This window comes from Gigantopelta aegis, chromosome 14, assembly GCF_016097555.1.
Source record: "Gigantopelta aegis isolate Gae_Host chromosome 14, Gae_host_genome, whole genome shotgun sequence".
In the NCBI taxonomy this organism is placed as follows: Eukaryota; Metazoa; Mollusca; class Gastropoda; order Neomphalida; family Peltospiridae; genus Gigantopelta; species Gigantopelta aegis.
Window position 1 is genome coordinate 53232750 of NC_054712.1, and position 124263 is coordinate 53357012.

Sequence of the window (124263 nt, forward strand, 5' to 3'; positions counted from 1 at the left end):
CAAATTAAATTTGAAATAATTCAGCCAATAGTTATTCCAAATGTGTAACTTTATTCACATAATGCTTATATTTAGAACATATTAAGATAAGATAGTATATAAGACAGGAAAAAGCAGGATCTGTGTTGGGTTTTTTTTGGGGGGGGGGGACAAACTGATGTCTTGCTTGGGCTGAAAAATCAAGTTAGTCCCTCTTATGTAATTATAAAAATAAATGCAATTATAGATTATATTTCAAACCAAATTCATACCTAACTTTTATAAAAAGAGGGCATAATTTGGACTGAAACATCTGGCCCCACGCCTATAAAACTTTTAAATTTACATTCAAGGCGTCAAAACATTAAAGACTCAGACCCTAGTTTTAGCCGATGAACATGGACACCAAGTTTAGTTAATCTACACACCTGCAACACACATTTGGATAAGGTCATAACAGAGAGAAGCTAAAGTTTATGATGTTTAAGCGGGGAAATAGCATCTATAAAAAATAACAAGAGCTCGTCTTGATAACCATTAGTACTCAGACGAACGTGTATTTTTAGAATTATGAAAAATGCATTTTGGGGTTTTACAAAAACCTGGATGACCAGGTGTATGAAAATGAATATTCTAAATAAAATGTAAATACTTCTAATTTAAATTATAAAAAATCCAGCTTTACGAGCAAAAAATACTAGGGTACGTCACTTTAATGTTAACTGGACAATGGCTTAACAGCACCAGTAAAACACATGATTAATTAATCATCAGCTATTGGATGTCAAACATTTGGTAATTCTGTGTAATCTTCAGAGAAAACTTGCAACCTTTTTCCATCAACAGCAATGGATCTTATATAATACTCTTTCCTAAAGACAGACCATGGCCTTTAGTATACCAATTATTACGCACGGGCTGGAATGGGGGAAAACCCATTTGATCCTATGACCAAAAACACCTCTGATGAGTGCCATACCAAAAGAGCTAAATCCTGATCTCATATGGTTTTAATAAAGTCTTGCCCATAACAAGTAGCATATTATTTACAGCCACCTGTTATTATGTACATGGTTCAATATAACAGAGTATATTAGTTACAGTGTGAAGACGCTACTGGTCTTGCAGTTTTGAAAGTATGGATCCTATCTATCAAAGAGGTTTCATCCTACGACCCAAACACCTCTGGCCTGGTGCTCATAAAACTTTTAGAGTCTTAAGACTCGAGACTCTAATAGAGTCTGAGACACTAATGTCATGACAACGCCATACGAATTGTATGCATGTGACGTCATTAGAGATTGAGTCTGGACTCCCAAACATTTGATAAGCATGGGCCCAGGTAAGCGCTCTACCGACAGAGCTAAATGCCACCCCTCGTGGTTTTATAAAGTCCTGTCCATAACAAACGTAATAGTAGTAGCTATGATTTGAAGACCGTCTTGAAGTTTTCAAAGCACGGGGCCCATGCTTATAAAGTGTTTAGAGTCCAGACTCAATCTCTAATGACGTCGCACACATACAATTTGCATCGCATTGCCAGGACGTTCATGTCTCAGACTCTTATTAACAGTCCCGAGTCCAGACTCAATCTCTAATGACGTCGCACACATACAATTTGCATCGCATTGCCAGGACGTTCACGTCTCAGACTCTTATTAAGAGTCCCGAGTCCAGACTCAATCTCTAATGACGTCGCACACATACAATTTGCATCGCATTGCCAGGACGTTCACGTCTCAGACTCTTATTAAGAGTCCTGAGTCCAGACTCAATCTCTAATGACGTCGCACACATACAATTTGCATCGCATTGCCAGGACGTTCACGTCTCAGACTCTTATTAAGAGTCCCGAGTCCAGACTCAATCTCTAATGACGTCGCACACATACAATTTGCATCGCATTGCCAGGACGTTCACGTCTCAGACTCTTATTAAGAGTCCCGAGTCCAGACTCAATCTCTAATGACGTCACACACATACAATTTGCATCGCATTGCCAGTACGTTCACGTCTCAGACTCTTATTAAGAGTCCCGAGTCCAGACTCAATCTCTAATGACGTCGCACACATACAATTTGCATCGCATTGCCAGGACGTTCACGTCTCAGACTCTTATTAAGAGTCCCGAGTCCAGACTCAATCTCTAATGACGTCGCACACATACAATTTGCATCGCATTGCCAGGACGTTCACGTCTCAGACTCTTATTAACAGTCCCGAGTCCAGACTCAATCTCTAATGACGTCGCACACATACAATTTGCATCGCATTGCCAGGACGTTCACGTCTCAGACTCTTATTAAGAGTCCCGAGTCCAGACTCAATCTCTAATGACGTCACACACATACAATTTGCATCGCATTGCCAGTACATTCACGTCTCAGACTCTTATTAAGAGTCCCGAGTCCAGACTCAATCTCCAATGACGTCGCACACATACAATTTGCATCGCATTGCCAGGACGTTCACGTCTCAGACTCTTATTAAGAGTCCCGAGTCCAGACTCAATCTCTAATGACGTCGCACACATACAATTTGCATCGCATTGCCAGGACGTTCACGTCTCAGACTCTTATTAAGAGTCCCGAGTCCAGACTCAATCTCTAATGACGTCGCACACATACAATTTGCATCGCATTGCCAGGACGTTCACGTCTCAGACTCTTATTAAGAGTCCCGAGTCCAGACTCAATCTCTAATGACGTCACACACATACAATTTGCATCGCATTGCCAGTACATTCACGTCTCAGACTCTTATTAAGAGTCCCGAGTCCAGACTCAATCTCTAATGACGTCGCACACATACAATTTGCATCGCATTGCCAGGACGTTCACGTCTCAGACTCTTATTAAGAGTCCCGAGTCCAGACTCAATCTCTAATGACGTCGCACACATACAATTTGCATCGCATTGCCAGGACGTTCACGTCTCAGAAGAGTCCCGAGTCTAGACTCAATGTCTAATGACGTCACACACATACAATTTGCATTGCATTGCCAGGACGTTCACATCTCAGACTCTTATTAAGAGTCCTGAGTCCAGACTCAATCTATAATGACGTCACACACATACAATTTGCATTGCATTGCCAGGACGTTCACGTCTCAGACTCTTATTAAGAGTCCCAAGTCCAGACTCAATCTCTAATGACGTCACACACATACAATTTGCATTGCATTGCCAGGACGTTAAGTCTCAGACTCTTATTAAGAGTCCCGAGTCCAGACTCAATCTCTAATGACGTCGCACACATACAATTTTCATCGCATTGCCAGGACGTTCACATCTCAGACTCTTATTAAGAGTCCCGAGTCCAGACTCAATCTCTAATGACGTCGCACACATACAATTTGCATCGCATTGCCAGGACGTTCACGTCTCAGACTCTTATTAAGAGTCCCGAGTCCAGACTCAATCTCTAATGACGTCGCACACATACAATTTGCATCGCATTGCCAGGACGTTCACGTCTCAGACTCTTATTAAGAGTCCCGAGTCCAGACTCAATCTCTAATGACGTCACACACATACAATTTGCATTGCATTGCCAGGACGTTCACGTCTCAGAAGAGTCCCGAGTCCAGACTCAATCTCTAATGACGTCGCACACATACAATTTGCATTGCATTGCCAGGACGTTCACGTCTCAGACTCTTATTAAGAGTCCCGAGTCCAGACTCAATCTCTAATGACGTCGCACACATACAATTTGCATCGCATTGCCAGGACGTTCACGTCTCAGACTCTTATTAAGAGTCCCGAGTCCAGACTCAATCTCTAATGACGTCGCACACATACAATTTGCATCGCATTGCCAGGACGTTCACGTCTCAGACTCTTATTAAGAGTCCCGAGTCCAGACTCAATCTCTAATGACGTCGCACACATACAATTTGCATCGCATTGCCAGGACGTTCACGTCTCAGACTCTTATTAAGAGTCCCGAGTCCAGACTCAATCTCTAATGACGTCGCACACATACAATTTGCATCACATTGCCAGGACGTTCACGTCTCAGACTCTTATTAAGAGTCCCGAGTCCAGACTCAATCTCTAATGACGTCGCACACATACAATTTGCATCGCATTGCCAGGACGTTCACGTCTCAGACTCTTATTAAGAGTCCCGAGTCCAGACTCAATCTCTAATGACGTCGCACACATACAATTTGCATCGCATTGCCAGGACATTCACGTCTCAGACTCTTATTAAGAGTCCCGAGTCCAGACTCAATCTCTAATGACGTCGCACACATACAATTTGCATGGCATTGCCAGGACATTCACGTCTCAGACTCTTATTAAGAGTCCCGAGTCCAGACTCAATCTCTAATGACGTCGCACACATACAATTTGCATCGCATTGCCAGGACGTTCACGTCTCAGACTCTTATTAAGAGTCCCGAGTCCAGACTCAATCTCTAATGACGTCGCACACATACAATTTGCATCGCATTGCCAGTACGTTCACGTCTCAGACTCTTATTAAGAGTCCCGAGTCCAGACTCAATCTCTAATGACGTCCCACACATACAATTTGCATCGCATTGCCAGGACGTTCACGTCTCAGACTCTTATTAAGAGTCCCGAGTCCTGACTCAATCTCTAATGACGTCGCACACATACAATTTGCATTGCATTGCCAGGACGTTCACTTCTCAGACTCTTATTAAGAGTCCCGAGTCTAGACTCTAAAAGTTTTACAAGCACCAGACTAGATCCTCACGTTGAATGGTCCCAGTAATAAGCACAGTCCACTTCCTTGTTCATACATGTAGGTGTATGAAATGGGAGTTCCGAGGGAGCTACTGCCTCCCCCCATTCCCCCCTCCCAGTAATAAGCACAGTCCACTGGCTTGTTAAGTTGTATTTGGTGTGGTCATCTGAGGAGCGGTCTGGTTTGGTGCCGGGGGTTGCTGACCAGCGGCAGGGGGAGGGGGCCGAGAAGGCACCTGGGGAGGTTTATTTGGTGGAATGCCTCTCATCTTGTAGTAGTCCGTGACTTGTTTAGGAACTTCAGCCAGCACGTGTCTCGCTAATTCAGCTGCTGTACTCTGAAAAGTAGAAGAAAAAAAGAGAAAAAAAGCATTTCAGTTGAATTTGGCAAAAACATTTCATTATTAATTCACCAAAAATCCCCAAGTGGTCAGACTCAGCCTACAACTAAAGTTGATGAGAAATGTCAGGTGTGTGGCAAGCACCTGTCGTGGTTGGAGAGACAAGGACTGGGATGTGGAGGTGGACAGCGAAGAAGTTAAAAGCTAGAAAGGAGCTGTCAGATGGAAGTGAGATGGAAGTCAAAGAAGAAAAAGGAAAAGGGACAATGGGATTAAAAAACAACAACCCCCCCCCCCCCAAAAAAAAACATACCAAGAAACTAATTCAAGCAATAATCCTCCAGAATTAAATGTCTCCCCTACCGTAAACTTTTCTGGTGCACTGTGATGAACATCCATAGGTGTAACTACAAACCAAGTTTCACTGATTTTGGCCTTATAGTTTGTGAGAAATTGATGTAAACATGAAACTTTAACGTTAAACTTTGTAAAGGTGGGACAAAAATCACCTCGTTTATGTAGATTTGATGTTGTTGCCATATCTATCTGTAGATATTCATCTTAATTAATGCGTATTTGATTTTTTAATTGAATTATTTTTTATAACCTTTTCCACCTACATTGTGATAAACATCCATTGATTTAGAACTAAACACAAAACTTTAATGTTTAGCCAAATGTTGAGCTTAACCTTCTGAATACTACAGGCGAGATATGTCACCCGATATCACGCAAGTCAACACACTGTACACAGTGCATTCCCCCAATTCATATTTCCCGCCGTTTTGCACACCGTACTCACCGGAAATAATAATAGACCAACAGGAAATACATTACTTGACAATATGGCCACTTTAGTTTTTCATTTTTCAATGCAAAGTAGCTGGGAATTTTGAGTTGACAAAGTGGTTTTCGGTGAGCATTTTCGCTTGACAACTGCAATACGTCGCAGCATTTTACAGAATCGATAACTGATTATAACAGCTACTTTGATAATAAATTGGACCATTTTACCAACAAAGAAAATCATGAAATTTTGGGATATGAATCGTAGTTCGTTTCCCCAAAACATTCTGGTCAGAAAAACAGTTATAGGGAATAATGCCACAAAATCGATTTTTTGCCTAATTTTAATCAATAATAACTGATTTAAAATAACATAAAAATTTGAAAAACCCATGAAGATTATACTTACCGATAACAATATAAACTTTATTTTATGTATTTATAAAAGAATTAAGAGAATATATGTGAGGATAAGTTATAACTTAGTACCCCTTCAACTTGTTTTTTTGTCAAAAATTAATCCAGTAGTCTGAAGGTTAAGTTGACGACATGACCACCTTAAAAAACATAATACATGTACCTATATCTCGCTATTTTACTTCATAAAAGTGAGACAAAACTGATACAAATTCAGGCTGATACTTGCCTCACCCACCTGCTTGAACTCCCGAAACGGCACAAACTGAACAATGTCACGCTTCACCGCTTCTCCACTCGGAGCACGAAGGACCCCATCGTCTCCGTCCAGCTCCTGCATCATGCTGAAGTCTGCATTGCCGACCCCGATGATGATGAGAGACATCGGCAGCTTGGAGCTCTCGACGATCGCTTGCTTGGTGTTGGCCATGTCACTGAGGACTCCATCAGTCAGAAGTAGCAACACAAAGTAGGCCTGAAGAAAATGGTGAACATTGACGTAATTTAAAAGTTTTCAACAAGAAACAACAAATACTTAAAGAAATTCCACAAGAAACAATAAATGTTTAAAGAAATTCCACAAGAAACAACAAATGCTTAAAGAAATTCCACAAGAAACAACAAATGCTTAAAGAAATTCCACAAGAAACAACAAATGCTTAAGAAATTAAACAAGAAACAATAAATGCTTAAGAAACTTTCCAGTCTAAGTTCCAAAATCATGACTCACACTGAAAAAAATTTGGTTTAGCCAGTTTTCAGTTATGTAGAGTATTTTCTTGGAAATTATTAAAATGCGATTAATTTCCTAAAAAAAAAAAATTAGCCAAAGACTAAATGTAGCGATTTTGTATAAAAATTAGCAATTAGTTAATTCGGCAATATACAGAGCGAATCCTGCAAAATAGTCCATATTATCGGGCATCGAAATAAGTGCAAGGCAGCCAGCTGATACTATTTCCTCGAAATTGTGAAACGAACAATATTGGCTTTGATGATGTAATGGTTAAGCCTTCAGACATAAGACTGGGAGGTACTGGTTTCACATTTCACAGGGCTTCTAGAATTCTTATAAAATCAACTAGCCATGGGATCAGTGATTTTAAAAATTGACTAGCCATGATTAAAAATTCACCAGCCCTACTTTACTTTAAGTTATAACAATTTTACTAATTAATAGTAATAATCAGATATGTCACCTAAAGGAGACAGAGCTTAGAAACACTAACATTGGGTGGTCGTGGTGGGGGCAGGATATTCATATTTACAAAATAGACTTAACTGCAGCATTTGACATTTTTTTCACTAGCCATCGGGCATGGCAATAGTAGTTATTTCCTAGCCCAACATTGAAATTCACTAGCCATGGGAGTGGGGCTACCATAATCTAGAAGCTCTGCATTTCAGTACTGGCTCTTACTCTGAGCGAGTTCTTCCTGATGGGTGGACCACTACACCATCTTCTCCTCACTAACAACTAAAGATTACCCCACTTTCTTGGATAGACAGCCCAGATAGCTGAGGTGTGAGCTCAAGACAATTTTCTTGCACCTTAATTAGACATAAGCATGGAAATTTTTACGAAAAAAACACAAAAACACAAAAACATACATCTGCTCCCTTCTGTTGCTCTCTCTCTTACGTGTATGCCCAGGACAGGTAGCTTTAACTACAATAAGATATAAGCATGGAAATATATTTTTTTTAAAAGAAGAAATAGAAGAATAAAAAAAAAACCCAACTCAAACACTTACGCCTGCTCCCTTCTGTTGCTCTTCTCTCTGAGCCGCCAAAGCAAACCTGGAGACATGTTGAATCAATGGAGACACATTGGTCGGCCCGTACAGCTGGACACTGCGAATACAGTTAGAGTACGCCTGTAGAACTCCGTCAATGCCTGGAACACCAAAATGTAAGCTGTATATGACACCCGATGCAGTGGTATTAATTATTTCAATGTAAAATTTATAAAAAATGCCATCAATGCCTGACACATCAAAATATATATTGTAGAGTACCTGAAACAAGCAACAAACATCAGCAATGCGATGGTATTAATTATTTTAATGTAAAATTTATAAAAATGCTATTGATACCTGATATGGCAAAATATATGAGGCACTGTACCTGAAAACCCCAATATAATTTGTAATGCAGTGGTATTCATTATTTTAATGTAAAATTTATAAAAATGCCATCAATACCTGAAATACAGGCTACATAGGGTACAGATACAGTTGCAGTTTGTTTTGTTTAATGACACCACTAGAGCACATTATTAATTAATCACTGGTTATTCACTGGTTAATCATTGGCTACTTTGAGAGGAAGGAAGGAAATGTTTTATTTAACGACACACTCAACACATTGTATGTATGGTTATATGGCGTCGGACATATGGTTAAGGACCACACAGATACTGAGAGAGGAAATCTGCTGTTGCCACTTCATGGGCTATTCTTTTCGATTAGCAGCAAGGGATCTTTTATATGCACCATCCCACAGACAGGATAGCACTGACTGGAGTGAGAAATAGCCCAATGAGTCCACCGATGGGGATCGATCCCAGATCGACCGTGCATCAAATGAACGCTACATCCCGTCCCCAGTGGTGGTGGCTACACCAAACATTTCATCCACCTGTCGCATGTGATCAATTCGGGAACAGGTCAATGGTAAATTGCTCACCAAATGTGCGGTCAGTCTAGGATTGATCCCTGTTGGTGGACCCATTGGGTTATTTCTCAATCCAGCCAGTGCTCCACGACAGGTATATCAATGTCTGGGGATGATGCATAGAAAAGATCTCTTGCTACTAATGGACATTTTGTTAATCAGGTTTTCTCTATAAGACTCTATATCAGAATTATCAAATGTTTGACTATTGTCAATGATGAATAAATCAATGTGCTTTAATTGTATCATAAAACAAACAAAACTTTTTTTTAACTCTGGGACAGTACTGAAGTTAAATTTCAGGTTTTAGAGTTCAGATTATCAGATTACCAGCACAAAAGGGGTTCTGAAGGTTGAAGTTGACTGCAAACTCATGAGACACTTGCCAGTTGGGTGGAATCTTAGCTCCAAAACCCAACACAGGAAACAGCTTGTCACTGAAATGAGAAACACAAACGGTAAAAAAAAAAAGGGTTTTGATAAATAAATATGTAACCGTTATTAATAAATACTGCAGAGATTTTAGATTTTTTTTCTATTTTGTATGGATAGATAAAGTGTTGTGTGGTTGGTAAGTCTATCAAAATCTATGGACGTACAGACGGACGACTGGATTATCAAGTGAGTTTGTTGATGGATAATAGTGTGTTAAAGTTAGGTTTGTTTAACAACACCATTAGAGCACACTGATTTATTAATCACTGATTAATGGATGTCAAACATTTGGTAATTTTGACATATAGCCTTAGAGAGGAAACCCGCAACATTTTTCCATTAGTAGCAAGGGGGCTTTTATATGCACCATCCCATAGACAGGATAGCACATACCACAGCCTTTGATATACCAGTTGTGGTGCATTGGTTGAAAGTAGAAATAGCCCAATGGGCCTACCGACGGGGACTGATCCGATAATGCTTCAAGCGAAATGGGTATGGATCTGGGTTCTAAATGAATGGATGGATAGATGTATGGATGGATAAATGTATGAATGGATGGATAGACGGAGAGATGGATGGATGATTGGATGATTGGATGGATGGTTGAATGGATGGATGGATGGATGATTGAATGGATGAATGGATGGATGGGTGAATGGATGGATGGATGGATGGATGGATGAAGGGAAGGATGCATGAAAAGATTGATGAGTCAAGGGATGGGTGCAAGAATGGGTGGGTTTCACTAACATTATCAATTGGTTCATGTATATGGATGGATAGATGGACGGACGGACGGACGGATGCATGCATGGATATTTGGAGGAATAAATAGAAACTTCCAAAACTGTTAGAGGTTTTTTGGGGGTTGGGATTTAAAAAAAATTAAAATAGGTCTGACTAATATATAAATAAAAGAAGTCGGATGACAGAATGGATACAATGAATTAAAGACGAAATGAACATTAAAACACCCACACCTGGATTCACAGAAAATGTCCACCTACTGTAGTCCTGACAGAAACAATGGGAAGGATGGACAGTCACAGGGATCAAAAGTTTGTTTTGTTTAACGACACCACTGGAGCACATTGATTTATTAATCATTGGCTATTGGATGTCAAACATTTGGTCATTTTGACATATAGTCATAGAGAGGAAACCCGCTACTTTGTTCCATGAGTAGCAAGGGATCTTTTATCTGCACCCTCCCACAGACAGGACAGCACATATCGCAGCCATTGATGTGCCAGCCGTGGTGCTCTGGCTGTCACAGGGATCAATTAATGAGTGGATTTAAATACTGACAACACCTGGACTCGTAGTCCTGACAGAATGAATGGGAAGGATGTATGGACACGGAGATGAATTAACGAACTGGAGAGTATTTAAAACACCGATCTCCCCTGTCGTAGTCCTGACAATGAATATGAAGGATGTATGGACACAGAGATAAATTAAAGAACTGGCCAGCATTTAAACACCTGGATTCACCTGTCGTAGTCCTGACAATGAACAGGAAGGATGTATGGACACAGAGATGAATTAAAGAACTGGCTAGTATTTAAACACCTGGACTCACCTGTCATAGTCTTGACAATGAATATGAAGGATGTATGGACACAGAGATGAATTAAAGAACTGGCGAGTATTTAAACACCGATCTCCCCTGTCGTAGTCCTGACAATGAATATGAAGGATGTATGGACACAGAGATGAATTAAAGAACTGGCCAGTATTTAAACACCTGGATTCACCTGTCGTAGTCCTGACAATGAACAGGAAGAATGTATGGACACAGAGATGAATTAAAGAACTGGCTAGTATTTAAACACCTGGACTCACCTGTCATAGTCTTGACAATGAATATGAAGGATGTATGAACACAGAGATGAATTAAAGAACTGGCGAGTATTTAAACACCGATCTCACCTGTCGTAGTCCTGACAGACATCTCCGACGGCGCGGATGGCCTGCATGTACTCATTGGGCTGGTATGGGTTGATGTAGTGCAGAGACGTCGGCTGAGCTGGATTCCCGTTTGACGCGGTGAAATCTATTCCTACCTGAACACAATACAAATCATTCGACGCAATGAAATCTATTCCTACCTGAACACAATACAAATCATTCGATGCAATGAAATCTATTCCTACCTGAACACAATAGAAATCATTGGACGCAATGAAATCTATTCCTACCTAACACAATACAAATCATTTGACACATTGTTTGATAAAAAAAAAAATATTTTCTCATATTTTTAGTTTGGATCCATTTTATTTTGAAACTGATCCATGTTACAATAGATAATATTTAAACTTGTTACATAAGTCTGAAAGTTAACATAAAAAATAATCTTAATTAATATAATTTCTATTAAAATGTGCAATAAAATATGCTGATATTAAAATATTATGTTTTACAGTGGAACTTGCCAAAACCAATCCTTGAATAAACCGGATTCCTGTCAAAACTATCCCGATGTTTTGGTCCCGATTTCCCCCCTATGTCTTCTATGTATTAAAACCCTGAATAAACCGGAACCCGTCAATACCGGATAACGGATTTATTTTATACACCTAATATGAAATCGCCGACTCCTTGATAACCAGACAATACCAAGCTCTTAGATTAATAAAGAACAGTTATTTTCTACTAACGGAGGATACAAGCCCTACTGAATGCAAAGTTGTGTTCAGTCTAATTATAAGCTGCCCTGTAGTTTGTTAGCCATTCATTTTGTGAAAATGTCGAAACCGCCAGCTGCAAAACGGAGGCGTGTGGAATTGACATTAAAACATAAAATTAATTTAATTAAAGATTCCCAATCTCAAATGAAACAGAAGGATTTAGCAGTTAAATATGGAATCGGCACGTCAACTGTTTCTGATATCTTGAAGAAAAGGGATGATGTATATATTGGTTTATTAAAAGGTATTGTTTACATGTATTAGTTATGCTAGGCAATCTTCGGAAAACTCTAACAAGGGAAATAACTCTGGTATGATTTTTGCTTGAACAAACGAAATCCTTGATAAACCGGATTACTCTTTAAACCAGATTTTTTTAGGGTCCCAAGGTGATCTGGTTTAGGCAGGTTCCACTGTATAATACATATATACTTACAGTGAAATTAATCTGCATTCCGCCAAATATAAATTCTAAAAATGAGTGCTCCTTCACTATCTACAAAAACAAATGAGAAGGAATGTCTAAGAACATGCCATATTAAAGTTTGTTTTATTCTGTTTATTGACACCACTAGAGCACATGGATTTATTAATCATTGGCTATTGGATGTTAAACATATCGTCATTTTGACATATAGTTTTAGAGATGAAACCCGCTACATTATTCCATTAGTGGCAAGGGATCTCTTATATGCACCGTCCCAGACAGGATAGCACACACCATGACATTTGATATACCAGCTCTGATGCCATATTAATTCTGCTATAATAAGGAGTTATTTACTCTTCAGTACAATTACATTCAGTTGAAGAAATCTACAAAATCAAAATGGTTAACCTTTTCTATTAACACCTTTAAAATTTAGAAAAATATACATTTGAATAAAAATCCATCATCCATTCATCCAGTCAATCAAGCATTCATATATTTATCCATCCATTATTCCATCCGCACATCCATTCACCCACCAACCCAACCCATCCATCCATCCATCTATCCATCCATCCATTCAGTTAATCAAGCATTCGAACATTTATCCATCCATTATTCTACCCATTCATCGTTCCATCCTCACATCCATTCATCCACCAACCCATCCATCCATCCATCCATCCATCCATCCATTCAGTTAATCAAGCATTCGAACATTAATCCATCCATTATTCTACCCATTCATCGTTCCATCCTCACATCCATTCATCCACCAACCCATCCATCCATCCATTCATTCATCGAGTCAATCAAGCATTCGTATATTCATCCATCCATTATTCTACCCATCCATCATTCCATCCGCACACCCATTCATCCATCCATCCATCCATCCATCCACCCACCCACCCATCCATCCATCCATCCAATCCTTCCATCATGTGAGTGTAATTTTGGTGTTAACAATCAAACAACATAAAAACACTTACTTTACAAGATGATAACAATACGATTCCTGAGTTGGTGTAACTTTTCTTCTTCGCTTTTTTCTTTGGGTTTATTAATGGCCATGATTGCTGAAAACACATACATAACATATAATTAACATATTGTGAAATTTACTGTGCCAGGAGAGCATATCAGGCACTGCGCTTTTAAAACTTTTAGACTCTAGACTTGAGATTCTAATAGAGTCTGAGACAGTAAATGTCATGACAAGGACAAACAAATTGTATACGTGTGACGTCATCAAAGATTGAGTCTGGATTCTAAAAGTTTTATAAGCACAGGCCCTGAAACTCAATAAACTTTTTAAAAATCGTGTTTAACCCCTGTTCTGGACAGCCAGCCAAGATAATTAAGGATCCTGTGCTACCACAAATTTCAAATTTTGGATCAGAAGCATAAGATAATGAGATGAATTCCCACAATATTTATACAATTCCAGCTGTATTTATATTACATCATATTACAATTCCGGCTGTATCCTAAAACAAAATCCCCAAATCCTATACCTGAAACTGATGCGTGTGCTTACAACAGCTGAACCTTAATGGATGTATAATCATGGTTAAATTTAGAATGAAATACAATACAGCAATCTATGTCGGCCAACATGACACACCAGTAGAATGTTTAAAAAAAATTGTTTTAACGACACCACTGGAGCACATCGATTAATTAATCATCGGCTATTGGATGTCAAACATTTGGTAATTCTGACTCGTAGTCATCAGAGGAAACCCACTACATTTATTTCTAATTCAGCAAGGGATCTTTTATATGCACTTTCCCACAGACAGGAAAACACATACCACGGCCTTCGTCCAGTTGTGGTGCACTGGTTGGAACGAGAAAAAAAACAATCAGCTGAATGAATCCACCGAGGTGGTTCGATCCTGCGATGCAAGCGCCTTGAGCGAGCACTCAACCGACTAAGTTAAATCCCGCTCCCACCATTAGAAAGAGATAGACATGACCATTTTGTAACAGGGCTAATTCTACCACTTGCCAAATTCGCCAATTGCGAATTTTAAAAACAACTGACAAATATTATTTGGTGGAATTTTCTAATTGCCCAGAGTTAGCCCTGTGTAACTTACTTCGAGTCGTTGAGCTTTCTCCATTTCTTCCACAGTTGTTGTAAATCCTCCAATGTAGTCATGTGACCCATCAGAATCCCAATCATAAACGTCAAACTGAAAGACGATGACAACACTGCAGTGAACTGAATTTTACATTTTTTTATTTTACTATTAACAGATCTGAACTGAACTGAACTGAACTGAATTCTTTTAACATGCTCATATAACACACAAGTTTTTTAGCATGCCCATCACTGGCTTAATCTCTGACTTTTCCAGTGACAAAGTCCAGGACAGGAGAACAGAGGTATGTAGGTTTGTACTCAGTCTGCTTAGTGAATTAAACTGAAAATGCACACCTTGATGGACTGTTTTGAAACACTGGCTGGAACGGGAAATCAACTTACTTTGATGGACTGTTTTGAAACACTGGTTAAAACAAGAAATCAACCCATTTTGATGGAGTGTTTTGAAACACTGGTTGGAATGGGAAATCAACTGACCTTGATGGACTGTGTCCGGTTTCCATTACAAAGAGACTGGAGAGAAATCTGAATGGGTCGCCAACTGGGATTCAGGTTGTTCTTGATCACCTGAGACAAGACAAAGATAAAGAAAAACAATTAACAGAATTAAATCCATAGACTGGGAGAATATATACTGCATTCAAGGTTTGTTTTGTTTAACGACACCACTGGAGCACATTCATTAAGTAATCATCAGCTATTGGATATAAAACATTTAGTAATTCTGAAATATAGTCATCAGAGGAAACACACTACATTTTTCCTAATGCAGCAAGGAATCTTTTATATGCACTTTCCCACAGACAGGAAAGCACATATCACAGACTGAGCAGTTGTGGTGCACTGGTTGGAATGAGAAAAAACCCAATCAGTTGAATGGATCCACTAAGGTGATTCGATCCTGCGGCGCAAGAACCTCAGGCTAGCGCTCAAACAAATGAGCTAAATCCCACCCCTGCTGCATTCAAATGCTAAATGTATTAATTCCTTGAGTGGATCTTAAACTTGTTTGTCCTGCATCTCGTAACAAGCCAATTAGTCACCTAAACAGGGAATAACTGGTTACCGTCTTAAGATATCGGCTTTATCCTGCGAAGATTAGATGGCTGAGCTGCATTTGCCTTTCGACCTGAGCAGGATCAAGTCGATATCTTAAGAAAGTAACCAGTAATTTCTTTTATCCTGCAATCCTACGGGAATAGTTGGAAAATCATTATTTATTCCATTTTTGTGTAAGCAAACAGAGTATCGTCAACCAAGCAAGACTTTTGCAAGACTTTCACATTAAAAAATATACAAGTTATTTGAACTACAATACTCCAGTTACCTCTGTTCTGTGCACCACCTGCCAGCTTCCATCACTCACTGGTCGGAGTATTTCTAAATAAGGATCAGATTTACCCATAAAATCCTGAAAGTAACACAAAGAAGAGCGTAAAAGTAACAAAAAAACATATCCATCATTTCTAACCCAGTAAGTCCATCTGACTTCGTTTGTTTTAAAATGAAGATTTTTACCTGATGGTAATTTTAATTCTCACTAATTCCACTTTTCGTGTCATGATATGGTTATGGAGCAATGAACACAAAAATATTACTGTAAAAAATGAACCTTTATTCAAAAACTTGGTAATTACCAAAATGTGATTGATTTTTCTGCAAAACCAAGTAAGTCCACCTTCGGTTTCTTTGCAAAACTCAGTAAGTCCATTTCTGGAGACTAGTCTTATGGAAATGTTGCAGAATCAAACAACAGACAATTAGAAACATCTTAAAAGTGAAGGTTGAATTAAACATTTACAAAAGAAGAACTTTACTTGTCCATGGATATACCAAAGTTTGGCAGTTGCTGGCCTATTGTTCCTAGCCTTCACAAAGCGTTAAAACTGATACTTATTTAAAACGATTCTGCTATCCCAGTGTAATAACAATGACAGTAACATACTCACTCTAGAATTATAATTATGGAAAGATGACTGGAAAATAATGCCAGTTGGGGCACAACATACTCCATCCCTCATTGGAAGTCATCAAAAGATTACACGAAAGTTCAGTCAGTCATCTCGCCCCCTCCCCAGTTTAAACACACATCCATCGATTTATTGAAATTGGGCTAGTGAGTGTTAAAGTAATTTTTCACAATATTGAACAAACTGGCACACCACATAATTCCTGGTCACATGTGCACATGTTACACGAGGAATCAAACCTTCACCACTGTAGCGAGCTGTTTTGGCTATAGAATGGGCCGAACTTCGTGGCCGACATTGTTTACACTTTTCTGTTGGTAATAACATCACAGGTTCGTCAACTACATCATACGTTTCCATAACTAGCGTGGATAAATTGGCCAAAATCTGAAGGAATTATACGAATTCAGCGTGCAAAAATGCTTATCATGGGCGCAGCTATTTTACGCATCATGTGATCTGATGCGGTCTACAAGCTACGTGGTTCTGCAGACAAACTCAGATGGCGTTTACGAGGTTCTGCAAAGAAATCGTATTCTAGCTTGGATTTAGAATGGGACTAATGGGCTTTTGAAGCAAAATGTATTTGCTCATCGGGTACTAGCGACTGAGAAGGTTTGTCTCCAACGGTTATCTCAATTTTCATGGATGTGGCGTTTACGAGGTTTTGCGCCGGAACTCCTCAAATGTAAAGCACTTAACCTCTGAAAACAAACACACAACTATTAAAAAACCCACCCCAAAACACCAGTATGTGTGTCTGTCTGTGTGTGTGTGTGTGTGTGTGTGTGTATAAATTAAAACAAATAACAAATTAAAATAAAACAAACACTACACTGATTTCTCTTATACTAACTACTAATAACTAACCAGCAAACCCTGTCGGTTAGTCGAAGTCGTCCTGAACACAGCCCAAAAACATGATGTCTTTGTGTCCAGGACAGAGTGAACAAGCATACTAAAGCAATACATATCCCCTATCGCGCCCAACAAATTTTCATATCTCCAAAGTTCAAGGGCAATAACTCTGTGAAAAATGGGTAAATCGCCATGACAGTTATACTTGATCTGTAACAGTACAAAATTTCAATTCAATAGCTCCAAGCATTTTTAAAAAAACCCATCCGAAAAATGATATGTGGAACAGACGAATGGACGGACAGACTGACCAACTGACAGACAGACAAACATGAAACTTATAGTCCCCTCCAGTTAGACCAGTACGGGACTATTAAGTGTTAACTGGGAAAAATATAAGTTTCAAAATAGGTTAAAACAAATGAATAAAAACAAGAAGACTCTTTAGTATTATTAGTATTACTAACAACAATACAAAAATATTAAATGAACTGCAGTCTAACTTTCTTTAGTTTTGCAATATTACATCACATAGTATCAATTGTCATGAGGTGATAAGTAACTTTATTACACCATAATACAATAAAATGTTGTCTCCCCCACCCCAACCCAAACAATTAGTTTACCTTGTTATCAAGTTTCTTTCCTTTAAAATTCAGATGAACAATTTCTCCACCTTCCTTAATTTCCTCAGCTCGAATCTATAAAGTTTATACAAATAAAAATTATATTATTTATATTATTATTATTATTATTATTATTATTTTAATATTAAGTAATACAGTGAAACACTTCAAAACAGGATCCTCAATAAAATGGAATTCCCTCAAAAGTGGACATTTTTAACGTCTGTTTTTAAATGTCAGTACAAAATACAACCTCTCTAAACCAGACACCCCTTTAAACTGGACTTTCTACTTCATTCCATGAGTGTCTGGTTTAATATATCTATAATTAGCAACATGTAGTAAAGATTAGTAGAATCTATCACCATTGTGAGGTATAGATAAGGCAATTCCAACCTGACGGACAAAACATTTTGTCCCGATGGTTGGAATTGCCTTATTTATAACTCACAACGGTGATTGATTTTTTTTCTTGCCTGTTTGTAAGCTACGGTTTGTTTATTGTAGAACGATTCATAAACATTGAATGCTAATCAAAAAGAGTACCCCATGAAGTGGCGATAGCAGGTTTCCTCTCTCAATATCTGCGTGGTCCATAACCATATGTCCGACACCATATGACCATAAATAAAATATATTGAGTGCATTGTTAAATAAAACATTTCCTTCCTTCCTTCCTACAGATAAAGCAGCAAGGCATCTTTTATAAGCACTCTCCCATAGACAAAACAGTACATACCATAGCCTTTGATGTACCAGTCATGGTACATTGGTTGAGACAGGAGGGTGATTGATCCTGCAACCCATCACACCTCAGGCTAGCACTCTACCACTGATCTACAGCCCACTCCATCAACAAAGTTACAAAGTTTGTTTTGTTTAACACCACCACTAGAGCACATTGATTTATTCATCATCGGCTACCGGATGTCAAACATTTGGTAACTTTGAAATAGTCTTAGAGAGGAAACCCTCTATATTTTTCCATTGGTAGCAGGGATCCTTATATATATCATCCCACAGACAAGATAGTACATGCCACAGCTTTTGATATACCATTCGTGATGCAATGGATGGAACAAGAAATGGGCCCATGAACGAGGATCGATCTTAAACCAACCACGCATCAGGTGGGCACTTTACCACTAGGCTATGTCCTGCCCAACCACACCCATCAAAAAATTAGAACATACAAAATAATTTTTGTTCTTAATAACTTAAGTAATAGAAAAATTGGTGCTTACAAGTAAATGCTAAAATACATATTTATATATCACTGTCTGTCTTAACTACAACTTATACTTACAGTCATAACACCATTTATATATCACTGTCTGTCTTAACTACAACTTATACTTACAGTCATAACACCATTTATATATCACTGTCTGTCTTAATTACAACTTATACTTACAGTCATAACACCATTTATATATCACTGTCTGTCTTAACTACAACTTATACTTACAGTCATAACACCATTTATATATCACTGTCTGTCTTAACTACAACTTATACTTACAGGCATAACAACATTTATATATCACTGTCTGTCTTAACTACAACTTATACTTACAGTCATAACACCATTTCCAGCCTTTTTGCCATTTTTTAAGAACAGAGGCTTTGTATAAGGACTGTTAGAAACCAGCTGAAAAATAAAACAAAGTACAGTTGAATCCTGTTGGCTCGAACCCAGTCGGGGCTTGAGAAAGTGTTCGACCCATCGGGTAGTTCCACCTAACCATTAGGCCAACATTGTGTAAGTGTTGTGGTGTATCGACCCTTCCGAGTTCAACCAGATGAAATCTTACTATATATATAAAATGCAATTTAAATAAATAATATAGTTAACATGATAAAGGTTTAATTATTGCCAAAAAATCCCTACATTTCCTTTTTTTTTACAATCCCTTTATAATCATATTCTAATAATATACCCATTACACCTGCAATAAAACAATAATATAGATCTGTTAAATAAAAACTGTTTAAAATGACTGCAGAATACCAAAACCACTAACAGCATTTAAAAAAATTGTCAAACTAAATATAGAAATGCTTTTTGTCTGGTGGACAACAATGTTCACTTATTCAATGATGGTGTAAGAAGTTGCAACGAAAATGTCTACTATTTAGAGTGGCTTCTTTTCCCGGATCCCTCAAAATAAAGAATGGTAATATTTTGAACTCTAAGCGGCAAACTTGTAATTATTTCTCCATAGAATGACTTCACAGGGGCTTCCGTTTTAATTACTACAGAGGCTAATGTTTGTATACTGATTTATGTAAAAACAATACAGAGGAGACAGGTCGACATTGCTCTGAATAACCTACCTGACCCAGTGTGCATTCTAACTGCCCTAGGAAGTCATCATCAGAAAGCTGTGGAGTCGTGTTATCCAAATCGAACACTTCAATTCGGACTTTCTGAACCTCTTCAAAGAAGTAACTGATAGTAAAACTTTTAGCAAATTTCGGATCAAGACAATTCTTTACATTTTCAGTCCGTCCAATCTAAAAAAAACAAAAAAATCATTAAGGAATGTTTAAAGCCCATTTGTTGCTTTGTTTACTTTTTAAAAATACATCTGCCACATTAATGTTTTTTTGGATATTTTGTAAATAATGTATTCTTAGTGTTGTGCAGATAAAGTCAAATTCTGTATGTTATTTTTATCTAAAGGTGAGGCCTGTATTGCAGAGCTTAAAATAGCAGCCTGCAAAGAAGTAAAAAGCAGTCCATTTTTTCAAAATAGAAATTCACCTGTTGAAACCACAAAAAAAAAAAAATGCAGGTCATTTTTCAAGAAAAAGATGTATGTATTATTATCTTGTATGCTGTTAAGCTCATAATTCTGTTATACGTATATTTCAATTCCCATAATGTTCCAAAATATATCTCAAAGGTCCTAAATTTTTCACATACTATTCCAAACCCTCCATCACCCTGTGCTGTCTTATTTCCAGCAGATGTTATTTTTTTAAAGCAAGATAGATTTCTTTTGGCCTGCTATGTTAAAAAATAACAGCAGGCCATACTTTACTTCATATGTTGAGCCAAGTATTGGGGAGACACGAAACAATCATTCCTATAAAAGTACTTACCTCATCCCAGTGACCTCCCCTGCGGGACATGTAGAGGACAGCACATGGATCAGACTTGGACATAACATCGAGATTGAGCAGGTTACGACATTCCAACCTAAGCTCCACTTTAGAAACACATTCTGCGGTTGGGGGTGGGGCTATCCCTGGTCCCGAGTTTGGATACATCATCTTATTTCCTTATTACAAACGAAACCTGAAAAGATTTATTATTTTAAAACAGAATTTGATCTCCTTTCTTGAAGAATTGTGATATTCTATGATATTCTCTAGAGCCAAATAACATTTTAGCCGATGTCATATAAGAGTTCTATTTTTAAAGTAAAAAATTATAATTTTTAAAAGTAAAAAGTCCCATAGCATGATGTGACATATCACAGCCTTGATTATACACCCACCGACAGGATAGCATGATGTGACATATCACAGCCTTGATTATACACATCATCCCACCCACCGACAGGATAGCATGATGTAACATATCACAGCCTTGATTATACACATCATCCCACCCACCGACAGGATAGCATGATGTAACATATCACAGCCTTGATTATACACATCATCCCACCCACCGACAGGATAGCATGATGTAACATAACACAGCCTTGATTAGCTCGAGTACTCTTGACAGTAAGAGAGCTAGATGGACATTTGGACAGTCATCATTGATAACTGTCAGAGACAGCATTCTATATATAACATATCAATCACTAATATACTATGCCAACAGCACCCCGTTTCAATAATATTCCCGTTAAATATGTAATTGCTGACAAGTTTCTTCCAAGTGTTTGTATTAGTGATTACTATGTGAAACATGTGTTGTCAGGGAATCCCTCTGTAAACTAGAATTCCTTCAAAACTGGATGTTTCACACTGAATCACAGAATCCTTTTTTAAAAACCAGGGCCTGTGCTGATAAAACATTTAGAGTCCAGACTCAATCTCTAATGACGTTGTCATGACATCAGTGTCTCAGATTCTATTAGTCTCGAGTCTAGACTCTATAAGTTTTATAAGCACCAGGCCAGGACAGAACTTAACCTCTGTGAAATGGATCCCTCTTAAAACCGAACATTTGTCTTGGTCCCAAGGATGTTCGGTTTTGAGGGGTTTATATATATATATATGTGTGTGTGTGTATGTGTGTGTTTGTGTGTATATGTGTGTGCGTGTGTCTGTGTGTATGTGCCCCCACCACTTTTTGGCACCTTCCGACGCTTGTGCCTTTGATATAGGGTTCTTGATATACCAGTCCTGGTGCACTAGCTGGAACGAGCAACAGACCACTAGACCCACTGACGAGGATCAATGCCAGACCGACTGTGCACCAAACAAGTGCTTTACCACTGGGACACTTCCAATCATAAAAGTCTATATACCATTACATTAAAATATGGCAAAATAAGGGTAGGACTTTCCTTTGGCACTGTCACGTATAAAGAACATTATAAATTGGGAATTGGGAAATTGTTTAACGTGCACATTCAGAGCAAGCTGTTGTACCGCACACCTGTCCTGGGCACAAGTACCGGCCTCAGCCGGTTCCTCCGTCCAGGACAGGAAAGGATTGAGGTGGAGCAAAGGAGCACCAGCAGTCCAACCGTAGTTGGTAACAAGCAGGGGGTGGTATGGTGCTATGTAATTTGGAATGTCCTGCGACATTATAAATACCGGTACCAGGTATGCTTTCGAGACGTTTCGGCCCCAGATGTTTTGGCCCTTAACCGTTTCGGCCCCGGTTATTGTTGTTTTATTAAATCACATTATTCAGTCACTTGTGTTTTGTTATTAAATTTTATCGTAAGTATTGCAATTTCTTTCTCTCATTCTTTCTTTCTCTATTTTTGTTATTATTATTATTTGTTTTAATTGAACCTAATAAATAAGAGCCAACCAACCAAAACCGTATTCAGTTTGTTCTACTTATATTTCCATATAGACCCTTCCCATAATAGGTGCGCTTTACAAGTGGCTAGAATTGGAACCACTGATGTTTGACATCAGTAGGGGTTACATGTGTACAGAAATTAGGTATAATCACAAAGAATGTTTTACCTGCGGAGCACTCACTCAGGGTTTGGAGTCGGTATCTGGATTAAAAATCCCATGCCTCGACTGGGATCCGAACCCAGTACCTACCATTATTTTGTTTGAATCATTTGTGGGCATATTAGTGTAGTTACTTAGAAATGTCTACAAATATTGGAGAGGAATAGGGGTAAACCGTCATCAGAGACGGTCCCTCAAAGGTCACAAATCACCGGTTTAGTGATATCTTTGTTTTAATTTCATGAGCGCCCAAATAAGTAAATGCTAAATTAGGTAAATTATCATTAAATAGATATTTACTAAATATTTACTTGTCAGTTTAATATGAAAAACATATTCGAAGAAAATAATTTTTATTCTATTTCCAACACTACTATAGACGTTTTTAATCTTTATATTACTAAAGTAAATTAAAATATGCATATTGTGATTATTTTTAACAACTTGAATCAGCTCATTACATTTAATAATATCGGATATTTACACAGGTGTATCGCGACAAGTATATAAGGCGGCTGTAAAGAATGGGACAGAAATTGATTGGAAATGTCTGAATTGTATGCGTCTGCCACCGCCACCCACACAGTCTTCCCTCACCACCAGGTCTACCGCCACCAGCACCAATAGTACAGAGGGTATGTTTTTAATATATATGTCAGCTAGTTTATTCAAACTGTAAACTATTAAATCTAGTCCGTTTCTGTGTAATGTGTGCATTATTAAGTCTTCAGTCCGTCGCCACCAGAGGGTTTGTTTTTAATATATATGTCAATTAGTTTATTATAAATTACCTATAAATATTACTTCAAATCAATTTGTTTTTAAATGTGTGCATATATTTTTTTCAGAATACAACGGTACTATCAGAGTTTGATGTGGGGTCATTTGCGGTCCAAATCGTCACGACAAAAATTCTGACCAGACGACCCAAAAGACCTGTACTTTGATGTATGCATAACTCATTTATTTTCTTTTTATAATAGAAGCTGTAGCAAACTATTGACTAAAATATAGTCATGTAATTTTATAGCAGGTTGATGTTAATTAAGTATCCACAGGAAAATAATGTGTAGGCCTAATGAACAAGTTATTTATTTTTGCAGGTTGATGTTCAGTACTTGTGCTCCTTACACAAAAGATGCAGAGACATTCTTTCAGGGGTCCGTTTATATAAACGAACAGCAGCATTTGATTTACGCCACGCCAGCCCAGCTTCAACAACTTGGTCAGGCCAAAACCTGGTACATGGATGGAACTTTCAAGATAATGTCGCCCCCATTCATCCAGCTATTCGGATTTCACGGCTTCGTCAGATCGGGAGAGGCGCTGACCCAGGTTCCATTGGCGTTCATCTTGATGTCAAGGCGACAGACCGTTGACTATTTAGAGGTACGCATAAAACAGTTTAAAATATTGACGGCCTCCCTTATTTGTTAAATTAGTTATTTTAAACCTAAAGTACCTAATTATTGTAGTCTACTACATGTACTATATAAATTGCATAATTTTACTTTTTAAAGTAAATAAACTGAATAATACTTTACTTTACTTTTCTTAGGGATGCCTATTCCACTGGACACAAGCTGTATTCAATAGAATACGCCAAGAAGGGCTTGAGAAATCTTACAATGAAAGGGGCAGCATATACAAATTTCTTAAACAGATCCTGTGCCTTCCATACCTGCCAGCGGATGACATAGAAAGTCAGTTCGAAAGACTATGCAGTATAAACAACATACCGCCAAGAGTGTTGAATGTCATGGCATATGTTCGAAGAACATGGCTTCGAAGCACTGTGTGAAAGGTGGACAACTGGTCCATATTTGGAATGCCAGTAAGTATTGAATTTTGAAATGACAATAACAGCATAAAAATTTCTCATTGACATCATGAAAATGTTGGTAAACGTATGTTTTAGTATAATGTATTGTACAGAAAACATGACCACACCACCTAAAACTTGTAATTCTGTTAATTGTGTTTTGTTTCTTATAATTTGTTAATGCTGTTTTATGCTGGACAACCAGACTGTATTTACATTCTTTCTTATTTATTTTTTGTTATTCACTTTCAGATTAGAACAAACAACAACACTGAAGGTTGGCATCGGCGAATTAACGCCAGAGCAACACAAGACGGGATACAATTTTACCTGCTGGTGCCTCTGCTTCTCCGAGAAGCCAAGTTGGTGAATATGACGACGGAACAAGTGAGCGATGGAAGAGTTGGACGGATGCAACGGCTGAAGCATAGGACCTGGCACCAATGATGAAATTACTGCCAAAGAATTGATTCGTGCTTCTGCGAGATTATCCATTCATTACTCGGCTGATTGTTGGAAGTTTCTCTTCCAGTGATATTTGAATGGATAATCTCCTACAGTGATTTGTGCAGTTAACAACCATGAAATACCATTCATCGATTCTACACCGATTTAATTGACCAAAAACATTAGCTTGTTCATTTCTACTAATGTCAAATATGTTAAATATGTTAACTTTTGAATGACATTTGTTGTTTTGTTGAATTGTGTTTTAATGTACATTGAATTAAATTGGAATTGAAGACGAGTTTTTATTTTATTTCGAGGTTATTAGGCATATGGGGATAACATGTGACAAGGGAGGGTACAGTGGATAGAATTTACACCATTGAAGGAGGCTTGCATCACCTATTTACCACATCGTGACATGTGAGATAATGTATGAGCAAGTGGATGAATCGTGATAATGAATACAAACAGTTAATAAAAACTGGATATTAATGTTGAATTCTAAGGTCGACGACAGTCACTTTTCGCACCCTTGTTTTGGCTTAACTCTATTTTACTTTTTTGGTTATAGTATACCACAAAATAATGTTAAGAAACAATTACAGTGTCAAAGAAGTAACTATTAATATGTTTGAAAAAAATGCAGTCATCGAGTGGACAAATGGGTACAGGCTAAAACGGAACCATTTTTGTTTGGCGAAAACGGAACCTATCATGGCTAAAACGGCACCATATATAAATATATATAACTTATCTTATTATTAATATTTCAGGATTAGGGTTAGGGTTCAGAGCGATGAATAAGGGTTGAGGGGTGTGTGAATTCGGAAGTTTTTCCATTTCTTTTTTTTTTGGGGGGGGGGGGGTGAATTCGGAAGTCTTTCCATTTTGATGACACATCCCCAACTAACACTGTTGGTCAAACAGATTAGTTTTTGTAGTAGTAAGCATTAAGACGGATATGTATGGTGGGGTTAATTATAACAAAAACAACACAGGAACAATACAACAACAAGGAAAAGTGTTGTTTTTATTGAATGTGTAAAAATTAAGAAATGCATGCACAGCTCACGTTTTCTTCCAACTTCTGGTGGTCTCTTTGTTTTGACTTATTTTATTGAGAAAAATAAAAGTTCACAAGAGGCTTGAAGAGCTCTCCTCAGCAAGATTGGCATCTGGCTCTTGTCAGAGGCGGCTCCCAAAGGGAGCGTGCTTGAACAGTTATCTGATGGAAGCACGTAAATAAATGTACCTGACCTGAAGATTGTTTGTACAACTATCAGAAGTGACACAAAAACATTTATTATTTATTTTAATAAATAACTTTTCATTTGAGTTAAGTTGTTTTGTTGTTGTTTTTTGTCTTATTTACTATTCTTCAAATAAAATTCAATTATGGTGCCGTTTTAGCCATCGTAGGTTCCGTTTTAGCCATAAATTTCGGTGCCGTTTTAGCCAACGCAGGTTCCGTTTTGTCCAATTTGGTTCCGTTTTCGCTTGATGCCGTTTTGGCAAGGTTCCGTTTTAGCTATAACCCGGAAGAATCGTCCGTGGACTAATTGTCCAGTCACCCAGTGGACGAACCGTCTGGAAAGCAAGTTATTTATGAACGTCAGTTTTAAGCTTAGAAAAAGCAGATCAATTTCACAGAGCATAAGCATTCGGTTCTAAAGCATATCAATATTTATAAACAGACAGTTGTTATCCAAATAGCTACCTTTTTGTTAGTATATGTACATTTCACATGAGCACTGCTATAAAATAAAAACTACTAGCATTTCCCGATTCTATCAGTTATCTCCCTTTTGTTAGATTCGTTGCAACCGATTCCAGTTTCATGACCCGAACGAGAAAACGCGAGACTTTCAACCGCCAATTTTAAAATTGCTAGAATTTTGAAAATTTTGCGTTTTAAGAAAAGTATTCACGATTTATGTTGAACAGCAGCCAAAGATAATGGATCCGTACACCGAGGTATAATGCACAACAATTAAACCAACTGGCTTTGCTAACCTATAATTTAAAGATTTTTGTTAATGAAATATTGACCAAAATATACTTAGTTGAGTTGGCAGTTTCGTGCGGTGTGCACTGTTGTAACATAAACATGATAAAATATAAATACATTTTAAGAACTGTGTGTATTGTATGGTATACTTATTGGTATGATATCCGCCCGGTCCCCTCCATTATTATTTTTAGTTAGGGGTTGGGGTTAGGGCTGGGGTTGGGGTTGGGTTTGGAGTTGGAGTTGGAGTTAGGGGAAGGGGGAACCGGGCGGATATTTTTCCGTTAATTCATCCATTTCAACTGAGTCAAGTGGACCCGATAATAATTTTAAGGAATCCTGCATAAAGTTACCAAAATGACAGCAAAATTAATGGATTGAAAACGGTTTAATTTTTATTATTATATTCGTCTCGACGAGTTTAACGATATTTAATGGAATATCACTTTTTATATAATAAATAAAAAAACTTAATTAATGAATAATATTTTTTAAAAATCAATTAATTTGATAATAAATTAATAATAACAATTAAATTTAACTGAATAAAAAACTCCTAAAATAACTAATGACCAGTAATTATAGCTAAAAAAAAAGAAATGAAATTAAAACAAAAAAGAAGAGAAAAAAAGAGAAAAAAACACATGTAGCGTAATAATAATATTTAAAAACAATTACTAAAGGAAATAATAATTTGGGAAAAAGTAAATAAATGAAGGCCTTAAAATAAGTAATGACCTGTACTAAAAATCATTATTTTTTTAATAATAATAAAAAAGAATAATACACCCCAAAACTTTAATGTGATAATATATTAACAATGCATATAATGCAACCCACACAAAGCACATATGTAGAAACAAAAATAACAAAATAAATAAAAATAATCAATTCCATTCAGTTCCGCAATTTGGGTGTACTTGATAAGAATAATTCTCGTTCCGCAAAATTTTCATTCCGCATTTTCGATGTGCCAGGATAAAAATAGCTTTCAATGTTTAAATGTGTCATCTTCAAACATCTAATCCTGGAAAGGTTACCAAGGTATTGTACTTATATTTTTGTTGAGGCTCTTAAATAAAGCACATATGCCTGATTTTATTAAATCGTGATTGCAAATGGAAAATTCGATCCAATGGATAAACGTTACGGCACAGCAATAAACATCACAATAATAAATATCGTGCCGGAGACGTTTATCTTGATGAACTAGGTTAGGGGAAGGGGGGACCGGGCGGATATTTTTCCGTTAATTCATCCATTTCAACTGAGTCAAGTGGACCCGATAATAATTTTAAGGAATAAACCAAAATGACAGCAAAATTAATGGATTTAAGGGTTTGTAAAGCTTTTTTTTTTTAAAAATACTTTGTTAATGAACTTTGTTAATGAAAATATTCACGAATTGTGAAGAAAAAAAACGTGCACAAGAAAACTGAATGCGTAACAGGGATGTAGGCGATATATATAGCCTGTATTCAAAATTGTGGCACCATGTGGCATGTTTCAACCGTTTCTCAACTGAAATAGTGCAACACACACCAAAAATGTATAAACTACTCGGTAATGTACTCACAAAATCCCGATTGAAGTACTTGCATCATTATTAACAAAATAAATCTTCAGTGACAACCTTAAAAAATATCCCAGCCATTTTAAATTTGTTAAGTAGAGGGAAGCAACTCGCCGTGCATGTTAAGAAAAGTATTGACTTAATGTGCCCTGTCAGTGTTGGAGATTTAAAATTTTGGGCAGTATCTCAGTTGGATACTAATATTTCAAAATCTGGTATCCCACCTGAGAATTTAGTATCCCACTTAAATGAAATTCATAAATAACATAACAAACTTGGATGACACTGTTCTCATTCACACTTTATTGCTATGCTGCAATCGAAATCATGGAATTTGTTAAATTCGCAATCAAACGGAATAAGCAAAAAGATTGGCTGCATCTAGTTTTGAGTAATACTTACATAAATTAATATTTAGCAGTAATCTATAAGTGTGTCTGACATTACTAATGATAAAGCTACCTGTATCAATTTTCTGCAGATGTGGAATCAATATCTCAAATAAAATTTGAAGGGAGGAAAGATCCAACAAAAACAATAGCGACTTAGCGGTTCCCAGTCTATTGCTATGCCGCTATTGCTGCAATGTAGCATTAGACTGGGTACGAGTTGGGGGAGATATGGTTTTGGAATAGCATTAGACTGGGTACGAGCTCCAAAATACTGTTACTTAACTTCACCAGTAAATGACTACTTTCACTGTTTCAGTGAAAAATCAAAACGCAGGATTAAAAAAAACCAACAACATTATATGGTATCCCGGTGGGATACAGGGTTATTGAAGTCTGGTAATAGTATCCAAAATTAAATTCTGGGATCCCCGGGATATCGGGATACCATTAATATTGAACACTCACTCTATAGAGAATATAGGGTACTTATTTTAAAATATATTGAGTTGTTAAATAAAATATTTCTGTCTTTTTTACATAGGGTAGAACATCGCAAAGTCCAAACCATATTGTTGAAAACATTAGATTGCCCCTACTTTTTGTTCAGATAGAGCCCTTGTAAAAAAAAAAAATTCATTATAGGATATTTACTTTATTATTTTTTGTACACAATTTCTGTAGCAAGATGATCTGAAGTTAGAGGCCTGCAGACACGTGACCACCCCCCCCCCCCATTCCATCCCCTCCCATTACATACTAAATTGTAACAGTGTCACCTACATGCATTTGAGCTTTGCTGAGATCTCCTAGGACAAAATGCATGCACGGTTTTGCTGCCTGCCATTTTGCTTTTTTATAGAATTTATTAAAAAAGAGAGGGAAATGTATTTAATGACGCACTCAGCACATTCTATTTACGGTTATATGGCGTCAGACATATGGTTAAGGACCACACTGTTGAGAGGAAACCTGCTGTCGCCACTTCATAGACTACTCTTTTTTGATTAGCAGCAAGGGATCTTTTATATGCACCATCCCACAGACAGGATAGTACATACCACAGCCTTTGTTTCTGTCAGTAAATTTCATTGTATTTGAATGTTTAGTAGAACCTACTTAATTCCCAATGAGATGAAATCATGCGGGATGTTAATATTATTAAAATGTCAATAAGAATTAGCACCCTAAGACCTACAATAAATGTACTGTATACACAAATATGTTCACAAATAAAATAATAAATTTCTAGTATTGGTGCCAATAAATCAAAAGCAGAGCAGTTTTTTTTTTTTTTTTTCCGACAAGAGTGTACGTATCTTTGCAATGTTTGTGCGCAAACGTACGGCATGTTGAGGATGATGAGTAATACTGATAGAAGGTGATGCAGGCCTAGCTTTGGGTCAGCCGAAAATTTTGCCAAATCGATTAAACGTAATAAATTGCAGAAACCCAGTTATTTTGTAACATAATATAAATTATTACATGAAATTATTTTGCCAAATTAAAATAAAATTTGCCAATTGTTTTTGAAATTCGCAACTGGTAAATTTGGTGAGTGCCAGAGCTAGCCTTGCGATGGTACCAGTCAAATTGTTCACAAGTATCCTGAACCTGCCACATGGTGGCGAAAATTTCTGAGTGAATACATAAAAAAAGGAGTTTGGTAAATTTTGGTAGTTTTTATTTTATTAAAAATTATTATTGTATTATTTTTTTTAATTTAACATAGTTGGAAAAATGTAAAATAAAATCTCTATCGTGAATTATTTTACCTGCAGAAATTTTTGCATAGACAGTAATTAGAAACATTTTGTCTGAATGTTGTTACTGTAAGGTTCGTCACCTGAGAAAACCATGCACTGCAAATGAAGTATCTGCTACGGAAAAACACCAGGATGTAACCAATATGAGACCTAACGTCATTTGCAACTTATTTTGAGAGCTGTTCATTACCCTGTTTATGTGTAATGTGTGATTTCATCTTTGTTCCAGCAACTGATAGAGAGGTCAAGGCAACGTCGCGAGATGCTAAATCAAAAGCTTGGCAAGACACCCGAGGCTGCTCCTCGGAAACGGCGAACTCCTCTTTCTGAGGATCTGTCATCCAACGTTACGGCAACCAGTGACAGTGTTGTACAGAATGATGATAATGATGGTAATTTACTGTTCCTTGTTTTTAAATATGAATTAACAAAAATATGCATAGTATGATATATTTTGTATATATTTACAAAATCCATTATGGAATCATCTTGAAAATTCTGTGCTATATATAAAAAGGTACTTAATAAAAATGAGACCACTTTTTTTGTCTATTAAGTGATTATATTTCATATATATATAGACTTTGTCAGGACTCACAATGGAATTTTTTTTGTTTTAGCCAATTTTCTGATACAAAGAGTTTTTGTTAAAAATTAATCAAAAGTGGCTAATTTAAAGAAAATTTCATCTGCCAAAGACTAAAAAAATTAAGCCACTTTGTATGAAAATTAACAATTGGCTTATTTGTTAATAGGCAGGGTAAGCCCTGGTTTGTGTGTGTTTGCGTATTTTAATATATTTGTCATTTATCTAACAGATTCACCAAAACGTCAGTGTACCCGTGACTATGAGCAGCAAATAAAACCTGACACCCCTGCTATTGGCAGTGTTAAATCTCGTCTTCATGCTTTGGCTAGTGAAAGGACACACTGGTCTGACACTTCAGACAGTGGTAATGCCTTGTTTAAGCAGTCTATATAAATATATATACTGACATCCAAAAGAAACTTCACAAGCCTTGAAATTGTATTATAGAAATCCAACAAACGGTATGGAGGGATATGAAAGTATCAGGAAGTTTAACATCTAAACAGCACAATGCATTTCAGGGAACATTTTATTTTTAAAATCATGATTAGCAATAATTGAAAATTGATTAGGAACTACTTTTCAATGTTTTAAAATGATGTAGCTATCTTTAAAATGTTTGTAGCGAATCGCAACGTGATACTGAACAAAATGTTCCATGCATTAATGATAAATGTTGCACCATGACTGGTATATCAAAGGCCGTGGTATGTACTACCATGTCTGTGGGATGGTGCATATAAAAGATCCCTTGCTGCTAATCGAAAAGAGTAGCTCATGAAGTGGCAACAGCGGGGTTCCGCTCAATATCTGTGTGGTCCGTAACCATATGTCTGACGCTATATACCCATAAATAAAATGTGTTGAGTGCGTCGTTAAATAAAATGTTTCTTTCTTTTTTTCATGATAAATGTAAAAGTGTTTGTAAGGTTGTTTGTAAATTGGTTCTTTTGAATTAGCGACAATTTTTGTAATGTATGTAAAGTTTCTTTTGGACATCAGTATATGTACATTCAAGTACATGTAGGGTTTCAGATATCAGTTTGGTGAATTAAAAATGTCCACCAAAATGTAAATTTTTTTTTTTTTTTTAGCCAGGCAATTGAAACAAAATAACGAATGGTTTTATTTTACATTTTGTATTTGACAATTTTATTTATAAAACAGACCTTAAATTGGGACTGTGGGGACAATGTCTAAATTTTTGTTGGGTATTAATTTATAGATATTTTTTATATTTTTTTTTTTTACGTTCGTCTCCTTAAAGGAAGGGACAATCAAGGCATTTGACCTTGTATGCATATTCAACGATATATAATGCACATTATTGCTTAATAGCAACAAGTATAATCGTATAGTTAATTAATAAAACGGTTAAATGTGACAGCTGTTATGTATAACGGGCGCAGCCATTTTGTATCATGAATCCCAGTGAATACGCCCTCTGGCGAGCTGATGGTTACGTAATACTTAACGTGTCACGTCAGGAATTAGTCTTAAAACTGAAGAAACAAAACATACCTGATTTTTGCAGATGCTTTGCAATATTCTGTAATAATAGTCATCCCAGTAAGCCAGCAACAATTATATATTATGTTTAATACAAAATAAACCACCACTGTTAAAGTGTTGAAATAACTATTATGGTTGGTACATAAATGAACCTACGTAGTGAAATAATAATCGGAGTGTTTTCTTAGTTAATTGGTCTTTTCTTTCTGTGGCCTATACCTGTGGTTCCAGATTGGCAGGTGTATATTTAGACGGTCCCCAGACACTGTAAAGACGTGACTCTTTTATTAAGATCATACGGTATTGTGTGTTAACCGTACGGACACCCCTCTAATTGTAATCGATCGGCGATCCTGCTTTATTACTGTAAGTAATTCTGTAAAACCCTTGACTAAGTAGACTTTCCCATCTAAAATAAAAAAAACTGACCAATTACGTAGTGCCAAAGAAAAGAAAATTATCACTTGGGGTATCGTGAGTGATCGTTTTTGCTCGAACATAGCATACCAATAGGCCTAATAATATGCATTTCTTTCTTTGGATTTAAAACCCCCCAAAAAACTAGAACTCCATTTGGTTCTATTGATGCAAATTGAAATATATTTAGTTAAATAGTTTATTATACTATCAAGTCATTTATGTTGTTTTACAAGTCAGGTTGATGAAAGCGAAGCACCTTGTCGTAAATTAGAGCGTTTGTTTGCACTGTGCCTAGAGCAGATGGATGGAGCTGACGTCACTTCGCCCCAAGCTATACCATCGGACGTCAATAAAAACGAAACAAAATGGCTGCCCCCAGTTAGCAGAAATAATCATGGTTTTTTTTATTAACTCTAAAATTATGCTTTTTTCATTTGTTAAAGTGTCAGTATGTGTTGGTGGTCCGGGTATGCATTTTCCCAACACAAAAATCTCTTGTTTAAGTTTACTCTACCTTTAAGATAAACAGGTTAATGCTTCAAATAACTGGTGGTTTTAGCCCTATATATTTTGACTGTGATATATATTTATAAATAGCCAAGTTATTTTTTAAATGCCTACCTCATATTTTCAGAGCATAACTCCAAAGCAGTGTCAGTTTCGAAGGAATCTTATACTCTAGATACGGAGATGGAAGCGCCAAAACCTCGCAAGGGCCGACTCGCCCTCGCAGCTCTTGCCCAGGACATCAATACCTGGGAAGATGACTTTAGTCATCACACCTCGACTCAGTATGTTGGTTTTATAATCATCTGTTATTTCAATACAAGTATACCAGTGAGGCTGCCTTTCATATAAAATGTCCATTAACCAAGCTGCCAAACAGTAGATTGTAAAAGGGTAAGTTCTAGCTGTGGTCACCCAGACATCGAAATAAGTCGAAAACAGGGTTTTGTTCTCGACAAAAATTTTAATGTAAGTGTAGTTTCATTTCCGAACATAAACCAGGCAATGCATTCTTGATGTCGTAGTTCCGCGTTTCATGTTCTCGTAAGGAATTTCATCGATGTTCACACGCACTTTTGCAACTGCAAGCAATTATAGTCATTCTGCGTTTAAGCAGCGTCCACTAGATAAATTTACTTCCGCGATTTGTTTTCTCATACGAAATTGCACTAATGTTCGTACACACTTGTGCAATTTCGGCAATCTGCGTTTAAGCAGTGCCCACTAGATAAATTTACTTCTGGATTTCGTTTCTTGTACCGATGTTCGCGTGCACAGATGCAATTTCAGAAGGACCGCATTTTAGCAGTGTCGACTACAATAATCATCTGGCACATATGTAAGGGCGTTAAAAGTAGTAGTAACAGGAATTCAATTCTAACTTTCATATAGGTGTGGTAACCTATAGGTTACCAGGCTATATTTTGTGGTAACCTGTAAATGGGTTACCAGACACAATTGTTATTTCGATGGCTGGTCACCCTCACATCCCATACAAATACAGTAGAATCTTGTTGGGTTGAACTAGGAAGGGTCAAATATACTGCACCGCTCGAACCAAAAATAAAGTCCCAAGTTACACTTACACAATGTTGTTGACCAAATGGTTGGGTCAAACTACCAGATGGGTTGAACACTTTCTTGAGCACCGATGGAGTTCCAAGCGAACAGGATTCAACTACATTAATTAATGCCAACTCGGAGAAGGTTGAAAAAAAGTTAGTTTTGTTTAACAACACCACTAGAGCACATTGATTTATTAATCACTGGCTATTGGATGTCAGACATTTGGTAATTTTAACATATTGTCTTAAAAAGAAAACCTGCTACCTTTTTTCCATTAGTAGCAAGGGATCTTTTATATGCACCATCCTACAGACAGGAGAGCACATACTATGGCCTCTGATATACCAGTCGTTGTGCACTGGCTGGAACGAGAAATAACCCAATGGGCCCACTGACAGGGATCGATCCCAGACTGGCCACACATCAAGCGAATACTTTACCACTGACTTACATCCCACCCCCAAAGAAGGTTAAATGAGATGATATTTGCTTGCATAATTCTTGTCAATAACGACCTTAAACTTCTGAAGAAACGAGTCTTGCTAAAAACAAAAGTTTAACATGTTTTATATGAGACATTCACTAATCCCTAATGTGCAACTGGGTGAAAATGCTTCTTTTTGTCGATTTTAGTCCATTTATAGTGTTTAAAGACAACAAAGTGTTTCTTTTTTTATGTTTTTTTAAAAATCTATTAACTTAAGTCTATCTCAGCAGGTGTAAATCACTGAGGTCTTTTTTAAATTGTGTATTTAATGTTCCTGTGTTATAACACTTCAAAGAATTTGTTCACATATCTTTTGTGTTTTGAATCAGGAAAGAAAATTATTCAAGTTCAGGCAAACCTCACGCAACCTCCCAGCCTGCCTCGAACTTTAAGTCGACTAAGACTTATCCGCCACCAGCTCCACCATGCCCTAAACAGGAGACGAGCTGTGGTCCAAATTCCCCAAAGAAGTTCCATGCTCCCCAGCCTCCGATGAATAACAACAACAGTCGGTCGGTATCGGTGTCGAAATTTCATTCTTCAGTCTCACCAGTGAAGTCGCAGCTAACTTTCGGAACCTTGCAGCCTAGCAGTCCATCTCCAGCCAAAGTGGCAAGACCTCTTCAGTACGTTGCATCAGTGAAAGGCTCTCCCACAAAAGATGGCAGGAGACTGACCGAGCAGATCCCTGTCAATTCAAGAGGTTTGAACGAATCACCTACTACAGACGAACAGACAGACGACGAACCAACCATGAAACCAGTGGCCGATCGGTTTGCCAAATGGGCGAAGAAAACGGAATCCTTCAAATCGACCACAGAACCCCCCAAAACACCCTTGTCTTCTCGAGTGGCATCGTGGGAACAGAAGGTCTCGCAGACACCCAAAAGTCAAACTTCTGTTCAGAAGGTGACACACACGCCAAGACAAATGTGTACTCCGGTTAGCAAATCCAGATTGAGGGAGTGTGTACCGAGTACCCCAGTTCAGAACACACCTTCTGCTCCTGCTCCTCCGGCTAGTACTGGGGATGTGGACCCAGCCATGCTCCCCGTGTCGGCCAGAATGGCCAAGTGGCAAGAGAAGACGGCAGCGCCCCCTGTTGAGGAAGAGCCCACAGCATACTCTGTCATAGCAAGGATGTCGGCCTGGGAACACATGTCATCAAACAACCAGGTAAATTGAGAAATATACATGCATTTAAATCAAATTTATAGTTATGTGTATATATTATATACTTGAAGGAACGTAAGTTTTTTCTGTATATAGTGATTTTTATTCTTAAAAACCCCCCCAAAAACCCCACCCCGTCAATTTTATTGACTGCAGTGAAGGAAGATAATACATATAATAATAAACTTCATTACATAGGATAAAGTTTTGTTTACTTTTATATCTGAGGCCCACAATTACCTACTATAATTCACAAAGTAGATGCATTCATTAATAATTGCATTTGCCATAGTTTTAACACCCAATAGCTGGTGTATTTTTCATGCCAGGGTGTTAAACATTCATTCATTCATTTGGTAATACTTATAAATGTGAGTTTACATTCAAGGATTTCTAAATGCAGTGTAGACTTTGTGAATTCTTTGTGTACACCAGTTGGGAATTTGTTAGGTTTGACTTAAGTATTCTTAAATCATCTGAAAGGTAAGGATGGGATAATTTTTTTAGCCCACGGTTCCAGGGCACAATTTTTCACGCGAACCGCCATTCTGTTCGCGTGTCGGTTACGCAAAACTAAATTTACGCGAACCGCAAATTGGTTATGTCATGACCTGTAAACGTTCAGAAATTAAAACTTGCAAACTTCACGATTACAGGAAGTTTATTCACGCAGACATACTACTAGTATTCCGACAAATGTTTTAGGCTGAATTTTAGATACTTGATGCGCAGCAAACCAGTAGACAACGTTATATTGCAACAGTTGTGACTTGCAACCAGTCTAAACTTTAAAAAAAGTTTTAAAGAAATGTGCTTGGACATCTAGGGACGGCTAAAGTATCTGCTGCTATTTTATCTCTAAAGGAATATATGTAGACATAATATTGGATTGCCTATAATTTTACATATGTTAAAAACAGTTTTAACGTAAACAGGAATCCAACAGTGTCACAAAAATTTAAAAATACTAACATCGCATAATGAGCTTTAAAAAACAAACATTTGGAACGTCACTGTAGTATAGAAGTACCATCGATAATGTGAAAGTAGCGTAACCAGCGCAAAACGAAAAAAGGAATCCCTTCAAATAATTATGTATCTATTTCAAAGATGTAGTGCCCATTACGCACAGTACGCATGTTAGTAATACAAAAACATAAACTGGGAATAGGTCGAGGCTTATGTAATTGTTCTATAAAATATCCTCTTAAAATTGACTCGAAAAAAGATAGAAAAAAATGCCTTCGAAAAGGTTCAGAATGCATCTACAGCGGTTCTGAGTTTAAACATTTTTCACAGGGGGAGACCTCCCGAATCCCCCCGGCTCGGGCAGACCTTTGGCATGCGAAATGCTAAAAAAATATGTCTGGTTATGCCCCTGTATTTTGTTTCAGTTCTGGGGCTGATATTCAGTTCTTTTATAATATTGTTAACTTTAGCAAGCATTCAAGACATATTTTTTTGGTAAAATGTTTTCTTTTGTATTTGTTTTAACTGTGTTTGAGCTGAAAACTATGTATTTAAAATATAATTTCAACGTAATTTTGAGGTAACCAATCAGGTAACCCACGGGGTACGCAAATATAATTCACGTAACCGAACAATTGATTACCTAGGTAAAAACCACGTGAACCGACTTCCGGTTACCTCAGATTTCGAAATATTGTCCCCTGCGGTTCGGTGCACCGTTTTCCAATTTGCGAACCGCGGTTCATTTTAATTTTTAAAAAAAGAAGTACATGTAATGTATTAATAGAATCTATCACCGTTGTGAGGTATAGATGAGGCTATTCCAACCCGAGGGACAAAAACATTTTGTCCCGAGGGTTGGAATTGCCTCATCTATACCTCACAACGGTGATTGATTCTTTTTCTTGCCCATTTAATTACAGTAACAAAACATTAATTTTGTAAGCTACGGTCTGTTTATTATAGAACCATTCGTATACATTTCACCTGCCAACTCATTTAATCATACGCGAAAAAATATAGTCCACCTTATGCAACGACATAAATATGTAATGTTCAACTTAACCAATAAATTGAAAATATTAATTTGTTTAAATATTTTTAAAACAATGATACAACATGAAATGGCAAACAGAATTTTGAAAACCATGAATTATAACGTCAATCGTCGTAAAACATGAGTTATGACGTCACGCGTATGTAGAAATCGTCTAGCCCCCGGGTCGGACAGATTTATCTAGCCCTCGGGTCGGACAGATTTATCTAGCCCTAGGGTCAGACAGATTTTTCTAGCACCATGCAAAAGCTGGATAACCCTGTCCAGTGGGCAAGAAAAACATTTCCGCACCTTGCTGGTAATCCCAATTACTTGTACAGTATTTCGGCTAATCACAGCGCTCGATTCCCTTAAACCTGACATGCTTGCATGGGCAATAGGTGCTGTTCAGATCTTGCACTGAACCCGCAGATTTCTTACCGTGCTTGCTTATCTTTTTTTGGTAAATCGGTGATACCTTTTTATGTAAATGTGTTAAGTTAAATAATCAACAGTGGGCCTATATATTACAGTGTTCTCGCTGCTCCATTTAAGCGGAGCGGTCCGCCCCGCCCCGCTATTGCATTTTGCCAACCTCCTTTATTTTTCTGTGCCCCTCTTTATTTTCCAGCACATATCTCCGCTATTTTCAAATGCACACTTTTTTCTACACATAAAAAAACACAATGATCAGTCTGCACACTGGACATCAAAGGAAATAAGCTGAGTTGTGTACAAAAAAATCAACTGACTAAACATTAAATTTACCGTAACGTAATTTAACAGTATTTTTTAACAGCCTCTAGTTTGTCTCATATCTGTATCCATTTGTATGTTTAATACACAATAAAAGTTATATTTTATTTGAACAATGAAAACATTTTAATTTTTTATGGATTCGGCAATCTCTGATTAAACACAAACACACACACACACACTTATTTGGCACCAACTTTGTCACGTGATCAGAATGGTCATTCTGTCTTTTGTTTCCACTAACTATCGTCTAATATTTTGTCCTTAATTGCAGATATAATTGGTTGTAACTGGTGATTTTTACTTCCTGTCATTTCTCATTCTGTTTATTCAGCAGTTCTTTATAAAATATTGTAAACTTTTCATTTGGGGTGGGGGGGGGGATATCACCGCTTATAAAAACAACGGAAGTGGTAGTGTTTATCATTAAAATCATTTATCTTGGGTGCCAAATAATATATACACCGCCTTTACAAAAATGAAACTACTTTTTATCAGCTGGCCATAATATTTTATCACAGCGATCAATTCATTCGATGAAGATGGAAATAACAAAAAATGTATCCGACATTAGGGGATCACTTTACAAACATCTTTATTGTTTTTCGTATATTTTGAAATTTTTATTAAAATAATAATATTAAAACTTTGATCGGTTCAGCAAAACTGGAATTGCCCGTGAATGACTGACAACATGTTTGGTTCAATTAAAAGATGAGTATGCTTGTATTTCGTATAAACGTTTATGCACTTTTTTGTAGTCAAAATAAGGAGTATGTCTTCCCACAAAGTCTGCCAACACAACAATATGGTAAGCAAGCTCCCCCCACCCCGTTATTTTTTTTGGGGGGGGTGCCGTGCGGCCACCCTCCTTTAATTTTCACCCAGCGAGAACACTGCATTATGTATTTGTGTTTATTCGAGTTATTCCATACTTTAAAAAAACTGAAAAACCCCAACTTCTCATCAAAGATTTGACATAAAAATAATAATAAACATTACAGAAATATGTCTTGACATATATCTTTCTTTTAGACTACTATAATGTGTACATGACAACCATATTATATACTCCAGAATGCATCTAAAGACAACTGAATTGGAGAAAAAAAATACGAGAAAGACTATCCCCAGACCCCTTATCATTGTCGCCCCCAAATTATTTTTCCTACCCTCTGAACTCAAATCCTGGGGACACATTACCCAAATATCCCAGACCCAACACGCTAACATGACATGGTAAAAATGCAATTTTTGTTTTCTAGTCAAGATATACTTTTATATTTACAATATTTTACAAATGACCATTAAAAATAAAGTGTCTTGCTCTTGAAATAGTTTGTAAAATTGTATGTATGATAACTGGTGTACTTGTACTACTACTAAAGAGCCTGCTACACGATACGAGTCACTGGCAGGAGTCAATCAGACGTGTTGCCACATGGTACTTGTCAATCGTATGGAACGTGACGTCATTGAAAAAATATCCTTCCTGTAACCATGGTAAACAATGTTGTGTATTGATAAGAAGGCGGCTGTCGTAACGTCTCTGTATTTATATAAATGACTGGACACACCCAACAAAGAGTTGTGCCACTGATACAACTCTATGAGCTGTTGGGTCTGTACCGACGACAAGCAAACAGAGTTTTCCGCCATTACACTCAGAACGTCAACGTTATCTGCGCCACGATCTGATTGGTCAACGTCCCCAAACGTCCGATTCAATCGTATAAAAATAGAACAAGTTCTAAACTTCGACTCGTACGAGTGACTCGGGCCGATTCAGTCGTATGACATGCCACACGTTACGATATGCTTGTTGGCGTTGCAATCCGAGTGACTCGTACGAGTCACTCGTATCGTGTAGCAGGGCCTTACTTATCGTGAATAAATTGAACTGTGGACCAAATATGGGCAAATATAGTATGAATCCAGTTTTAAAAAGCAGTGTATCCAATAATGATTGTTAACTAAGTGTAAGATAAAGATTCATAATCTCATGTTATAATCGAATTCCCATAGACTTAATTGGCTAAATGTTATTTGCTTATTTACAGGTGTGCCACATCAAAAAGGTGGATCCTTCATTAGTGATAGTGTCCCCTTCCAAACAGATACCAGATAAACCCCCTGCCCAGCAGGTACCCAGATCACCTTCCGTACCAAAAGCTGCAGTACCCAGCAAGATTGCCACCCCAAGTAAACCTCTGACTCCAACGAAAAGCTTCAAGGAAAGCATAAGTGAGCAAATTCAGCAGATGAAATCGGGTCAGTCTCCTGGGCCGAAATCTCCACAGGCTGTCCCACCCAAGTCCCCAGCAAAGACGATGCCCCTGTCTCCTAGCAACGCGAGCAACTCGATGAAGACTGTACACCAGCGGCTGATGGAACAGACTCACAGCAGCAGCAAGAGTAAAGAGATAGAGAACAAGATCCGCCAGGAGCGCATGGCCGAGCTTCGGTGCATTCAGAACAGGTGGAAGAACGGTATCCTCAAGGAAGAGTCCTCCACAGACAAGCCTGGACCAGCTGCCGTAAGTAGATGTTACAACAGACCGTGAGGTTACACCAAGTCACAAACAATATTATACAGGGTTTAACCTGTAGTTTGTCTATTGGTTTTGGTCTCTATCTGTCCATTCTGTCCCACAAGTTTTTTCTGAACTTGTTTTTGAAAATGCCTCGAGATATTGAGCTGAAATGTTTTGTATAGCTTTATTATGTAGAGTCACAGATCAAGTTCTGTTTTCATGGGTTGAATATTGTGTAGCTTGTTTTTTATTCATTCAGGCTTTTAGCCTCCCTGTAAACTGTTCTTGTTATTAAATAGCGAATAACTAGTTAAAGGTAGGGTCAACTCAAACAAGAGCCGTATGTGTTGGAAAGATGCATACCCGGACCACCAACACATACTGACACTTTAGCAAATGAAAAAAGCGTAATTTTAGAGTTAATAAAAAACCATGATTATTCCTGCTAACTGGGGGCAGCCATTTTGTTTCGTTTTTGTGACGTCCGGTGGGATAGCTTGGGGTGAAGTGACATCAGCTCCTGACCATCTCCTGTATGTACAGTGTAAACTAAAGCAGTAATTTTTGACAAGGCACTTCTCTTTGATCAACCTGACTTGTAAAACAGCATAAATGACGTAATAATATAATAAACTGTTTAACTAAATATATTTCAAGTTGCATTAACGGAACAAAATGGGGTTATAGTATTTTTCTCTGTTTAATAATCCAAAGGAATAATGTACACTATTACGCCTATTGATATGCTACGTTGGAGCAAAAACGACAACCCACGATACCCAAGTGATAATTTTCTTTTCTTTGGAACTACGTAATTGGTCATTTCTGTGGTTTTAGATGGAAAAGTCTACTTAATCAATAGTTTTACAGAACTATTTACAGTAATAAACCATGTCCATTACAATTTTAGGGGCGACAGGTAATATTCCACAATACCGGTATGTATTTTTGTGTCTAGACAGCATCAATTAATTGGCTAGTCTGCTTACCAGTCAAATACACACCTGCCAATCAGGAATCACAGGTAGAAGCAACTAACAGCATAGACCAATTAACTAAGAAAACACTCCGTGTATTATTTCAGTACGTAGGTTAATGCATGGGCAAAACATTGTTAATTGTTTCGACTTGTTGTGTAGCCACTTTGACAATGGTATTTTATTTTGTATTGAAAAATAATATATATAGTGCTGGATATACTTATTGCTGGCTTACTGGGATGTGTATTATTACAGAACATTGCAATGTATGACTGTTTTGCAATGTATGACTGTTTATCATCCCGCAAAAACCAGGTAGATTGTGTTTCTCTAGTTCTAAGGCTCATTCCTGACGTGACGCATTAAGTATTACATAACCACCAGCTCGCCAGAGGGCATACTCACTGAGATGGTACAAAATGGCTGCGCCCGTTATATATAATAGCTGTCACATTTAACCGTTTTATTAATTAACTATACGATTAAAAGTGTTGATATTAAGCAATAATGTGCATTATATATCGTTGAATATGCATACCAGGCCAAATGCCTTAATTGTCCTCTCCTTTAATTATGTCGGATATCTGCTTTTAATCCTGTGTCGGTAAGAATGGGAAATTCCGCGAGGGTCTGCCGAATTTCATGTTCGGCTTGAACAGGATAAAGCAGATATCTGATGTTATTAACTAGTTATTATCTTTATCCTACAGACCATAAAAATTATGGGGAAAAGCTATTATTCCTGTTATTTCAGCCACATTGTATGATGACCTACAGGTCACATGAGCAATTTTGTAAATGTAGGCTTATGCGTGTGATGTCGCATAAGTGACGTCAAAAGTCATATCCTGCTAGTAGTATGACTTTGCTTTATCCGTCTTCATATTCTGTCAATAGAAACAGTGGTTGCAGGATAAGAACTCATAAGAACCCCCTACATTTAAGACCTTGCAAAGTTTACTAGATAATATATTCAGTCTGCCATGAAAAAAATCAGGCAAGCTGAAAATCACTCTTGAAATGATGCTGGACAAGCAGTCACTTGAAATTTCATATGCAGTTTTATTGCAAGGCGATCAATTTGGTACTCTTCTTAAACTTTCCAGGTGAGTTTGGAGGAGAGCAGGAATGATCACTCGCCTTGACCGATACGTGGTCTTGTATATATTCTTGCGCAAAATAAACTTGTGCGATAAATAGGAAGCGAAAACAGCGTATGTGAAGTTCTGTATATGTATATTATCTTTGAAAGTAACAGGCTACGTATACATTAAAATAGGCGGGGTGCTATTAAACATTCATTCATTACAGTCACCTACAGCGACATGGTTATTTGTAATGACAGGACAGAGAATTGTTTTTCAGTTTTATTCAAAATCATTTGTTGGTTTAATGCTGTGATAATGTTACTAGTAATTATTTTACTGTTTGCTTTTCCTACAGGAGAATGCAAGTGCTGTGTGTGTTGAACAAGTAAAATCGGCGTCAAATGCCGGAAGTCATACTCCTAACAAGAGAGATGCCATCCGGGCTATAGCAAGAGAGGGTAAATACCTTATTTTATTCTGAAATAGATACACAGGCATCGAAATAAGTCGAGAACGGTCGTTCAGGTTACCGAGAGTTTACCACATGTAAGAAAAGTCGAGAACGGTGTTTCGTTCTCGACAAAAATTTCAACGAACAGTAGTTTCGTTTCCGAACGTGAATCAGGCAATGCGTTCCGGACTTCCGCGTTTCCGATACAGTTTCAGAACGTCCGCGTTTTAGCAGCGTCAACTAGATGTGTGCCGAGTAGTTTGCAAGAACATTTAATTTAAACGTAGAAGTACCGGAAAACGGTCTATATAGTTGTGGTAACCTATAGGTTACAAGGCTATATTTTGTGGTAACCTGTAAATGGGTTACCAGACACAATGCTTATTTCGATGCCTGGATACATGTGTAAATTAGTGTTATTATTACTCATCACTTGTATTTAACATTAATAAACATTCCTCTTATGTACTACATGTATGCCAGAAAAGGTTTGACTTAACACTACGATATCTTAAAACTGTCTTTAGTTGTGATGTCCCTACTACACTTGCAATACCTTCAAAGGTTTTATATCGTAGTGCTAAGATAACCTTTCTGGCATACACAGCCCTTGATATTTGGACAAGTTTGCTACGGCAGTTAAATGCTGTCGCAAAAACAATTTTGCATCAGCACTACGACGGCAATTTTAAAGAAAAGATTAACACTGTCAAAATTATTCATCTATGATCCACGGCAGTAATAATATGCTGAAAGATGACATCTTATCTTTACTTTAGTACACTTCTATACCGGAATAAACAAGATTTATATTAATTGAGGGAAAAAATGGGCCACACTAGATTATAAATGCTTTTTCTTGGATCAGTAATTGGACAGAGTTGAGAAAAAATTGCCTACAGACTTTTCACCACTCTCATATTTGCGACGGCAATGAAATGCTGTCGGAAATCAATTTACGATAGCTTTTGCGACGGCATTGCCAATTGCCGCAGTATATTTCGAGGACTGCATACATGTACAGTGTGCGATTTTGGTTAAAAAATTAAGTGTCACAAGGACCCCCTGTTTGCAAATCTTTAGAGCCCGTTACCAACCCAGCGAACAGAAGATACACTAAATGTTTTGCATTAAACCATGGAAAACATTGCTATTCAAAGACAGGTTTCCCAGGATTTTGTGATATATGTTGACTGTGTCATTTCGAAGAATCAATGTAATTTGTAGAAATAATTTTTACAAGCCATCTGGACTCGTATGCTAGCCAAGCTAGATAGTCCTATATGATTTTTGCAAGTCTCGGGCTGCCGGACTCTTCTCAAACTCGCACACTCGTGTAGTACATCGGAGGAATGTGCATACAAAATTTGGGCTCTGGCTAGATGCTAACAATAAATATATAGGGTACGTTAAATTAGATTATTATTTTTTTGACTTCAAAACTCAGCTCATCTTTCTATTAACAAGTTAGGCTCCATGGTTGGTTTTGGTTTTGTTAGCTGTTGGAAAGTTTTTTCATCTAAGACTAATGCAGGGCTCAAAATAGCAAGTCAAATATTGTCTGCTGTTATTAATTTTTTAATATAGGACGCATGTCCTGCTAATAAAAAATATAACCTGCTGAAAATAGGACAGCATAGAATGAGGAAACGGTTTGGGATGGTGTGAAAAATGACCTGCAGTTTTGGTGGGATAGGTATCAAGTGAATTTTTATTTCGCCAGCTAAGTCTGAAAATGGACTGTTTTTTGCTTTTCACATGTGGCTATTTTGTGCCTTGTAAAGTCCTAAGAAATTGTCTTCATTTATAATTTCTTGCTTGCAGTATCAATTTATGTGGCCCATTGGTTAATTTTTGTATTTCTAATTTATGTACATTGGTAAAAAGTTAGTTTGAAATTTGGGATTTTTTTTTTTTTTTTAAGGTTGTTGATTATAGCCAGCTTTCTGCGTTTTCAAATTTTAATAAAACTTTGTATTAGTTTTATTGTGTTGTGAAGTGTAGCTTGGGAATGCAGAGTTGATGGTTTAAAAAAAATGTTTTGGGAATCCATTTGGCGAAAGTTTTTTTTTTTTTCTTTCCCCATTTTAACCTAATCTAGATTTTGATCGCAAGCTAGCTGCCATGGGATTTGACGTTTCAGATGATAGTCCTAGTGCAAGCTTCAATTTTAAGAAGGGTGGCCGGTCCTACAACCAGCAACAGGCAGGAACAAATGGCCAGACTCCCCCTCCAGCCCCAAAACTACCCAACTCGGAGAAAAAGTCTCAACAGTCTGCGATTTCACATGCTGTGCCTCAAGTCGATAGCTCAAGCATGTACTCTGCCAAGCCTCCACTGCCTACACCAGCTAGCTGTCAGAAGTCCCGATCCAACAGCATCTATAGAATCATAGCCAAAAAGGACGAATTTCCCCAACAACAGAATCAACTGACCTTGTCACAAAGATCACAAGAGCAGAGTCAAGCGCCTGTCATCCAGCGAAGAGTTCAATTTGAGGACAGTTTTGACAGCACTGATGACAACGACACATCAGATAATGCTCCTTCGTCGAGGGACGACACCACAGATGCTCCATCTAGGGATGAGTCTCAGGAATCCTTTGACGAGACAGAAATGGATGAGAGCGAGTCTGACCGACCACAGCGACGGGCGATGCCGAATGTTCCGCAGCAGATTTTAGATGAAGATGATGGTGATGACGTCAGTCTGAGCGCATTTGTTCCTGCTTCCGTGCGACGTGAAAGCATCATCCCTAATCGGCCAGACACTGAGCAGAATCAGGTTTTGGACACAAGTTTTGACAGCTTTGATGAGCCCCGCCAACCGGCCCATGAACTCTATTCCAGAAGGATGGTGCCACCTCAATATGGTGGTGCTGGTGCCCAGGAGAGTTCCAGCAGTCTGACCAGTACAGAGAGTGAAAGCGTGAGCGAGGGCTGTTACCGAGTGAGAGACCAACGCAAGTTTAACGACACGTACCAGGAGGATGACCGCAACGACATCAATGACCTGCTCGATGAAGCCATGGATGAGGAGATGGGTGATGATGATGAAGATGATGATGGACTTCCGGTGCCAGCACCGGTAAGTGAAGTTCGGTCTGTTAAGTACTAGTCTAAATACAAAAGTAACAGATATCGGATTAGTGTATTGATATAGAATGTGTGCTGATGTCAAATAATCATTTGGTACTGATTAAATAAAATTTTAAGTAATTTAAAAGTATTGTTTGTCTGTTAGATGAGATAAAATATAATTTTAAAAATGCACTTTGCATTTTGGGCCTGTTCTTTAAAAATCCTTAATGTCAATTAAAAAAAACATACCTAGACTGAATGTGGTTTCTAAACAACATAATTTTGAAACTGAAATATGGTGCCAGTTATTAATATGAAGTAGATATAATTGAAGGCCATACATCCTCAGTGCAGTGTGTAAACTAAGATTTCATTCTGAAATATGGCATTGGTTTTTAATGTGTTAAAGGATCAAAGATTTCAGTTAGATACAACTAATATAAGCAATATTTAATACACTGATCCTCATTTATTTTATGTTCCTCTAGAGACATGGACAGCAGAGGAACGAGGCTTCGAAAACTAATGTCACCAGTCCTCTCATCTACAGCATCAGCATGTACAGGTCGAAAAAGTAGGTATACAGCCGTGTACAGTAATACTTTGCAGGGCTCGAAATGGCCTGTGGCCAGGTCACCAAACGCGACCAATGTCCTGTTTGGGCGACTTAAATATTAAAAAATAATGTTGTTAGTTGCCCAAATAATATTATCTTCTTTAGAGATACAACACATAAGCCACTATTAATATTTGTATTCCACATTAAAATCATACTCGTGGTTCACTTACCATAATTTGCTAACAGTAACATGCATTATTATATTTTGGGGCTACTATATTTTTTGGTGAATTTCGAACCCTGCTTTGTGGCTTTTGTGTAGTTTTTTCTTACGTTTTGTAGTCTTGAGATTTGTATTTTGAGAAGCAAAGCTTGAATAATTTTTCAGTAATTTGATTTTATGTTCTGGCGAAAAACTATTATGTACAGAAAAGCAATGTCACTAAATCATAGAAATTTTTGAAACACCAGACAATGCAGTCAAGATAACAGTTGGGAGTTTGATACATAGTTCAGTTTTATAATTCAAGACCTACAAACATTTTATTGTTTACCACAATTATTCCACTTTAAAAAAAAATTTAATTAGGGTAGGATGTGTCTGCATTGTCCTATTCTAGTTTGTTATTGAAATTATTATATTCCCCCAAAAGTTAAACTGCTTTACTAATAATGCTGACACAATTTTTCTAAAGATTTGACCGCCCAGACGCTAAGATGTCGATAGTGAGGAACAGTGACTACACTCACATGGATGTGAAAGAGGAAAACATCCCAATGCCGACCTCTTACCCTCCAGAAGAACAAAGAAAATCACTGCATGAACGAATTCAGGTACTTAGAATACAGGTAAAAAGAAATGAAAAAAACTAATTTGAGTGAAACGGCGAAGAAAAAAAGAGTAAGATGTATAATCATCTTTAATCTTTATTTTATTTAATCTATGTTTAGAATAGATCATCAGCGTTTTGTCTTTTTCCTTTGATCAATGTGCCAGTCTTCAATATCTGGGCAGGATTTAGCTCGGTTGGTTGAGTGCTTGCATTACGGGATCGAACCATCTTGGTGGATCCATTCAACTGACTGGATTTGTTCTCATTCCAACCAGTGCACCACGACTAGTCAAAGGCCGTTGTATGTGATTTTCTGTCTGGGAAAGTGCATATAAAAGATCCCTTGTTGTTACTGAAAAAATGTAACATGTTTTCTCTGATGACAATGTGTCAGAATTTATGGATAGCCATTTTGTGCTAAAAGTAATGATGAGATGTGACTAGCACACATGCAGTTGGTGATAGCCATTGATAACGTAAACCCCAATGTATTAAAATTATATTTGTGCTTGTATTGTGCATTAGTATAAGATGTAGCATGAGAAGACAAAAAATTATAATCATATGTGCCTTGAGCATTTTACTGCTTAGGTCATTATTATGGTTGAATCTGGATGGGTTTGCAGAAGTCACTATGTTTAAAAAACACCAGACTGAATAATTTTAACATTGACTTAAACATTTTTTTATTAGTATTTATTTACGCTGCTCATTTGTATTTGATTGAAAAAACCTTAGTCACCAACCCCATTTTGAATCCCTGAAAATAGCCACTAAGTTTGGTTAATCTACAGACCTGTAATATATCTGAATAAGGTGAGTAGAGAAAAACTAAAACGGGGAAATACCCTCGAAAAATAGACTGGAGCTCATCTCCCTAACAGTTATTTCTCAGAAGTATGTGCGTTTTTAGAAGTGTGAACAATGCATTTTGTGGTATTACAAACACCAGGATAACCATAGACACTTAGAATGTTCGAAAATGGATAATCTAAACAATAAAATTTAATCAATATCTGACTTGAATTGTCAAAACTGGCACTAATAGTGACAACAGGCTGTCATGTTTAAAAACTTTGGGTCTGTCACTTTAAGTAATTGTTTACCTTTGTTGGACAGGAACTACAGGAGTTGGTGAAGCAGGAACAAAGTGTCATCTGTCAGACAAGCAATGCACTTAACCAGTGCTGTGCCAGTAACTCGTACTTCGCAGGCTCTGCAGAACAGGTGGAGTGTAACCGCTTGCTTCTTATTGCCTGTAAGTATATTGGATCCATATTCATATAATTGATTAAATTCAGTATTTCAGAATTTAGAATTACCTTTTAAAAAATCATGTTCCTGTTGTTGTTTTTCAATAGTATAAAAAACAACAACAAAAAAAGAAGCTCAAAGTAATGTGTTACATTTCAAGACCTTACAGCGTTTTCTGAATATATTGGTTTCCCCATTCCATTTTATTCCTGTAACCTGAAGAGCACGATGTAGCTTGGTGGTGGTATGCTTCCCTCTATGGATATAGTTTCAACTGGTGTCCCATGGCTGGTATTTCAAAGGCTGTGGTGTGTGTACTCTCCTGTGTAACAAAGTGCATATAAAACATATCTTGGTAATTGGTAAAAACAAAACACAAAAAAAGCTTGTGTGGTAGCACCATCTATTTTCTCATTGCCAAAACCAAGTGGCTGGAGTTGTTTTGTCCTCAGTTCCACCATCATATGTATGTTCACAACTGATCACAGCTTTTTCAGTGGATCAGTTTTTAATGCTTGACAGTACACTGGTTCTTTGGTACTAAGGAACATTAAAAATATAAGGACCATCTGTGCACAGTATTGCTTACCTTCTTAATGTTATACATCAATTGAACCTTCAGAAATATTGAAAAAGTAATTTTAATATATTCTAATGTGGTTCTGCTGTACAGTAGTGTTTATTAATAAAATTGTATGTTTTATTAATGAATATATATCTTCAAGTACTATGTTTGTGAAAAGGTTTTGGGACCATTACAAAAGTTATTTGAACACCCAGTTGGGACATGTTTAAAGCTGTGTTTTTAATTCAGGTCAGAAGAGACAGTCGTATCTACTTGAGATCTCCCGCCTCAAGGATACAAGGAATTTGGATCCAGCTGGCCCTGGTCCTAAAGGTTCACTCACAATTAGTGACATCAGGCTCCCTCTTAAGAAGGACTTTGTCACTAAGATTGGCACTGGTCAAGGTGATTAGTACTTATTTAATACGTCAAACACACACACTTAAATCTAATAATTATTAAATACAATAATATGTTACATGATGCATCCTAAAACAGTAAGTAAACATTTTTCAGTTTATAATATTCGTGTCTGTGCATATTTGTCTTAAAAGAGGCTGTGTTTCAGATATTTTATTTATGGGCAGTTTAGCTGCTATTTTTTTTCTTGTCTTGAAAAATACCTTTGCATACCAGCGACAAATATAGAAAATAACTCAAACCTTTACTGAAGGGCTTTAAAAAAAAAGAAGAATCTTAGAGTTGGTGACAAACCAATCCTGATAATTGGCACTATTAATAGTCTTTAGAAATGCTTTGTATCAATCAAACAACACCCCCAAAATTGGGAGTGAAAATGTAGTTCCTTCATGTGTTTAATATTGTGTTAACAACTGTTTCAGATAACATGGTGTACTACTTCATCCTGCTGATACGGAACAACGCCCAGGTGATCTGCACACAGATGCTGTCCACACATGACCCCATGATGCGAGGCAGTCTCGATTTCCCCAATCTCATCAAGCTGAACGGCATCACGGCAAACTTCAGGATCACTATCGACATTTACGGGATGGTGAGGCACATATTACAATTGATCTAATTTAAAACAGATCCAAATTGTTTTATGATGTCCATTTAAAAAAAAAATTTTTTTACAACTTGTCTAATACTAATTTGAGAAACTGCACAGCTTTTTGTTTAACTAGTGCTGTCTGTACATCACATTTGTTTATATTTCAGTCTGTTTCTAAAGAGAACTCTGGAAAAGAAAAGAAGAAGAAAACTCCCAAAAAGCAACGAGGTTATGGTGTCTCAGGTACAGTAACTGCAGGGATTTTAGAATATGGTGGCCCAATGCCAGTTTTTCAGACTTGGACCACCAAGTAATTACTTTGGATGAGCCCGATAGCCATTGAATTAAAAAAAAAAAAAAAAAATCCTACACTGATTGTATGAAATCAAAAGAAATAGATAATACAAGACACTTCTTTTGATTTGATTTCACTAACAAGTATGACATTAATATACCTATCAATATAATTTTATTCATGTTGCACTAAACATTGTAAACATGAAACTTTCCTAGGTATTTTTCTGCCATTTTGTATCATTACACTGTCGCCCAGAGAGTTGTTACACTAATAAAGTGTCAGCATAATTGCTGTCCTAGGTAACTTTATTCTATGGGACAAATTCCAGGTATCTATAATCTGTACCAATCACTTTCTATGCAGATAGGTTGAATAAATGCTATTTTATGCGTCTAAAGACAACTGAAATATCATTTTTGTGTACACAAACTATAAAGTATGCCTTATCAGAGACAATCAGAGTTATATCGGTATCGCAAATCTTGTTTTCAGTTCAAAGTCCTGGTGGACCAAATGCAGTAAGAACAACCAGTTTCAGTCTGATCACAACAGTACCACTTGACATGAAGGCACTTGACAAGACGTGCTTCAATCTGGACAGGGTCAGTTTGGTTTTCATCATGGGTTCACTTGTTTTCATCATGGGTTCACTTGTTTTATCATCAGTGATCTGTAAAAGATTTTTCTAGAGAACATCATCAAAAGATAAGTTATTGATATTACTGATGTGCATTTACTCTACCCATGTGTAATATGTTTGTGTCTAACAGACTTGTGATAAGTTAATTTATTTATCATATGGCATCTTTTCCTGAGGTTAGTTGTAAATGTCCAACTTCAAACATTTGTATTACTGCATATCTGCCAAGTGTTTTCAGCATACAGTATTTAGGAAAAAAAGTTGACTTTACTGAATTAAAAAAAAACCCCACTATAATATAATATATGTATTGTTATTCCTTTATTTTTATAGGATAATGAATATTTTTGTAACTGTTAATGAAGCATAACATTTAACTTTTTGTTGATTTACTTACAGCTGCCATATCTTTCTCCACTTCATGGTACCATATACATGAGACTCAAGTGCCTCATGGAGGCTAATGTTGAAGAAAGAGGATTTTTGGTTAGTAGCACAAGTAAATTTGGGATTTTCATACCTAAAGAGTGTGGTTTTACATATACCTGGGTTTTAAAAAAGCAAAAACATAACCAGAGAGAGAGAGACAGACAGACAGACAGACAGACAGAGAGACATAGAGATAGACTGACAGGAGTACAATTATTGTTATGCTGGTTTTTAATTTTTCAGACAATGTTTGAAGATGTCAGTGGTCTGGGTGCATGGCACAGACGCTGGGTGGTTTTGGCCAGAAACAAACTCTGCTTTTGGAAGTACCCCGATGATGAAAACAAGAAGGTAAAAAAAAAAGTTTATTTAGGAACTCAATGAGTTTTTCTTATTCCAGCCAGTTCTCCACAACATGCATATATCAAAAGGCTGATATGTAGTATCCTGTGTGAAAAGGTGTATAAAAGACATCTTGCTACTAATCTGTAGCAAGTTTTAATTTTAGTATATGGTGATTCCCCATGTAAATGAGTGGTGGTTTGTGTCAATTTGAAGTTGTGTAAGCGGTATGTAAACAGAATTCTAGATAGCAGTGCTGTAATTCCAGGCTTTGGTGTACATCCTTGATCCGTAACCTTATGTCCGACACCATATAACCATCATTAAAATGTGTTCACATCTTTTGTTGGATAAAGTATTTTTTCTCTCCAATCTTTATTGTTGGTAAGTTGTGAAATTTTTATCCATCTTACATACCAAGTAATTAAATTCCATTATTCCACAGGATCCGATAGGCTTCATAGATTTAAAGCGCTGTATCACTGAGAAGGTTGGCTTGATTCCACGAGATATCTGTGCTCGACCGAACACATTTGAGGTGGTGACTGTCAGACAGCCGAGACGGGGTGAACGAGACACGCTGGTTTCCAAGACGTACAACACACTGACCACAATGAAGTGAGTGGATCAACTAATCATTACTGATGTTGTTTTCATAAAAATAACCCACCAGCATTGAATAGGAATGAGTGAATTAATGTTTAACAAACTCCCAGTATGAAAAATATAATTATTGTGGGTGTCAAACAAAGGTAAGTATTTGAATTTGATGACATTAAAATACAAATTATATAATCATGTAAAAGCTAAATTTACAGGTAAGTAAATTTCTTAATTTTGTTTAAAAATCAATGTTTATAGATTTAGTATACAACTAGGATCATTTGAGGTGGTGTAAGATTGCATGTTAAAATTCATTCGCATGACTAGTCCGTGTTTTCAGGTGTATTGCCCTAAGTGAGAAATTGTTACTAATTTTTTAAAAATTTTTTTAACTTTTACGTTACAGACATATGATGTCAGCTGACACAAAGGAAGAGCGAATTGTCTGGTGTAACATGATTAACAGAACCCTGGCAAATATTCGAACGTGGCACTCGGATGCCATGCGACCAATCAGGTTGTCGGACAACCAGTAGACGATCCACTTTGTGTTATAATACACTCAACTGTGTGTTACCAAGACTGGTCTGTGCTGTCAGAATTGGTTTGTGTGCGAGTCATGATCTGGACAATGTGTTGTCAAAACTGGACTGTGTGTTGTGTAAGCAGTAGACTGTACGTTGTCATAACACTCAACTGTGATATGATCGAACGAGATGGATTTAAACCAGACTGTTGAAAGTCTTCCATTGTGACAGACAATATTTATTCTTTTTTTTTAATTATAATTATTGATATATGTATTTTTTATTATGTTAACATAAACACTTATTTATGAAGCAGTGTATTACTTGTAAACACACATCGTACTGCCTTTTTCTGCCTCCTATTTCAAGGTGTGTATTCTTTAATGCTTTGTCTTGAATTTCCTACTACAACTGCTGCTGTATGGTACATTTCTCTCTATTTAAACTATATTTCTTCTTGAAAGTGCAATCCCTTGTATTCATTTAAATGTAGAAGGAAAAATATAAAACTAATATTTCTAAATTATGATGACTACATATTTCTTGTAGGTCATTCTTAGAATAAGCTGAATAAGCAATGAATCAAATTGTAAAATGTACATAAAATAACAAAAACGTGTGAAGCGTCTACAATACAATCACTTGGATTTTTGCATTGTTTATTCTGCTACAATTTCCACTAAATATATATTTGGCGTAATTATTTTATTCAAAATATGTTGAATGAGCATTCTGAGAGTACTGCTAAAGCAATGCATGTCTCCTGCTGGACTAGACAAATGTTCATATCTCTTACATTGATGACCGTCAAAAATGGGTAAATCCCTATGCATGTTAGACTTGAACTGTAACTCTACATTATAAAGCTTGAGGCAGTGTAAACAAAACAATTATTGGGAAACCATATGTGGGACATATAGACAAACGGACTGAGACAAAACCTATAGTCCCCTCCGGTTGAGCTGGTAGGGAACTAATAAAAAGAACATGTTTCTTTTGTATCTGTAAGAAAGTCACTCAAACAGATTGCTTCTCAAAGCACTGTACATTTAATCGATCCTTGATTCGTCATTGTAAATTGATGATTGGACAAAGAATTTCATAGGAATCACGACACCAGATGAAAGCAATGTTATGGTGTATGATTTTCACTATTTACAAAAGATGGGATGATGCTTATTCCTGTTGTAATAGAACCAGGACCTATGCTTCAACGTTATACAAGCTTCAAACCAGATTGGGTGTGAGTTGAAATGAAATTTGAAAACACCTGAAATGGAGTAACAATTGTTTTTACTATTTTATATCATGGTGTTCTAACTTCAGGCCTCTGACAATTGAAAATCGACTTAACCATTTATCGGTTACACAGAAATAAATCCATTTCCTTTTTGTGTGACCTGTTATATCCATGTAAGTGGTGCTCTAAATTTTTTCGCGAAAATAAAATAGAATACGCAAAATAAGATTTGCACGTGCGAACGAACGAAATGACAGCTGACAAATTGTTATAGTTTTTATGACAACTTGACTGTATTGTACAGACTTCTTGTATCAATATTATAATGCATGTTTTAATATTTTTAATGTGTGTATTTCAATGTTATATATGTGATCATGTAATTGAATATGGGTGCTTCACACATTGGTGAATGACTTTGTTATTAGCAATTCAACTGTGATGTCTAAAATAATGTATTTTTATATAATATTGTTATTCGATGCATGGTATTAGGGTCATTTAAAGTCAGAAGATGAAGTCGACAAAATGTAGCTCGTGTTTTCCTCTGCAAAGCAACTGATGTCTTTCAGTGTTTTTTTCCGCATGCAATTCTTTGAAAATTGATGTTTTATTAATTCATTACTTTTCCAGAAATACACTTATGTGGGTGTTGTACATGCATAAAATAACAGACTTTTGTTGTTGTCACACCCACAATTCTTGTGTCGTTTATTTCTGGGACAGTTTTAAACTTGCAATCTCTCTATTCTACAATATATTTGTTATAATTCATAGAAGTACATCAATAACTTATGTGTTTTCATTTTCATAATAATCAACAGATATTGTCAACTATTTACATGTAGCCCACAGTTCTGATCACAATGTTTTAAACAGTAGACACTTACTGTTATTTGGAATGGCATATTAATACATATAGGTCTAACCTTTATTCTCTGTGCTCGACCCGCCCCCCGCCCCCCCAAGATAAGAGAACAATATGGGATGAGAGGTGTGTGAATCAGCTATTCTGAGTGTATATGTGTGATCTTTCACTGGTCAATTTGATGGTAAAGTGAAATTATCCACATTTCAAGAACTAGATGGCTATGAATTGTTTCACTAGAAGTATCTTTGGATGTGACCTACATGACAGATAAAGGAAATAGAAGAATGGTGCATCACCAAAGGAAACCCTAAGTTGATTGTTAAATATTAAAAATGTGCTAGAGATTGCAGCTTTAACAGATGATGATATAATATTATGTTGGTGAATGGTAAGAATATTTGTTTTTACAGTGCATAATAACACTTATATTCAGTAATCGTCTACTTATATAATTGATACATTTGTAATTGTTTCTTTAGGTGTTCTACATATATAATACACATTGTGCGTATCAAGCTTGATTAATTTTGATAGCATGAATTTTACACAAATTGTGTCACCACTTGTACAATGTAAACAAACCAAGGTAATAGTTATATCTATTTTATTAATTTTGTACTATAAATACACATTTTTAAAAACTAATTTAGTATCCGTTTTTCTACGTTTCCTTCTTGTGAACTATATCTATAGGAAAACATGCTATCTTATTAATGTTTATAGTTTGTGTTTAGTACAGTATATATTGGGGTAGCTTTTTCTAGTCTGAGTGTCATATCGAATGTCACCAATACAATTTCTGTAATCATGAAACTGAAGGAACAAATATGGTAATGACAGATTTAGCAAATTGTCTCATATATATGTTTCTATTTTAGCATTCATTAATATAGATAGACCGAAAACAACATATATGCATGTGTTTATGTATTTTCAGACCAAAATATGTTAGTTGATCAATATATTTGCACCTATGAACCTTTACCCTACATGCCCAATCACCAATGATCCTTCCATTACAACAACAATCATATAACCTAAATGTATGTAGCTATGAATTGTAATTCATAATTTCTTATTTGAAGAAACAATATTATTTCTATTTATCTAAGATTTAACCGCTGTTTTTAGTACATGGAAACAAATATTGATGGTTTAGTGCTAAAATATACTCAAAACTTAAGCAGTAATAATAATTTGTACTAACATGTACTGTAAGATTAAATGTGTATGTGAAATGGTTTGTTATATTTTTTTGTGGAATTTGCCAAATGGGGGCTTTTGGTAGTTGTTTTTGGATCTGAATTATGACCTGCATTAGATGAAGACTTAACTAAGATGAAAAATATCTTTCTTAGCACTGGTACTGTGGTAGAGTGGATTGTGATGTACTGCTAAAATGAATTCTGAGCTTAATAAAAAACATGCATTCATTTAGACTGATTTCTGGCATTTTAAAGAAATTTTATATCTTTATTTTGTAATTCCTTGAAAACCAGTAAGAGTTGTAGTTTGAGTGTCTGTTTTTAAAAGATACTTTTATGTTTCCCATTTTATTCTGAAATGGTCCCAAAATTAAAAAATCTTCCCACGTTAGTTTTTGTTTTTAATGACACCACTAGGGCACATTGATTAAATCATCGCCAATGGATGTCAAACAATTGATAATTCTGACCGAAGAAACCAGCTATAGTTTTCCATTAGCAGAAAAAAAAAAAATGTTTTAACGAAGCACTCAACACATTTTATTTCCGGTTATATTGCATCGGATATATGGTTAAGGTCCATTAGCAGGAAGGAATCTTTTATATGCACTTTCCTATAAGACAGGACATCACGTGCCACGACCTTTGATATACCAGTTGTAGGGCACTGGTTGGGATGGGGGGGGAAAACAATCTGAGAATAGGTCCACAAAGGGTTTTTGATCGTACAACCAAAATATTTCAGTCTAGCACTCAATTGATTGACTTAGATCCCGGCCTGGAGGAAAAGCCAAATGTATATTATCAGTTGGTGTTCTGAATTGCCACTCATCTTCATAATTCAATAGGATATGTTATTAAAAAGTACTTTAAAACAATTGCATGAAGACACGATCTTGAACTTTTGTAAGCATGCTGTTAGATCCACATGTAATAGTGGAGCTAATTTTAATTGGATTGTGTTCATCAGAACATTGTACAGGGAAAAAAGACGTAAGCAAGATTTATGTTAATAAAATATTTATTATACAATTAAATCATACAAAAAATATTTCAATATTCTGAAATATTTTTGACTAATACACAGTCACAACCCATTCTCCGAATCTGAGTAATGATTCTATAAGTGATTGCTATATTATATTTTATATCATAATTATGTGGGTAAACATAACACTGACGATGGACTTGCGTGAAAAACTGGCCCATCTCTGCTCCTTTATATTCCAACAGTACATAATATAGAGCAAATAACTGCTGCATATACTTAAAAATAAAAAAGCCAACATTAATACAATACTGTCAACAGATTGGAACCGGTGTGACAAAGAAATATGAAAAAAAACCGCTTGGCTAATGCAACTATTTGGTGTGACAAATGTTAACGATGTTCCTTTATGAGAAACCTGTGTGGACGTTCAACACTAAAACAAAATTTGGCAGGAAACAAAACCTCTGCTATTTTGTTTTTATTTATTAATTACATAGTACCATGTAAGCAGCAGGTTACCTCAAACACCAACTCAAGGAAATGGAAAGGATTATTGATTTAATAACATTTCAGCACATCTTAAACTATGGCTATTACGGACTGAATCAGTACAAATATAATGTTGAAACTTGATTTAGACAACCAAATGTATCCATGCATAATCAAAATCTAAAGTTTATTTTGTATATGTGTAAAAATAATTAAAAACAAACTGTTAGGTAAATTAACCTAGGTTAGTCTATCCTTTGAACAACTGGGCCCTGGTGTCAAACCTGATTATTTTGACACTTGTGTTAGATAGTGTCGGATAATGATAGAGGAAACCTATTACACAGCAGCAAGAGATCTTTAATATCAATTTTCCCGAAGACAAGATGGCAAATACTATGGCCTTTACAGTGTTAATTCAGAGTTGGGATGTGAAGAGAAAGAAAGAAGAAAACTCCAACAAAAACAGATTATCGGTCATAGTCCCTCTGCATCTCAAGCGAGCACTCTACCACTGGTCTATAGCTCACACTATATGCCAAATCAAAATATCTAAATTATCATACCTGTGTTTAATGCTTAACAGCCACAAATTTAATATGGTTGGGTGTTGTTAAACAAATATTCTTTTCTTGTTCAATTGTTTTTAACATTCATGATTGTTGATCTTAATGTTTTCACTGTACACAATACACAATTAATCACAGTACACAGATGCTTTGTAGAAGTACAGATTAAGGCAAAAAATACTGGTTGTAATAAAATCACATTTATAAATGTTCCAACAATAATGAGTGGGACTAAACAAATAAAAATTAAACAATTTGGTAATTAGCAATGTTTAAATGTTCAAGTCAATAATCAAGCATGAACAAATAACCACATACAATGTGAAAGATACTGTCCCGAGTTTTGTAGGATGTTGCTCACTAATGAAGACTTTTTAACAACTATACATATTAACCCAGACCCTAGTTTTAATCTATGAAAATTAACACTAAGTTTAATCGATATACAAACCTGTAACACATTCGGTTGAAGTTACAACTGATTGAAACATGAGTCTGTTACTTTGAAATAGTAAAATACCCCCTAAAATAGACTAAAACTCAACTCCATAACTGTTACTTCTCAGACGCAAGTGCATTTTTAAAAATATAAGAAATTCATTTTGTGACATTAAAAACACCAGGACTACCAAAAAACACTCCAAATGTACGGAAATGGATAATCTAAACAATAAAATCTAAGTAAAGTATGATTTCAGTTATCAAACACTGCTCTAATAGTAAAAAATAATGCCTTGGTGTTTAAAAACTAGGTGATGTCCCTTTAAATATATTTAAGTCGTAATAATTATTTTTTGGTATAAAATTATTATAAGACCAAATCCAGTTTGGGCTACTTAAAAACATTACGGTTATCAGAAACATATTGAATATACAGACCGATATTCTAAACCAACATCTGTAGAAAGTAATTTTAGTAGTCACAAAATTGTATTAGTCAGAAACATCTTACAGTAAACATTTCCTGAAATAAAAAAACAAACCCTGCATTCAATGTATATGAACACTTGGTAGTATAACAAAATAATAGTTTAGTTGTGGCGCTTATGTGAAATAAAGGTGACGAGACAAAAAAAGAAAGACACCACTGGAGCACATCGATTAATTAATCATCGGCTATTGGATGTCAAACATTTGGTAATTCTGACTCGTAGTCAACAGAGGAAACCCGCTACATTTTTTTTCATGCAGCAAGGGATCTTTTATGTGCTTTTTTCCACAGAGAGAAAAAACACATACCACGGTCTTTGTCAAGTTGTGGTGCACTGGTTGGAATGAGAGAAAAAAACAATCAGCTGAATGGATCCACCGAGGTGGTTCGATCCTGCGACACAAGCACCTCAACCAACTGAGCTAAATCCCTCCCCTTGACGAGACAAAAATCATTAAATGAGTGCTTGCAACAAAATCAATGTACTGAACAGAGTTAAAATTTTTACGATTTTGATATCCACCCCACCGTACCAAAAATACCTTTTTACATTTAAAAAAAAAAATGTATGGAATAGGAATTTTTTTTAAGTCACCATAAAAAACTAAAAAAGAGTTTTTACATTTCATTTTAATGACGAATTATAGAGAAAATTATTTATGAAAAACACTAATCGATTTCACTCCACACAAATTACTTTTTCATTTATACTACAAAATAAACAAAACCACAAAATACAAATCCCAGTATAATCTACAGGGGTAAGCAATAAATTTAACACGTACATGCAGAACATGAATAAAACGTGCAATGATTAAAATTATTTCCATAAAAATTAAGTTTTATTTGTCCTTCAAAAAACCCCACCCACAAACAAAACAACAAAAACAAATGCCAGTGTAATCACAACAATACGACTGAGATGTCTTGTAAGATAATCACACAATATGATGATATATTACAAGTTCGTGTCTCCGACCCAGTCCCACGGAATACAGATTTCGCCGTCCTGCATCACTGAGTAATAATGAGAGACGCGGAGACGAGTGTTTGTCAGCCACGCTTCGAACATCCACGCCTCATGCGACAGCTTCTGACAACACCGCACCATCTGCTGGGGAGTAATGTTCTCATCCTTCGTCAGCGATGACAACTGTAAGTCTTCCAAACACCTCTGTACAACTACTTCTTCATTCTGGAGAGAGCTGGAGAAAAAGAAAAAGTGAGACGTTCAAGAAACTAATATAAATGCCAATTGTAAATAACAGCATTTCAGCTAAAGTTATTATAGACGATCTGTTTTAAACGCTACTTCATAAAAAAAAACTGCAGCGTCTTTATTTGCTCCCTCAGAATCTTGACAAAAGATTTACGTGTGAATGACTTAAAATGATTTTAAAACGTAATAGATTATAAATATTTACATTGACTTTGATTTAAAACAGATTTCTACGAACTGGTTGAGGAAATGTTTTCCCAATTGCTTTTACATGAGCACAGCAAAAGTGAAATAATAAAGGATACAACAAATATCTTTGTTAACATCAATTGACTCGTCTAAATAACAAAAACGTTTTCAAAATGTTTTACTTACTTCTAAATAAAATATTCAACCATCCAACTACTAAATTTTATTACAGCAAGCCCTTTGGTTCACACATTAAAAAACCCCATGTAGTGGCATTTACCCTAGAATTTCTCTCAAAATAAGATGTGCCTGATCCTTGTGTTTAGCTATGCAGTCAATCACAAGAGAGCCAGGTATAGATGCTGGAACAAGGAACTGTCCTGTTGATGACAATGCTAAAGGGCCAGACTCACTAAAACACAAGATAAACAAAATCATTACAAACTTAATACAGGCACCCCTCATAACACCCCTCATTATGTATTCCCTAATACCATCTGCTGTAGAGCTTATTAATAACTCATGAACGAAACCATTTTCTGTGGTAGCTTACAGCTATTTGAAACCATAACGTTCGTTTCTACTTGTTAGCAAGTTCCTTCTTTTTAGTGACATCTGCAAACTGAGGCCATTTGAAATAGTTTGGTTGGAGTTTCAGTGGCCTAAAATTACTAGAAAGTAATTGGAACATAAAGCTCATAAATATCATAATATTTCATTAAAGAAACAAATTATTTTACCCAATTGATTAATTAAAGGAATGCTTAAGCAAGGCATTTGGATTGGTATATTATTGCTTAATATCAACAAGTATAATTTTATATTTCATTACTAAAACAGTTAAATGTGACGGCTATTATATATAATGAGCGCAACCATTTTGTAACATCCCAGTGAATACACCCTCTGGTAAGCCAGTGGTTACGTAATACTTAACGTGTCACTTCAGGAATTAGTCTTAGAACTGAAGAAACAAAATGTACTTGATTTTTGCAGATACATCGCAATGTTCTGTAATAATATCTATTTCAGTAACCCAGCAATAAGTATATATTATTTTTCAATACAAAATAAACCATCACTGTCAGAGTGTCGAAATAACTGTATTATGTTTTGTCCATACATTAACCCATGTACTCAAATGAAAATTGATGTATTTTCTTAGTTAATTGGTCTTTTCTTTCCATAGCCTGTACCTGTAGTTCCTGATTGGCACCAGCCTCGGTGGCGGCGTGGTTTGGCCATCGGTCTACAGGCTGATAGTTACTGGGTTCGGATCCCAGTCGAGGCATGGGGTTTTTAAATCCAGATAGCGACTCCAAACCCCGCAAGGCTCAATGGGTAGGTGTAAGCCACTTGCACCGACCAGTGATCCATAACTGGTTCAACAAAGGCCATTGTTTTGTGCTATCCTGCCTGTGGAAAGCACAAATAAAAGATCCCTTGCTGCCTGTCGTAAAAGAGATGCCTATGTGGCGACAGCGGGTTTCCTCTAAAAAACAGTGTCAGAATAACCATATGTTTGACATCCAATAGCCGATGATAAGATAAAAAAAATCAATGTGCTCTAGTGGCGTCATTAAATAAAACAAACTTTACTTTTTCCTGATTGACAAGTGTGTATTTTGGACGGTCACCAGTCAAGGTGTCAAGCCAAAAAAAAAAAAAATGTGCATGTTTTTATGAAGATCACAGCAGCCAGCCCTAAAATTGTAATGGACATTATCAGCCGTCCTGCTTTATTACTGTAAATAATTCTGTAAAACCCTTAATTAAGTCAACTTTCCCATCTAAAATCACAAAACTGACCAATTACGTAGTTCCAAAGAAAAGAAAATTATCACTTGGGTATTTTGAATAGTCGGTTTTGCTCCAACATACCCTACCAATAGGCCTAATAATATGCATTTTTTCTTTGGATTTTTTAAGAGAGAAAAATACTATATAACCCATTTCTTTTTATATGCATCTGTATGCAAGATATGGTCCAGACAAGGATTTACTATTGTGTGCAGTAGACCATGAAAAGTAGATCTCAGTTACCCAGTAATAGTACGTGACACACCGCCATCTCAAGTGGTTCCTACATGTGAGGTTTGATGGTCCTGTATGCAAGATATGATCCAGATTGACGTATGTACGACCCATCATAGACGGGCGTATAAAAATAAATAAATACAAAATCAAGATCTACAACACTTCCTTGTTACGTATATATTATTAGCAGTTCAGTTTAAAACTGACCCTTCCACCACCAGCTCCAGGTGTGACAAATCTTCTTCAAAGAGGTTCGTTTTGGCGATGTCCTGACATCGCCGCAGTGAGTTCAACAATTTATTAAGCAACAATTCGTACTCCTCGGCCATCATGATGTGGTGATGTCGCTTTCGCCGCACGATCTGAATATCATTCAGCAGTTCGGATAATTTCTTTTCCATATACGGCAATCTTTCCAAAACTGCATCATACGCTCGAACATTCATCAGGAGCTGAGGAAAAAGGTCATTTTATTTTTAAATTGAGGGCTATTCCAGAAATCATTGTGATGTGGTAGGGGATGCACCAAAACTGTTTACCATCTAGGTATCTTTTTAAATGTAATGGAAATTAAGTCAAATTTTACTTTAATCTGTGAGTTGTAAGTATTAGATAGTAAAACAGTACTCCATAACTCTGCATCTCAATTGAATTGAGTTAGAATATATTCTAGAAATATAAGTTTATAAATATTAGCTCTCCAAAACATATACTTTAACCCAACCCACCAATCAACAGGGCTCGAACATAAGAATGTATCTCCCACAGCAATTCTTTTTTAAAATTGCTGTGGGTGAAATAATCCACCAACGGAAATTACGGCAATTGTTGCAAAAAGTGACTTTTGCAGCAAATAAACATGACTGAAAGGTTATTTTGCTGTATGTAGACATATTTCAACTATGCAAATGTTAAATATTGCCAGATAATGTACACCAGGTGTGTACATTTTACAATCGTTGAGAAGTTTTACCGACGACGCAATGCCTTCGACCTACAGCAATTTATATATCAACATAGGCAATTGCTGTAGGTGCCGTTGTTAAGTTCAAGCCCTGAAAAACCCCAAAGCTATTATATTGACCCACATTTTTGTTTGTTTTATAAACAGCCCACTGGAGAAATTAATACTTCAATATTAAAGAAATATTGCATTATGAGCAATAACAGTCTGATTTATTGATTTTTATAATTTTTATGATGAATACTGGATGAAAAACATTTTAACTTCTTTCATAGAATTTGTTCAAGTAAACAGTTTCCTGCTCACATCTATGAAATGCTCCAAGGGATTCTGCCAGAGAGACATTTTTGGGTATGGCGCTATGGAATTAAATATTTACAATGTGTGTGCTGAATGAAACCAGTCGACAATGGGTATTTGGGGGGGGGGGGGGGGGGGGGGGGAGGAGGAGAGGCTCCCCAGAAAGAAAATGGGTTAGATTTAAGGTGAGGGTTAAGAAAATCATACAGTAATGATAAGAGCCATTAATTTTGTCAAATGGTGAACTAAAAAACAATTAAATCTGAAAAAACATTTGGGTATGGCGCCATACCCATTTTACACTGAAAGAAACCCCAACTCCCATGGAATATTATTGCATGGTATAAATTTACAGTAAAACCCCTCAAACTGGATCTTCTGTAAACCAAATTGCCTCAAAAAAGGATATTTTTCATGGTCCTTGGTTAAATATTAGTACAGAAGATCTCTAAACCGGATGTCCTTTAAAACGAGACATTTTACTTTATCCCATGGATGTGCAGTTTACAGGAATTTCACAGTACATAAACTTACTTTCATCCAGTGCGTCGGAACATCTTCAATACTTAGTACGATTTCTCCATGAAGGCTGACCCCAGAGTTGTTCGAAAACACCAGCGTACGACCTGCAGTTACAAAACATATATAATACAATCTGATGATTATAATGATTGCTGTCGCCGAACCTGGCTAAGAGATATTCAGAGCTATCTTAGCACCACAATATCGTAAAAATGTTGTAGGCTATGATGGTCACTACAACAACAGACCCATCGTGATGTCATAGCTTACAATGGTTTTACGATACTATAGTGTTAAAACAGCTTCGGAAACATGGGCCCCGATTAAGAAACACAGGAAAGGTAAATAAATAAAAAATATATATTATCACTTATAAGGAAGGAAGGAAATGGTTTATTTAACAATGCACTCAACACATTTAATTTACAGTTATATGGCGTCGGAAATATGGTTAAGGACCACACAGATATTGAGGGAGGCAACCCTCTGTCGCCACTTCATGGGCTACTCTTTTCAATTAGCAGCAAGGGATCTTTTATATGCACCACCCCATAGACAGGATAGCACATATCACAGACTTTGATATACCAGTCGTGGTGCACTGGCTGGAGTGATATCACTTGGAGCCCACAACCATCAAACTATTACATTTAAAGACCCATTAAAAAAACCCAGCTTAATTCTCGCAGCTAGATCCAATTAAAATACAAGCATGCTATCCTGGACACATCAACTATTTGGGCGGTCTGTCCATAACAGTGGTTAATAATCAGTGGTTAGAGAGAGAGCAAAGTTGGTCAGGGCTCACCCTGCGCATTGCCAAATTAGCCAATTGCTAATTTTTATACAAAGTGGCTACAACCTTAAATCTTTGGCTAATAAAATATTTAAATAATTTTATTAAAGGAAACACTATGTATATCTGTAACTTGGCTAAATCAAAAAAATTTCCAGTGTGAGCATTTAGTTAAGTGTCTTAGCCATACACCTGCCCATTGAGCCATTAAACTCACACTAAATAGAAATTACAGGGAGGCGATCCTGGTACCTACCAACCTTAAGACTGACGGTTTAACCAATATTACCACCAATACAGCTGTATGGTTTTTTTTTAAAAAGACACTAAATATCAGTCTAGTAACACCTGAGTTCACAACAAACCTCTCAGGACAGCACCAATTCTGTCTGGATGTTCCTTGTACATTCTGTAGAAACCCTTGAGACAGCCTCGGAAGTGAGCACTCCACCACACACTGTCCCACCGGATGTCTGCCAGTCCGATAGACGACGTAAGGCTGTCACAGATCCGGATGATGTCATCCTGGATATCTTTAACAGCTGTGGTCCGCAACCTCGACTCGTCAATATTCCTTCGAAGCCACGACCTGTGAAAACCAGTTATTTTAACACCAAGGACGTTCTGGTATCAGTGGGAGAACCACTAACCGTATAATGAGATAATGCAACCTTCTTCTGTCACAAATGCCAGACTAACTTTCAAGCTGTTACTTATTTGTGTTTAACGACACCACTAGAGCACACTGATTAATTAATCACCAGCCAGAGGATGTCAAACATTTGGTAATTCTGACACATAGTCACCAGAGGAAACCCACTACATTTTTCTATTAGTAGCAAGGGATCTTTTATATGCACTTTCCCACAGACAGAAAAGCACATACCATGGCCTTTCATCAGTTGTGGTGCACTATTTGGAACGAGAAAAAAAAGCCAATCAGTTGAATAGATCCACTGATGTGGTTCGATCCAACAACAAACATATACACCACAGTAAAAACATATACACCACAGTATCAGAGTAATTTTTAGCTCTCTTAGCATTTGAATTAAAAAAAAAGAACGTATAGCCAATGGATTAAATATGAGTGTTCAGCATGGTAATATGTTAAATAGTTCCCCATAATCTAAGGTAAGGGAGTAATTAATCACTCATCTCAATTTTTTTTCACACCAAGTTTTGAGGCTGTTTGAAAAAACGTAGGCAGCTATACATCTACCAACTCCACTGGCAAGACAACAATAAAACTCAAGGACACACCCACCTGAAAGTTAAGATGATCTCTTGATGGGTGGCCTCCTGGCAAGACAACAATAAAACTCAAGGACACACCCACCTGAACGTTAAGATGATCTCTTGATGGGTGGCCTCCTGGCAAGACAATAAAACTCAAGGACACACCCACCTGAACATTAAGATGATCTCTTGATGGGTGGCCTCCTGGCAAGACAACAATAAAACTCAAGGACACACCCACCTGAATGTTAAGATGATCTCTTAATGGGTGGCCTCCTGGCAAGACAATAAAACTCAAGGACACACCCACCTGAACGTTAAGATGATCTCTTGATGGGTGGCCTCTTCGGGGTTCTTTATTCCAGTTGCTGCATAAAAACTTGGATGCCATTTTATTGGTTGCTTAAGGGCTCCGGTTTTGGTTGCCTTCTCGGGAATACTTTTTAAATAGTCGACCGGCAATCCACAGGTAGAGAGTATATTCTGTACTGTTGTTTTCAAATTCCTAGATGACAAGGCTATATTGACGCTCTTCAGGTTACGAGCTACAGATACACAACACAGAATACTAATAGTATTTTTAAAGAGCATTTACGGGCATAGAATAATCCCAGTATTTTAATATAACATATTCATCAGTGTTATTTTAAAGTTCCTAGCTGTCAAGATTACAAGCATGTTGTTCACATTATTTATAATATCTACTGACAGTTATAAAACACACCATTTGCTAACAGTATTACAATACAGCATTCAATTCTAAAAATTGTGAGAATGATCATTTCATTTGATGTTGCTCACACAATCTTATTTTACATAAATTATTTTTTGTTCATGCATTAAATAAAAACATTATTTACGAGGACAAAACGGGTTATATAAAAAAGAAATCGGTTACCTGAATTTGATTTTGTAAAACCGATAAATGGGTTAAATGCAAATTTTCAATTCAGAGAGGCCAGGACCCATATTCACAAAATATTGTAAGCCTAGTTTTATACGTAAACGTAAATCTACGACTGAAGAGCTATTCACGAAACAACGAAAACGTAAGTTACGTGTAAAGTTAGACATAAATATAAGAGTGCCTCTGGTTACAACTAACTAAGTTGTGTACATATAATAAATGAAACATGGTCGCCGTTATTTACTATTATTTACGGAAACTGGCAGCATTTCCAATAATTGAAGCAGTTTGCGATGGCGAACTCACACGGATTGAACATAGTTTTGTTGGTGATCGAACGGATATTTTTGACTCGGCCAATTTCTCCTGAGTTATCTTTTCCTTTTTAAGAAATGTCCTCAAGTTCGTACCAAAAGGCGGATCCTCACCAATACCAAAATGCCAGCCATTGGCGATGTTACTGTCAGAAGACGACAACCAAAATTGTGTTTTGCGCATTTGTTATTTACCAGGTAGCCATCGTTTCTAATGTTTTTATTTTTTTTATTTCTCCGGTGAAAGGGTGAAATAGTAGATTTACATCCAACTAAGTTATGTTTACATTTACGACTGTTTTTGAGAATACGGTGCTTCTTGCACGTAAACGTAAATCTACAGCAGACGTGAGTGCTAGTTGTTGACGTAAATTTACACATTTTTGTGAATATGGGTCCTGGTATTTACATGCATAGAATAATCACAGTATTTTTAAAGAGCATTTACAGGCATAGAATAATCAGTTTTTTAATATAGCATTTACATGAATTTTTATAGTAAATATATTTAAAGTAGTGAGTATTGTATTGTATTGTTTTTGCTTAACCACACCTCTAGAGCACCATGTTTTATTATGCACTGACTACTGGATGTCAAACATATGATAATTCTAACAAATAGGCTTTGAGAAAATCAATATATTTGTAAATTCACGTTCCCAAGCTATTTATTAAATAGAACATTCACAGGCATATAACGCTTATTGATAGCATTTAAATAACACTGACAGAGATGACATTTATATATTTTAGAATAAACCTCATCACATATGATACTTGCTTAAATATATTTAAATTTTTCAGCATAATCTTGACTTACTATTAATAAAATAATTAGTTTTCTGAGCCCAGCATGATCTATTATGAGATATTTATTAGAAATGTTTGCTCAACAAAACCATATTACTTTGTTCCAACTATAATTAATAACTAAAAACATTTTTTTATTGGCAGCCAATTCTTGTTTCAATAATGGTACGGTGCTCACCTGATGCACAGTCGGTCTAGGATCGATCCCTGTCGTGGGCCCATTGGGCTATTTTTTGTTACAGAAGAGCACCACGGTTGGTATATTAAAGGCAGTGGTATGTGCTATCCTGTCTGTGCATATAAAAGGTTCCTTGCTATTAACAGAATAATGCAGTGGGTTTCGTCTCTAAGACTATATGTCTAAATTACCAAATGTTTGACATCCAATAGCCGATGATTAATAAATCAATGTGCTCCTATGATGTCATTAAACAAAAAAAACCTTTAACAATGACCCCATTGGCTACAAATCGTGTTACCAATTTAGATTATCTATAACAAACCCAAGTAGCTTGTGAATGAATGTGAAAAACAAGTGCTATCAACAGACATAAACACAATTTTCTATTTCATTAAAATAAATGTGCTTACATTTCTTTAACTCATCTTTGGATTCGTCTTGAGGACGGACATAAAATAAGACATTGGTCGGCCTGGCAGACCCCGTCTTCTGGAGTGACGACAAATATTCATGTAATTTCTTTAGCGATTCCTCATTTACATTCTGAAAAAAAAAAAAAAAATGATCATTAAGTAATAAACCTACAAATCAAGACTCAGGGTCCGACAAATCCACTAGCCCTCGGTCCCAGCTAGTGACGTTCTGGTCTGCAGGAGCTAGTGAAAATATTCACCAGTAATACACTAACCAAAGCTTCTGTGTGGACTAGTGACTTTCTACAGAAATGTCTCAAACCCTGAGACTCTTATAGTAAACAAATGTTTTTTTATTTAACGACGCCACTAGAGCACATTGATTTTTTATCTTATCATCGGTTATTGGACGTCAAACATATGGTCATTCTGACAGGGGTTTTTTTGGATTTTTTTTAAAGAAGGGTTTGAAGTCGGTATCTGGATTAAAAATCCCATGCCTCGACTGGGATCCGAACCCAGTACCTACCAGCCTGTAGACTGATGGCCTAACCACGACGCCACTGAGGCCGGTCCTATAAATAGATACAACAGTCAATATATAAGCAGGGTTTAAACTGTTGTTTGCCAAATCACCAGCAACAACAAGTTCTATATAATTTGCAGATTTATTTCATTATTTATTCATTGATCAAAAAACTATTTTTAAAAAATCATGTTTCTTTATAGATCTACAACATTTTTTAGTGGTTTGGCTGAGACTTATATTTAAGTACATTTTTTTTTTTTTTTTTTTACCAAATGGCTAATGGTTTTTGGAATCCAGTTTAAACACTATGTAAGTCAAAGAAATGAACAATGAATAATTCTTTGATTATTTAAAATAACAAAGGTTGTCAGGTCCTGTTTAATTTAAACAGAGCCAACACTGGAAAGAATTTAGTTTTAGCCAATTTTTAGATAGGTAGAGAATTTTGTTTAAAATATTAAAAAGCGATTAATTTAAACAAAAAATGTATTTGCTAAATACTAAATATTATAGCCACTTTACAAGTATAAAAATTAGCAATTGGCTAATTTGGCAATGTTCAGGGTGAGCCCTGTTAAATGCAGTAAATGACCATTGAACAATTTCTCTTACCCTTTCTCTTGGAAACTGTCCAAACAAGTCTGGGTGGACGATGAAGTAAAATGGTCTCAGAGCATTTGCAGTTTCTTGAGTAGACAAACTTCGCACAATTGTGTAGACAATTCTATATCGTAACCTGGAACCAGTTTAAATAACAATAATTACTTAGACATCATTATAAATTATATAATAATTTATACGAACAGGGCAAGTTCTGGGTCAGCAGAAACGTTCGTTAAATTATTTAGTAAATTAAAAAAATTTAAGAAACCCATTTATTTTCTAAAAACGTATTAATTATTTCATGAAATTATTTCGCCAAATTAAAATAAAATTTGCCATTGTTTTAAAAATTCACAATTGGCAAGTGCTAGTCCCGACAAATGTTCGATGACTTTTAAAATTAACTAGTCAAAAACAAATACTGTAAATCATAAAATGTTAGCGATATAAAATTTTGAGAAATCCAAATAAGTGACATAAAAGTTTGTTTTGTTTAACGACACCACTAGAGCACATTGATTTATTAATCCTCGGCTATTGGATGTCAAAGATTTGGTAATTTTTACAGTCTTAGAGGAAACCCACTACATTTATTCATTGGTAGCAAGGGATCTTTTATATGCACCATACAACAAACAGGATAGCACATACCATCGGCTCTCCGATGAAGGGGCGAATATACAGTTTTGCCAAGTTACGTAATAACGTTATCAAAATTTGACGTTTTTAAAAATGATCCTATTTGAAACTGATATCATAAAATCTCATAAAATTTTGACAGTCATTAAACTGAACATTGTGTATTTTAATTCCAGAAGGTTTCATGTGATTCTGAATATTTTTTCTATTAAATAGTCTGTTTAAGTACATATTCGCCCTTTTGTGAAATAACATATCATTCCACTTTGATGATTCAACCACAATTTCCCTTTTTGATGGATATCGTCTAGCTTGGCTGCAATGTATTCAGCATCTGTTCTTTATTGATTTGACCGGCCTCGGTGGTATAGTGAGTAACTTACAGCTGGTAGGTACTGGGTTCGCATCCCTTTATAGGCTTCCACCCAGAAAGAATTCTCTAAATGAATTAATGTATGGTTAACAAAGCCCAAGCACAAAAAACACACCAGCCATTAGGTATCAAAGGTTAAGTACATGAATGAGTTCGCTATTTAACCACCGACAACTACCCTGTCCTAGACAGACCACCCAGATAGTGAAGGTGAGTGTCCAGGGCATGGTGCTTTAAGTTTAATATAAGCAAGGAAAAATCAAAGTTAAGCTGAATTAAGATAACCATATTCTAACGATTTTGGTCTAAAAATGAAGCAGTTATAATGTGGCTGGCAATTAATGATCCAATATTAAAACATACAACATAATTTAATTATAGAACAATAGTTGGACAATGAGTAACTTACACGACCGCTTTGATGTCTATTCATGATCATAATAATGAATTTTATGGCAATTTTATTAAGAAGACGTTCAACATGAACATCAGTACGTCTTATTTCTGCATTGTCATAAAATAGCAAACTAGCAATTAATAGTATTGAAAAACGAAAAAACACAACACTTCACTGAACGTTTGTTTTGTTTAACGACACCACTGGAGCACATCAATTAATTAATCATCAAACTGGATGTCAAACATTTGGTAATTTTGACTTGTAGTCATCAGAGGAAACTCGATACATTTTTTCTAATGCAGCAAGTGATCTTTTATATGCACTTTTCCAGAGACAGGAAAACACATGACACGGCCTTTGTCCAGTTGTAGTACACTGGTTGTAACGAGAAGAAAACCCAATCAGCTGAATGGATCCACCTAGGTGATTCAATCTTGCGACGGAAGCACCTCAAGCGAGCACTCAACTAACTGAGCTAAATCCCGCTCCCTTCATTGAACATATGCATAGCTGGTGTCAGTAACTGCTGATTCCAGATTTCAAATCAAATGATCAAAAATGCATATAATAATGAAACAATGTTATTCAGTAATTAATGAATATCCATGATAAATCAATACAATATAACATTCCCATTCATGAACTAACATTATAGATGATGACATTAAACTTTAAAATATACTGATCAAAATAAGTAAGGAATATTCGAAATCAATTGTGAATAATTACAGAACGAAAACAATATAAAAATATAAACCAGGTGCATTATGCATTATAACATTTCTACTTAACGCATCCCCCAAACACAGCTGTTCGTAGAAACACAAATCTTGTGAGCACATATTGAACATGATTGGTGTGCAACTTCGAATTTAACACTGTTTGCATACATTCTGCATTCACGTCTTGTTTTAATACATACACTAGGTCTCAACCCCAGAGGCACACTGTCGTCAATATTTGTCCATTTCGTAAACATTTAACATCTGCAACGTGGGAAAAGAGTTCTGGGTATGCTCCAGGTTGGAACAACGTAGCGAATTGTTGCACAAACACTCAACGTGTCTCAGAGAGTGATTAGTAGTTTGTGGACCCGACATCCAATGACTAAACGTGAATGATCGGCCTCGTTTAGGCCTGCCTAGGGCCACAACTCCAGTTCAAGATCGCCTCATCAGAACCTACACTTTGAGAAATCGAGGCCAATCTGCATCTCAGATAGTCAACCACCTTCGTGTTACAGCTGAAGTGAGGATCTCAGGTCAGACGATTCGAAACAGATGGCGTGCACATCAACTCCAACGCTGGACTCACTTCACGACCACTTTGACGGTGAGACACATTGCTGCCAGACGTAGACAATGGTGGGCACGTCGCTGGACTAGAGTGATGTTTTCAAAGGAATCATGGAGTACTCTCTAGATGTGCATGATCAGCATGACCGGATTTGTCAATGTCCCATTGAGCCATATGTCGAGGTTAACATCCAAGTTCATGACTATTTTGGAGGGGGCAGTTATGCCTGTGGTGAAATTGCCATGACTTCCAGAATGTAACTTTTTTTTTTAATTTTTTTTTTTTTAAATAATTTATTGCCCCAGAAATAGGTTATATAGTGTCTGGGTTGGGGCCCTGATTTCACTACCTTACAATGTACATAGCAAACAATATACTATTACTAATATATAAGAAAGGAGCAGTAACAAAAGTGGAAATAAAAAGAAGATTGAAAATAGTAAACTTAAAATGAAGTTATTGATATACTTCCAAACTGGCGTCATACTTAAAATTATGCACATAACAAAAGTATTAAGTGTCTCAGTTGTGGCATTCTAGAACTTTTAACCATGGTCCCCAATTGTCGTCGAATTCTGTATGTAAAAAGTTTTTATAATATATGTATTTTTCTATTTGTAAATTATCTTTAATAAAATTGTTGATACCAGTTTCATTTAGTGTACTCTTTTGTAATTTTGATTTGTATATGTAATATTTTACGTTAACAATTAACCAGTTTACAAATGTATGTTTACTATTTATAATTCCAAATAAAACTGTGTTCCTATTCAACTGGGTATAATCACCTTTTTGTAATAACCATTTTTCTATAATAGTTCAACGACTTTAGGACATTCATAAAATAGATGCTGCAGTGTTTCTGGTTCATGTGAACAAAAGTTACATATACTAGAATCAATCAGTTTTATTTTATGTAAAAAGGCATTTGTTGGTATAATTCTATGTAAAATCTGGTATTGAAACCACAACAGCGTTGGGTCTTTTAAAGAGCAAAATGGTAAACTATAATATTTTGCCCATAATGAAGAGGTAAAATCACACCCTTCCGCTGAATATTTCATTTGTGATGTAGGAACTATAGATGATTTATTTAGTAGTTTGTAAAAGATTTTACTTCCCAATTGGTCTTTTAGAAAGAATTTAATTTTCCATGGAAATATTGGATTTTTGCCTAAATTGAATGTTTGGTTATTTGTATTTATTTTATCATGCATAAAGGATTCCAGAATGCAACTTCACATTGTCCAATGGAGGCTCACAGGCCAGTACTATTGACTAATGTGTGTGCCTTTCGCGTGTCACGTTGACCAAAAATTTGTTTGTCAAGACAACAATGTCCGTGCATATCGTAGTAGACTAGTGACGGCATTCGTGCAACAGCAAAACATCCACGCACTTCCTTGGCCAGCTCCAGACCTTTCAACCATTGAACAAATCTGGGACATTATGGGGCGACAAGTTGAAGGTCATCTGACTACTTTGGCCGAGTTGGGAGTAGCACTCTAAGACGAATGGGTCAGAATACCCCATCATCAGATTGGACACTTGATAAGTAGAATGTCTGACCGGATCCATGCATGTTTGGCAAATCGTGAGGATTCAACCAGTTACTAACCCCTGAACCAAAAACATCAATTTGTGGTTCATCTCTCCATGTCAAACTACCCAGACATTAAAATTTCACGCTAATGCATTGTCTAATAACCTGTTGTTATTTTGCAATAATTCCTATTAAAAGATAAAATGAACAATATCCATTAGTTAAATAGAGGATAATAAACGAGTTACCAGTTATTATCAAATTTATGTCCCGAGTGAAATAATTTTCAGTTGTCGCGAGCTTTAGCGAGTGACAAATGAAAATTATTTCACGAGGGACATAAATTTGATAATAACTGGTACTGAGTTTGTTATTCTATTTATTACCTCAGCTATTTTTTCTCTAAAGGCTTTAGTTTCGACGCACATGCATGAAGGCTAACCTGTATAGGAACGATGTAAACCACTTTACGCACTGTTCTGAGAATTACTATAATGTTATAATTTAATCACGTTCATAGATAATTTTAAAAAACACAAGTTCTCTTTATTCTGCTTCCAAATCTATAATGAATTGCATTAAAATGACATTTTGTTATTAATTTAACACCAAAAACAGAGACCCGTAAAGGCAAACTCTTTAAACTACATGACGTCATTTTGTGTTTGTCAAATCGTGATGCCGTCATATTTAGTACCGACAAAGTCATTGGTTTGTAAGCGTCAAATTGTCCAATAGTATTGTTCGTTAGACCAATGCAGAATATTTCTCACTGAGAAATATGGAAAATATTTTCCGTTATGAGTGACCGCTGGGGTAATAATGTTATATATGAATACCCCTAATTATTTTGAACAGTATATAATAATAATTTTATCATGAATGGAACAAAATTAATTATTGGAGCTAATCAACACTAGACATATAGTAGTTGTGGGTGATCCCTAATGCTAGCAGTGATCAATTTGAAATTTACATGAATATAAGATTGATAAATAGAGCACGTGTTTATAAATGCATTCATCAAGTTGTCTTTTGCATTAAAACATTCGCCTTTTGTGCGAGAATATAATGCACTAGTTAATCTCGTCACTTCTCTGACAAACCGGCGAATGTAAATACGGCTGTTCGTCAAATAATGCTACAGGCTTTATCCAACAATCTGCCTCACTGTCTAAAAGTAATTAATTAATTAACTAATTAAAGAAGTAAAATATCAAGTTGCTGTTTTCAGAATAAAAATCTACGGGCCCAACCATATGAAAAATGTTTTTATGTCAATTTTCAAAACTTTGAATATTCACCCCTTCGTCGGAGCGCCGACGATACCACAGCCCTTGATATACTAGCTGTGGTGCACTGGCTGGAACGAGAAATAGCATTTAAAAGAATCCATATTAAAAAATTTCCTGGAGAATGCCCCCGTATTCCCCTAGACATTTCAAACAGTCACACTGCGACCCTAATAACGACACCGATCACTGCCCCCTCCCCCCCCTTAAAAATATGCTCCGAAGGGGCTGCAACATTCAATGTCACTTTGTCACGTTTGTTTTCAGAATATACAAAATAACAGTACGACTTGCTTCTCAAATTTCATTAAAAATAAACAACAAGTAAATTACGACTTTCGATACACTTTTTTTCGATTGTTTTGAATAATTGACATTTGAAGCACCAGCAAGGTCAGTAAAAACACGGATTGTTTGGTGGGAGCCACAGATATTCATTGAAAACACACCTGTGGATTAGTGACCTCAACATTACTGTAAGCAACAAAATGTTTGCATATGAGCATGATGATACTCTTCTACGCCTTTCATTTTTTCAATAAAACAAACTTTAATCACTTGAAACGTTCCGTGTTTTTTTAACATTAAAGAATAGGGGTAGATAACTCTCAATACTCAACAGGGGCCTGTTTTAGGTAAATAGATTGTGTGACAATTTAAAAAAAAAGAAGAGACATTACTCCGATTATTTACTAAAAGAACAAAGTGCTTGAGAATATTTACTTTACCAATGAACAATAATGCTGTGCTATTTGAATATTAACTTGCTCTGTTTGTTAGTCCGATACATGTCATCAACAGAGTTCAAAATCAGTTGACAGCAGATGCATCAGACAATGTGTGCATGTGTGTGTGTGTGTGTGTGAGAGAGAGAGAGAGAGAGAGAGAGAGAGAGAGAGAGAGAGAGAGAGAGAGAGAGAGAGAGAGAGAGAGAGAGAGAGAGAGAGAGAGAGAGAGTTCAAAATCAGTTGACAGCAGATGCATCAGACAATGTGTGCGTGTGTGTGAGAGAGAGAGAGAGAGAGAGAGAGAGAGAGAGAGAGAGAGAGAGAGAGAGAGACATACAGTGTGGGTGTATGGTGGGGAAGAGTTAGTTTTGTTTTAATAATTTATATTGGTCATAATTGTTGTCATCATTCTTTATAATTATGGTTGTTATTATAGTGTTCTTATTAGATGACCACAGGGCAAATTAGCTAAGCCTTGCAGTGTATCATTTAAAAAACATAATCTTCTTCTTATTATTATTAAACAACAGCTTTTTGTTCAACAACTTAACCCAAAATGTAAGAATAAAAATAAACTTTATTGCCATCAATCCAGACAGTGAGCGAGACATAGCCCAGTGGTAAAGCACTCGCCTGATAAGCAGTCAGTATGGGCTATTTTTTGTTCTGGCCAGTCTATGACTGGTATATTAAAGGTATGTTCTATCCTGACTCTGGGATGGTGCATATGAAACATCCCTTGCTTCTAACTGAAAAATGTAGCAATTTCCTAAGACTGTCAGAATTAGCAAATGTTCGACATCCAATAGCCGATGATTAATAAATAAATGTGCTCTAGTGGTGTTGTTAAACAAAAACAAACTTTTTCAATCCAGACACCTGTGGATTTGTACGAGAAGTGGTATCGAAGTTTACCTAGTAGTAGGTGACAATAGTAGGTGGTTACACGTTCTGCTATAAAATACTAGACGTATTCACTGAACACTTTGAAGAGGTCAAACTAAGCCCACAGCTAAAGCCGATGGGAAATGGCAGCATTAGGTCGTTTTGCCCTTATTCGTGTTTGCCCTGGGTCATTTCGTCCTCCAAATGGGTCGTTTCGTCGCCTCCCACCTTCATATTTATTGTAATATGCTATTCTTTTTTTTTTTTTAGCAAGGAACAATTTTAACTGAGCGAGAGGGTGGGAGGGAAACCAAGCATATATTATGCACATTTTTTATTTGTTGGTTAAAGTAATACTTATTGCTGTTCAAAAACAGTAGCGGTCTGAGGATATGACTTGGATTCGGGAATGGCAGGCGTGTGGGTGGCATGGATGGCTGCACATATCAAGTTGGGGGAAGGGGCGGGACATAGCCCAGTGGTAAAGTGCTTGCTTGAAGTGTGGTGGGTCTGGGATCAATTCCCGTCGGTGGACCCATTGGGCTATTTCTTGTTCCAGCCAGTGCATGGTGCATATAAAAGATTCCTTGCTACTAATGAAAAAATATAACAAAGAAGGAAGGAAATGTTTTATTTAACGACACACTCAACACATTTTGTTTACGGTTATATGGCGTCAGACATATGGTTAAAGACCACACAGATATTGAGAGAAGAAACCTGTTGTCGCCACTTCATGGGCTACTCTTTTCGATTAGCAGCAATGGGCCCACCGATGGGGATCGATCCCAGACTGACAGCGCATTGAGCGAGCGTTTTACCACTGGGCTACATCCCGCCCCGAAAAATGTAACAGGTTTCCCCTCTAAGATAATATGTCAGAATCACCAAATGTATGACATCCAATAGCCGACATCAATGTGATCTAGTGGTGTCATTAAACAAAACTTTTTGGAAAGACATGAACCATGATGTGTGGGCAGCAAAAGGTGTTCAGGGCTTCTAGAATTTTATAAAAATCCACTAGCCATGATTAAAAATTCACTAGCCCTACTTTAAATAAATAAAATTTTACTAAAAGTAATAATCAGATATGTCACCTAAAGAGGGAGATAGAGCTTAAAAATCCTTAGATTGGGGGTGGAAAGAGGGGGCAAGATATTCATGTTTACAAAATATGTAAATGCAGCATTTGACAAGGGGTTGTAGTTATTTACTAGCCCAACACTCAATATCACTAGACATGGGAGTGGGGCTACCATAATCTAGAAGCCCTGGTGTTGGAAAATGGGATGAGCTGCCAGATTAGCAAGACATAAGATGGAATTTAAAAGAAAAAAGAGAAACGGGGCAGTGGGATAAAACCCCCAGAAAAGTGTTCATATAGTGAATTGAACACAAAAGTTTTTTCATGACACTGATATGTTCCACACACCACAGCAGATGTTGTTAATCAGTTGACCCATTCTTCGATTATTTTTATCAAACTCCACCCAGTGCCCCACGACTGATATATATGTGGTATGTGCAGTCCTGTATTAGGCAAAATGTCAACCGAGGAAATCCGCGACATGTTTTCATTAGCAGCAAGGGATCTTTTATATGCACTTTCCCACAGACAGGAAAGCACATACCACAGCATTTGATCAGTTGTGATGCACTAGTTGGAAGGAGAAAAAATCCAATCAGTTGAATGGATCCACTAAGGTGGTTCGATCCTGCAATGCAAGCACCTCAGGCGAGCACTCAACCGACTGAGCTAAATCCCGCCCGTTCAAATAAAAGATCCCTTGCTGCCAATAAAAAAATGTAGCACGTGTCCTCCAAGACTATGTCACAACTGCCAAATGTTTGATATCCAGTAGCTAATGCTTAACAAATCAATCGTTCTCTAGCAGGGTCGTTAATAAATTTTAAAAACCTCAGTAGTACTAGTCTCTTATTAAATCAAAACAACTTCAGACAGCAAATTTCCATTTATTTATAAATAAAACATTTAATTAAATCTGTAGTGCTGACAAAAGCTAATTTTTTTCAAGTTACAAAATACAGTACCCGTATATTAAATTACTGAAGCGATCATAATAAAACTGTAGACAGACATCACTCTTCTCAATTTGAAATAATCGAGTGCAGCACATTTTAGTATGCCTTGCTAATATTTCATTTCAACTTATTTTCGTGCTTATATCCAATTAAGGTTCAAGCACACTGTCTTGGGCACACACCTGAGCTATCTGGGCTGTGTGTGCAGGACAGTGGGTTAATTGTTAGTTGGTTAGTGGTTAGTGAGAGAGAAGAGGGTGTAGTGGTCTTACCCATTGAGCCATTAAGAACTCGCTCTGGATGGGAGCCCGTACCGGGCTGCGAACCCTGTACCTACCAGCCTGTAGTCTGATGACTTAACCACTGCACCACTGAGGCCGGTGCTAATAACACAATGATAACTCTATGCAATGTATGGATATCCATGTATGTGTGCACAAATGACTAGTGTTGATCATTTATCCATGATCAGTATATAAATTTGGTTTGGCTACCATTCAGTTTAAAAAACACCCACATTAAATTTATGCAAAATAAAGAAAGTCTTTCTTTTTAAAAATAACAAGCATTCTGAGAGTACTGCTAAAACAATACTGGGCCCAACAAATTTTCATATCTCCAAAGTTCAAGGGACATAACTCTGAAAAATTAATAAATTGCCATGAGAGTCAAACTGGATCACAAAATTTGGGTTCAAGGCATTGCAAAAAAAAATCACGAAAGAAAAAGTCTGGAAAACTTTATTACGTGGGACAGACAGACAGAAGGATAGAGGCGAAATCTATAGTCCCTTCAGTTTGGACTGGTAGGGGACTAATAAAGGAGATGACGGCTAACACAACTGACCATTAAAAAAAAAATCTTAATAAAATCAGCCTGTGAAAGATGACATCAGTGATCTGGTACTTTTGTTTTTCAGAACAAACACTGGAATGGCAAGTATTTCCGATTACTCTGTAGTCACACAAACTATACATTTGTACGCAGGTAAGAAATCAGCAGTCATAAGCTGGTAAGAAAATCTTGTAAAGAATTTCCAGATTTTTTCTCTTTGTCAGCTGCTAAAACCTTTTGCAACTGCTGGTGAAGATCTCGACCTTTCTTTTTCTTTGATTTCACAACACCAACAGCTGCAGTCTTCTTCTTTGAAACAGAATTTTGAGACACACCACTAGTCCTGCTTGCATTGTGAAGTGTCTTGACAGAAAAAGATGGCTGAGTAACATTTAGACTTTTGTGTAAAATTGGCTCTGTAGTTTTTCTGGTTTGAGTTTCTGGAACTGTTAGGACTGGCATCTCCGGACCAGGAACTGGAGCCTGTTCCGAATCTTCTTCTGGAATACTGAAAGGAGAATAATGGAGTTAAGTCCTTGTGATCATGTAACAAGAAAAATCTGACAGAAATGTTATTTTAAAACTCTTTTTAAATGTAGTGTCTACAATTACTGAGAATTCATATACAGTGAAACTCCTCTAAAGCGGACACCCAAAGGGCCAAGTAAAAAGTTTTGTTTCAAGGGATATCCAGTGTACATAGGTTCCAAACAGATGTGTTAATATAAAGTGTGAAAAATGTCTGGTTTTGGGGGAATTCTGATTGACCAAGGGTCCAGTTTTGAGAAGTTTAATATACAATTAAATTTCAGGTCTTCCAAGGCTCTGGATTTCACAAAAACAATAATTTTTAATGAACAATATAATGGAACCAAAATTCTGTTACCTATTATCATGTAACACGATAACAGACTTTTTTTTCTGATGGGTTCCATTGATCATTAAACATGGAAACAAAAACGTGATTTCTATAAAAATTTATTAGTGTCTATTCAGTAATAAAAATAGTATTCTTTCACCAACTTGTTTTTCTTCTTTGCAGCTGCTAAAGCTTCCTCTTCATTGTCAAACAAGAATTTAGTGAACTTCTTTTTCTGTCTCAACGTCTTTCTCTTTTTTCTTTTCTTTTGGTTCTTCGTCATCACTTTCTCATCTTAAAATAAATTTATATAATATAGTTCTTATGTGTTTAATCATGCTTTTCGAGAATAGCGAGGTAGCTTAAAAGCCAGGGGTCTAATTCACAAAGGTCTCTTAGGCTCTGCTAGACAACAAAGCACCCTCTTTGTAAGTCTTTTAGCATTGCACTGCGACATCGCAAAGTTGCCAGAGTTTAGTGAACTAGGCCCCTGGTATTTAACACAAGGATCTACAAGACTAAACAATTTGTTACACAAAAACTCTAGCTAAATTCTTCTCAGATTACAAAAGCATTTAAAGTACGAAAAAAAACATTAATCTGTGATTAGGATGATGTGAAAAAATAGTTTTATTGCATCTCTCATCATGATAATGATTATGTGTGTTGTGTGTTGGTGTGTGTATATGTGTGTGTGTGTGTGAGTGTGTGTGTGTCTGTGTGTGTGGGTGTATGTGGGTGTGGGTGTATGTGTGTGTGGGTGTGTGTATGATGTTTGTTTGTTTTTGTTGTTTTTTTCACATTCAAGCTTAAGTTGTATCTTGGTTTTCATGGTAGATGTGAAATTAAGAATTTCCTTGAATTTATTTATTTATTTTAACTGTTGCAGTTTCTAACTTTATACATTTTAACAATTTTGAAAAGAGTTTTTTGTAAAAAAGAATAGTTATACAGTTACAGTAAAATATGTACAGAAAAAAAACATACCTATTTCTTTAGGAGCAGGTTTGAACAGCTGTTGTATTCTTTCTTCGTGACTCTGACATGCCATCTTTACAGTTTTCTTACAGGTAAAACAAGAAATTACCTGGAAACAAAATAAGTGTCAAAAATTCTAAATGTCTTGCAGTAATCTGTGAGACATAAAAGCTTCAAACATTAGCCTATTTCTTAATGTCAATGCAAATACATGTAATTTTGTTTTAATTTTTAAATTTAAATTTGCAAACATAAAATATACAAAAAGGACAACCGCTAAAAATATAATAAGTTGCATTTAAACATTATAAATGTATTATGCATAATAATACATAAAATTATTTTGGTTCAAAATTATTTTCATATGCATGATAATCATACAAGAAAAAAGCAAAAAATATTAGAATATTTAATTTTTATGCCTTCAATTATAGATCAGATGAACATAATGTGACTGGATTATGACCATGCAAATTAAGGCAAGCAGTATATTCCAACAAGAATTGGGCAGAAGTAAACATCTTGCCTACTGTAATATTTTTCAGAGCAGTGTGATCAACATCCATAGGTACTAGGGCTTCTGGATTATGGTAGCCCCACTCACATGGCTAGTGATATTCAATGTTGGGCTAGTAAATAACTACTATTGCCATGCCTGATGGCTAGTGAAATTTTGTTTGCCAAATGCTACATTTAAGTCTGTTTAGTAAATGTGAATATCCTGCCCCTTTCTCCCCTCAAATCTAAGGGTTTTTAAGCCCTGTCTCCTTCTTTAGATGACATGTCCTATTATTCCTATTAGTAAAATTGTATTTACTTAAAGTAGGGCTAGTGAATTTTTAATCATGGCTAGTACATTTTTCAAATCACTGATCCCACGACTAGTGGAGTTTTATAACAATTATAGAAGCCTTGGGTATAACGATAAACCTAATTTCACTGACCTAGAACTTATAGTTTGTGAGAAACTGACATAAACCTAATTTCACTGACCTAGAACTTATAGTTTGTGAGAAACTGACATAAACCTAATTTCACTGACCTAGAACTTATAGTTTGTGAGAAACTGACATAAACGTGAAACTTTAAGGCAAAGAGTGTCGCTGCTGCCACATTTGGAAAAGTAAGACCTATATTTCACTTTTTTTTACTTCATAAAGGCAACACAAAAACAGCACCATGTATAGACGATTCGTCAACAGAAAGTAAAATATCTACACTAATAATTTGTGTAATTATGAATACAAACACTCTGTAGTGTGGTACTGAGTTACACCAAGAACCCACCAGCTTATTTCTACTCTGAAGATACAGGTCGACCATCCTTTTCTGAAAAGTCCCAAGCTGTTTTGAAGACCCTTTACTTTTGGCAAGCAGCTTATGGACAGAGTGTGAGATCTTTCTTCTGGGCTTCAATCTGATTTGATGGTTTCCTGCCTGGAAGATGGTAAAACAGTGATAACAGTGGCTGGTCTTCTTGGGAATTACTCGATTACCTGTTAAATATGACAAAAGTGCACATAAGATTACATTCAATGACACCAATGACAAACAAATTCATGTACAGAACACTACATGAGTGGCTGTTAGCAAGCGCATGTGCAGTGAGAGGTATTCTGGGGTCGAAAACCCTCCCTGCACAAGCAAATTTTCTGGGGGAGTGTGACTCGACCCCACCCGCTTATAAATTTTACTCATAAGTTTCAAAATGTATATAACAAGTGAAGGAGAGTTGAATACATTTATGAACAATGAGTTGCAAGATTTAAACTTAACAGTAGCACCAACACTAATTGTCGTAGATGTGATATGAATTGCCCGAGGTCAGGGACTTTACCTATGTGATTTTTTGCTGCTAGATAAAAGTTACTGCCCTTGGTTGAAAGGATCATTATTAGATTTTACTTTTATTGCAAAAGATAATGGGTTAAATATGATGTATGCAGGATACAAATTGCAAAACCTATACTATATAACAAAACATCAATTATTACATAATATTTCCCCATTAAATTAAAATAAAATTTGCCAACTCTTTTTACAATTCTAAATTGTTGAATTTGGTGAGTGGAAGAGCTAGCACTTCTGTACAGTAGATTAAAATTCTTATGATCAGGTCTTGTAAATGATATCTAATGGACATAAATATAGTTATTTGTTTTTTTTACATACCCTGAAAAACAAAAACAGATTTAAATGAAATTTAAAGTTTTTTTTAACTAGAACCTATTTACGGTACTTGCATTTGTAATTAACTTATAATGTGTCATTATTAGTATTCAACACAGGTTAATATTCTAACCAGCTCATATCCTATCCTTTGCCAATTTCAGCAAAATCTTGTATCTGCCAATTTCTAACTTCTCACCTGGCATATTACTTATGGCTTTTCTTTTCATGTTCACAGCTCTAGATCTGAAAAATATTCACATTAAAACATAATCAATTAACTTTGATGGAATATTAAAGTCATGTGATTGTAATGTATACTTTATTCAGGGCTCACACTGAAATTTTTGTTTGGTTTAGCCAATTTTAAAAAATATATAGAGTATTTCCATTTCGAATATAAATGAGCAATTGGCCCTGCTTTATAAATTATACTGGCTGATCAAAACAAAATGGCAGCCAACAAAAATTTCATTGGCTATATTTTATGGATTGAAATACAGATTAATTACAATGACAACCACGCAGCAGATTACTATGAATAAACAGCCTACTACTTTAAAATGGGGTGGGACGTAGCCCAGTGGTACAGCGCGCGCTCTATGCGCGGTCGGTTTGGGATCGATCCCCATTGGTGGGCCCACTGGGCTATTTATCATTCCAGCCAATGCACTATGACTGGTATATTAAAGGCTGTGGCATGTACTGCCCTGTCTGTGGGATGGTGCATATAAAAGATCCCTTGCTGCTAACTGAAAAGAGTAGCCCAGTGGTGACAGCAGGTTTTCTTTCTCAATATCTGTGTGGTCCTTAACCATATGTCTGATGCCATATAACTGTAAATAAAATGTGTTGAGTGCGTCGTTAAATAAAACATTTCTTTCTTTCCTACTTTAAAACATAATAAATATTCTAACTTTAAAGTACTGACTGAATGCTTATATTATATTCAAATAAACCTAAGTATGATACTACTGGCAGTGTTTCACACTAAAACCAGTGACATGTTCAGGAGGTCAAGTATTAACAAACAATTTGACTGGTTTCCTTTTTTCTAATCCAATCCAAGCTTCCAGATATTATGCAAACACTCATTTCAGGTAGCCTTGCCTGAAACCTCAGTGGTATAGGGGCATGTAAAAATACTTTCAAGTCTGAAAAATCAAGTAAATGAAATGCTGTTATCCACTATCGTGTAACATAATCAGCCATTACCACGATTAACAGAAAACAGTTTCTGATGGGTTCAGATGATCACTGGAGTTGGAAAAAAAGAAAGAAATGTTTTATTTAACGACACACTCAACACATTTTATTTACGGTTATATGACGTCAGACATATGGTTAAGGACCACACAGATTTTGAGATGGAAACCCGCTGTCGCCATTACATGGGCTACTCTTCCGATTAGCAGCAAGGGATCTTTTATTTGCGCTTCCCACAGGCAGGATAACACAAACCATGGCCTTTGTTGAACCAGTTATGGATCACTGGTTGGTGCAAGTGGTTTACACCTACCCACTGAGCCTTGCGGAGCACTCACTCAGGGTTTGGAGTCGGTATCTGGATTAAAAATCTCATGCCTCGACTGGGATCCGAACCCAGTACCTACCAGCCTGTAGACCGATGGCCTGCCACGACGCCACCGAGGCCGGTTACTGGAGTTGGATACAAAATTCCATTACCCATTATCACGTAACATAATCTACCATGATTACCCAAAAAAGAAAAGGTGAAAAAAAAGACAGTTTTCAATGGAGTCCAAAAAAAAGGTGCTTTCCATAAAATTTGACTTCCGAGGTCTGAAATGACATTCATTTAACATTAGGCCCCGAAGTCAGTATAGTGACTTCTAGCACTCATTTTCCTGAAACATGCCTCATTTTTTCAATGACTGATATATCGAAGACTGTGGTGTTGGGTCGTCTGCATAGAAAAAGATGCCTTACTGTTAATTATAAAGAGTAGCCTGTATCCTCCAGTAACCGTGAAACAGCCTATTAACAGAAAATGGTTTCTGCACACGCGCATTGTAATGCACGATCATTTTGATGAAATGTTTTACCTTGTTCACTTTCTTGTTAAAATCAACCAACAAATAATATCCATGCCATTTTCTGTTGTGAAGAGATTAAATACATGTCGTGGTCTAATGATGATATTCTTCAGCTACTCCCGTAAACCGGGCTATTGTTTTCAAGTGACGCGTGTCACATGACATCACCAAAACTCTTATGCAATGAATCTGTGAAGCAGATGAGACTGTGACAATGACAGCTGTGTAAAACATTTGTTTATTTAGGTTTGTTTAATATTACACGCCATTTAATATAGTGCGCACAATGCAAAATGGCCGTGGTCTATGATTATTATTTTCCCAATGATTATCGGACCTATGTATAAAAATAATTTGAATGGTGTATATGTTTTATTTGTTGTGTACTAAGCCAAAACAAGGGTGAGAAAAGTGACTGTTATCAACCTTAAAAAACAGACTGGTTTATGGGGTAGCCCAGTTCATGTTTTTTCATGATATTGTGTAGGCCACTACTAGGCACTAGTCCAAAAGTTACTACAAGTTTGGAGTCACTACATTTCTTCATAGTTAGCACGTTTGGCAGATAATAACAGAAGGTTAAAGAAATGGGTTGTCTTTAAACAGATATTCTACGTCAGGAGAGATTTCCAAATTAAAAAATTATCTTCGTGAAGTTCGTCCGAGTTCGGATTTTACTTTCGCCTTGTCAGCACGTGCGAAAACCACATGGAAGCACTTTCACAAAACCTCATCTATCATAGATTCTAGGTACTTTTGCTCTGCTGACTTACAAATAATATCTTGAAAGAGCTGGATTAGACAAACAATATATTTTTGCCATCTTTTTAAAACATTTCCACGACAACTGGACACAGCTTGCCATTTTGTCTACTTTCTTTTTGGTCGTGTTGGTATTGGGTACATTCTTCCTTCGAGAAGAGCATTAGACATTTAAACCATAGATTTAACCGGACCAAAGTTAAAGTTTGTTTTGTTTAACGACATCACTAGAGCACATTAATAATCATCTGTTACTGGATGTCAGGCATTTGATAATTCTGACATATAGTCTTAGAGAGGAAACCCGCTACATGTTTCCAGTAGTAGCAAGGGATCTTTTATATGCACCATTTCACAGACAGGTTAAAGTTTGTTTTATTTAACGACGCCACTAGAGCACATTGATTTTTAATCTTATCATCGGCTATTGGACGTCAAACATAGGATCATTCTGACACTGTTTTTTTTTATAGAGGAAACCCGCTGTCACCACATAGGCTACTCTTTTACGATAGGCCTTTGTTGAACTAGTTATGGATCACTGGTCGGTGCAAGTGGTTTACACCTACCCAATGAGCCTTGCGGAGCACTCACTCTGGGTTTGGAGTCGGTATCTGGATTAAAAATCTCATGCCTTAACTGGGATCCGAACCCAGTACCTACCAGCCTGTAGTCCGATGGCTTAACCACTGTGCCACCGAGGCCGGTCACAGGCCGGTTAATCATGAGGATAGCAGATACTAACGTCTTAATATACCACTAGATTGTTCGGTTAGTAGCAAGGGATCTTTTATATACACAGACAGGATAGTACATACCACAGCCTTTGTTACACCAATTGTGGAACACTAACTGGAACTAGCCCAATGGGCCAACCGACGGGAATCAATCCTAGATCGATCGTGCATCAGGCAAGCACTGTACCACTGAGCTACGTCCCGTCCACCGGGTTGACAGTAGAGGACAGTGGGTTAGTGTTTTCTTATTAATACAGGCCCGTAGCAACAATTTCTGGAGTAGGGGGCACAATCTCTAGATGAGGGAGGAACAGTCTGTAATGGGTGGGGGGGGGGGGAGTTGAGGCACAAGTCAGATTATCTTTACATATTCATCCTGGAGTGTGTGTGTGAGGGGGAATATCCCCCCCGTTTCTATGGGAGTATAATGATTAGTGAGAAAATGAATGTTTAATGACATCCCAGCACACAAAATATATCGGCTATTAGGTGTCAAACAATGGTAGACCCCTAAATATAAAGGGGTGGGACATAGCCCAGTGGTAAAGCGTTCGCTCAATGTGCAGTTGGTCTGGGATTGATCCCAGTTGGTGGGCCCATTGGGCTATTTCTCGCTCCAGCCAGTGCACCACAACTGGTATATCAAAGGCCATGGTATGTACTACCCTGTCTGTGAGATGGTGCATATAAAAGATCCCTTGCTGCTAATCAAAAAGAGTAGCCCATGAAGTGGCGACAGCAGTTTCCTCTTTCAATATCTGTGTGGTCCTTAACCATATGTCTGACGCCATATAACCGTAAATAAAATGTGTTGAGTGTGTCGTTAAATAAAACATTTCTTTCTTTCTTTCTAAATATAAAATGAGAAATTGGTGTAGTGGCCTTACATCTACCCATTGAGTCCATAAAGTTGCTCAAAGTGGGAGCCGGTACCGTTATGTGAATCCAGTACCAAACAGCCTTAAGTCCACTGGTTTAACCATTACAGCACCAAGGCTGGTAACTAGGACCAAACAGCCTCAAGTCCACTGGTTTAACCATTACAGCACCAAGGCTGGTAACTAGGACCAAAAAGCCTCAAGTCCACTGGTTTAACCATTACAGCACCAAGGCTGGTAACTAGGACCAAACAGCCTCAAGTCCACTGGTTTAACCATTACAGCACCAAGGCTGGTAACTAGGACCAAACAGCCTCATGTCCAAACAGCCTCAAGTCCACTGGTTTAACCATTACAGCACCAAGGCTGGTAACTAGGACCAAACAGCCTCAAGTCCACTGGTTTAACCATTACAGCACCAAGGCTGGTAACTAGGACCAAACAGCCTCAAGTCCACTGGTTTAACCATTACAGCACCAAGGCTGGTAACTAGGACCAAACAGCCTCAAGTCCACTGGTTTAACCATTACAGCACCAAGACTGGTAACTAGGACCAAACAGCCTCATGTCCAAACAGCCTCACGTCCACTGGTTTAACCATTACAGCACCAAGGCTGGTAACTAGGACCAAACAGCCTCAAGTCCACTGGTTTAACCATTACAGCACCAAGGCTGGTAACTAGGACCAAACAGCCTCACGTCCACTGGTTTAACCATTACAGCACCAAGGCTGGTAACTAGGACCAAACAGCCTTAAGTCCACTGGTTTAACCATTACAGCACCAAGGCTGGTAACTAGGACCAAACACAACGTCCATGACTCGACCTTAGCGGTAGCCCGGGGTGTTTTGGCTACCGACTTCTCACGCGGACTACCAGTTGTCTAACCCCAGTAGTCTCCCGGGCTACCAAATGTTTTGGCATGTCCAGTTACTCCACAATCAACAACACGTTTATTTCATCAGTCCATCATTTGTTAAAAACAATTAAGTTATAAAGTTTGTTTTGTTTAGCGACACCACTACAGCACATCGATTTATTAATCATCGGCTGTTGGATAGTCGTAGAGAGGAAACCCACTACATTTTTCCATTAGCAGCAAAGGATCTTTTATATGCACCATCCCACAGACAGGAGAGCACATACCGTGGCCTTTGATATACTAGTGGTGCATTGGCTGGAATGACAGTTACGTTATAAAGTCAGACATGAACATGTTAAGCAGGCACAGGAAAATAAAAATGTGACTTATCATGAATGGCAATACAAGATAAATATTTGTTTGGTCTTAATTCTGTTTTAGTCTGGTCCCATGTTGATAAATCGGATGTTTCCTGCTGTTCGAGTCCAGTAGTATTCATTGTTCTCCAGCATTTGTTGTTTAGATATTAAAATTATTTTAAAATTACTGGTATTATTTCAACTAATCATTTTTCATCATTTAATAGGTCATCATGTCAAGCAATATACATTGTACATTCTGCTCTGAAACTTCTGAAACATGCTCATGTTGTTGATGATCTATTCCTTTTCTTGATGTTCATAATTCACAAATTTGATTAAAGTTGCTTTAATTTACCCCCCCCACAACCCCCCCCCCCCCACAAAAACAACCCAACAACAACAAAAAAACATAACAAAAAACCCCAAAACATTTCAATAAAAATAAGATTTATTAGAAAAAAGTTGCTCAAGCATGCATAGGTGAATGACATACCAATACATTACAAAATATGAGGACTATAATATTAAGAAATTAGTTGACACATGTATAATAATAATAACATTTACAAAATAATTATTTATCAAACCTCCAAGCCTTCTCATTATAATGGAGATTTACTATTTAATTTAAATTATGCAACAAGAATAATGAAGTGAATATCAAAGTAGTTCTTCACAGATTGAAAAAAACCCTCACAATTTTATGGATATTCATCCTGTAGAAATGAATCGCCAAATTATTTGAAATTACCACACTTAAATGTGGAAGTTCTGTAATGCCACAAGAATGTACATGGATGAAAAAAGAAAGAAAAACGTACAGTGCACAAACTAAACAAATCAGAGTTGCATGGACATTCATCCTGTAGAAATCAAGTGCTCAACTATTTTTACTTGCCATACTAAAATGTGGGATGTTAATAGTACTCAGAGATGAAAGTGGATTATGACCAAATTTTTTTTACAAATTTTTATATTGGTAGTCGGATAGTGAGATTGGCCCTAGAGTTAAAGTTGCACAATGGTTTAAAATAGCGATCAAGATTCACAATGTACTAGTAAAGTTTCTTTTATTTAACGATGCCACTAGAGCAGATTGATTTTTTATCTTAACATCGGCTATTGGACGTCAAACATATGGTCATTCTGACAGTTTTTTAGAGGAAACCCGCTGTCACCACATAGGCTACTCTTTTATGACAGGCAGCAAGGGATCTTTTATTTGTGCTTTCCACAGGCAGGATAGCACAAACCATGGCCTTTGTTGAACCAGTTATGGATCACTGGTCGGTGCAAGTGGTTTACACCTACCCATTGAGCCTTGCAGAGCACTCACTCAGGGTTTGCAGTCGGTATCTGGATTAAAAATCCCATGCCTCGAATGGGATCCGAACCCAGTACCTACCAGCCTGTAAACTGATGGCCTAACCACGATGCCGGTTGAATGTACTAGTATGCAATGTATCAGCTGAAACCATATCACAAACGTGTGAAGGGAAGATATGGAAAATTTTATGGACAATACAGCAGAAAACCTGGAAACACTGTACCGACGATTGAAGGATTAAAAATTCAGCTCTCCATTTTACAGAGCGATCTTAGTGTTAAAATCATCCAAAGTGTGTCAAGTAGTTAGGCACTTAAAGTCATTTTAGTGCTGAGATCGCTGCATAAAACGGGGCCCAGAATTCTAGGTAAATCCGGAAAACTATTTTTGAGTACTGTAAATATAAAGTTAGTTTTGTTTAATGACTCCTCTAGAGCACACTGATTTTATTAATAATTGGCTATTGGATGTCATACATTTGGTGATTGTGACATATAGTCTTAGAGAGGAACAGCTAAACATTTTCATTAATAAGGGATTGTTTATATGCACCATCCCATAGATTGTACATAACACCTCAGAAGAGCACTCTACTGACTGAGCTAAATCCCTCTCTGACATATTTCAGTACCAAAATGCCTGCAACACAAACCACATTTCAGTACCAAAATGCCTGCAACACAAACCACATTTCAGTACCAAAATGCCTGCAACACAAACCACATTTCAGTACCAAAATGCCTGCAACACAAACCACATTTCAGTACCAAAATGCCTGCAACACAAACCACATTTCAGTACCAAAATGCCTGCAACACAAACCATATTTCAGTACCAAAATGCCTGCAACACAAACCACATTTCAGTACCAAAATGCCTGCAACACAAACCACATTTCAGTACCAAAATGCCTGCAACACAAACCATATTTCAGTACCAAAATGCCAGTACGGCAACACATAAATCACATTTCAGTAACAAAATGCCTGCAACACAAACCATATTTCAGTACCAAAATGCCTGCAACACAAACCATATTTCAGTACCAAAATGCCTGCAACACAAACCATATTTCAGTACCAAAATGCCAGTATGGCAACACATAAATCACATTTCAGTAACAAAATGCCTGCAACACAAACCATATTTCAGTACCAAAATGCCAGTACGGCAACACATAAATCACATTTCAGTACCAAAATGCCTGCAACACAAACCATATTTCAGTACCAAAATGCCAGTACGGCAACACAAAAATCACACTTCAGTAACAAAATGCCTGCAACACAAACCATATTTCAGTACCAAAATGCCAGTACGGCAACACATAAATCACATTTCAGTAACAAAATGCCTGCAACACAAACCATATTTCAGTACCAAAATGCCAGTACGGCAACACATAAATCACATTTCAGTAACAAAATGCCTGCAACACAAACCATATTTCAGTACCAAAATGCCAGTACGGCAACACATAAATCACATTTCAGTAACAAAATGCCTGCAACACAAACCATATTTCAGTACCAAAATGCCATACGGCAACACATAAATCACATTTCAATAACAAAATGCCTGCAACACAAACCATATTTCACATAAACCATATTTCAGTACCAAAATGCCAGTACAGCAACACATAAATCACATTTCAATAACAAAATGCCAGCAATACAAATCAAGAACTAAAGATCTATAGACAGAATAAAAAACCCCAAATCAGTCCAAAATATAAAAACATTTAAAATAAACATCAAATCACCTAATGCTGAGAGACTGTGGCCATTTTATATATGCATAATTTATTAATGCAGCAGCAAGTATCACATATACATCACTTGTGGAACACCAACATGGAAGAACAAATGGACAAAAATCCCTCTGAATACAATTATTGAATGTTCATTTCTACTACAAAGCTTCCAGAGCCTAGAGAAACAAACGGTCAATAGTAACATCATTAACATGCACATGTCATTCAGGGAAATATGAAAACTGATCATGCATTGGTGTAACGAATAATACTATTGGGATAATTTGGCACTTACAATCCAATGACTTTGTCGGTATTAAATATAACATGATCCCAATTTGAAAACCATACACAATGATGTGACATAGTTTAAAGAGTTTGCCTTTATGCCTCTGTCTTTATAGTTAGTCCCCTACCAGAGGGAACCATACAGCCGTGTGAGAGGGGCTGGAACAAAAAAGCTTACTGCGGCCGGGGTCTTGGGGCCGGTCAAGGGCCCCTGAAGGAAAATTGTTGTTTGCAATGGCTGGAACTGCCAAAAATTGCATTCAATGCTAACAAATCTAAACTGGTTATATCTTATAATATAAGGCACACATCATAAACTTGAAACCGTGAAAACATGCAAATGAACCTTGTGTGGTCAACAGTATTGAACATCATGTTTTTTTGTGTTTTTTTAGACGAAATGGAAAAGCGCATTTACGCGTAGCTCTCACATCCCTGGACTATAGGTTTCATCTCTGTCCTTCTGTCCGTCTCTCTGTCCATCCCAAATATAATTTTCATGATGATTTTTTCACAATGTCTCGAAATATTGAGATGAAAATTTTATGTATAACTTTATCATATACTGTGACAGATCAAGTTTGATTTTCATGGCGATTTACCCATTTTTGACACAGTGATGGCCCTTGAACTTAGGCGATATGAAAAAAGAAAAATTCAACAATACCCTCAAGATATTGAGCTGATATTTTCTTTTTAACTTTATCATGTTCCTTTCCAGATCAAGTATGACTTTCATGGCAATTTACCCATTTCGTGGCCCTTGACACTTAGGAGATATGAACAATTGTTTTCTTGACCTTTGAGTTTACAATACCTGAAAATATTGAGATGAAATTTTGTATATAGTTTCAACTGTTGCATATCAAGTTTAACTTTCATAGTGATTTTCTAATTTTTCACAGTTATGGCCCTTGAACATAATTATATGAAAATTTGTTGGGCCCAGTATATTGCTTTAGCCGTACTCTCAGAATGCTGGTTAAATTTGTAATAGAATAGATAGAACTTTGGTTTTTGAAAATTATCTGTGACAGAAGGTAATGTTGGTCATGAAGTGTGACTAGAGAATTTGGTACAGTGCCCAAGCTAAGATTGGATAGTCTCAATACTAGGAAGTGAATCCAGCACCTACCTAGCCTGAAAAAACAACCTAGGATGCAGGAATTTTTTTTTTTTTTTTTTTTTAAATCAGTAATATAAGATCTTCTCCAGATAGACAAAAACGGAACTTTCTCGAACCCACCCCACCCCACCTGACCTAACTAGCCTTAAAGCTGATGGCTTAACTGCTATGTCACGGGCAGTTCCTCCCTGTCATGCCAGATGAGTACCCACAGGCCTCTGAGAACTGAAAATTTGCGTAAACCATTTATAGGTGACGCAAAAACTAATTTCAGGTAACCCATTTCGTTTTTACGTAACCCATCATGAACATGTAAAGGATATCATAAATTGAATGCACGAATGATAAATGGGTTATGCAAACTATACTTACACAAGCGACGCACAAGCTACACTATTGCTCTCACAATTTTCAGAGGCCTGACCTAACCACGAACAGCTGTTAAAGCAGGACTCAGCCTGTACACTGCCAAATTAGCCAACTGCTCAGTTTTATAAAAATGGCTACATAATTTAGACTTTGGCTAATAAAATATTCCTCAAATTAACCACATTTTAATTATTTTCAAGAAATTTCTGAAAACCGGCTAAATTGAAATGTTCCAGTGTGAGCCCAGTTAAAGGGGCATCATCAGCTAGAATATTTCATGTCTTTCTGACTACATGTAATGTCAATCACAGCCTTGTAGTACACATTCTTTGTACTTTTGTATATAGGAAGAATTTTGATGTTGATATATAACCTCATCAACAGGTTACTTTCAAATGCTGATGGGTCAATGTTGACATTTGAGTTTATCAACTAACAGGTCACTTTCAGTTGCTGACAGGTCAGTATTTGACTTTATCAACTAACAGGTCACTTTCAGTTGCTGACAGGTCAGTATTTGAGTTTATCAACTAACAGGTCACTTTCAATTGCTGACAGGTCAGTATTTGAGTTTATCAACTAACAGGTCACTTTCAGTTGCTGACAGGTCAGTATTTGAGTTGATCAAGTAACATGTCACTTTCAGTTGCTGATGGGTCAGTATTTGAATTTATCAACTAACAGGTCACTTTCAGTTGCTGATGGGTCAGTGTTGACATTTGAGTTTATCAACTAACAGGTCACTTTCAGTTGCTGATGGGTCAGTGTTGACATTAGAGTTGATCAACAATTTCTGACAGGTCATCATCAGACTCTGTTTTGTCTGCTGGTACTAGGGCTAGCTCTCCTCGGCGGAGGATGTCGGGGCGGGTGCATAACTGTTGGTCCTTCGTGGGATGGCTCATCCAAACCAGCTGGAATCCATTCTTCACCTTTAATAGCAGCCTGAAACAAAACAAAAAATACAGTGAAACCTGTCATTTCATTTCAACTTATTTTTGCATTTATATCCAATTAAGGTTCAAGCATGCTGTCCTGGGCACACACCTCAGCTATCTGGGCTGTCTGTCCAGGACAGTGGATTAGTTGTTTGTGAGAGAGAAGAGGGTGTAGTGGTCTTACACCTATCCATTGAGTCGTTAAAACTCACTCTGGGTGGGAGCCGGTACTGAGCTGCGAACCCTGTACCTACCAGCCTTATGTCCGATGGCTTAACCATAACACCACCGAGGCCAGTAAGAAACATGTCTGAACCGGACCCCAAAAACAGGACTCCTGTCAAAAAACGGCCAAGATTCATGGTCTTGAATTTTCAAAATTCTAAACGATGACCCTCTAAACACGAGATTCTGTCTAAATCAGATAAATATTAGGTCCCCAGCATGATCTAATTCAGACACGTTTCATTGTATATTCTTTATGGCAGTCATTGCATACAATTATAAATATCTGGCATGTGCTTATAAAACATTTAGAGTCTAGATGCAAGATTCTAACAGTCTGCGACTTTAACGTTTATGACGTCATACAAACTGTATGGTGTCATTAGAGATTGAGTTTTATAAGCATGGGTCCTGAGGTGTAATTCATTCATGTTCTTTAGTATACATCTCTTTGTGTAATCTTGCACCAATAGACAGAGGGGCGGGACGTAGCCCAATGGTAAAGCGCTCGCTTGATGTGCGGTCGGTGTGGGATCGATCCCCGTCGGTGGGCCCATTGGGCTATTTCTTGCACCAGCCAGTGCACCACGACTAGTATATCAAAGGCTGTGGTATGTGCTATCCTGTATGTGGGATGGTGCATATAAAAGATTCCTTGCTGCTAATCAAAAAGAGTAGCCCATGAAGTGGCACCAGCGCATTTCCTCTTTCAATATCTGTTTGGTCCTTAACCATATGTCTGATGCCATATAACTGTGTGCTTGAACCTTAATTGGATATAAGTATGGAAATAAGTTGAAATGAAAATGAATGAATGAGGGCCACTAAACTCCATTTAAACTTTCTGGTGCATAGCACAGGTTAGATCTCAATATCTGTGTGGTCATTAACCGTATGTCCAATGCTATATAACGGTAAATTAAATGTGTTGAGTGCGTCATTAAATAAAACATTTTCTTCCTTTCTTCCAACAGACAGAAATATTCATACACTGATGCACACATTAATCAGTGAGTTTTAGAGTTAATTATCAGACTTGTGACAGATAATCAGACCTACTGTCTTTACAACACTTGGCCAAGTCTAAGAATGAAGGACAATACAGTATCACATTTACACGAGTTACAAAATGCCAAATGGTATTAACACGGTTTTGGTAACGACACCACTAGAGCACATTGATTATTAATCATTTGCTATTGGATGTAAAACATTTGGTAATGCTGACTTATAATCTGAGAGGAAACCCGCTACATTTTTCCATTAGGTCAGGCCATGTCAGTAAGTTTAAAGTGCACATTCAGAACAAGCTGTTGTAATGCACGCCTGTCCTGGGCACAGATGCCGGCCTCAGGTTTTTTCCATTAGTATAATGGGATCTTGTATATGCACCATCCCACAGACAGGATAGCACATACCAAAGACAGGATAGCACATACCACTCATGGTGCACTGGCTGGAACAAGAAATAGGCCAATTGGGCCACTGATGGGCAACAATGCCAGACTGACCTCACATCAAGCGAGCTCTTTACCACTGGGTTACATCCCGCCCCCACGGTTTCAATACAGAACATACACTGTAAGACCACCACTCCCCATCTAAACATTCCGGTGCTAGGCATGGGTTACATCCCGCCCACACGGTTTCAATACAGAACATACACCGTAAGACCACCACTCCCCATCTAAACATTCCGGTGCTAGGCATGGGTTACATCTCGCCACCACGGTTTCAATACAGAACATACACCGTAAGACCACCACTCCCCATCTAAACATTCCGGTGCTAGGCATGGGTTACATCTCGCCACCACGGTTTCAATACAGAACATACACTGTAAGACCATAACTCCCCATCTAAACATTCCGGTGCTAGGCATGGGTTACATCTCGCCACCACGGTTTCAATACAGAACATACACTGTAAGACCACCACTCCCCATCTAAACATTCCGGTGCTAGGCATGGGTTACATCTCGCCACCACGGTTTCAATACAGAACATACACTGTAAGACCACCACTCCCCATCTAAACATTCCGGTGCTAGGCATGGGTTACATCCCGCCCAAACAGTTTCAATACAGAACATACACTGTAAGACCACCACTCCCCATCTAAACATTCCTGTGCTAGGCATGGGTTACATCTCGCCACCACGGTTTCAATACAGAACATACACTGTAAGACCACCACTCCCCATCTAAACATTCCTGTGCTAGGCATGGGTTACATCTCGCCACCACGGTTTCAATACAGAACATACACTGTAAGACCACCACTCCCCATCTAAACATTCCGGTGCTAGGCATGGGTTACATCTCGCCACCACGGTTTCAATACAGAACATACACTGTAAGACCACCACTCCCCATCTAAACATTCCGGTGCTAGGCATGGGTTACATCTCGCCACCACGGTTTCAATACAGAACATACACTGTAAGACCACCACTCCCCATCTAAACATTCCGGTGCTAGGCATGGGTTACATCTCGCCACCACGGTTTCAATACAGAACATACACTGTAAGACCACCACTCCCCATCTAAACATTCCGGTGCTAGGCATGGGTTACATCTCGCCACCACGGTTTCAATACAGAACATACACTGTAAGACCACCACTCCCCATCTAAACATTCCGGTGCTAGGCATGGGTTACATCCCGCCCCCACGGTTTCAATACAGAACATACACTGTAAGACCACCACTCCCCATCTAAACATTCCGGTGCTAGGCATGGGTTACATCCCGCCCCCACGGTTTCAATACAGAACATACACTGTAAGACCACCACTCCCCATCTAAACATTCCGGTGCTAGGCATGGGTTACATCTCGCCCCCACGGTTTCAATACAGAACATACACCGTAAGACCACCACTCCCCATCTAAACATTCCAGTGCTAGGCATGGGTTACATCCCGCCCAAACAGTTTCAATACAGAACATACACTGTAAGACCACCACTCCCCATCTAAACATTCCGGTGCTAGGCATGGGTTACATCCCGCCCAAACAGTTTCAATACAGAACATACACTGTAAGACCACCACTCCCCATCTAAACATTCCGGTGCTAGGCATGGGTTACATCCCGCCCCCACGGTTTCAATACAGAACATACACCGTAAGACCACCACTCCCCATCTAAACATTCCAGTGCTAGGCATGGGTTACATCTCGCCACCATGGTTTCCATACAGAACATACACTGTAAGACCACCACTCCCCATCTAAACATTCCAGTGCTAGGCATGGGTTACATCCCGCCCAAACAGTTTCAATACAGAACATACACTGTAAGACCACCACTCCCCATCTAAACATTCCGGTGCTAGGCATGGGTTACATCTCGCCACCACGGTTTCAATACAGAACATACACTGTAAGACCACCACTCCCCATCTAAACATTCCGGTGCTAGGCATGGGTTACATCCCGCCCCCACGGTTTCAATACAGAACATACACCGTAAGACCACCACTCCCCATCTAAACATTCCAGTGCTAGGCATGGGTTACATCCCGCCCAAACAGTTTCAATACAGAACATACACTGTAAGACTCCCCATCTAAACATTCCGGTGCTAGGCATGGGTTACATCCCGCCCAAACAGTTTCAATACAGAACATACACTGTAAGACCACCACTCCCCATCTAAACATTCCGGTGCTAGGCATGGGTTACATCCCGCCCCCACGGTTTCAATACAGAACATACACCGTAAGACCACCACTCCCCATCTAAACATTCCGGTGCTAGGCATGGGTTACATCCCGCCCCCACGGTTTCAATACAGAACATACACCGTAAGACCACCACTCCCCATCTAAACATTCCAGTGCTAGGCATGGGTTACATCTCGCCACCACGGTTTCAATACAGAACATACACTGTAAGACCACACACTCCCCATCTAAACATTCCAGTGCTAGGCATGGGCTACATCTAGCACAAAAATAAAGTGAACTTACCACAAAATATATAATTCCGGTAATGAGAAAACACACTCCTCCGATTAATGTAGGCAGAATAAAACAACATGGGACTGTTAAACTGCAAAACAAACAAACAACCAAGATAATTATAGCATATTAAATGAGCTTCCGTTTCGTATCATGTTTATGTCCCGAGTGAAATGATTTTCAATTGTCACGAGCTTTAGCGAGTGACAATGAAAATTATTTTACGAGGGACATAAACATGATACTAAATGGTAGCAAGCGTAATATCCTATTTATTACCCATAATTGATCTTAATTTATATCACTCAACTCGTTTTGTTGACATTCTTGAAAGGTTGTAGTGTGCCAACCGATGACGTCATTGTGAGACGTCCCACTTTGTGTTGTAGTATCACTTTGATATGTACCAAGATATTTTTAACCATATGGGTAATAATATATAGCATTTCCACTGCAAACTTCAATGATTACAGAATACACCAATTTAGACGAAATGAATTCAGTTATATTTTCAATTTGTAATTACATTGTAAATTTGATTTATTTTATTACATATCTTATCTACTGGTAATATCAACATACCGGTAACTAATTTGTCAGGTATTTTTATATTTCTGTGTTAATTTGATGTTCAGATAAGCCTCATTAGTGAATAAAAGAATTTCACCCAAATAACAACAAAATGACAAACTGACAATTACTCACATTAAATACAAGACAAATCGGACAAAATAATTTCTTGTTACAATTCCTCCCAGCTTTACTATATGAGTAAATATTTTCTGAAATCTGAAAGAAAAATAAAAGAAGTAAGTCAGACAACATTGTACACAAATTTCAAAATATCAAAATGGAAGACCGTAAATTTAATTTAAGAATGTTAAAGGTTTTTTTTTTTTAAAGTACAAAAAACAATTCATTATTAACTTTATTAAAACCATATTACTAGCATTAGGCATTACTTATAATTTAATAATTAATCATAATCAATTTAATGTATCAACATATGAATCATGGCCAGTGCTAGAAACCTAAATCATTCTATTGAAATTGTTGTAAGTGTATTTGTTTTGGACATATATCAATGTTTAAACTTTAAGTGTTTTTTTTGTTCCCTTTCTTATTGTTTTTCTTATAAATATGAATCTTCTGGGGGGGTTTTGTGGAGTTTTTTGTGCCAAATCTCTTTTTATATCAGGGTCCAATGTTGACAGGTTTGCATTACCTTCTTTCAATAGTTTTTCCTGACTGTCGTTTTCCTCTTGGAAATTCAATAATAAACACAAACAATGCAGCCACTCTGCTATGAGTCAAGGACATAAACTAAATGTACTATCAATTATTTAATATTAATTTAAAATAAAACATTATTACCAATGCAAATGAAAACTAGTATTCAAATGCAGATGTACAAATATCTATTATGTGACTGATCGACATAATAGGTTGAATAACCATATGCTGTTAAAATAACCAACAGTTAAATCAACTTTACTTTATTAATTTGATTACCTACATCCATTTAAATGCTACAGAGTAAATAAGATAAAACAAAACTGACACCAAGGCAATATTGTAAATAAAGTTAAAGTTTGTTTTGTTTAATGACATCACTAGAGCACACTGATTTTATCAATCATTGGCTATTAGATGTCAAACAGTTGGTAATTTTGACATATAGTCTCAGAGAGGAAACCCACTACATTTTGTTTATTAGTAGCAAGGGATTTCTTTTAAATATAAGACATGAGAGCACATATCATGGCCTTTGATATACCTGGTTAGAATGAGAAATAGCCCAATAGATCCACCAACGGGGATCGATCCTAAACATCAAGATAGCACTTTACCACTATGCTACCACCTGTCCTTTGTGAATACAGGTGACTGGTATTTATTTTATAATGATAGGGTTTCTGTCAGAGGGTTAACCTCTTGACAAAATTAATTAATCTTGTCATTACTGTACGATTTTCTTACACCTAACCTTAAACGTAACCCATTTTCTTTCTGGGGGAGGCCCTCCATAACCCCTGTTGACTGTGGTTGCTTTCAATTCCATAGCACCATACCCAAATATTTCTTTCTGGCAGAAACACTGGTGGACCATATGATAACTCTTGTTTTGCGCTTCCCACAGGCAGGATAGCACAAACCATGGCCTTTGTTGAACCAGTTATGGATCACTGGTTGGTGCAAGTGGTTTACCCATAGCCTTGCAGAGCATTCACTCAGGGTTTGGAGTCAGTATTTGGATTAAAAATCCCATGCCTCAACTGGGAAATCAATTGATAAAGTAACGATATATAAAACAAGCAAGCAATACATGTCCCCTACAGAGCCCGACAATTTTTCGTATCTACTAAACTCTGAAAAGTGGGTAAATCACCATGAAACTTCAATTTGATCTGTAAAGCTATATACAAATGATAAAGCTATATACAAAATTTCATCTGGATATATCCAGGCATTGCAAAAATCTGAAAAAACTAATTTTCACATCGCCTATGTTCAAGGGCCACAACTCCGTCAAAAATGGGTAAATCGTCATAAAAATAAAACTTAATCTGTAATAGTACATGATGAAACTATATACAAACTTTCAAACCTATAGCCCCCTCCGGTCGGACCGGAAGGGGACTAATAAAACAGCAAAACACACATTGATTAAATATTTCCATTGAAGCAAATGCAAATCAAGACGTGAACTGCGCCAAAACAGACAGGGACCGAAACAGCTGGGGTTGAACATGCACCAGGTCCGAAACCGTATATACCCTCAACATTAATTTTTGGCAGAAAGCCTGTAATTATATATAAAAACGTTCTTCAGGATACATTCCATAAACACCAAACTGCCAGCGGTCGAACATGGCAGCCACAGCAACTATTCCTCCAAGAAGAGTAGCTACAAAAAAAAAAAGGACAACGTATTGGTATTTCTGTGTGTTTTAAATCAATCTGCATTTTATTCTTGTGCTTATTTCTAAAACTGGTAATTTATCATATACTGTATTACCTATTTACTTATTATTGTTTGATGTGAACTTCTACCAAATAAATTATGTAATGGAGCCACTTTCTCTAACACATTAAATCTGGGGTTTATTTGTTGTCCAATAATAACAATTCAAAAGCTGTTTGATCAAAACCATTGAACTGATTTGAAATTGATTATTGTATAGGGTCAAAATGAGGGGTTTTCTTTAATTACATTCATTATATTGAACACAATTTTGTTCTAACAAATTTTGCCTGGAAAAGGAAATTTCTACTTTATAGCATTTTGTATTCAAAAGATAATCCTCAACCCTATAGGCTACCAGTATTAGAATAAATTGATCTTCCCCATGTCTATATTGTTCAAGTGATACCCATAATAAATGTATTGAGGAAGCAAGTAATTTGCCTCAATGCTTGGCCAACTTTTTACAAGTGGTCAACTTGCCTCAATCCCACTGGTTACAGCTCAATAGTCCGAAGCTTCAATGATCTGAAGGTTCAATGGTCTGAAGGTTCAACCCTAACTCTAACCCTAGGTTCAGTAGTACGAAGATTTATAGACCTAACCCCGGACTATTGAACCTTCAGACCATTGAACCTTTGGACTATAGAGCAGTCCCCATCCCACTTCACTTTCAAGTAACATAGTACAGCCATTCCTTCCTAATATACAAATGTTAAAGGCACTGTCCTGAGTTAGCAACCATTGCAAGATGGTTTTGACAACTAAAATTACTAAATACATTTTCTTTTTTAGAATATATGAGTAGCAGTTATTTGTCATTTTATGTTTTAATATATATATTTTTGAACAAACAAAATTATTGGAAGGAAAAGTCTGGTTTGTGCTTCTTCAAACAGTAGGACAACAACAAACACTTTGGTTTATACAGACAATGACATTCTAAACAAGAAAATATACTGAATATGTAACTTTAGTTTAAGAGGCTCCTTTTGGAAGAAATATCTTACAAAGCCTGCAAACTAATGACCGTCTCTTTAACGTTATGTATGGTGTAAGATTTTCTGAGGAAATAAACCTTCCCTATGCCAGATATTTAGATTAAAGTCCGAACCAAATTGTTAACAACTAACTTTAATTACTGTTAGATTTTCCACAAATTTTGTCCAGACACAAATTGTGAAAACCCCCATTACAGTGACAAAAATTCCACATACGAGACTCTAACAATGTCATAGATTTTAATTTCGCTGAGAATGCATATGGCAAAAGGTTACCAGTCATATCGTCCCCGGGTCGTATTATCCCAGTGTGAAAACGTCCCCGGTTCCTTCCAAAATGTCCCCGGTCACACATTACACTGACTACACAACGCATACACAATAATTATTTGAGAGAAGTGGAATCAAATTCAATGTCATTTCAACCCTATTCAATCCCTGAATGCCATTAGGGACAGAAACTCTAGCTGTCAGTTTGTGCCCAAGACAGGTGTGTTTGAACACATCTGGTGATGTAAGCACTTTAATAATTTGTCCAATCCAGTCCTATTTTAATATTTTGCGGATTTTTGCCATCGTAATATGCCTATTCAGTCAAACTGACTATCTAAAATTGTTTAGAAAGCACACAGAGCCATAATGATGTTATGGTCTGTCCTTCGTATGCGAAGATGAAATGTACTGTAACATTTGAACTTTAATTTAGTCAAATTAACATCCTAGAAAGCACATAGGGCATTACTTAAAGGCATACTGTCATGGATTTAAGGACCTTATTTCTCTAAAAATGGATAACTAAAAATTACATTAATTGTTGGAAACCAAATCTAGCTACTGAATCACCGTAACTGAACCACGATGGAGTGAAATCCATGTCAACCCTCTCGGCAATTTTAGTTTTCAAATTATGGACCACTGCCATAATTATTTTTTACAAAATATCACTAATAAATATAGTTTGGTGGTTATGAAGATGGTTGAATAAAGTACCGTACATTTAGGGACAAATCAAATTATTGTTGTTTAGGTAATACTTTGTTAGACCATTAAATAGGTCAGTGGTCTGTGACAATATGCCTTTAATATACAGAGGATAATAAACGAGATACCAGTTATTATCAAATTTATGTCCCGAGTGAAATAATTTTCACTTGTCACAAGATTTAGTGAGTGACAAGTAAAAATTACTTCACTCGGGACATAAATTTGATAATAACTGGTACCAAGTTTGTTATTCTATTTATTACCCCAGCTTTTTTTTTTTTTTAAAGCCTTTATTTTCGATATCACCTACATCGGCTACACATCCATGAATATAGAAATGATGTAAACTACTTTACTGTTCTGGGTATTGCTTCAACTTTGTATTTTATTCACAGTTTACAGATAATTTGTAAAACCCAAAGTTCTATATATTCAGTAAAAAAAAAATCTATAATGAATTGCATTAAACTACCATTTTATTACAACTTTAACACTGAATCCAGAAAGACGTAAACGCAAATGCTTTAAACTACGTGACGTCAATGTGTGTACTTTGCCAAATCGTGATGACGTCATATTTAGTACCGACAAGGTGATTGGTTTGTTGACGTCAAATCATCCAATAGTAGTGTACGTTAAACCAATGCGTGAAATTATTATTTTTATTTTCCCTGCTGGGGTAATAAATAATGATATGACATGGGGACATTATGGTCCTTCGTATGCGGGGACGATTTGACGTGGGGACGATTTGACACAGGGACGTTATGACTGGTCACTGGGCAAAATACATGCAGTTTTCTGCCGTCTGCCATTTTGCTTATTTATGGAATACTCTTCAAGAGGGGTGGATCGATATGACGTAATCTAACAACATCATGACATGCGCTAAGGTATGACACACTCATCATGATGTCAGATTAATTATGCTGCATACTTAGGAGGCTTGAAGAGTATTCCACAAAAAAACAAAATGGCAGACGGTGAAAAATTGCATGTATTTTGCCCTATGCAATCTCAGTTAAGTCAATATCAGTGAATTTGTTACAGTCTCGTATGTGGAATCTGTCATTGCAATGTTTTTTTCACGATTTATGTTTGAACAAAAAGTGGAGAAAATTAAACAGTAATTAAAAGTAGAAGAGTAATTTATCACAGTTGTTAAGGTCGATGACAGTCACTTTTCGCACCCTTGTTTTAACTTCGTACACAATAAATGTAGCATATCTTATCATAATCACTTGAAATCCGTAAAAGGTACAATTTTTTAATCACAGAATTTTCTTCAAACACATTCAGGTGCATTAGTAATGTTCAAACAAAACATTTTCAATAGCAATTTTGCACTGGAATTTATCCAACATTCTTAAAACGGCAACATAATTTACCAAGTTTATAGTTATTGTAAGGAGATGCAAAGTGACATTATTGGAATACTGACGTCATTCAAATTCATAATTAGCTATATGATTACAATGCTTCGCCACATTAAAATAAAAGCTGGTCTACTAACCTTTACTCCTGTCAAATTTCTATAACAAGCAGACAACGCTGTTTACAGGTCGGTATTTTTTTATTTTTCATAATTCTGGATAGTAGGACTTTCCTTCGGCACTGTCATGTAAAAAGAACATTATAAATACTATCATAAATAGAGTTAAAGTTAATGATAGTTCATCAAGATTAACCTCGAGTGCAAGCATATTGTGAGGTTAATCCACCCAAGGCATTAAGCCTGTCGCAGATCTGAACTGTTCCGAGGAATTTTGCTCGGAACGGAATTGCAGTCAAAATAATGACTACCATCACATTTTCCCACCCTAATCGTGTATTGTGATCTATTTCAAGCTCATGGAGACCAAGAAATACTTACTTTGAAATGATCTTCACTTTGAATTAAAGGAAAAAATTTATTGTGTGTTTTTTTTTTTACCAAGCGGATTCTAGCAGCCAATTATGCTGGCAGACAATTTCAGCAGACACGCATGGCAACGTTCTAAACACCGGATTCATATGCCTTTCGATTATCTGTATTTCCCACACTTTTAAACACACTGTTATGCTAATTACTAGTATTCACTATAAGTTAAGAATTTCAGAGTTTTAAAGAGTATCTTCATATAAAAACCCCAACCAAGACTCATTTTTATAGTCTTATATTGTTACTAATATCTGTATAATTTATACAACATAACCGTTTTATTAAGCACTTTTTTAACATCTGAAGTATCACTTTAAAATCATTCTGTACTACGGTAAGATCGGGGTGTTCAACTAGTTTCATAAAGACCACAACACGATTGACCGATAAATATGTTTATTTTTTTTAATAAATATTAATTTTATCCATCTGCAGGCCCTTTTACAATGTGTGACAGGTTGTGGTCTTATGCAAGATTACTATTTGGACAAAATGTCTGTATATATACATCTCTTATTGTGCCATGAAATAATTAATTCCATGATTTTATCGATTCCGCTTGTTTCGGCCATTAAACTTGTAAACATCGGAGGTCCAATAAATGTCAAAATGTTAAAAAACGTACCGTAGATGTTTACCGTGATGAACTAAAGTCCGAACCAAAATGTTAACAATTACGAAAAATTGCTCTCCTACCTTTATTTTTCGTTAGATTTTACCCACATTTTGTTCAGATAGAAATCTTGAAACAACCATTACAATGACACAGATTCCACATACTAGATGATAACCATGTCACCTATATCAACTTTGCTGAGATTGCATAGGACAAAAAGCATGTAATTTTGTGCCGGCTGCCATGATGACTTTTTATGGAATAGTCTCCAAGAGTGGTGAAAGGATATGACTTAATCTAACAATGTCATAACAATTTTATTATTATTAAAAAAAAAATAATGATACTACTAGAGATCATTGTTTTATATTAATTATGTCACATACTTTGGAGGCTTTCACCCCTCTTGAAGAGTATTCCATAAAAAAAACAAAATGGCAGATGGCAGAAAACTGCATGTATTTTGCCCTATGCTATCTCAGCTAAGTCGATACTGGCAACATCGTTAGTCTCATATGTGGAATCGGTGTCACTGCAATGGGTTTTTCACAACTTGTGTCTGGACAAAATCTGGAGGAAATATAATGGTAATTCAACGTAGAAGAGTAATTTATTGTAGTTGTTAACAAGTTGGTTTGGACTTTTATATTTAAGGTCGACGACAGTCACTTTTCGCGCCCTTGTTTTGGGTTCGTACAAAATAAATATAGCATATCTTACCGCAATTTCACTTGAAATCCATATTTCGTAAAAGATACAATTTTTTAATCACAAGATTTTCTTCAAACACATTCATATGCATTAGTAATGTTCAAACAAAACATTTTCAATAGCAAGTTTGCATTGGAATTTTTCCAGCATTCTTAAAACAGAAACGTCATGTACCCAGTGTATGGTTATTGTAAGGCGATTCAAAGTGACATCATTCAAATTCAAAATTAGCCATATTATTACAATGCATCACCACATTAAAGATTAAAATAAAAACTGGTCTGCTAACCTTGACCCCTGTCAAATTTCTATAACAAGCGGACAGGTTGGTATTTTGTTATTTTTCATAATTCTGGACAAAACATTAATTTTAAGTTTCAACAGATGAAAGAAATAAAAAGTACCTTTTGTCAAATATATCATATAAAAAAATTACCGTTGGATTTGTTTTATTTACTGTGTACGAAGCCAAAACAAGGGTGCGAAAAGTGACTGTCGTCGACCTTAGAACAGTGACTGTCGTCGACCATAACAATTTGGTTTGAACTTTTGGCTACCTAATTCCAACGCTAATTGAAGCAAGTGGCAATTTTTCGGCATCTCTTAGTTAACAAAATCAATGTCTTATATGATGTATATTATAACAAACCTGCAGCACTAACTAATGCTTGTTCATTTGCCCACATTGACCATTCAATCTTGCCCATTATTTCCGGGTAGAACTCTTCTTTAATGAAACACAAAAATAAAGACGTCTTTATAAAATATGTTTTGACTGGTCCAAATGATTGCTAGTCAATTAGTACCATAGTCATTTCGTACCTGATTAGTCGTTTCCTACCCTGCTCATTTTGTACCATTTGCAAAAAAAGCCATAGCGTACAATTCCAAAAAAATCATTTGGTACCATAACTGAAAAAGTCATATCGTACCATAACAAAAATGCCATAACCATAACCATAACAAAAATGTGTAATGTTGGTGTTTTGGTTTTTTTTTTTTACAAAATAACATTACATTACATATTATATAAGATGCAAACAGCACCTGCAACTGATTTTTTTTCTTCTTTTTTCTTTGACTTTATAAACTATTATTTTGTACACTGAATTTTGATTTAGTCGTAAATTTACGTTTACGTGCAAAACTAGGCTTACAATGTTTGTGAAATTGGTCCCTGCATGGGCATTGCTACATGATCGACGTACAGTTCACAACCAACAAACCTAAAAGTTGGCAGTTATATTAGTAGTAAATGGGTCATTCTACAGAAAGTGTCACTTTTATGTCCATGTACAACTTCTTTTTTATTTATCTATAGAAAACTAAATTTGTTGTCTTTAACGATACCTTATTAATAATATTTTATTCGAGATTAGTGTAAAATGTCATGTGTTACCTGTCCCTAGATCAACACTATACATAACATGCACTGTTAAAATATATAACAGAAGACATAACACTGAATACGTTTAATATAATAAGTGCTGACATATGAACAGTTGTGAATAGTTTTCTTTAAATGTCATGAATGTGTTGTTAAAATATAAAACTAGGTTTATTCACTGCCATTGGTGTTACAAATCAAATCAAATCATTTATTTATATATGAATCATATAAACATGGCATGGTATACATTGGACAACATACATAATTAGAATATAAGATGGTAAGATCAGACACATAGTAATAATAATGATGACAATGAGTATATACGTGTAATAGTTATACGACATGTACACGTAAATGTGTGCAGTGTCACTGAGTGAGTATACGTGTTTATTCAAGTTGGTGTTGTAGTAGAGGGTCTGGTAAGTTCATTTTGCCTATGGTTGAACATTTCATAACAGAATTGTCCAACAGTTGGAGTTACTTGTTCTGGGCCGTCAAGAAGGAAAACACATTTTTCCAGTTCAGACAGAAATGTGAACTCAGAACATATTTGACCGACTTTATAGTATAGTATTTTTCTTAAATGCATATTTATTGGACACCGAGTCAAAAAATGAATCTCATCTTCTGGTTCTTTTTGGCACAGCCGGCATATACGGTCATTTCTATGGATATTCCTATAACGTCCTACCTCGATTTCCAGTCTGTGAGCACATAAACGTAGTTTTGTGAGAGCTTGTCTAAAATTGGTATTTTTTATATATTTCAAGTAATTTGCCATTTCATATTTGTTTTTAATATGTTTAAATATTTGCAGCTTTTCAGAGTTCTGTAACTTGATTTTAAAGTGTTCGTAATATCTGTCATCAAGGATTTTGTTAGCGTAGCTAGAGTTTGATTTTGGGTGAATTTTAGCGTTAGTTAATAGACTTATGTCAATGTTGTTATTATCAAGCATATCTTGTAAATAGGCATGCCAGCCTATGTTGTGTTGTGTTTGTAGCTCTTTGCTACAGGATACTGCATCATATAATATAGATCTTGATTCTTCTACATTTTCTAGGTACATAAAATATTTACAAATATTTGTATGTATGCTATTTATAAGTGGGTAGCGCCCCAGTTCACTCCTGCAGGCAATGTTAACACTGTTTCGTGGGACTTGAAGATTAATTTTACAGAATTTTATATGTAATTTTTCGAAGGGTTCAGACTCTAATATGTCAAAGAATTTGTATTGGTTGTGTTTCTTTAGTTTGCCATGCAGTTCCGTGCCCCATACTTCCGAGTTATAGAGTAGAATAGGTTTAATTAGTGTATCAAACAGTTGATTATATATATGTGGGGGTGGATTGACACCCGAGAAAGCTTGGTGTAATCTGAAGAGTGCTTTTGATCCCTTATTACCGAGTACAGTTTTAGTTTCAGTAAAGTTTCCAGTTGAGTTTCTAGTGCATCCCAGATACGTGTATGCATTTGTTTGAAAAATTGTATTGTTATCTAGGTAGAGTTTACTAGTTGTGGGGCTTTTCCCTTTTTGTATGATCATAAAATTTGATTTTGAATGGTTTATATTTAGGTGCCATAGCTTACAGAAGTCATCAAGACTATTAAGACATTCCTGAAGGCCTTGTGGGGTTTCAGACAGGAGGAGGAGGTCATCTGCCCATAACAAATGGGATAGTTTTTCTTATTGTAGTGTAACAGGTGCACATATAGTTGATTTAAAATTTAGGTCTTCTATGAAAATGTTAAACATGGCAGAGCTGAGTGTATCACCTTGTTTTACCCCTATATTTGAGGAAAATGTATCTGTAATGTTATTTGCGAACCTAATTGCGACTTCAATTTTGTCGTAGATTGATTTAACAATGTTGTAGAATTTCCCGCCAATCCCTAGACGTAAAATTTTAAGAAGAAGTCCTTCTCTCCACACAGTATCATATGCTTTTTGGAAATCAATAAAACATATGTAGAGTCGTTTGTGTAATTTGGTTACATATTTGTGTATTAGGGTTTTAAGAATAAATATGTTATCGGCTGTTCTTCTACCTTTCCTAAAGCCAGACTGGTTATCTGATAATAGTTTTTTCTTTTCTAAATGATTGACTAGGCGGTTATTCAGTATCATGGAGAAAAGTTTTCCTAGACAGCTTGTTATAGTTATTCCTCGGTAATTTGTCGGGTCCATTTTGCATCCTTTTTTGTGAATTGGAGTTATATATCCTTTAGTCCAATAGTTTGGAAATATGCCAGTTTTGTACACCGCATTAAACAATTTAACAAGAGAAGAAAGTAATACTGATTTTCCGAATTTTATCATTTCATTAGATATTAGATCAAGCCCGCAAGATTTGTTATTTTTTAGGCATGTAATAGCTATTAAGACTTCTTGGGTTGTAATATGGCCATCAAGGTCAGGGAATATTGTTTGTTCATTTTCCCGTTGACGGAGTTCTTCTTTGAGTAATTGTGATTTTTCATCCGTGTGAGAATTGGTGTCATTGTTTAAGGATTGGAAATGATTTGTCATACGTTTTACAAGTTCGTTAGGGAGATCGATGTCGTCTTTGTTTTTGTTAATAATGTTGTTAATAATAGACCAGTATTCTTTTGGGTTATTATTTTGTATGTCCTCCATTTTGTTATATAATTTTTCTTTCAGGTCCCTCTCTACCCGTTTGTTGGCTTTATGTATTTTTTTCTTTGTACTCATTAATCTTGTTCGCAGGTTAGCATTAAATGGATCTGCTTTTAGTTGCCTAGCTAGGTCCCTGAATTGTGTTTGGAGTCTAGAAGTTGTGATTTTATGTTTTTTCTTTTGGGTCCTTTTAGAATGATTAATCTTTTTTGTTGGCGACATTCTAGACGCTGCAGTTAGCACGATATCATTTAATGAGCTAACAGCTTGGACAGATATTTCAGTATCCATAAAGTTTTGTATTTTGCTAAGCGAGTCAGGTGATAGAAGTTCTTGTTGATACATTGTACTGTTGTCATCATTGATTTTATGTTTGTGTTGCATTGGATGCAGTATCGTCTCTTCTGTTAGTATTGGCATTTGTTTGCATTTCATAATCACAGATAGTGGGCAGTGGATGGAATGAGGAGACATAGCCTTAACATTTAAACTTATAATATCGCAAAGTCCCTTTTCTTCACAGATAACATAGTCAACAGGCTTGTTCCTTGTGCATTAAAACATGTTAATTTACCTAAATAGTCACCAGGACTTCTCCCATTCAGAATGCGGAGGCTTGTTGTTGTGCATAAGTTTATGAGATGTCTGCCATGTGAGTTAATAGACGTGTCTTGTGAGTTTCGTTTTTTGGATATATAATCTGGAGTGTATCCTTCAGGAAGGGGTAGGAAGTCATCTGTATCATGCGGTATATAGTCTTTAAGAACTGTGTTTGCATCAGCAGTGCGAGCATTAATATCTCCCATTATTAGTACAGTGCCCGCCATGCTGTAGGTTGCTATTTCAGCTTCTAGGGTGGCAAATTGATCTTGAAAGTAGGGGGACTCTGCAGGAGGTATATACAAGGAGCAATCGTATTACGATCGTATTTATGTAATGGTTAATAATTTAAAGAAACTTTTAGTATGTTATTGTAAACATCGTATGTCTGCTACAGCATGCACTTTTTCAGTTTTCTCAACTGTTTCTTTAGAGAGCATGAATTAATTATGCACTTATTTGTTATTGGTGTTACCAGATACTGAGTTTCACCAATGACTATTAGTACTACCAATGCCAGTGCGTTTGAATAAGATGCCGTTTTCCTCGCTTTGCATATTTTTGAAGATGATTTGAAAATTAAAGGGACTTGTACAGCATCATAGCTGCATAATGGCACTTCGGGTAAAATAAATGTTTTGCTGGAATGTAAAGCGTGTATCTTCAACGTCCCTAACTGCGTTATGCTTGGTTCGCGCAATTAACATCCGATTTGTTGTCGTCTGCTTGTCGTTCAATTGTGAGGTTTTTCTTCACAGTTATTGAAGATTCCCATTAACAATAAAGTTCAGACAAGTAAGTATCTAAATATAAAACTTTACAAACCCCTAAAACCATTAAGTTTACTATAGGCCATCCCAGAACTACAATTTAAGTCGTTTGTTGTTGTTGTTTTTCTTATCTTTTTTTTGTTAATAATTCCAACATACAAAAAAACATAATCCGTACGTACAATTTATAACTCGTACGTACGATTTACAAACCGTACGTATGGTTTATAACTCGTATGCACGATTTATAACCCGTACGTATGATTTATAATCCGTACGTACGATTTGGTTAATTCGTACGTACGATTTGGTTAAAGTGTACGTGCGATTTAACAATCCGTACGTTCGTTTTAATAATCCGTACGTACGATGTAGTAGGCCTAATTCGTAAACACGCGTGATTTCAGAAATACGAGACACTACTACACCATGACGGACACCATACATGCAATACAGTTTTATCATTCTCTTGGACTACCACACAGAGAAATTGGGGAATATCTAGCCACAGTAAACAGAATAGTTATTAGTGAAAGAACACTTAAACGGATTTTGAAATCCGTTGGGCTTTTTAGACGTAAATATCATTCAATCTGATATATTGGATGTTGCATTGTTCTTAGAACTGGAGATGGAACTATCTGGTCAGTTACATGGGTATAAATTTATGCATCTTAAATGCATCCAGTCAGGGTACGTTGCGAGTCAAGAAACGGTCAGGCTTCTCTTACATATTGTCGATGCGAATGGTGTTTTCTTTCGACGTAAAGGCCGATTGAAGAGAAGAACCTACTGTAATCCAGGTCCTGATTTTCTTTGGCATATTGATTCTTATGATAAACTGAAACCGTATGGTATTTGCATTAATGGCTGCATAGATAGATTTTCACGACACATCATATAGTTGGAAGCATATACGACTAACAGTGATCCTGCTGTTATTGGAAGCTACTTTATGACATCTGTCCACTCAAGAATGGGTTGTCCTAAAAGAATACGAGCTGACATGGGCACAGAAAACGGTAATGTAAGAAGCATGCAGACTTTCCTACGCTATGACCATGACGAATATGCGAGAAGGTCGTTTATATGTGGATCTATTAACCATAATCAACGGATAGATGCTTGGTGGTCTTTTCTACGGAGACACTTAGTGCAGTTTTGGATGAATCTGTTTCAAGCTATGGAGGAAAACGACACTTTTGCTGGTGATTTCCTGGACAGGAACTTGATACAGTTTTGTTTCATGCAGATTATACAGGTTTGCTTTATGTTATTTTATAAAAGCGACTTCGTCTTCCATGGTAGGCCTACATTGTAAATGATGAACTGGGAATCAACAGTGAAGTAGTCGATTATAATATCACTGTAAAGTATTTTCCATCTTCTTAAAAATTTAATATCAATCTTGAATACCTTACAGCATGGTTGTGATTATGTTAAAGAGCAATTATAGAATCGTGCCCCCCCCCCCCACTAAATATTCTTTAAAAATGAATATTTTGGCAGAGATTCTATAAAAAAAAAAGTGGGGCATGCAGATTAAAAAAGAAGAAATAATTGAAGTTTGAACAGTGGGGGGCAAAGCCCCACAAACCCCCTTCCAATTTTTAAGGATAGCCGTGAACCCGAAAATAGTGTAAATAATAATAATGGTGATCAAACCCTAAAATACATCTGTGTAAATAATAATAACAGTGGCAGGGGCGTGCGCAGGAAATTTTGCAGGGGGGGGGGGGTCGAGGTGTCTGTCGAAGCCCGACACCGCGAGCGCCGCAGGCGCGAAGCCCGTGGCGGAGGGTCTGGGGGCCCTCCCCCCGAAAATTTTGAAAAATTGACCCCTTCTAGGGCTATTCTGAGGTGTTTTCTGCTGGCTAGCCGAGCTGCTTTCTGACCACATTAACAGGAATGTAAAAAATCGGGATATGAAAACATTTTTCGCCTTGAGCAGGGGGGGGGGGGGGTCGACCCCCTCCTCCCCGGCGCACGCGCCTGAGTGGGCCCTAAAACAATCCCCAAAACTCAGGTTTGTAGTTAAAGACAAGATAAGCAAGTTAATTGCCAAATAATTGATTGGGGCCATGATTCTATAATCGTACCGAAAAGGAGATGTGAAAAAAACAAAAGAGAATTTATAACCTTGTTACAAATATTTCCATCAATGTTTGTTTCAGAAAGTAGTCCAACATTTAAACTTATGCTCCTTGAAATAAACGTTCATGTCAATATTTAAAGGACTCGTCTTGTCCCGACATTACACAACTAGGTCAGCTGTGTTACTACGCGGACCGATGAACCATCAATTATTACACGTACGAATATAGTTCTATTTAAACAATAAACAGAAATAAGAAAGAACGAGTGAAAAGTTACCTATAATTTTAATGATATTATTTGAAATGCCTTTCAAAGACAATGTAATAGCTAAAATTCACGAACAATGTAATATTTAATTTGCTCGTAATACGTCACAAAACCTTCAGCGCGCCAGTTTTATCAACGAAGAAAAATGTCAAGAATTGTTCACTCAATGTCTGTGTCGTCATTGGTGTGTTTTCTTTTATTGATGTTCATGGAATTATTCGTTGCTGAAAAATTGAAGTTTAGATTATATGTGCCTCCATAAATCATCGCTCCACTGAATAATCCGGTTGTCAGTTTATTCAAGTCATTGTTGCTAAAGTCCACGACAGTCACTTTTCGCACCCTTCTTTTGGCTTCGTACACAATAAATATACCATATTTTACCGTAATTTCACCAGAAATCCATATTTCGTATGTACAATTTTTTAATCAAAAGATTTTGTTCAAACACATTCATGTGCATTAGTAATGTTAAATAAATAAAAAAATTCAATAGCAATTTTGCATTGGAATTTTTCCAATATTCTAAAAAAGGAAACGTCATGTACCCAGTTTATGGTTATTGTTAGGAGATGCAAAGTGACATTGGAATACTGACGTCATTTAAATTTAAAATTAGCTGTATTTATTACAATGCTTCGCCACATTAAAATAAAAACTAGTCTACTAACCTTGTCCCCTGTCAAGTTCCTATAACAAGCAGACAACGCTGTTTATAGGTCGGTATTTTTAAATTTTTGACAATTCTGGACAAAATGTTAATTTTAAGTTTTAAAAGATGAAAGAGATAAAAAGTACCTTTTGTCAAATATATCATATCACAAAATTACCGTTGGAGATGTTTTATTTATTGTGTACGAAGCCAAAACAAGGGTCCAAAAAGTGACAGTCGAACTTAATCGTGGATTAAAAGTTCGTTGGTGAGTAGTGTTCCTGTCTCTAGTTTTGGTATCGCGCTCATTAAATTGTAATATTCATCACCGTTTTTGTCTGTTTTCAGTTCACATTTTCCACAAAATAGAATTTTAAACATGCATAACAGTTAAGTGCTTTAATAAGCAGTTCAAACCAAGCACCAACTTTGTTTACATATCACTAAGGGCATTCCCGGTAACCATTATTCTAATTAAAATTAGCTCCACTATTACATGTGGATCTAACACCAGCCAGTTGGAGCTCATGTCCACCAATCAAAACCTTACTTGCAGAATCATGCCAGTGATTTAAAAATAATTTGAAAACATTCCGTATTATCTTGAGGGTATACGACATGTTTCGTGTGAATTACGAATGCCTTAAAACATGTTTTATTTTATAAAATAAATAATTTGTAATGTAAAACTGAAGACTGATTTAGTTTGTTTAGTTTTTTTAATAAATAAATAATTTGTAATGTAAAATTGAAGACTGATAACCCATCCCGTACATATTGGTTCGCTGTACTGCGGCCACTAAAATAGACTCGCCCGATATTTTTAGAATTTTTATGCTCCCAAATAACGTTATAAAAGGCGAAGTTTTAAATTATTTTTTACAGACGAAATGTTACCTGGACATTGGAGACTACGCAGTGTTGTTAGCAATCTGATTAAAATTAGTTCTACTGGTCTAAATTAGTTCTACTGGTCTAAATAAGGCATTCGTAATTCACATGAAACATGTATACCCTCAGGATAATTCGGAATGTTTTCAAATTATTTTCAAATCACTGGCATGATTCTGCAAGTAAGGTTTTGATTGGTGGACATGAGCTCCAACTGGCTGCTGTTAGATCCACATGTAATAGTGGAGCTAATTTTAATTAGATTGGGTAACCATGTACTATAAATAGTAGCGTTGAATACGGCATAGTTCCGGCAGTTGAGTTGAATACGAAAAAGTGTATTTCATTTTTGTATTCAGGACTGTATTTATATAGTAAGATTTAATGGGTATGTAATAAAATATAGAAATACAAAACTACATATATGTGGTTTTCTTCATTTCTGTATTCCACTCGTGTATTTCCTGCCGGAAACCTCTCTGGTGGCAACTGTCATGTGTAATGTTGTGTAGTACAGTCTGTTTAAAGATGTCGGCATAATTTGCCTGTATTACATTGCCAACATAATTATTTTTCATCCAAAAGACATTTTAATGTTTATTATGCCTGATACCTTGCCAGAGACTGGGCCAGGGGCTGATTTGTCTGAACCTTAAAGGAGAGGACAATTAAGGCATTTGGCATAGTATGCATATTCAACGATATATAATGCACATTTTTGCTTAATATCAACAAGTATAATCGTATAGTTAATTAATAAAACGGTTAAATGTGACGGCTATTATATATAACGGGCGCAGCCATTTTGTACCATCTCAGTGAGTATGCCCTCTGGCGAGCTGGTGGTTACGTAATACTTAACGCGTAACGTCAGGAATGAGCCTTAGAACTAGAGAAACACAATCTACCTGGTTTTTGCGGGATGATAAATAGTCATACAATGCAATGTTCTGTAATAATACACATCCCAGTAAGCCAGCAATAAGTATATCCAGCACTATATATATTATTTTTCAATACAAAATAAAATACCATTGTCAAAGTGGCTACACAACAAGTCGAAACAATTAATAATGTTTTGCCCATGCATTAACCTACGTACTGAAATGATACACGGAGTGTTTTCTTAGTTAATTGGTCTATGCTGTTAGTTGCTTCTACCTGTGATTCCTGATTTGCAGGTGTGTATTTGATTGGTAACCAGACGAGCTACTTAATTGACGCTGTCTAGACACAAAAATACATACCGGTATTGTGGAATATTACCTGTCGCCCCTAAAATTGTAATGGTCATGGTTTATTACTGTAAATAGTTCTGTAAAACTTTTGATTAAGTAGACTTTTCCATCTAAAACCACATAACTGACCAATTACGTAGTCCCAAAGAAAAGAAAATTATCACTTGGGTATCATGGGTTGTCGTTTTTGCTCCAACGTAGCATATCAATAGGCCTAATAGTGTACATTTTTTCTTTAGATTATTTAACAGAGAAAAATACTATAACCCCATTTTGTTCCGTTAATGCAACTTGAAATATATTTAGTTAAATAGTTTATTATATTATTACGTCATTTATGCCGTTTTACAAGTCAGGTTGACCAAAGAGAAGCGCCTTGTCGAAAATTACTGCTTTTGTTTACACTGTACATACAGGAGATGGTCAGGAGCTGACGTCACTTCGCCCAAGCCTTCCCACCGAACGTCACAAAAACGAAACAAAATGGCTGCCCCCCAGTTAGCAGGAATAATCATGTTTTTTTATTAATTCTAAAATTACGCGTTTTTCATTTGCTAAAGTGTCAGTATGTGTTGGTGGTCCGGGTATGCATCTTTCCAACACATAAGGCTCTTGTTTGAGTTGACCCTACCTTGGCATGTTAAACAAGTTAAGTTAAGTTATGCCTGCTATTTGTATATAGTAATGTCGCAAGCAGTGTTTTTAGTTCTTTATTCCACAGAATTTCAAATATAATAAGTACAACTTCGAAGTGTATAATTTTTCAAGACTTTAGTAATCATGATCGTATAAATCGTATATTTGGAACTATAAAACAAAGATATGGCTGCTTATTGATATATATTTTTATTTTTCAAATTAAAAACATTCAGCATTATGCATTTCAACGAATCTTGCTAATTCAAACTCAAAGAGCATACATGCACTTATAGTCCGTGCATTTCGAAAAGGTGTTTATGTACATAATTTAGTTTGACTTTACGTAAAAAAACCAACAACGACGTAAACAAAACAACAACAACGTAAACGCATTTTTTTTAATAAGCAAAATACACAAGTTTTATGTTGTGATTGAAAAAACCCCAACTGTTAACAAATTAATAACAATATAATATTTAAAAATAATCTGAAATTACAACTCATAGCGCTCATCAGTTATACGTCATAGCAAGGGAGATAACTACATTCCATTTATTTTAGTTATCTCCAATTGCTAAGACGGATAACTGATAGCAATCCAAACGCCACGAGTTGTATTTTTAGATTGTTTGTAAATATTATATTGTTATTAATTTGTTAACCATTATTGTTTAACACTAACACAGAAATAGTGCATATATTTTGCTTTATTTCAAAAATGATTTTACATTTTTTCTTACGTCAAGTCAAATTGAATTATTAAGGAAACACATTTTTGTAATGCTGGGACGGATTATAAATGAGCATCGCATTTTAACAATCTCGAAAAAAAAAGTAATTTGGAAATGTACAACGAACTCTCGTGTTCCTTAGGTTAATCATTCCAACAAAATATTGGTAATATTACCAGCCAAGCTTAAATTAAAAGTAACTAAAATTCTACATTGAAAGTGGTGTAGAATAAAAAATCAAAAGTACATCGGTAATTTAACATCAGTGGAATTCTGTAATCTGTATCCAACATGAACACTAAATGTACGATCTATGTATTATCATTATTACTGAACATGGTATAGGTCGTGTAATATGATAGATCAACCCAAATCGGTAACATTCAACATAATTAAAAATATACATTCCTCATGTTCATGGGCGTACATGGGGAGGGGGGGGGGGGGGGGTTTCGATGGGTTCAACCGAAACCCCCCCCCCCCTGAAATCGCTTTTTTTATAATTTAATATATCTGACATTGATATCTGACATTATTATATTTACTCAACATAGAAATATATGCCCAATATCTCTGCAATCTACTTTTGGAACCCCCCTTTTTTTCAAATCCTATGTACGGACCATGAGTATGCAGATCTGATAAATTACCTGATTTTTAGCCAAGCCATTTTTATACGCTGAAGGACTTCCAGAATTATAAAAGTTTGGATGCATATGACCGTTTTGTGTGTGGTTGGGTGAGGGATGTTGGTGTTTACATCCATGATTCAGTCCATGTGATACGTGCAAGGGTGATGTATTCACAACGGCTTAGTGACACATCGCTTTATTCGTGGATTATTTTCGATAAAGCTGGTAAAGTTCTTTGTGCCCATTGTAATTGTAAAACAGGACTTGGCGAATCATTTTCTCATGTGGCATCCACGTTATTATATTGAAGCCAGTGTGAGGTTAAGACAAAACAGCACTGTGACACAGACACCAGCCTACTGGATGTTGCCTGCAACACGAACTTCTGTTGACTGTTCACCACTTAAAAACATTAACTTCACTTCGTCAAGAACTTTAAAAAAAACCCATCGGCTGGATGAGCAGGTAGATCAGCCTCCACCGAAAAAAGCAACGGAATCAACAGCTCATCAAAAAAAGGAAATTCATAGGGCTACATCAGCAAAGTTGGATGTATTTTTCTATGCAATTAAGGATGAAAAACCAGCATGCTTGTCTGTAAGAAGAGCGTACAATGAATGCTATATTCCAAAGGGACTCGAACGCAAATATCCTGTTATCCTAACTCAGATTTATTCAGATGACTCTCAGTCTGCATCCAAGTCTGAAATAATAACTCACTGCAAGTTACTGTTTAAGGACATTACTGTCACAGAGGAAGACGTGATTAATGTTGAACTGGCCACCAGAGAACAGGCCAGTTCGAAACTGGCATAGATTTCAGACCGGTCGGGCCACAGCTTGTCGAATGAAGGCATTTTTTGTAGTACCTCATGTGAGAAGCCATCTATGAGCTTGTTGGGATCCATTTGGTATCCAGTTGAGGCAAACTTCTCTACTGCAACACCTAGATTGGGATGCCAACACGATTTGACAGCAAGACCGGAACAGGCGAGAACAGATCACCATAACGTTCATAACCAGATGGCCTAGTGGAATGCGATTGCTGTGGTCTTGGATGTATTGAAATATTATGTCCATACTGTATGAAAGATAACGGCATAACAGATGGAAAAAATATCCTTCTTTAAAGCGGTTGACGGCAGTCTTCAGCTGAAGAGAAACCATCCATGCATTCACTGTTGCATGTTTGTAATTTTGATTACTGTGACTTTATAGTAATTATCTTTTTATCAAGAGGATTGAACCCTGCTCCGAGCTTTGGGAAACCATTGCAGAGAAGTCAACAGGTTTTTTTTTTACCTACGTCACATGCCAGAACATGTGGGTCAGCCTTTTAGCAGGAAAGCTACTACCATGACAGATACCACTAACCAGGTCGACAAAAGTAAACAGCTGGTGAGCAAGAAAAAAGTATCACTTGACACAAATTTTAATGTGGAAAATGAAAAATCCTCAGAGTACTTTGCTCAAAGACAGTGTACCAGAACTGTCCACTGTCGACTGATCCATCAACTTCTGGTGCTACACTTGACAAATCAGATGAAGATCCAGCACTATATTGTAT

The 124263-nt window shown here is 36.6% G+C and overlaps 5 protein-coding genes across 10 annotated transcripts; 1 reads left to right on the top strand and 4 right to left on the bottom strand.

Moving 5' to 3' along the window:
* Positions 1-1549: 1549 nt before the first annotated feature.
* LOC121388170 (copine-3-like) lies at positions 1550-27266 on the bottom strand. Of its 2 annotated transcripts, none has more exons than XM_041519415.1 (15): positions 27202-27266; positions 21158-21353; positions 20387-20566; positions 19626-19700; positions 18050-18124; positions 15923-16006; positions 15073-15162; positions 14588-14683; positions 13475-13561; positions 12489-12548; positions 11292-11425; positions 9252-9358; positions 8000-8142; positions 6484-6720; positions 1550-5039 (listed from the first exon to the last, which is right to left on the bottom strand). In XM_041519415.1, exons 2-15 carry the CDS (start codon positions 21326-21328, stop codon positions 4845-4847), a joined length of 1734 nt encoding a protein of 577 aa, XP_041375349.1. In that variant the 5' UTR covers positions 21329-21353; positions 27202-27266; the 3' UTR covers positions 1550-4844. The 2 variants fall into 2 exon arrangements, with proteins under 2 accessions (XP_041375349.1, XP_041375348.1); XM_041519414.1 differs by having other exon boundaries at positions 6475-6720.
* Positions 27267-27341: 75 nt separating this feature from the next.
* LOC121387988 (anillin-like) lies at positions 27342-59874 on the top strand. Of its 3 annotated transcripts, none has more exons than XM_041519175.1 (19): positions 27342-27458; positions 31450-31612; positions 32039-32173; positions 34376-34532; positions 36130-36976; positions 41795-42271; positions 44692-44794; positions 46889-47874; positions 48356-48441; positions 49122-49275; positions 50379-50517; positions 51328-51483; positions 51921-52093; positions 52261-52336; positions 52884-52993; positions 53431-53517; positions 53704-53811; positions 54248-54420; positions 54812-59874. In XM_041519175.1, the coding sequence occupies exons 1-19, from the start codon at positions 27441-27443 to the stop codon at positions 54939-54941; spliced, it is 4278 nt and encodes a 1425-aa protein (XP_041375109.1). In that variant the 5' UTR covers positions 27342-27440; the 3' UTR covers positions 54942-59874. The 3 variants fall into 3 exon arrangements, with proteins under 3 accessions (XP_041375109.1, XP_041375110.1, XP_041375111.1); XM_041519176.1 differs by having other exon boundaries at positions 27441-27458; positions 49122-49260; XM_041519177.1 differs by having other exon boundaries at positions 27441-27458; positions 46931-47874.
* Positions 59875-61541: 1667 nt separating this feature from the next.
* Positions 61542-78371, bottom strand: LOC121388614 (T-cell activation inhibitor, mitochondrial-like). Its single transcript, XM_041520023.1, has 9 exons — positions 78244-78371; positions 72261-72384; positions 71117-71249; positions 68805-69039; positions 67621-67844; positions 66472-66563; positions 64881-65125; positions 62917-63048; positions 61542-62433 (listed from the first exon to the last, which is right to left on the bottom strand). Exons 1-9 carry the CDS (start codon positions 78264-78266, stop codon positions 62187-62189), a joined length of 1455 nt encoding a protein of 484 aa, XP_041375957.1. The 5' UTR covers positions 78267-78371; the 3' UTR covers positions 61542-62186.
* Positions 78372-82179: 3808 nt separating this feature from the next.
* On the bottom strand, positions 82180-89255 carry LOC121388531. 2 transcript variants are annotated; one of them, XM_041519904.1, is made up of 6 exons: positions 89124-89255; positions 86493-86539; positions 85412-85620; positions 84134-84233; positions 83311-83440; positions 82180-82795 (listed from the first exon to the last, which is right to left on the bottom strand). In XM_041519904.1, the coding sequence occupies exons 1-6, from the start codon at positions 89213-89215 to the stop codon at positions 82456-82458; spliced, it is 918 nt and encodes a 305-aa protein (XP_041375838.1). In that variant the 5' UTR covers positions 89216-89255; the 3' UTR covers positions 82180-82455. The 2 variants fall into 2 exon arrangements, with proteins under 2 accessions (XP_041375838.1, XP_041375839.1); XM_041519905.1 differs by lacking the exon at positions 89124-89255 and adding an exon at positions 88360-88638.
* A 6648-nt stretch (positions 89256-95903) lies between these two features.
* LOC121388754 (cytochrome b-245 light chain-like) lies at positions 95904-110853 on the bottom strand. 2 transcript variants are annotated; one of them, XM_041520246.1, is made up of 6 exons: positions 110795-110853; positions 104786-104855; positions 103173-103247; positions 102653-102736; positions 101957-102038; positions 95904-97762 (listed from the first exon to the last, which is right to left on the bottom strand). In XM_041520246.1, exons 1-6 carry the CDS (start codon positions 110850-110852, stop codon positions 97625-97627), a joined length of 507 nt encoding a protein of 168 aa, XP_041376180.1. In that variant the 5' UTR covers position 110853; the 3' UTR covers positions 95904-97624. The 2 variants fall into 2 exon arrangements, with proteins under 2 accessions (XP_041376180.1, XP_041376181.1); XM_041520247.1 differs by lacking the exon at positions 110795-110853 and adding an exon at positions 108411-108442.
* Between the last annotated feature and the right edge of the window lie 13410 nt (positions 110854-124263).

Coding starts and splice junctions, on each gene's coding strand:
- LOC121388170 (XM_041519414.1), bottom strand. CDS start 21,328: ATGATGTATCCAAACTCGGGACCAGGGATAGCCCCACCCCCAACCGCA. Junction 12,549..13,474: donor TATTGTTATCATCTTGTAAA/GTAAGTGTTTTT, acceptor TTGTTTTTGTAG/ATAGTGAAGGAGCACTCATT. Junction 11,426..12,488: donor GAATGCAGATTAATTTCACT/GTAAGTATATAT, acceptor TATTGTGTTCAG/GTAGGAATAGATTTCACCGC.
- LOC121388531 (XM_041519904.1), bottom strand. CDS start 89,215: ATGGCAAGCTGTGTCCAGTTGTCGTGGAAATGTTTTAAAAAGATGGCA. Junction 85,621..86,492: donor AGCCATAAGTAATATGCCAG/GTGAGAAGTTAG, acceptor CATATTTAACAG/GTAATCGAGTAATTCCCAAG. Junction 83,441..84,133: donor ACCTGCTCCTAAAGAAATAG/GTATGTTTTTTT, acceptor ATTTATTTTAAG/ATGAGAAAGTGATGACGAAG.
- LOC121388614 (XM_041520023.1), bottom strand. CDS start 78,266: ATGTTGAGGTCACTAATCCACAG. Junction 65,126..66,471: donor TTCCGACGCACTGGATGAAA/GTAAGTTTATGT, acceptor CTTTTTCCTCAG/CTCCTGATGAATGTTCGAGC. Junction 62,434..62,916: donor ATTTTGAGAGAAATTCTAGG/GTAAATGCCACT, acceptor CTTTTTCTCCAG/CTCTCTCCAGAATGAAGAAG.
- LOC121387988 (XM_041519175.1), top strand. Junction 48,442..49,121: donor AGCATGTACAGGTCGAAAAA/GTAGGTATACAG, acceptor ATTTTTCTAAAG/ATTTGACCGCCCAGACGCTA. Junction 53,518..53,703: donor TTGAAGAAAGAGGATTTTTG/GTTAGTAGCACA, acceptor TTAATTTTTCAG/ACAATGTTTGAAGATGTCAG.
- LOC121388754 (XM_041520246.1), bottom strand. CDS start 110,852: ATGGGCAAGATTGAATGGTCAATGTGGGCAAATGAACAAGCATTAGTT. Junction 104,856..110,794: donor AGCATTAGTTAGTGCTGCAG/GTTTGTTATAAT, acceptor TTTTTTTTGTAG/CTACTCTTCTTGGAGGAATA. Junction 103,248..104,785: donor CAGTTTGGTGTTTATGGAAT/GTATCCTGAAGA, acceptor GACTCATAGCAG/AGTGGCTGCATTGTTTGTGT.